Here is a 125,514-nt window from a genome sequence, read left to right on the forward strand (position 1 = left end):
GAGCAGGTGAGCTGGCTTTCCTGGGACTGGGGCGGGCACTTTTATCCTCAGGAGCAGTGCAGGGAAGCAGAAGCAGCAGGTCAAAACAAGAAATCATAATCTGAGGACTTCCCTGGCGGTGGCGGTCCAGTGGTTAAGACTCTGCACTTCCAATGCAGAGGATGCAGGTTCGATCCCTGGTCAGGGAACTAAGATCCCAGATGCTGCAAAAGAGAAAGGAAGGAAAGAGAAAGAAGGAAGGAAAGAAAGAAAGGAAGGAAGGAAGGAAGGAAGGAAGGAAGGAAGGAAGGAAGGAAGGAAGGAATAAATAAATCATAATATGAAAGGAACCAAATTCACAGCTGAGTAAATTGTCCAAACCTGGGTTTTCTATCCAAAAAGGTGGCAACAGAGAACTGGAGCCAAAGGTTACAGGCAGGATTGTGGCAGAGAAGCCAGGTAAGCTGCTGAGTAAAAGAGTAAAAATGGGCAGGAGAGAGGGAGCCTTCTGGAACCAGAATGCAATTGGGGGCCTGGGAATCGACCCAAATGCCTCTCAGTGTGAGATCAAAGACATAGTTTATGATACATCCACACAGTAGAATACTAGGCAGCTGTAAGGAAGAATGAGGTACAGCTGCCTGCAACGACATGGAACCATGTCCGTGACACTCAAGTGAGAAAAGAAGTTATGGAAGAGTAATAATTACGTGTGCAGGAGAGGTGGATATAACTTCATAAATAGAGAGGAGGGTCTTGAAGAATACACTTGCAACTGTTACCAGCAGCTGTGTCTGGAATAACTCTTCATTTTATAAATGTCTGGATTGTTTGAAAATTTTTACAAAGTACACATGTGACATTGTAGTGATAACTTTGAAAACATGATATAAAATTTCCTTAGAAAGAAATAAACGAGGAACTTTTCTGGTGATCCAGTGAATAAGACTCCTTGCTCCCAATGCAGTGGGTCCGGGTTCGATTCCTGGTAGGAGAACTAGAATCCCGCACGCATGCCACAACTAAAGATCCTGCATGCCTCAACTAAGACCTGGCGCAGCTAAAATAAATAAATATTTTAAAAAGAAAGGAAGGAAGAAAGAAAGGAGCCCATTTAGGACACCCATTAGGAGTCATCATCTGTTTCTGTTCTACCCAGAAAAGCTTTGTATTCTTTGGCCTTCCAGGGCCTTCAAATAGGTTGTGAGTCTGGGGTTTGGGTGTTTGTTTCTCAATAATTATTTGGATCTAATCCAGGTCTTTGTCTCTCACACCCCACTACCTCCTACCGGTAGACTGACAGGAAGATGAAAATCGAGGGTTATTTTATTTTATTTTGTCGTGATAACACTTAACATGAGGTCTATCCTCTTAAATTTTAAGTGTACATTGGTGTGGGCTATAGGTACAATGTTGTATAGCAGGTCTCTAGAGCTTGTTCATCTTACTTAACCAAAGCTTTTTTTTTTTAATATTTATTTATTTGGTTGCACCGGGTCTTAGTTGCAGCATGCATGTGGGATCTAGTTCCCCGGCCAGGGATCGAACTCAGGCTCCCTACATTGGGAGCATGGAGTCTTACCCACTGTGCCACCAGGGAAGTCCCTAACCAAAGCTTTATGTATATTGATCAATAATTCCCCATCCCTACCCGCGACCCATCCCTAGTAACTACCATTCCGATCTTTGATGTTATGTGTGTGTGTGTGTGTGTGTGTGTGTGTGTGTAGTCGAGTAGGTGGTGTGTTGCTGTGCGTACATAAGAGAAATGGTTGGCTCATGTCACACACGTCGTAGGTGAATTTGTGCACCTGGTCTACCTGGTAGGGCTAATCAGAAGAGATGTTTCCACTTCACTCTCATCTCTCCCAGACAAAAAATATTTGCATCTTTTCCTTTTTGGCAGGTCAACATCTGACATTACAGATTCTGGGCGCTGATCTATAGTAAATAAGAAATCAAAGAAAATTTTATTCTCCTCGAATGGTATTCCTCAGCCAGGGTTCTGAAGAGAGGATTGAGCCCTATTGCCCAAGACATTCTTTGTACGTAATCATTCAACCTCTCTCTGCATCTATAGTGGTACTAGTTGTGTGCTATCTGTGAGAGAAATGAGGAAATAATCACCCAAATGATTCTCTGTCTTCTGAGAATCTGGTGACCCTAATTCTTCTGCCCAATTTCCAAGGTTGGGGCAATTTTTTTCAGAGGAGAAACTACAGGTGTACACATTTTGAGAAAGCGTTTCACCCACAGCAATTTGTACCTTCTGTATCTGAGGACTCACCCAAGAGGAAAAACCTGATAAAACGCTCTGAGTACAGGGCTTCCCTGGTGGCACAGTGGTTGAGAATCTGCCTGCTAATGCAGAGGACACGGGTTCGAGCCCTGGTCTGGGAGGATCCCACACGCCATGGAGGAACTAGGCCCATGAGCCACAACTAGTGAGCCTGCACGTCTGGAGCCCGTGCTCCGCAACAAGGGAGGCTGCGACAGTGAGAGGCCCACGCACCGCGATGAAGAGTGGCCCCCGCTTGCTGCAATAGAGAAGGCCCTCCCCAGAAACAAAGACCCAACACAGCAAAAATTAATTAATTAATTAATAAACTCCTACCCCCAACATCTAAAAAAAAAAAACCTCTCTGAGTACAGAAAGAGCTTTAGTGAGAACTCATCCACCACCAGGAACCCCTGGGAAAAGTCATGTACACATATGACACGGAGAAAGAGCTTCCTGTGGGCTTATCCCTCCTCACCCATTGGAAGGGAAGGTTCTAATGGCAGAGAAGCCCAGGACCTGCCCCCAATGGTAGGGAAAGGACTGAATTCACAACCCTAAGCTGATTGACTATCGGATCGTCCACACCAAGGAGAAATCGTGCAAACACCTGATTAAGTCAACCTCAGGCCATTCACCTTGAGGAAGGGCTTCAGCTTCGCTCCAGTTTCATCAGGCAGGACAGTATCCACAAAGCAGAGACACCCTCTAAATGTCCAGAAGAGATGGCTTTGGCCAGAGAGCTGAGATGCCTTAAGGAGGTCGGGAAGACCTCTCCACTGGTCCTGGTCCATGCTGAGACTCTGGTCCACGGAGCACCACAGTCCTGCAGCCGGACACAGGATGTTCACTCTGCTGCTGGCTTTAGGCTAGCTCCTGGCACGTGCCAGGAGGCCATATATAAATCCTGTTGATACAGGATTTCGGGCTCAGAGAGATGTGGTCCACATCCTGGCTCTGTCACTTACTAGCTGTGTGATGTTGGATGAATCAAATAATTTCTGAGTGAGTCTTATATTTTAAAAATTTGATTTCAGGTGGGATTAATATTAGCACCCACTTTAATAGTGTCATGAGAATTAATGAAAGGATGAATGAGGTTGATTTCCATCATCTTCTTTTTGTTTGGCTGACCCACAAGTTCGAAGGCCCCACCTTGGGCGCTGGGGATGGAGAAGTGGCACTGTGTGCGCAGCTGTTTCAACCATGGCACTGATGTGAAGGAACTTCCCCATGACTTTGGAGGTTCCCCAGTGGTTGCAGGGAATGAAGTACCTGCAAAGCTGGTGTCTTTGTCTTTTCTAAAGACACCCCTTCCCACCCCCAAGGAACCACACAAATATTCTCTCTCGTTTCTGTCCTTGGTCAACCCCTTAGAGTAACAGTTCTGGCGCTAGCAGCCAACTTTCCAGAACGTGCCAAATAGGACAGGCCCAGCAGTGAGGTGATCATAGAACATCAGAGCTGTATCAGGTCATCAGAGACCACCTTGTTTTGCAGAGGTAGGGTTGCCAGATTTAGCAAATAAGACACAGAATGTCTAGTTAAATCTGAATTTCAGATAAAAGACCAAAAACTATTTTTTTTAGTATAAGTAGGCCCCATATTGTGTGGGGCTTATTTCCAAATAAACTTTTTTTCGTTTATCTGAAATTCAAATTTAACTGGACTTCCTGTATTTTATCTGGCAACCATGAGAGGGGAGCTAGGTGCTGAGAGGGAAAACAACTTGCCAGGGTCACACAGCAAGCCAGGTCTCACAGCCAGGTCTGTTGGCTCCCAGGCCACTCTCTCCCACCCTCAACACACATAGCCCAGCTTTGTGTTTTTCACTTAAGGTGAATGCTCGCTGGACTGGGTGCTTCAGATTCCTTGTCTGTTACAGAATGGAAGAACTCCGGGTTTCCAAGAGGAGAAGCAGAACACCCACGGAGGAGAGTGGGGGTGAGGTTAGGACCTCAGAAGGTCCAGTCCAGCCTTATTTTCAAGTGAGGGCTCTCCAAGTGAGCCAGCCACTTAAGGCTCTTAACTATCAAATGGGCACAATCGGGCCTATTTCCAAAGGGTTACTTTGAGGATCCACTGAGATGAGCAATTTCGGGAAAGCTGGTTGCTTGTGAACTGTGGAGAACATTTTGTGTCTGTGCTGTTTCTATCATGACCCATAAAGATGCAGGAGGAGGCTTGGTCGTGCACAGCTGAGAGCTGCACCCAAGCTTCCCCACCCCCGACTCCCAAGGGGCTTTGGGCTAAATTCCCCGCCTGGCTTACGAAGCAGTATCCGTCCCATCCTGATTTACTGGAAATCACACCAGCGATCAATCAGCCTTAATTTGTAACTGGGCAGTGTCCTGGGCCAGCCAATAGCTAAGACCGAACACCCGCCCCCACGCCGCCCCTCCACCCGCCCCGACGGTGTGTGACTATCCACTTAGTCTGCCCTGAAGCTGCCCAGTGACCGGGAGTTCGGCGCAGGTTTGGTGCTGGGGAGAAGGGTGTTGGGAGAAGGAGGTCTCCTCATCCTCATCTCCTTTTCCTCCACAGTGCCCCGCCCCCCCCCCTTTATCTCTGCAGTCTCTGTTTGCTTGCTTCCTCTTAAGACCTCTGCCTCCCCCTCCTTCCCCTCCATCTCCTCCCCCAGGGCTGTCGTGCCCAGCCCCCTCTGGACCTCCCCTCCTAGCAGGGCCCCTGGCCTCATTGTTTAGCTAAAGCAGGACCCTCTGGATGGAACAGATGGACGGAGACCCGGGCCTGGGGGGAAAGGAAGGGCCAGCCGGTGCCGGGAAAGGGAAGCGGTTTGGGGAAAACAAAACAGGGGGAGGAGCCAGGGAGAAGGTGGCCCCGGCACGGAGGAGGGAGGGGGCGGGATTCGCAGAGAGGGGTTAGGGACGCGAATGGAATGGGGGCGGGCCCCGGGGTGGGGTGGGGTGGGGCGGGGCGGGGTGGAGGCCCCCTAGGCCCGAGGCTCGGAGCTGGCACCGACGACGGTGGCTGGCTCTGCAGGTCTGGGCTGACGTCGCCGCCCAGATGGCCTCCAGGCTGACCCCGCTGACCCTCCTGCTGCTGCTGCTGGCTGGGGTGAGTGACCCCTTCGTGAGGTGGGGGAGGGGCGGGGGGTTGCTGAGGATTAACCCTTCAGGCTCCGGAGAATGAGGAGAGCTCCTCTTGGACTCAGCAAGTGTGATCCTAGCGCCGGAGTTCGTACAGAGCATGGGAAGAGCGGGATTCAGACCCATGCAGGGTCTAATCCTGACTCGCTACGGTACCAGCTGCGGTGGCCTTGAGCCAGTCACTTCTCCGAGGCTACCTGTCCTGATTTACGAAGTGGAGAACAAAGCAGAAGGATCAAAGAGGGGAAGGAGATGGGCAGCATTTTGCGATATTAAAAGCAAGGGGTTGTTGAGGAAAACTGAGCTGCGGAATGGAGGTTGGGCTGCCGAGACCTAGGCTCTGCGCCGTGGTGTGGGAGGTCAGGGATAAGGGATGAGCCCAGGACAAAGGTGGGTGCCTAACTTTGGCGTGTGCGTTCAGTGTATGTGTGTGAAGTGGACACTGGCAGTGCCCTTCGAGATGTATCAGATGATGTGGTAGTGATCAAGGATCTGGAATCAGACCCAAGTTTGACTCCTAGTTTTTCCTTCCACTTCCCTTGAGACCCTGGGCTAGTTACTTAATTTGTCTCAGCATCAGTTTCTTTTACCAGTGAAATGGGATAATACATGCTTTCTCTGAAGGAATTACTGGTGGTGGCTCCAGGGCAGGCCCCTCTGCCACCAGGCTTTCCCAGGAATAATTCTCTGGTAGCCCACCTTCTCTTCTTGCTTTGAGTGTTTGAAGGGGACTGTGCCTCATAATAAAAGAAAGAAAGTCTCTTGAACCACAGGATAGAGCCTCCTCAAATCTGATTGGTATCAGCCCCGTGGATCCAGAGAGCTTACAAGGAGGGGAAAGTGAAGGAGATATCCCCAAAGGAGATATTCCCAACAATGTATCCATTAAAGACACCGAGGGCTCTTCCACGCTGCTGAAAACCAACTTGACCATCGAAACAGTCAATACCACCCAGCCCTTCAACCAGTCCACCACCCAGCCCTTCAACCAGTCCACCAGTCAACCCATCCAACCAACAACCCAGGCCAGGACTAAGCCCTTCTGCCCAGCGCCTGTCACCTCCTGCTCTGACTTGGAGAGTCATTCAGCAGAGGCCGTGCTGGGGGAGGCTTTGACAGATTTCTCCCTGAATCTCTACCACACTTTCTCAGTAATGAAGAAGGAGGAGACCAACATTGTCTTTTCCCCGTTCAGCATCGCCAGCCTCCTCACTCAAGTCCTGCTCGGTAAGAACCTGACTGAGTTCTCTCCAGGTTATGTGTTAGATGTTCGCATGAGGGGGGTACGTATCCAGATACATACACAGCTATCTATGCCTCTGGAAGGAAGCTGTAAAAATGGGCTACATTGGGGGTGAGGGAGGGGAATCTTTTTATTCTGGAACTTTCTTTCATTTAACAATGATGTAATAGGCACTGTTGCTTATAAAATCCTATGGACTGTACAAGGGCATATAAAATAAGGTCTGAGCCACCAATCGTGGTTCAAGGTAAGGCCATAAGGAAGATGAATGATAAGAGAGAGATGCAGAGTAGAATCATGATAATGCTGCTTCTTAGCTGTGTGACCTTGGGCAGATCAGTTAACTTCTCTGAGCCTGAGTCCTTCTGTGTAAAATGGAAATGGTTGTAGTGACCTAAAAAAAATAAAGCAGATAGCCCAGTGCCTGATGTGGTAGGAGGTCAAAAAATGTTAATTCGTCTGCTTTCCTGAGAGACCACAATCAAGTCCCCTGGGGTAATTACCCTAGGAATGGCACCAACAAAGTGCTACAGCAGTGGAAACAGCTGTCACTCCAAGGGGGAATTCCAGGAAGGCTACTAGAGACAATACAGTGAGCACATAAGAACCTTTCTTCTGTAGTCCCAGAATCCTAACATCCCTAGCCTGTACCCACTGGATGCCAGTAGCACCCCGCCCCCGAGTTATGACAGCCAAAATGTCTCCACATGTGGCCAAATGTCCCCTGGGAGGCACATTTCAACTGATTGGTTTCAGTTAATTTTTTTATTGCCCAAAAGATATGGCTTGAATCTTTTCTCCATCCTCCAATTATTAACCCTGTGATCTTAAAATGAGTAGATTACTTACTCTCTTAAACCTCAGTTTTCTCATCTGTGTAACGGGGATAGGAACTGTCCTTACGTAAAAGAGTTATGGTGAAGATTCAATGAGATAATATGGGAGAAGCACTTATGATGCCTGGAATGAAGTAAGTGCTCGATACATTTTATCTATTACTGCGCAGAAGATGTGTACAATAAGTATTCAATAATGAAAAACGGAAAGGGTATTGAACATGCATCCTCTTTTACGATTTCCTGACGTCTCTTCTTAACCATGATCTAGTGTCCCTGCCTATAAGGCGAACCTTTGTAAACCTGAACCAACTAAATAATAGGTCATGTGGAATAGGCAGCGATTGGACCAGGCTTTGGATGATGAGTGGTATTAAAGTTAGGTAGGAAAACGGAGGAAGAAAGTATTCAAAGCCCTAGAAAATCCTGTGATTATTCATAATTCCCCCACCCTTCTCTTTCTGACATGTATTTTCCCAAACACTTCTGGCTCTGATGATATGGGGTTCCCCCCATTGCAGCCTGGCCCCTCAACCCTGGTCCCCAACGGTGGTTTTCCACTCCTCCTGCAGTTGCCCCTTGTCTCTGCTGTTTGTTGTAGGAGCTAGAGGAGAAACCAAGGAAAGCCTGGAGCGACTCCTCTCTTACCCCAAAGACTTTACCTGTGTCCACCAGGCCCTGAAGGCCTCCAGGTCCAAAGGCTTTACCACAGCCTCTCAAATCTTCCACAGCCCAGGTGAGTTCCCCGGGGAAGGATGGCAGGTGCTGAGCTGGGTCCTCAGGATTTTGATGGAGACCCAGCACTGGGGAAAGAGAGGACAGAGGGAATGTTAGAACTAGAACAGGGGGACAGAATGCAGAGCAGGTTGGGGCCTCAGAAATATCAGGTGGCTCCTGGGAGCTGGATAGGTCCCCTGGTGAGACCTTGGACAAGTCATCTGCATTCATCAACTCCATCTAAAGTAAGAATAGCTTTCTGCCGCGATGAAGAGTGGCCCCGCTTGCCACAACTAGAGAAAGCCCTCGCACAGAAATGAAGACCCAACACAGCAAAAATAAATTAATTAATTAATAAACTCCTACCCCCAACATCTTCTTTAAAAAAAAAAAAAAAGAGTAGCCTTCTGCATTCAGTAATAGAGAGGGCTGGAGAGCTTTAGACATAAAATAGACAAAAAATGCCTGTCGATCTGGTGGTCCAGTGGTTAAGACTCTCGTCTTTCACTGCTGTGGTCACGGGTTCAATCCCTGGTTGGGGAACTAAGATCCTGCAAGCTGCAAGGCCGAAAAGAAAAGTTTGTTAATCTGGGTCATGGGGTCTTGGGACTCCTATTCTTTGTACTTTCGTGTTATGTGACTTTGTTGTCATTTATGTATATTACATTATTAGGTAGGTAATCAGAGCAATAAGCTTCCAAAATGACCTAATGCAGTTCTTTCAAATTTTGCTCCCCAGAGCCCTAGGGTTCTGCAGAGCTGCTGCAGAAGTCCTGGTGGGAGTAAGGAGTTAGGGAGGCTGAGTGGGAAGTGAGGTGTCACTTCCTGTGAGAGGGAGATGAAGCCAGGTGGGCTTTGAACTCCCACCAGCCTCAACCAGAGCCCTTTTGTATTGTGGGCTTCAGACATGACTATATTTGAAACTTCAGTTCTGCTGAGCTTAAAAATTACAAATTTAGTGTGATTTTCCTCTTTGAATAAGGAAAAAAATTTCCCTGCCTTTTATTTTTTTTTTTACTATAAAAGCAATGCTCATTCATTATAGAAAACTGAGAAAATATTGGAATTCCCTGGTGGTCCAGTGGTTAGGACTCTGTGCTTCCACTGCAGGGGGCATGGGTTCGATCCCTGGTCAGGGAACTAAGGTCCCGCATGCCGCTCGGCGTGGCCAAAAAAAAAAAAAATACAACAAACAGAAAAATAACCTGAGAACATATAGGAAAGAAAAAAGAAGAAAGAAAACTCACCTATCACACCATTATCTAAAAAAAAAACCCCAAAACCCTCTTTTTAGAGATGGGAAAAATATGGCTTAGAGGGATTCAAGAAATGTTGCATTTACTTATTTGCTATGAATCAGATTTATCCTCTGTCTTGCTAGGTTGGTGGAAAATACAGCTGCATTCAATATTATCTATTTAGTCCAGGAAAAATTTCTCTTTCAAACACTTTTTTTCTTTAGTGGACCTGGGCTTTGGAGAGCAAAACCCAGGAAGTCTTGTCACACACCTTCCAGTGAGGCTGAAAAGCAGAGTCTGTTCCCTGTTGAATTAAGGGAAGAAAAGAGGGAAAATACAGGCAAATGGAAGTTAAGATCTCAAAGAGTTACCTTGCCAAGCCGTGGTCCCATGGCAGATAGAGGCAGTTAAAGCCTGGGATGAGTTCTTCGGCTCTTAGCGCAGGATTTGCCTTCTCTGGGTCTCGCTGAGCACATCAGTAAGAGGACTGGGCTGGACCCCTGCTCCGACGTAGTATGTCCATTGGAGCAGAAAGAGTGATGGGAAACAAGCTCCCTCTCCAAGCCTGCTCTTGAAAGGGGAGAGTGTTCCGGGATCTCATGCCTCCCTCTCTCAACCTGCTTCCGCTGCCAGACCTGGCTATAAGGGACACCTTTGTGAATGCCTCTCGGAGCCTGTATGGCAACAGCCCCCAAGCCCTGGCAAATGACAGTAAAGTCAACTTGAAGGTCATCAACACCTGGGTGGCCGAGAAGACCAACCAGAAGATCAAGCAACTGCTAGACAGCCTGCCCGATGACTTCCGCCTGGTCCTTCTCAACGCTATCTACCTGAGTGGTAAGGGGGCCCTGGACCAGGGTGTCTTCCCGTCCTGAGTTCCGCCTTCTCCTCCTGGCTTAAAACCCACTCAACCCCAAGTTCCACGACTGGATCCCATGGTACCTGCCCCACCCCTTGCTAACAGAACCTTTAACTCCGCTTCATCCTCTCCCCACCTGCATTAGAGTAACCCTTCCCCCGCTCTTCCCTCTAGCCAAGTGGAAGATAACATTTAACCACAGCAGAACAAATATGAAGGGCTTTCACGGCAGATCCTCTGTGATAAAAGTGCCCATGATGAATAGCAAGAAGTACCCTGTGGCCCATTTCACAGACCCAACTTTGAAGGCCAAGGTAAGTTCTTGGCCCTTCGCACTCCTGTTTCAGAGCCTCTTGCGTATCCTGACTTTCCTGCTGTGGCTCCATCGGTGTGGGGCATAACCTTACCTTTAATTCATCATTTCAACTGCTTCTGACTCTATTTCCACCCTATCCTTTCTCCTTCTCCCCCTCTCCAGCCTTGGCCGAGGCAGGCATTACATATTTGAGGTTGGAAAGCAGGATTCTAAAATTTCTTCATACATCTCTACTGCATTGAAGGGCAGAAAGTGAGTCGTGTTCCTATTCTGTGCCTCTGTTTCTCTTTCCAGTCTACCCACCAGTAGGCCCTGCTGGCTTAGTAAGTCCTCTGTGTGTGTACATGTGTACGGCATGCATCTGTATGTGTACACATGTCTAGGTATATCCATGCATTCATGTACGTGGTAAGTGCATGTGTTAAATGGCTTAAGTTCCTTAGCAGAAATTGAACAGTATGATTTCAGTGGATGAGGAGGGAGGGAAGAGAGAACATGGAGCCCAGAAGATTCTAGTTAGTAAACTCTCTCATGCCCGATGACCAGATATTTCTGCCTTGTTAGGACAGCAAGACACAGAACTATGAGACAGCAAACAATGGGAGATACCCAGTGGCTTGGTACCAGTCTGAGAAATAGAGGATCTGTTCTGGAACATGCCAGGCTTGTTTCCACCTCGGGAGCTTTCCCTAGCTTTTCCCTCTGCCTGGACGCTCTTCACTCAGCTTTTCACATAACTTGTTCCTTCTGCTCATCTGGCATCAGCTAAAAGGCCACCTTGGTGGAGACGCCTTCCCCCTCCTTAAAGTACCTCTTCCTCACCCTGTAACATCATCCTGTTTTTGTTTTTGTTTTTTTTAATTTTTTTTGTGGTACGCGTGCCTCTCACTGCTGTGGCCTCTCCTGTTGCGGAGCACAGGCTCCGGACGCGTAGGCCCAGCGGCCATGGCTCACGGGCCCAGCCGCTCCGCGGCATGTGGGATCTTCCCGGACCGGGGCACGAACCCGTGTTCCCTGCATCAGCAGGCGGACCCTCAACCACTGAGCCACCAGGGAAGCCCATCCTGTTTTATTATATCCATGGTACTTATCACTATCTGAATTATGTTGTTTACTTGCTTATTTGATTGCAGTATTATCTATCTCCCTGAGATAGTCTCTTTCCTTGGGATCAGAGACCTTACCTTTCTTTTTACCTACTATATCTGAGGGCCTAGAACAATACCACATATAATAAGTGCTCCTTATGTCTGCTGAATAGATGAATGAATTCAATGGAAGATGCGAAAGGGAGCAACTCCCTTAGTATGAATGGCTAGGAAGACGTCACAGAGGTGGGTACTTTTGACCACTCTTAACCATTCATGCACTTTTCTACCCTTCCATCCATCCGTCCCTATCCAATGGCTTTGAACATTCCCAGCTATTTAACAGAACCAGAATACATGCATAAGGCAGAGAAGACTGAATACATATGGCCGCTTCAGGGCATCACTCGAACTCAGAGTATATGGGGGAGAATATCAACGTAAGAGTTTTTTTGTTTTTTTTAATTAATATTTATTTATTTTTGCTGTGTTGGGTCTTCGTTTCTGTATGAGGGCTTTCTCTAGTTGCGGCAAGCAGGGGCCACTCTTCATCATGGTGCGCAGGCCTCTCACTATCGCAGCCTGTCTTGTTGCGGAGCACGGGCTCCAGACGCGCAGGCTCAGTAGTTGTGGCTCATGGGCCTAGTTGCTCCGCGGCATGTTGGATCTTCCCGGACCAGGGCTCGAACCCGTGTCCCCTGCATTGGCAGGCAGATTCTCAACCACTGCACCACCAGGGAAGCCCCAATGTGAGGGTTTTTTAATGGCAAAGAAGGAGTTTCATGCAAAAAAACCCCACTCCTTACAGTTTCGTGGGTTTTAAACAAATACTTGATTTAATATATTCATGTTATAAACGCAAAATCAAAGTTTTACTTAAGTCTTTAAATTTTTAGCTGAATTTGCTACATTATTAATCATAATATTTATATAAAACACGAACTTTCATTTGTTCTTCAATTAAGCTATTTTGAACAGATTAAACTCCTTTAAACCATTTGTTTCATTTACAAATATGGTTAATTAATATTCCCCTAAGCATTTTGCGCTTATGTGTATACTTTATAAATACTTCATACATTTGATATACGTGATTTTCTCTTTTAGCAAGTCAGATACCTGACAGAACAGAATTACAGCCCTGCTTGGCCATATCTTGCTAGCACCTAAAGCCCACTTGTGAATTGAAAATTCAATCTGAAGAGTAAATCAACTTTCAGTCAACATCTCAACGTCATTCTCAAACCAAATGAAATCATCCCACACCTTTTTGTTCAAAAGCATAAAACTAGCGTGTCTGATTCTCTTAAAAATTATAAATGCTATTTTAAATAGCAAACACAGATTGCTCTGAACTTATCACCTGCTGTTAATACTACAGAGTTGGCTTATTTTGTTATTCCCATACTTCATTCTAAATTTTCCTGGGATTTAAAGAGTATTTACCCAATGAAGAGGGTTAGGTTTACCAACCCAGGTATGCTGAGGTTCTTGGCTTGAAAATTCAAGACCACAGTGTGGTAATTTTTTGGTCACAGAGGCAAGGTCTGTACACAGGACATGAAGGGTGTGTACTGCCAGATGAGTGTACCCTGTCTAGAGCCTCTGTCAACAGGTATCCCCATGTCCATGCTCTTCAGGTGATAAATCAGTGTACAACCTGCTTCCTGTGGACCATTTTTTCAATTCCAACAATAGATTGTTTTCAGTTAATTTCTTCATTGCCCAATTGAATTCTGCATTCTAGATTATTCTTGTCCATCTCTCAACCTCAACCATAATGCCATTTCAGTAATAATCTCTTATATCCTATTAGTTTCTCAGTCCTGGCACTATTGACATTTTGGGTTCGATGATTCTTCATTATAAGATGCTGTCCCTGGCATTGTAGGATTTAGCAGCATCCCTGGCTCCTACCCACTAGATGCCAGTAGCACTGTGAGCTCCTGTTTCTGCCAGCTCCAAACATTGCCAGATGTCCACTGGGGGCAAATTTGCCCTGAGCTGAGAACACCCCTGTATTGGACTTGTGGGTCCTGCATTTCTCTCATACTTCTATCTGGCCATCAGTTGTAAGTCCTTCTAGTGAAACTAACTGAAAAGGTAGGCTAGGATCAGCTTGTACCCAATCTTGAATGCCAGACCAAGAGTTTATACTTAATCTCGTAGGCAGTGAAAAGCCATCAGAAGTCTTTGAAAGGACGAACCTGATGACTGTGGTGGTACATTATGTACATTATATACTTTATGCACAACATACTTGAAAGGAACTGGGCTCAGAGAGATCAAACTGCTTGCCTGTAGTTCATAGTTACTCAGCAGTAGAGTCAGGATGTGATCCTCAGCCTGTGTGATCAAAACTCGTGTTCGGACTTCCCTGGTGGCGCAGTGGTTGAGAGTCCGCCTGCCGAGGCAGGGGACGCAGGTTCGTGCCCCGGTCCGGGAAGATCCCACATGGTGCGGCGCGGCTGGGCCCGTGAGCCGTGGCCACTGAGCCTGCGTGTCCGGAGCCTGTGCTCCGCCACAGCAGTGAGAGGCCCGCGTACCGCAAAAAAAAAAAAAAAAAAGAAAGAAAACTTGTGCTCATTCCTCTGCCTCTCACCAGCACAGGGTTAGACCAGCACTGTTCACCCAGCTGGCATCCTCCTCTCATGGCAAAGCCTGGGAGCCTAGTTATGGCCGCTGCTTGTTGAAATAGTACAGACTGTAGCAACGGACTGAAGACCAGCCTCGGGGCACAGAGGGTAGGAGCCAGGAAAGAGCTGGGGTAGGAAGACTGACAAGGTGCTTGTCTTACTCTCCAGGTGGGCCGTCTGCAGCTGTCCCACAACCTGAGCTTTGTGATCCTGGTGCCCCAGACCTTGAAACACCGTCTTGAAGACATGGAGCAGGCTCTCAGCCCCCCGGTCTTCAAGGCCATCATGAGGAAGCTGGAGTCGGCCAAGTTCCATCCTACTCACCTAATGATGCCTCGCATCAAAGTAAAGAGCAACCAGGACCTGCTGGGTGAGCCCTGGCAGGACTGATCCTAGGCCATCAGAGGAGAAGAGGTTGTGATGGCGGGCTGGGGGTGGAGGAATTCCGTGAACCCTCTCATCCGTAATCTCAGGTTGCCCCTCAATCCTCTGATTATCCCACTGAATCGTGGAGGAAGCTGAGACTCAGAAAGTTTGCATGACTTACGCAAGGTCCCTTAAGCTGGTTAGAAGTGAGCCGGAGCCCCAATATAGGTCTACAGCCGTCCCAACTGTTTCCATTGTGGTCCCTCGTGACATAGACCCTGGGAGCAGGTCACCGAGGTGGGAGTGGATGCTCCTCCCTCAGAGACGTGTCATAAAACTCAACCACCCCACAGTATATGCAAGAAGCTCTCTACTAAAAGGGTCTGTAGGCTTCTGAGTTTAGGGGAGTCAACAGATACTCTGTTTCCTCACCTTAGACCTCACTTCCTGATCTTTGATGTCACGTCCAAATATATCACTTCATTTTCTGTTATGGAACTTGACTTCCTAATAGATGACCTTGTTTCCTAGTATATGACATCACACCCTTGTATGTGACCTCATTTGAGAACATATGTCCTCTTTCCAATACATTACCTCACTTCCAAGGGCCTTGTTGATAAGGAAGCAATGGCATCACTTTTCAGGGTTTTGGGGGTCGGGGGCAAGGCTTCTCACCACTTGAGAGAAAGTGGTGGTGGGAGTGAAGACGGGCCCACTGTTAGAGGATCCCATGAGCTGGACCGGAAGGCACATTATAATGCGATTATAATTTGATAAACAAGGAGGAGGAGGAGAAAGAGGGAATTGGAACTTGGGACAAACCCAGAAAATTCAGGACAAACGTCTCCAACAGCTGAGGCTTTTGTGCTGGTTTTTTTTTTTAATTGCAGTATTTTTAAAAATATTTTAAATTATTATTTTTTAATTTAACTTTTAAAATTTTTATACAATTTTATGTTTTATTTTTTGGCTGCATTACGTCTCTGTTGCTGCACGCGGGCTTTCTTTGGTTGCAGCGAGTGCGGGACTACTCTTCATCGCGGCGTGCGGGCTTCTCATTGCAGTGACTCCTCTTGTTGCGGAGCACAGGCTGTAGACGCGCGGACTCAGTAGTTACAGCACGTGGGCCCTAGAGTGCGCGGGCGTCAGTAGTTGTGGCGCACGGGCTTAGTTGCTCTGCAGCATGTGGGGTCTTCCCAGACCAGGGCTCGAGCCCACGTCCCCTGCATTAGCAGGTGGATTCTTAACCACTGCACCACCAAGGAAGTCCCTTTTGTACAGTTTTTAAAGGTTACTTTCCATTTACAGTTACTACGAAACATTGGCTGTATTCCCTGTGTTGAATAATCGTGCTGGTCTTTGACTTATTGTTTTTCTCTGGTTATGCCCTAGAATTCTTTGACTTTACCTACAACATCAACCTGTGCGGGCTGACAGAGGACCCGGATCTGCAGCTTTCTGCGATGCAGCATCAGTCCATGCTGGAGCTGACAGAGAGCGGGGTGGAGGCGGCTGCAGCCTCCGCTATCTCTGTGGCCCGCAGTTTGCTGGTCTTTGAAGTGCAGCAGCCCTTCCTCTTTGTGCTCTGGGACCAGCAGCACAAGTTCCCAGTCTTCATGGGGCGGATATATGACCCCAGGACCTGAGACCTGCGGGAGGCCGACCAGGGCAAGCCCGACCCCTCTGGCCTCAGCTCTTCTAGTCGCAGCCCTGCTGCTGCCTGCCTGGACTTGTCCCCAGCTGCCTCCCATCTCAGGTCTGCCCTCCACCTGAAGGGCTCCCGTGGGGTCTGGTGAGGGGACCTGCTTCTATCATCCCTTCCCTGTGACTCTCCAAAGCACTTTTTGCAGCTTTCTCTGGTACAAATACAGCAGACTCTACAAATAAAACCTGGCAGACCATGACTTCCTCTCTCATTTGCCTTTCAACTTTAGAGGACTAGGGCTTCTGAGGCCCCTGTATCGGCTAGCTATTGCTGTAACAAGTCACTCCAAACTTAGTGGCTTAAAATAGCAACTATTTATTATTTCACATAAGTCTGGGGGTTAGGGCTGAGTGGTCTTGCTGATCTGGGATGGACCTGGCTGACCTTCCCTGGGCTCGCTCATACATCGGTAATAGTTGGTGGGTTGGTTGGGGATGACTGATCTACGATGGCCTCAGCTGGAACACCTTGGCTGTCCTCTGCATGTCTCCGGCATCCTTCCAGCAGTGCTAGCCTGCAGTGGCAGAGCTCCAAGTGAGGAGTCAAAGACAGGCAATCTTTTTCACACCCTGCACCTCTGCTTGCATCACGTTTACCATTGTCCCATCAGCCAAAGCAAGTCACATGGCCAGACCCAGAGTTAGAGTGCAAAGGCACTACAAAGTGGCAGGGCAGAGTCATTAAGTGGGGGCTTTTCATGCAATCCTTTTATCACAGCCCCTATCTCGCTTATTTGTTTGCAACAACTGTGACAACAGTAATAACAGTAGCTAACATTGTTGGGAACTTACACAGGCTATCTGCTAAGAGCTTTGCAGACATTTAATCCTCAAAACAACTTTATATGGTCAACTCTAAACTCGGAAAGGCTGTCTTGCTCAAAGTCCTGCAGTTAGATGGCAGAACTGGGATTTGAAAGCACATCCTTATGACTCTGAAGTCTAAGCTCAAACCCACTCTCTTCTATGTCTCTGCCTTTCTATCTTCAAGTCCTGCCTTTTCTTCATATTTTATTTGTTCAACCGATTGAGTACCTAGTATGTGTCTGGCACTACGCTAAGCACAGAGGATATAAAGATGACTTAAACCTAATGTCTGCCTTAAAAACCTATCACTTGGGACTTCCTTGGTGGTCCAGTGGGTAAGGCTCCATGCTCCCAATGCAGGGGGCCCAGGTTCGATCCCTGGTCGGGGAACTACATCCCACATGCATGCCGCAACCAAGAGCCCACATGCTGCAACTAAGAGCCCTCCTGCTGCAACTAGAGAGCCCACATGCTGCAACGAAGATCCCGTGTGCTGCAACTAAGACCTGACACAGGCAAAATAAATAAATTTTTAAAAATGAAAACAAAACCTATAGCTTGATGGGGGAGACAGATAGGAAGATTGATTTTTAACACAGAGCATTTTTTTTAGTCTCTGGAGATATTTCTTAATAAGTTTTCCTGGGGGACTTCCCTGGTGGTCCAGTGGTTAAGGCCCCACGCTTCCACTGCATGGGATGCAGGTTTGATCCCTGGTCAGGGAACTAAGATCCCACGTGCCACACAGTGTGGCCAAAAAAGAAGAAAAGTTTTCCTCATTTCCAGCTTCTACTCTGAGACTCTGATGCTCCAGCTCTTAGCCCTTCTATTTCCCTGTTTGCCGTCTTCTTCCTTCTCATCCTGTCTTTTTGTCTCAATCTCCTGTCTCCTTTCTTTGCCTCCATTTCTCCCCCACCGCCCCAGCCACTATGTCTCTCTCCTCTCCCATCCTTCCCCTCTCCTTGTTACAGTGTTGTCAACCCAAACATGCTCACTGATTTCTGGCTTTAGCCCTTCAGCTGCAGGTCTGGTCGTCCTTGCCCCCTGCCACTTACCCCCCGCTTGCCCCTCACCTCCCAGCTCTCTCACACACTCAGACATTCAGGTTCCCAAGCACAAACAGCCCAGAGGTATGACTGTTTTCCCAGGACAACACGTGGGGATTCAGCCATCAGTCCACAGACATTTACCAGGTATCTGATTTAATTTTCTAATAGTGTCTCAATTTAGGTCAAAGTAGTCCTGCCTGAAATGTTTCTATGGGGGGAGTGTTTTCCTTAAGGCCATCAGAGCCATTAGGATATATGCTTACATCACTGCAGCTCTCACCATAGGGACTTCTATAGCATCTGGCTTCTCTGTACCCCTCTCACATACCCTGGTGATAAGGAGAAGCAGGCATGGGAGGGCAGTGCAGTAATTGACCTAGGTGGATACTGCAGCCACACTGGCAGCTGTCTGCCCTTTGGCCTGGTTTCCTTCTCTATGGCCTGGGAGGGGTGCCAAGATCAGGGCTGAAGTGCAGGATCAGTGGTGACCCAAGCTTCCTTTTTTTGGCCACGCTGCAGAGCATGTGGGATCTTAGTTCCCTGACCAGGGATCGAACCCGTGCCCCTGCGTTGGAAGCGCAGAGTCTTAACCACTGGACAGCCAGGGAAGTCAAGACCCAAGCTTCCTGTGTGCTGTTTCTAGATTATGCATGTTGTGGTTGAGGTCAGGGGTTTCTGAGAGGGGAAGAAAGAAGACATGGTGGGTGTTCATGGCTTACCCCCGCCCTGTCGCTCATCTACTACTGCTTGCTTCCTGATCTTCAGACTGTGCTTCAGCACCCGGCTCTCCGTGTGGACTGTTTCTGGGGCAAAACCTTAGAATGGCAGGTCCCCAGCCAGAGGCCTTTCCTGCAGCTCAGTCTCCCAGCCAAGGCTGAGAGCCAAATAAGAATCACCCACACTTGATTTGTAGTTTGGTGGCCATGGAGAGACCGCTCACATCAGGCTTCATTTGCAGAGTGATCTCTGTATGTCCTTCCCTTCTCAGTCAATTTCTCAGGCTGCTGGAGAGATGCCGAATTCCCGTCTTGGGGGCTGGACTTACACTGAGCCTTATGTGAGGAACTGTTGAAAGCAGTCACCTCTCAGATTCAGGAAGATTCCCCCCTCCTTGGGGGAGATCCTGATGTGATAAAGATGGTGCTCAGTGCCAACCCAAAATCTGAAGGAGAATGTGATCCTGACCCATGCGCACAGAGCTTTACAAATTTTTTAACCCTCCTGACCATGCTGAGAGCCAGGTATTATTCCTGTTTGTGATGATAAGGAAGCGGAAACTCAGAAAGATTAAGTAACTATCTAGATATCACGCATCTATAAATTGATCCCACATTGTCTGAATTCGAATGTACAAGGTGGCTTATTGGGCCAGGTGTATTTCCTTTCTACTCAAACTAGACTATAAACCAGATTTGGGACTTCCCTGGTGGTGCAGTGGTTAAGAATCCACCTGCCAACACAGGACACACGGGTTTGAGCCCTGGTCCTGGAAAATCCCACATGCCGTGGAGCAACTAAGCCCATGAGCCACACTACTGAGCCTGCGCTCTAGAGCCCGTGAGCCACAACTACTAAGCCTGCATGCCGCAACTACTGAAGCCCACGTGCCTAGAGCCCGTGCTCCCCAACAAGAGAAGCCACCGCAATGAGAAGCCCATGCACCGCAACAAAGAGTAGCCCCTGCTCGCTGTGACTAGAGAAAGCCCATGCACAGCAATGAAGACGCAGTGCAGCCAAAAATAAATAAGTAAAATAAATAAATTAAAAAAAAAAAGAAAAACAAGAATCGCCTGCCAATGCACAAGACATGGGTTTGCTCCCTGGTCCGGGAAGATCCCACATGCCATGGAGCAAATAAGCCCGTGCGCCACAACTACTGAAGCCCATGCGCCCTAGAGCCTGCATGCCGCAACTACTGAGCCCGCGCCTAGAGCCCATGCTCCACAACAAGAGAAGCCACAACAATGAGAAGCCCGCGCACCGCATCCAAGAGTAGTCCCTAGAGAGCGCCACATCTAGAGAAAGCCCGCATGCAGCAACGAAGACCCAATGCAACCAAAAAATAAATAAAATTAAAAATGATAATAATAAATCAGATCTGTGTTTTTTATGCCCTGTACCATGTGCCCCACCACGCCTGTCAAAGTGCCTTACATTAAAAAAAAAAAAAAATCTATTAAGTGAATGAATGATTGAATGAATGAATCACCACATCCAGGTAGGGGGAAAGAGGAGATTCCTTTACATCTGGAAAGAGTAGAAAGTCTGAGAGTGAAGGGAATTTAAATATTTTCTGTTCTGAGGCTTCTCTTGTAAGAGGGCACGTGTCCCTTTTAGGGGGTTAGTTTGTTTAAAACGATAAACATTTATTTAGCTCATGAGTCACTGAGTCTGTGAGGGCCTGGCAGGTTTAGGGTGGCCTTGATTATGTGTCTGCTGGAGTCAGCTGGGGAGGTTAGCTGGAAGGTCTGATGAGGTTTGGCTTTGGGTTTGTACAGGCTCTTGCATATGGCTGGGACCTTGACTGAAATGAATCAGCTCACCGGCTCTGCTCCATTTGGTCTCTCATTTTCCAGGAGGCTAGTCTGGTCTTATTCAAATGGAGGTTGCAGGGGTCTAAGAAAGTGGGCAGAAACACACAAGGCCTCTTGAGTCTGAAGCTAGGAAGTAATATAACATCACTTCTGCCTCATTCTATTGACCAAAACAAATCATCAGGCCAGCTTAGATTCAAAGCGTCAGGGAAATGTGTCCACATTTTTTTTTTTTTTTTTTTGGCTGTACCGCACAGCTTGCAGGATTTTAGTTCCCTGACCAGGGATCGAACCCAGGCCTTCAGCAGTGAAAGCACAGAGTCCTAACCACTGGACCGCCAGGGAATTCCAGAAACGTGTCCACTCTAAGACCTGCAGAGTCATTTTGCAAAAGGCATGCATATAAGGAGGCATGAATAACTGTGGCCATTTTTCTAATCGACCATAGTGGTCTTATGTATATGTAGAGAAAGTCAGCAACTTTCCCCAACAGCTTGCTACTCTGAGATTTTCCTTAAAGAATCAAGAACTTTTTGTCTGTATCATTATAATATTAGAAACAACTTATTGCATGGAATGTCATGTTGCTTGCGTGTAATTTTACCCTTCCTTTTCTGCTATCTCTGTGGCTGGCATACTTAACCCCCAGCTCCTCCACCCACAGGGGTCCCTTTTGAGGAAGACAGAGGGCCATACACTCATAAACACGCACATCTAAGACGCCCACCTCCTCGTCCTGCCCTGCAGTCCCACTCTGGGATAGGCAAAGTTCCAGTGATCTGCTTCCCATCCCCAGTGACACAATGCTCCACTGGTGGACTTAGTTGAGGGTGTTCAGAGAAAGAATCAAGTGTGATTAGGGTTGCATTGCAGTTAGTCCTTGCTGCCACATGGTGTCACTGTTGAAACTTTGTCCCGTGTAGCCTCTTGGACACATAATCTGTTCCAGATTCTTAAACAGCTATTGCGGGGATTTAAACTTTGATTCCAGAGTTAACAATTTACACTCATTCAGCCACTGTTTTCAAAAGTTCAATACCTTTAGGTTCTACCTGGATTCCAGAAGACTTCCCGACCTGAGCCACATGCTGTGTCAGAATCCACCTGGTCCCTAAAAACCCTTAGGGCTGGGATTAAGAATAACTGTAAAAACTACCTAATATGCATTATGCATTTACCAAGCTGAGACATTTTCATGGCGTACATAATTTCATTTAAGAGGAGATCACACCTTATGAAAAAGATATGCTACCGAAGACGCTGGATAATTCAAGACTCACATAATTTGACACTATATTTCCCAGAAGAGTAATTGTAAAAGGTAGGGAAAGGAATCTTCAACTACTGTAGAATATGTTTGCCTTTGTGCTATTTTTTATTTACTGAACACTAAAAGTCTCACGTTTCACAGAGTAGGCGCTTCTAAACTAACTTCTTGGCATGTTATGACAGTTACTTGGGCTTTTTCATAATGTTTTATCATACCTAACTTCCATTACAAAGTTACTGATTTTGGAGAGCGTTTTTTGGCGCTAGCGCCACCACTTAATGAACTCTAAGATAACATCATTCTAGGATACAGAAAATATTTTTTTTATTGATTTATTTTAATTTTTTTTTTTTTTTTTCTTTTTTTGCGGTACGCGGGCCTCTCACTGTTGTGGCCTCTCCCGTTGCGGAGCACAGGCTCCGGACGCGCAGGCTCAGCGGCCATGGCTCACGGGCCCAGCCGCTCCGCGGCAGGTGGGATCTTCCCGGACCGGGGTACGAACCCGTGTCCCCTGCTTCGGCAGGTGGACTCTCAACCACTGCGCCACCAGGGAAGCCCTAGGACACCTCTTGCATCCTGACCTGCTTTGGCTACCAGGAACCTCAGGAAGGGGCGTGGTCATACCTGTTATTTCCTTCCTCAGGGCATGGCTGCCTACCAGTCAAGTGACTTCTTCAAACTGAAAGTCCCCTTCAAGTGAACCCAACAAAAATCTAGCATTTTATGTATTCTTCTCATGGCATATTTAACCATGTCTTGACTAGCGGCTTAGCACTCATGCACACTCAAATAGGTGTGTGTACGTACACACAGACGTACATATGTGCACATGCATGCATACACTGATACCAGAGTCACAAACGTACACATATACTTGCATTCACACCCACGTACAGAAGCACACGCTCACCAGCCGCTGGAAGTCTGTGCCAGAGTTTCAGGGCAAACTTTACACCCTGCCCCAGCCCCGAGCCCTGAGGAGGGCCTCCCAAGCAGGAGGAGCAGGGAACACTCCCCCAGGGGAAGGATCTCAGGGCCAGTCGGCACTAATTACAAGCCATGGAATACGCTCGCTCATCCATCATCCCCGAGTGACAGTCTGGCCGCGCAGCCCCCTCCCCCATTCCATTCCATTTCTCCTCGAGTGACCGGGAGATTGGCTGTACAGAGTTAAGGGCACACTCTGGCTCAGCTGTTGGCCTTCTGTTCTTCCCTCTCCACACTCCAAGGGCTCTTGTGAAGCTCCCCATTCCTCTCCCTCGCTTAAGCCCCTTTCACTCGGGCTTTTATCACATGCCCCACCCTGGGCTTCATTTTCAGTATTTCACTGAAACTTAGCAGTAATCCTCTGACCTGGTATTGCTTTGCCAGATTTGCAAATGAAGAAAAGCAGCCTCTCAGAAATGATTTGCTCAGGGTCACCCAGCTGGGCAGGCTAGCAGTGCTATTCAAACCAGATTCTGCCATTTGCACAGGATCCCAGCGCATCTCCTACCCTACCCCACCTCCATGTGGTGACTCCCCAGCTCTCCGTCTCAGGTTTGAAGAGCCTGCTTATTGCTGAGCGTTTCCTCTTGGAAACCCCACGAGCACTTCTTCCTCGTCTTCTGTCCTAAATCAACGAAACAGCCAGAGTCTGAAGGAGTCCCACAGTGGGGGACCAAATACCAGTCCCACGGGCCAAGGGTCAGGGGCTGAGCAGAAAGTGCATGGCAACAGCCAGGTGGGTGAGACGGGCGAGCAAGGTTCTGGAGGATGGCCTCACCGTGGACACAAGGTGCCTGACTGGTGGCCAGCTCCAGGGTACAGCGTCAGAGCCAACTCCCTTTCTGCTGCCACAGCCAGACTGTCAGCCCTGTATCCCCAACCCCTGCTCATCTAGCTGTGCTTCGTGGGGACTGGGTGTCCTGGGGGTGCCTCTGGGCCCCTTCAGAGGGTGAGGCCAGGGCAGTGTGGGCCTCATTAGAAAAATCTGCTCCCCTGATGAAATAGTTTTGAAAACCTCCTGGAAGGCAGTGACTATGTCTTTTCGTCATTATCCACAGCTTCAAGCATGGAGCCTGGCTCCTACCGAGGTGGCCCTCAGTACATATTGGCTAAATCAAAACAAAAGAAAACTGCCTTTCTGAACCTTGTCCACTTATTTAAATGCTGTCATTCTTCTAAGTCCAGTGCAAACCACATCCTCCCCTCCCCGCCCAGTAGTGTTCTCTACTTTTCCCAGCCAATGTCACCATGTTCATGAGTGTTTGCCTTCTCACTCCAGCTACTCGGAAGCTCTTTGGGAAGCTGATTCAGTCCATGCTTCTCTGATACCATCTATGCCTATAAATGCATAACAAATGCTTTTGATTCAAAGTGTGCAACATCCATATTTGGGTAAAGATTTCCTTTTATAATGATGACATTGATGTTATTCTTATTTTCTGTGTCTCCTAACGAAACCACTGGAGGAAGGAATACCAAGGCACGGCTTCTCATCGTTACTATCAGCTAGGGTTTTGCCTGATAAGTTACTTCTCAATGAGAGAACCACGCATTTGTGTTAGGTGGTCTTTCTTCCTTACTGCTGCTCGAGGCCTTTGATCCTTGGGGTCAAGATTCAGGATTCAGGGGTGGATGGCTTCAGTCAGAACTGGACAATGGTTCTGCACCTTTCCTGTAAGTAAACATCTGGAGTCTAGAATTTTAGTGGCTCTAGGATTCAACAATGTGACAGCCCTGCAACTCCTCTTATCTATTCAAATAGGCCACCTAAAGAGAATCTGTACTCTGTAAATGTCCTGAGGCACCTTTTCCCTTTCCCTCTAATTGATATGCAGTATCTATAAAACTCCCAGATTCATCCACCTTGTTTCCACCTAAGATGTTTAACCTAATGATTATTTACACACAGGAAAAGAAACAAACAAACAAACCATGAAGCTCCCCACCAAAGGATAATGAAAGAAAGAAGAGAACTAGTCTCTGATACTAAGTAGTCTCATAAGAAGCACCATTCTTGCAGCATTAGCCACAATAGCTCAGAGATGGAAGCAACCTAAACATCCACTGGACGAAGAATATGTGGATCGGGCTTCCCTGGTGGCTCAGTGGATAAGAATCCGCCGTCCAATGCAGGGGACACGGGTTCGAGCCCTGGCCCGGGAAAATCCCACATGCCACAGAACAACTAAGCCCATGCACCACAACTACTGAGCCTGTGCTCTACAGCTCGCGAGCCACAACTCCTGAGCCCGCGTGCCTAGAGCCCGTGCCCTGCAACGAGAGAAGCCACTGCAATGAGAAGCCCGCGCACCGCAACGAAGAGTAGCCCCTGCTCACCACATCTAGAGAAAGCCGGTGCGCAGCGATGAAGACCCAAATGCAGCCAAAAAAAAAAAAAAAAAAAGAATATGTGGATAAAGAAAATATGGCATATCCATACAAAGGAGTATGATTCAGTTTAAAAAAAGAAGGAAATCCTGCCATATGCTACAACATGGATGAACCTTGAGGACATTATGCTAAGTGAAATAAGCCAGTCCCAAAAGACAAATGATGTACAAGTCTGCTGACGTGAGGCATCTAAAGTAGTGGAACTCTTAGAGAGTAGAATGGTGGTTGCCAGGGGCTGGAGGGAGAGGGAACAGGGGCCTTGCTGTTCAACACGTGCAGTGTTTCAGTTTTGCAGGATGAAAAAGTCTTAGAAATCTGTTTCACGACAATGTGCCTGTAGTTAACACTTCTGTGCTGTACACTACAAATGGTTAAAAGGGTAAATTGTATAGGTTTTTTTACCACAATTTTTTTTAAAAGCACCATTCATGGGCAACAAGGCTGTCCCAGGGATTTCCCAGGAAATCCCACCATAACTTTACACAATGGGCATTGTTTTCTTCACTTCGGAAAGGGAAGAAAGGAGAGGTCCAGAGACATACTTGAACCTGTGGCCATCTGACTCCAGCAGCTATGCTTTCTCACCACTGCACAGACCCCTCCACTCTCACGTGGGACTGGGCTGGTGACCACCGCGCCACAGATGAGAGCAGTGAGTGGGGTTGTGAGTAGAGAGAAGTTTCTCTGGTTTTGTAAGACTTTCCAGGTCAAACCACCTCTCCCAACGTGTTAACAGTCTCCCCCAATATGTTCCCCACTTCTTCCTTTGTAATAGAACCCCTGAGTTTTAGCTGGTTACCTGGAGGAAATAAAGATTTCCTCCCCTGAAATTAGCTGTGGCCATGTGACTAAGTTCTGGCTAATGGGATGTAAGGAGAAGAATCATAGGTAACTTCTGGAAAGTCTCTTTATTTATTATTATTATTTTTTTTTAAATTTATTTTTGGCCATGCCGTGCGGCATATGAGATCTTAGTTCCCTGATCAGGGATTGAACCCATGCCCCCTGCAGTGGAAGCTCGGAGTTTTAACCACTGGATGGGCCACCAGGGAAGTCCCTGGAAAGTCTCTTTAAAAGAGGGGCACACCCACGCATTCATTGTAGGAAATTTATAAAAAGTGGACAAAAAAATGATAATGGTCCAAAAATAAATATTCTTAATAATTTAATGTAAAAAAAGAAAAAAAATAGAGGGGCACACCCTTCTTCAGTCCTTCTTCCTGCCTTCTATTGGCTGGAATAAAACATGATGGCTGGAGCTTGAGTGGCCATAATGGGTCATGAGGTAGAAACTAATATTAACTGATAACTCCAACCACAGCACTTTGATACCATCGTGTGAGGCCCTTGCACACAATGAGGGCATCTGATTTATCGATGCTGCATATGTTACATATGAGAGAAATCTGAAGTCATCCCATTGATCCTGACAGGTCTAGTAGGACCTAGATCCTTCAGTGCTTATGGTTGGATGAAATCACAAGATCCATGTGCCCACAAAGAAATTATAGAGGTTCTGAGGACAAACATTTGTAAGTTAGAAGCCGAAATCATTGACTTCTCCCGTTTTCCCATTCATTCATTCATTCATTCAACAAGTATAAGTTGAGTGCCCACTATGTGCTAGGCACTGTTGTAGCCCTGGAAACATAATGTCAAACAAGACAGACAGAGTCCTTGTCCCCGGAGATCATGCACTTTTATGGACTGATAATATCTTCCTTCTACTTCCCACCGTGTGGTATGAAATGTCCCATGTATATGGGAGGTGGGGGTGGGGATGACTGGAACATGGGAGGAATTTTGAAATGCGGCCAAAGGGGAGCAATTTTCTCTCACCCCAGATTTCCTGAGAAAGTCCATTTTGGTGCCACAGAGGAGACATTCCTATGTCTTGTTCTGGCTTGTGCTGGGGGTGGGGATTGAGTCAGAGCTACAGTATGAGATCAATAAACTCACCTAAGAATCTACCACCCGAACCAGTTCTTTAAGTTTCTGCAGGGTCCGGACTCCCTGGTGGCGCAGTGGTTAAGAATCCGCCTGCCAATGCAGGGGACATGGGTTCAAGCCCTGGTCTGGGAAGATCCCACGTGCCGCAGAGCAACTAAGCCTGTGTGCCACAACTCCTGAACCCGCGTGCCTAGAGCCTGTGCTCCGTAACAAGAGAAACCACCGCAATGAGAAGCCCACGCACCACAACGAAGAGTAGCCCTTGCTCGCCGCAACTAGAGAAAGCCCACGCGCAGCAACAAAGACCCAAGGCAGCCAAAAAATAAAAATAAAATTAAATTTAAAAAAATTTTTTTAAAAATCTCTCCAGGGTCCCAAAGGGCTCCAGCTACCAAAAATGATTCCTGGTATTAGTACTGGCAAATGTGGTGAGAAGTTCACCAGTGGGGAGGTTTTCTAAACCAAAATCATGGCACAAGATCTGAGAAGTTCCCATCCCTGTGGGGTCCACTAAAACTGAAAACTTTTGAAATCAGAACTCTCCCCAAATATAGATTTGGAGCCTATGGCATTGTATCGTACTAGCTAGGCCCATCACCCTAAAATCCTTTTGCTGCTAGAAATTAATAAATCTTAAATTAATAGTTTGCGACACTATTCACAATAGTCAAGATGTGGAAACAACTGTCCATCGACAATGAATGGATAAAGAAAATGTGGTAAAGGCATACATGGAATATTATTCAGCCTTAAAAGAGAAGAAAATTCTGCAATATGTGAAAACATGGGTGAACCTTGAAGATATTATGCTAAATGAAATAAGCCCATCTCAGAAAGACAAGTACTGCATGATTCCACTTACGTGAGGTTTCCAAAACAGTCAAACTCTTAGAATCAAAGAATGGAACGGTGATTGCCAAGAGCTGGATGGAGAGAGAAATGGAAAATTCCTAATCAACCAGTGTAAAGTTTCAATTAGCAAGATGAATAAATCCTAGAGATTTGCTGTACACCATTGTACCTATTGTCAATAATACTGTATTGTACCCTTAAAAATCTGTTAAGAGGGTAGATCTCATGTTAAGTGTTTGTTAAGTATTCTCACCAAAATAAGATAAATTTTAAAAAAAAGCTAGCAGTGAACTAACAGTTGATCCTGCATTAATCTAGGCATTCTGATTGTTGCTCCTGAGAAATTTTCGTTCCATCTGGGGAGACATAACAAGGAAAAATAAAAAAGCACAATCTCTGCTGTAAGGGAGGCTCTTGGCCCGGTGGGGAATCGGACATAAACTAACCATAACTGCACGAGGCAGAAGGTGCAGCTAGAGAGGCAGGTAGAGTTAAGTTTGGAAGGCATCGAATGCCATGCAAAGACGTTTGGAATGTAGTCTCTGTATGAAGGTCTCACCTGAGGTGATGAGAGGCTCTGTCATCAAGATATTTAGGAATATCTAAATATTCTATTTAGGAATATCTAAATATTCTATAGAGCCCATGTTGCAGATGCCAGAGGGATCACATGATCCTCTTGAAATGTACACCAAAACACAAAATACAGATTTTTCCAGAAAGAGTTACCTTACCCATAGATTTCATCAGCTTTTTAAAAAAAAGGTCCAGAGACTTCGCTGGCGGTTCAGTAGTTAAGACTCTCCGTGCTTCCCCTGCAAGGGGCACAGGTCTGATCCCTGGTCGGGGAACTAGGATCCTGCAACTCCGCGCAATGAGGCCAAAAAAATTTTTTTAATAAACAAAATAAAAAAATAAAGGGTCCATAACCCAATAAAGGTTAGAAAGCATTGTCTAAGCACCAGGGAGCCATCACAGTTTGGGGCAGATGATCTGAAGTCTGTGTTGTAGACTCACACTCTGATGGAGTGGAGATTGGAAAGAAAGTTTTTCAGAAGATGATCCAAAACCCCAAGGTGGATATTGAGCCGACAGGGTAATGGAGAAAACAGGGCATGTCTGAGAGGTAGAAGGCACAGGATTTAGGGCAATTCTGGATGAAGGTGGCAGAGGGAAAGGAAGGTAAAGATTAGAATTTTGATTGGAATTCTAAGGAGAAAGACATCAAAGAAATTATGACTTCCAAATGACACAATTTCTTTTAGTCTGCCTTAGAGACAGAAGGAATATTTTCACAAAACCAGTCCGGGGTGCCTTCCAAAAGACAAGGTCACCAGGCAGTTTGCCAGAATTTCACTTTGTCTATGGTATGTTTTGATGTGAGAGTCAGATACAGTATTCTCATGCTCTGAATCATGTGATTCACATCCAGAAATTCTGGAAGATTCTAATGACTTGGAGGAAAACCTAGTTACTTGTTTAGCTGTATAGTTAAGATTGTATTTCACTGGGTCACCTTAGAGCCTCCCCCATCTTTGCAAAGGAAAAAGGTATCTCCTACGGTTCTATAGAGCCCATGTTGCGTGGGCTATTCCAACCTCCACAGCAAGTAAGGAAGGGCAAAAATGACTTCAAGGTTCTCACCCCAAGCAATTGTGTTATGCTTTTCAACTGCAAAATAGAATCAAGGAAGAGAAGCAGGTTTGTGGGGAAGATGAAGGTAAGATCATTAAATTGGGTTTGGGCAAACTGAATCCGAGGTATTTCTGAGACATTTTATCCATTAGGAGCCTTTTGGTTGTGGGTGGCAGAATCCATCTGAAACCGACGTAAGTAGAAGGAATGTCTGGGCTTACATAACTGAAAACTCGAGAGGTTCTGCTGTAGGCATGGCTGTATCAGGTTCTCACATGATGTTATCAGACATCTGTCTCTCCCCATCTCTTGCCTTCTTGTTCCTTATTATGTTTCCAGTTTAGGCTGATTCTCCTCTCCACGAGGCAGTGGTTATGACCAACAGCAGTTTCCAGCTTACCCTCTTCTGCCAGCAAAACTATACCAGCAATTCCACTCTCTCCAAAGTTCTGGCAAACATCTCAGGTCTAATTCTTTTTTTTTTTTTTTTAACGCGTGCATGCTTTTGTTTTTTTTTTTAAATTAATATTAATTAATTAGGCTGTGTTGGGTCTTCATGTTGCTGCACACGGGCTTTCTCTAGTTGCGGCGAGCGGGGGCTACTCTTCGTTGTGGTGCGTGGGCTTTTCACTGCAGTGGCTTCTCTTGTTGCAGAGCAAGGCTCTAGGTGCGCGGGCTTCAGTAGTTGTGGCTCGTGGGCTCTAGAGCGCAGGCTCAGTAGTTGTGGCGCATGGGCTTAGTTGCTCTGCTGCATGTGGGATCTTCCCGGACCAGGGCTCGAACCTGTGTCCCCTGTATTGGCAGGCAGATTCTTAACCACTGAGCCGCCAGGGAAGCCCCTCAGGTCTAATTCTGATTGACTTTGATCAGATACCCATCCTTGAATCAATTATTGTTGTTTAATCAGCTCAGTCTTCTGTGGTTGACAGCCTCAGTTATGTCCCCCAGTGATCCTGCTTCCTAGATTCATACCCTTGTTTTATCTTCTCCTCTTGAGTAACTTACTTCTAAACAACAGAATATGGCAATGTTGAGGGGTCGTCACTTCTGTGATTAGGTTACAAGACTTTGACTTCCATCTTGCTAGCAGACTCTCTCTTGCTGGCTTTGCTGATGCAAGCTGCCATGTTGGAGACACCCACATTGCAAGGAACTGAGGGTGGCCAACAGCCACCAAGGAACCGAGACCCTCAGTCCAACAGCACTTGAGGAACTGAATCCTGCCAACAACTCTGAAAGTTAACGTGGAAGCAGCTCCTTCCCCTTTGAGCCTTCAGATGAGAACCCAGCCCTGATACTTTGACTGCAGCCTCTTGAGAGACCATGATCAGAGGACCCAACCAAACCCTGCCCAGATTCCTGACCCACAGAAACTGTGAGAAGATAAATGTGTGTTGTCTTAAGCCACTAAATTTTGGACTAATTTGTTATACAGCCATAGACCTAATACACGTGGGTTGTGGGACTGCCCCTGAAGGGGTAGGTGAGGTCAGCCTCGTGTGAACCATGCGGAATGAAAGTAGAGAACAGCTGTCTCCCCAGAGGAAAGCTAAGGTGTAGTTACTAGAAGCAGGATGGAATTCAGGCAGGCAAGAGCACCTGATACCCACCTCATATATCTACTTGCGAATGTAAGGAAGCGGCTACAAACACACCTGGAGATATATTAGGTTGGCCAAAAAGTTTGTTTGGGTTTTTTCATGTTATGGGAAAACCCAAACGAACTTTTTTGCCAACCCCAATAGACTTGGGCAGCAATTCATGCACAGGTGATTGTTGAAACTGTAAAAATGGATGAAGTTGCCCTCAAAGAGAGAAGGGCCAAGGGCAGATCTCTTAGGAAGAGCAACAACAAAGGGGTAGATGGAAGAAGAGGCAAAGGTGAGTAGATGAGGAGCAGAGGTATAGGATGATGTGCTCGATAGGGAACAAATTCAGCTTGTCTGGTCAGCAAGACAAGCATCTGAGGAGCTGCAGCACACTTAGAAGTCTGGGCTTTCAGTTCGGAAGCTGTACATTGGGAAGTCATCAACGTAAGTGAGAGTGTTAAGATCAGGTATGTGGATGATTCTGTCCAGTGAGAAGGCTTGAGGGGAGAAGAGGTCATGGACAAATCCTTGCAGAATGTGTATTTAAGCAGCAGGGGAGGGAAGAACACCCATGGGAAGGGACCTGAGGAGGAATAGTTGGAGACATAAGAGGCAGTTCAAGACTGGTCTAGTCTCCCAGAAACCATGAGCATTTCAAGACTGATACAGTCAAGAGAGGCAGAAGCTAAAGAGAGGTTGTGTGTGATGAGAATCGAGAAAAGAATGATGGGCCAGGGATGGGGAGGTCCGTGGTGGCCCTAGTGGGAAACATTCCAGGGGAAAGTAGGGGCAAAAGCCAGACTGCATAGGTTTAAGAGTGGGTGGGACATGAAGGGGAGACGTGGCAAACGGACCAGCGTTGTGAGAAGTTTCACGGTGGGTTATGGGAAGATTTGAGCACATGTGTAGGCTGAGGGGGAAAGTCTGGGCTGTGCCTTTCCACTCCCATCTCAGGGTAATTTCAGTTGACTTCCTTGAGTTCTGTTACAGCTTTCTGAGATGACAGGGTCCAAAACTGTCCACAAACCTTTGTTGTAAAGAGCCAGCTAGTAAATATACTAAGCTTTGCCAGCCGTAGGGTGGTCTCTGTGGTGACCACTCAACCCTGCCATTGTAGTGTGAAAGCAGCCATAGGCAATGTGTCACCAAGTGAGCAGGGCTGTGTTTCAATGGACCTTATCTACCAAAAAAAAAAAAAAAAAAAAGCCACACACACCGAAAACACAAAAAAAACCCCAACAGGCAAAGGGCAAGATTTCATCCGTGGGCTACAGTTTGCTGAACCTTGCTCTAGGCTCATGGAAGGGGATTGGAGATGCAATAAATGGGGCAACTGATGAAGCAAGGATAGCATCAAGACCTCGGGGAAATGGGTTTGCCTCCAAAAGAAGGTTCTTGCGTCTATTTGGACACCTGTCGTTCTCTGACTTTCCTCTTTATGTGTCTGCCTTGTAACCCTCAACTACGAGCACCTTGGGGCTAGGAATGTTTCCCAGCAATGATTCCAGAGGCTTCCACACAGGAAGCCCTCAGACACATAAGCAGCTGAGAGGAGACACAAAGGCGCCTTATTGTGGAAGAAGGGGAAAGGAGAGAGACACATATGGAAAGGCCTGTGTCACCTCTGAGTTAGAAGCCATGAAGCCAAGTTCCCTCCACTGATGTTTAAGCAGAGAGGGAACATGTCTCTAATATTAGTTTCAGACTGCGTCCTTCCGAGAGGCAGAGGACTGAGGTAGAAGGTCTTGCTGTCTCACAAGTGGTATACTGGAATCTGGGGAGGACTCCGGAGATTAGGGAGGAGGGCAAAGGGCCACCTCCAGAAAGATCCTGGACATACTGTGGGATGGTGAGGAAGAAAGGGTACTGCAAAGCCCAGAAGTGCTCTGGAAGTCCCGAGGGGGGAAGGGGGAGAAAAGAATATAAGAAGGGCTGGGGCCAAATAGCTCCTGGGTACCTGTGCATCATCTTAGTTCCCTGACCAGGGATCGAACCTGTGCACCCTGCTGTGGAAGCACGGAGTCTTAACCACTGGACCACCAGGGAAGTCCCTTGGCCTCCATTTTAAACTCCTGAGATGGGATGGGGCTGTACAGAGGTTTAAAAGGTGGTAAGTGAAAAAGGAAGCCTTCTTTATGCAGCTCACACCTGGGCACAGGGAATCCAGAGACTGGAGACTGAGCTGAGAGGGACCAAAGAGAGTCCATCCCCTCGCAGGGAACCGGAGTCCACTCTGCCTTGGGAAGGGTGTTTGTGGAACACAAATGGCGGCCTTCAGACTACGGTAGAAGCTGCAGAAAGCTGAGGGTGGAGGCACTGGGGTAGCTTGATGAATAGGTAGGAGGCATCTCTTGGTAGGGGAAAAGGGTAAGGGCACCTTCAAGAAAAATGATGTCATTGGAGTTGAGCCGAGGCTAGAGGGAAGTGTTCAAGCCCTCCACAACCTTTCTCAGCCTGACTTTCCATCCTCGCTATTCTCCTTCCTATACCCTAGGTTCCTGCTGAATTTACAACCCATTCTAAGCACATACCACCATTTCCCCACCTTCCAGCCTTTGTGTTGTTTCCTCTTCTTGCCATTTCCTGGTCTTCCTTCCTCCCATCTTCTTGTCTTTAAATCCTTTCTGGTCTTCAAGTCTTAGATGCTACTTCCTCCAGGAAGCCTTCTTAGATTCCATTCCCAACTGGGAGCAATCGTTTCCTCCTCCGAACTCTTTATCTGTCTGTCACCGGAGAAGTCATTTAGCAATTTTCACCTGTAATAAAGAAGTGCTGAGGACAGAAGCCATTTTCCAGGCAGCTCTGTGCCTTCCCCTTACCCAGCACACATTACCCAAGCAGACGCCCTCCACAAGTGGGGACTGGACAAGGGTCTGTACAAGCTCAGGCAGGTGCTACAGTCCCTTTTACCAGCTCCTGGGGCTGTTCTGTCTGCTGGGTTAGGGCCCTGTATGCACCAAGCCTGTAGCTACCAGAATCCTGGACACCCTGCACCCCTCCTCCTACAGAAGCCCCAGCTGCTTGCTAATTCTGCTTCCTGCTTTTAACCCAAGGATAAACCCAGGCTCACTCTTCTGTCTCTCGGCTGGCTTTCTCTCCTCATGGTGGGGAATGCCACAATGGGGTCTCTTAAGCACACTGATTTAGGAAACAGGCTCTGAGCTACCTATGTTCTTACAACCCAGGAGCTCTGGGTATTCACGTGCTGGTTGGACAGCCTGTCTGCCTCTCCCATGGAGCTGGCTATCCCTCGGTATCAGCCATATTGGCTGATTTCAACCCCAGTTCACTTTTGGCCTGGGCTAGGGAAGTGCATTTAGTGAATTAACTTAATAAAGTATGCGTGGTGGGCGTATAAGAGCTCCAAAGAGAGGCACTAAGTTTATTGTGTTAAATTGCTGTGTGCCCTTGGGCAAGTGACACCCCCCACCCTAACTCCTGTCGATATCTTGGCTTCTATCTTTGAAAAAACAAGAAGGTTGGGCAAACTTGCAAATCCTGCGAGCCCTAATCTTCCGTGTGTGTGTCGTGGGTGTGTGTATCTCAGCTCCCACAGAGCAGATCGACAATCACAAGAAAAGCGTTCCTGACAAAGGTGACAGGGATTCGGAAAAGCGTTCCTGACAAAGGTGACAGGGATTCGAACATTTCCTAGGCGTTGATGCCCTTGGTGATTCGCAATTTGCATCTGGGAGATTTTGCACCTGAAGACAAAGAGAAAGGATTATTTTTTTTTAAGAAGATGTTGGGGGTAGGAGTTTACTAATTAATTAATTTATTTTTGCTGTGTTGGGTCTTCGTTTCTGTGCGAGGGCTTTCTCTAGTTGTGGCAAGCGGAGCCGCTCTTCATCGCGGTGCGCGGGCCTCTCACTATGGCGGCCTCTCTTGTTGCGGAGCACAGGCTCCAGACGCGCAGGCTCAGTAATTGTGGCTCACGGGCCTAGTTGCTCCACGGCATGTGGGATCCTCCCAGACCGGGGCTCGAACCCGTGTCCCCTGCATTAGCAGGCAGATTCTCAACCACTGCGTCACCAGGGAAGCCCCAGGAATTTTTTCTTTTTTTTTTTTTTTTCCCCCAGCAAGATTCCTGGGATGTTGTTCTCCAGCAGGACCACAGGGATTCTGGGCCTGCACTGTCCAGTATGGTGGCCACTGGCTACATGTGGCCATTTAAAAGTGATTAAAATTAAATAAAATTAGCCGTTTCCTCAGTCATAGCAGCCACATTTCAAATGCTCAGTAGCCACATGTGGCTAGTGGCTACCATATTGGATGATGCAGTATAGGGCATTTCCATCTTCACACAGAAACTTCTATAGGAAGTTCTGGGTCAAACTTTTGTAAATCAGGAAACTGAGGCCCAGAGAGGCGACATGACCTGGCGAAGCATTTTATGGCAGATCTGGGCCTAGAACAAAGGTACCCCATACCCAGGCCTGACTCATTGCCCTACCCCCTCCTGCCTCCTTCCTCTCTGCCCCTCTGGGCTCCCAGCTCAGAGCCCCTAGTGGGTCCAGCACTGGGCCAGGCGGCTGCGCTGGTTGGTCCCAGGGGATGTTTGTGACTGAGCAGAGCTCCAGATGCTGCACATTCCTGGTAGGGTCAGACCTGCCCTGCGGCAATCAGGGAATTAGCCTCTCAGAAGAGCCTCAGATATTCCTTCCGGAGCTGCCCTCTTCCTGCCCGGCCCGGGGGGCTGGTTGGTTCAGGAGCGCTCTCGGATCGTCTTGGGTGAAGCTGAAAGGCTGCGTGGATTCCCTGCTGGAGAGGTACTTCTGCTCAAGGAGGGTTCGGAGACAGGCAGGAAATCGCACCTCTTGCATCTTCTAAGGTCTCCAGGTCCAGCACGAGGGGCATCTGGGAACAGGGTTTCTGCCAGTCCACCCTTGGGGCCGCATTTGGCGGGAACCGGATCTGCCCTCACCTGCAGCCCTGTGGCGGGTGTGATGTTAAGGGCAGGGAGACCGGCGTCCGGGGGTGGAGGTACGGGGGGCCGAGAGGCCAGGGGAGGGGGCGCCCGGGAGCGCCCTGACCTCGCCGGCTGCTGGGAGGCGGAGGGGATGGGGGTTGGGGGAGAAGAGGGGAGCCTGGCAGCCAATGAGAGGGAGGATCTCGTTTCAAAAGGGTTAACCCACAGCCAATGGGAGCCTGGGGGAGCGGATCCTGCTCCCTCCATTCAAGAATCCCAAGTATTCAAGATGGACGGCAGGGAGTGTGGAAGGAGAAAGGGGGCGAGGGGGGAAGAGCGAGATCGGCAGAGGCCAGGGCGCGGCGGCCGCTTGGTCCCCGGACCTACCTTGGTCCCGGCCGGCGGGCGGAGGGGCGGCCGCCGGGGATCCGAGCCCGGCCCGGGAGAGGAGCCGGCGGGGCGCGAGAGGGCGTGAGAGAGGGGGTGCGAGGCCAGGGAGGGAAGCCAAGAGGGAGGGAAGGGCAGAGAAAGAGCCCGGGAAGAAGGAGGTGGCAGGCAGAGGAACGTAAGGAAGCGCACTGTGTAGGTATCTGAGCGCCCTGAGGGGTAACGCCACCGATTTTCGGTTTTATTCTCTCGGTGAGGGGAGGGGGCTGGTCTGGGCTCTTCCCCTCGTCTACCTTCCCCCTCTTCGTCCTCCTCCCCTCGTGGGCATCTCTTCCATTTGTTCCTTTCGCAGCGCTCGTAACTGGCGAGCAGCAGGCACGTCGTGCTGGGGCGGCTTCGCGGTCCTTTTCCCGCGGGGCGGTGGTGCGCAGGGGAGGGCGGCTGCTGCCGGGCTGAGGCCGGGCCGTCTGGGGCCGGGCGTGCCGGGGACTTGGCGGGTGTGCGCAGAGGGAAGCGCCGTGGCCGAAGGGCTGCAGCCGGGCGGGGAGTTGTGCATCTTGAGAAGTTGTGGATGAGCCAAGGGGCTGTGTGTGCGTGTGAGGCCCGCTCTTGGGCTGAGAGTTGTGGGGTTTTGAGGGGTGTGTTCTGTGGAGCAGCCGTGGCTTCGCACTCCGGGGCTTCGCTGTTTGGGTAAGTGTGTAGTGAGGGCTGAGTTGTGCAGCGAGTGTGGCTGGGAGTTTGCGTGTGCGCGCGTGTGTGGTCCAGCCTCTAGGTGTGTGTGTGCCCTGGTGGGGGGGGCACCGTTGGGCGTAGAGGGCGAGCGCGCCCCCCTCCCCCTCCTCCCCCTGCCCCTTTCAGCCCATTCACGGAACGGGGCTTTCAGGACCCTCCCGGGCCCCTCCCCCTCCAGTCGCCATGGCTGCGGGGGGGGGGGAGGAGACAGTCGGGGCCAGCCCCTGCCCCTGGCGCTCCAGCTAACCCTCCACCTGCCCTTTCTCTCCCTTCCGCAGGCTGGGCCCCATCCCCCGCTGCTCCGGGGAGCAGGGCCCGGAAGATGGTGGCCAATGAGGAGGGGGAGTGGAGAGAACTTGAGCCGGGGCCTCCCCTCCCCCATTTCCTCCTCGGTCTCCACACCCGCCTCTGGAAGGAGCTGGGGGATGGCTCCTGGGCCCACGCTGGGGGACGGGCCCTGCTGGCTGCTGAATCGCAGGCCCCGCTCTGCAGTGAGTTGGGTGTGAGAGCCGAAGGGACCTTGGCCCCAGCCCCGTCTCCCTTCTCTCCCCCGGGAGAGCTCTGGGAACTCCTTGGTGAGGAATCTTCCCCTCACCTCCAGGAACTTGCTGGGCAGGCCTGCCTTTGCCCCTCTGCCCCCTGTTGGCATGATCCAGTTCCCTGCTGGGACTGCTTTGCTCAACCCAAGAGCAGAGGCCTGGCGACTGGCCCTAGTGGGGCCTGGGTCCCCGTTAGAACGTTTTGCAGATTACAGGAACAAACTCTGCCTAGGAAGGCGGGAGAGAGGCTCTCCTGCTTCCTGAGGGGGTGGGAGGGGGCCGGAGGGGAAGCCCAGAGGAAGAGCTCCCCACTGGGAGTCTGTCCGCCATTCCTCCGGCTGCCGGCTGTGGAAGGCGGAGGTTATCTCTCCTGGAGGCCTTCCCTGTTCGGTGCACCGGGGAGTTACCCCACAGCCCCCGACCCTCCGGGATGCACACGGTTCACCAGGTCAGAACTGGAGCTGAGCTTCCGGGGCCACAGCTCTAGCCAGGAACGTGCCACCCTAGAGCTCTGCCTGGCTCTGAACCTTTGGCTGGTGTCAGGCTTGTTTATCCAGGGTTTAAGCCCGTTAGAGCAGGCAGGATGGGGAAGTTCTGGGTGAGCTGAAAGCTCCCTAACTGGAGTCCCTGGATAAACAAGAAACAACTCGGATTCTGATCCCACTGCTAATGAAAGCCTATGTCTAATGGTGAGGGAATCAACCGCACCGTTTCGTTTAATGCTGAACCCATAAAGTGGATTTAATGACCTCCAGGAGGAGATGCAGAGGTGGGACTTTACCTGCAGCTTCTACCTCCAGAAGCACCTCCCCTCCTGTGCAGCCTGGGGACCCTGCACCTTTTCTCCACCATCCCTCTGGTCCTGAAGGTTCATCTGAGGCTGTCCCCTTAAGGCCTAGAACTTCCCTTTATCTAAACTAAAAAGGAGAGCGAGCTTTGGCGTAGGGAGGAAGAGAGGGTTCTCTGGTCCTGGTCAGCCAGCTCCTCTCTGGAGGGAAGCTGCCGGCGATACAAATCCAGATGAACACAGCTTCATGTCACCTCCAAATCTGGGGGGTTTCTACCGCTCATTTCCTGTGAAGATTGAGTGCCAAGCTGCCTCCTTGGACTCTGTTCCCCCAGCCCCAAAACCTCAGGGAAAAGGTGGTCTCGATGCTAGGAAGGGCGTGAGGAAGAAGGCCAGAGGAGTGGAGGGAAAATAGAGGATCTACGCGGAGAACGGAAGAGAAGGGAGGAAAGCTGTACTGAAGATGAGAAAGGGCAGAGGGAGGCCAAGAGAGCTGAGTGGCCCGGGGACTGGGAGAAGGGGCGAGGAGGCAGGGCCGGCATGCCTCTGCTGCGGGCCGGAGCTCTTTTCACATTGTGCTACTGTCTGCGCCTATCACTAGCAGTGCAATGTTAAAAGGGCATTGGCCGCGTAGTGCTACCCAGCGCCAGCTGCCTCCTCAGCGTTGAGACTTCCTCACCCAGAATCCGCCCTACGAGTAGTCCTACGAATAGCTCACATTTATGGAAGTGCTTCCATGTGCATTCCACGTGCTCGACACTAAGTACATTATGGTGGACCTCTAATGACTTTGGCAAGGAACACCCCCATTTTACAGATGAAAAAACTGAGAGTCAGAAAGGTTTCAGCAGAGCTGCCAAAGTTTTACAGCTCTTAAATTGCAGAGCCTAGATCTAATCGTAAGTCTGACAGCTCACCAGTCTCTTTGGAGAGGCTTTGAGTAGATTCTCAACTGAGATTGCCGGAGCTGAGGGCTAGAGGGTTTTGATGCTACCTGCTGGTTGTATGAGAGTATCTTCCAAAGGTTCAAGCCTTTAAGGATACAAGTAGTGGCTTGTTGGCTTAGAAGGAGGAGTTCCCAGACTCAGTTTGGGATTGGAGCGTGGGTGGATAAGATTGGGAGAAACACTGTTAGGACCAGAATAGACCTCCATGAGAAAAAGGGGATGCCCAGGAAAGGAAAAAGGGCTAACCTGAAAGGACTGCTCCCTGGGGACAGGAACTCGTGTGCCCCTGGCATTCCACACCTGCAGCTCCTTCCCTGGCTCTTGGGCAGGAAAAGGAGACCTCATCTCCACCTGCAATTCCCAGCATGACCCCTCTTAGTCACAGGGTATTTGACAGTGGTGCTTCTCCAGGGCACACCTGTCTGGGCATCCAAGATTCGGACAGCACTGCCCACGGCCTGATCTTGAAGATTAAATAGGATCCATTGAACCCAACTCGCAGAATGATTCTTCCAGGAGAGACTACAAAGAACGTGAGGGCAATGACTGCCAGTCACTTCCCTGTTTCCCACGGTGTCTAGTTGGCTTAATAAGTAAATTCAGAGAGAGGCAGATTTGGGGAGCTTTAAGAAGGTGGCTAGTTTGTGTCTGACATTCAAAGTCAGAGATTTTCAAGGACAAGCCTTCCTGAACTTCGGTGCAGGAAGTGGAACTGAGAGGGGCAGCGTTTCTGGGTCGCTTGCTGGAACCTGAGAGAAGGCTTTAGGCATCACCAGGCATGTGGGAACTGAATGATGGGACAGACCCCCATCAGGCTTCTCAGATGGGGGTGCGGGACATCATTCCTTCATGGCTTATTTGCCTTCATCTAGCACCTGTGTCTTCCAGGTCTCTTCCTCCCTTCTGCCCAGACAGCCTCTCCATCCTGACGTTGACAACAGTATTTGAGACGGTACAGTTAGCTTCATGTTCCTTTTTTTTCATTCTTAACATTTCTATTTGAGCCTCTTCTCTGGGCACAAAACAGCCATTTGGTGATGTGGCTCCACTTATTAAGAAACAAGAAAATTTCAGTGTTTCCTCAATGCCCTTGAGATGAAATTCCTAAGTGTATTATGGCCTCTGCCTATCTTTCCTGTGCTATCTCGTCTCACCCACTTGCATCTGGGCTCCAGCTTTGGAAACTTTCATTTCATCTAAACTTGAGCCACTTAAAACACAGTTCTCTCGGCCTGAAATATCCCCCTCCCTTCAATCTTCCTCTCTGCCCACGTAACTTCTTTTTTTTTTTAACTATAAATTTATTTATCTTTGGCTGCGTTGGGTCTTCCTGCCTGCGCGCAGGCTGTCTCTAGTCGCGGCGAGCAGGGGCTATTCTTCGCTGCAGTGCGCGGGCTTCTCTTGTGGAGCACGGGCTCTAGGTGCACGGGCTCAGTAGTTGTGGCGCACGGGCTTAGTTGCTCCGTGGCATGTGGGATCTTCCTGCACCAGGGCTTGAACCCGTGTCCCCTGCGTTGGCAGGCGGATTCTTAACCACTGCGCCACCAGGGAAGCCCTGCCCACCCAACTTCTCATCCTTCAAGTGCCATCATAGTCATCACTCTGCAAAGCCTTCCTTGACTCCTTAAGTCTAGGCTAAGCCCCTCCTACAAGCTCCCGAGCTTACTCCCCCATCCCCGCTCAGAGCCCTTGTCACCTACTGGAATTGCCTGGTTCTTGTTTGTCCTCGCGCTAGACCGAAAGCTCCATGAAGTCAGGCCGTGGCTGCCTTGTTCTCCACTGCATCCCCAGTGCTGAACAAGGCCTGGCAAGTAAGAGGTGCGCTTACAAATAGTTGCAGTATCAATAAATGAAGCTGTAAATAACAAGCTAGCTTACAAAAACAAAGATTTTCATGATGCGTCCAGTCCTCCCTGCAGATGTCGGTGACCTCACAAAAATAAGATCATGTCACTGCCAAAAATTGCACTTGCATCACATGGTTGCATTGATGCTGCAGTTTTGAGCTATTTTGTTCCACTTTGTATCAGCTGCCAAGGCAGCACCTTGGCTGATCGATTTTCCTTTTAGCTTTAAGTGTGGCCATGAGCCGACCAAAACATTCCAGAGCCAGGCTGAGAGGCAATGGGACCCAAGAAAACCCTTGTTCTGGAATAAACCTCTTCCAGGTGCCCGAACCAGGCAAAAGCAGATTCACTGTCAAGGGCTCCAAAAGACAGGAGCTGTTTTGGATACTCCAGCTGGAATACCACTCACAAAAGCCATCTCTTATAAGCAAAACCTCACCTGAATCTCTGTCCCCTGGTGTCTTGCCATTGACGAAGCAACTGCTGCCCCCTAGTGGTGTGAAGGGACAGGCCTGGGAAGGGGGGTGTTATGTGACTGGTACGGTACTTGCACGAGGAAGAAAAGTCAGAGAACCGAGTGCCTCACAGTTGCTTTCCCCTTTTTATTAAAAATAGACTCAAACACTTTATGTATCATACAAAAGTTTCGTTCGCTGGTGGCAGCCACGAGGAAGCCTGGCCCCGTAGCACTGATTTCCCGCCTTCCCCCCAAGGGACTGGGTGCCAGGGAGCAGTGGCTGGGCCTCAGAGAACGCCCACAACGCCTGCTTGCTCTGGAATCTACCAGCTGGGGGTGAGGCTGTTCCAGGGCAACTCTCCCTACCCGACGCAAGGGTCAGATACTTGAAAGTGCCTCTTTAGTGCCAAGATAAACAAGTGGAGTGAAATGGAAACCCCTGTGATTCTTTTATTATTACCCAGGGCCTGGGATTTGGGATGTCCACCCCCAACGAATCCTTGCTTCTACAAACAGGGGTGGGAAACTTCACCCTTAGAGACTCCTGGTATCTCCCGGTGTCTGAGGCCAAAATTTCACTCCATCTCGAGCCTTTTCCCACCTGCTATTCTGTGGCCTAGGATCTACCAGCCCCGTGACTCAAAGCTGGTCCTCTTCATTCACAGAGGTGGAGCAAACACCGATTCCTCCGGTGGTCCTCTCTGCCTGAGTCTACGCCCCGCCATCCCCTCAAATTTCAGGACCTTGGGGCTAGAAGGCCCCACAGCCAGCCCTTTCCCCCAGTCTGTCTCCCTGGCTGCTGCCCACTCCTGAGCCTTCAACACCCCTGGGGTACCCCAGGGCCCCGTTCCAAAGGGGCCTGGGAGTGGCGAGGTGGAGGCGGGGGAGGGGTTGGTGGGAGCCGGGTTCTCCCCAGGGGTGGGGCAGTACTCATGCTGGTATGGACGCTTGGCGGGGCCAGGGGACAGGGGTGGGGAGGGTGGGGCATGCGGAGGAAGGGCACAGCCTGCCGGAGCCCCTCAGTCCCAGCCGTTGTCCTTCACCATGTGTGACATTTCAATGATGTACTTCCCTTCTTTGTACTTCTGGCTCGTCTCAAAAGCTTGTTCCTGACGGAGGGGAAGCCGTGAACGCAGGACAGAGCAGTTCCCTCCCAGGCACTCCTGCTGCCACCTGTGTTACCCCTGATCCCCAACCCCGCTACCCCCCACCCAGTCCAACCCACTACTAGCTCCCTCTCCCCTCTGGATCATGCAAAGACCTAACATGTGGGCACTGGGGCTTGGAGGGCCATGGAGACTCCACTTCAGAGGGTGGCCCTGTCCCCCCGGTACTTACATATTTCCAGCCGAGGGTGGTTTTGCAGCTCTCGCAGAAGATATCAGCTACCGAGTGGAGCCCCGTGAGCAGGAGACGCTGCTCAGCTGGCCCGCAGCCCACGTTGACCCTGTCTCAGGAAACAGTAAGGACCCAGGACCCGGTGGGGTCGCTCTGTCAGCCTAGACCCCGAACAGCCCAAAGGACCTTCCATCTGGAGAGAGCTTAACCCTCCAAATGGAAGCCCCTGCCCTCAGCAATCCACCCTTTTCTGGCTAGTGCCTGGGCCTTTTTCTTCCGGTGCTGGGATTCCCCGCAGAAGAACTGCAGACCGAGTTCCTGAACCACTTCGCAAAAGGAGAGGCAAAGGCAGCAGGTGCAAAGCCCCCTTCAGATGGCTCACCCTGTTTCTCCCAGAGGAAAATTATTCACAACACAAGCACACATGCACAAGGAGAGAGGTAGACTCACACGGAGTTAAACAGGTAGGCTCGGCCGTGGCTCCCCTGGAAGGACTGTGGAGACATAGGACAGACAGTGACCACTGGGTAGCCCTTGACCCCAGGGTTACCCTTGCCCTGAGTCACCCCGGGGCGTGGAGGAGGGAGGCTGGACTTCGTTGCCTCACCCCTAGGTGATGTTTGGACTACCCTGGGGGGAGAGCGGAGGGGAGTGGCAGGCCCCCACTTGGCGTACCTTGGAAATAAGCTCATCGTGTTTGGCCAGGTGTGCACGGCAGTGGACGCAGCTGTAGGTGCGGTGGCAGCGGGGCAGGTAGCTGCGGAAAGTCTTGGTGGGGAGGCAGGCAGGGGCCGGGCCAGGGTCGCAGCTGGGCATGACGGGCTGGAGGACGATGCCCTGGCGGGCAGGAGGGGCTGGTGCCGTGCAGCTCCCACACAGACGGTCGCAGGTGAAGCAGCGGAGCAGGTTGGCTAGAGCCGTGTTTCAGGGCAGGAGAGATGTGGGGGGGCTGCCCGGCCAGGGCCCCCCCAGACGTGAACCAGATAGAAATGGAAGTCACCTGGGAAGAGGGGAAGGTGCATCAGGAGAGCCGAGACCACGTGAGGAGCCCCTCCTGCGGGGATGGAGAAGATGGGGCTCCGCTCACCTCCACCCCTACTTCCCCCCGCATCGCCAGCAACCCTCCTCAGCGTCCGGTCGCACCGTGTCTCTCTGTCCCCTGGATGACAGTCTGCTCTGGCAAGCCTGGCAGCGGATCCAGGCCTCTAGCCCTGGAGGTGGTGTCTCTCCCTCCTGCGGCGGGAGCAGCCTCCACCATTTTCCACCGAGAGCAGCCCGCCGGCACCAGCGCTGCCATGGGAGCAACGTCATTTGCAAGCGTTCTTTCCTTGGTTTTCAGTTCTTTTTTGAGGATCTGCGTCCCACGTGCACTGGTAGGCGCTGTGTCTCTGGAGCTCAGAGCCTTTAAAAAGTTGGGGGTGCCTGGCAGTTCTTCTTTCTCATGGCCTCCGTTTGCAATATAATTGGTCCATCACACATTTTGTGTGGGAGGGAGGGGCGTGATGAGAAAGGGAAGGAGAGCAGGCAGGCAGGTGCATACACTCTGCTCCAGCCCTCTTCTGGGGCTGGAGTCCTGCGTTCTGGGAACTAGAACTTGATGGATGTCTCATCGGGTACCAAAGACCTCAGACGTGGCTGCTGCCCGGTCTTGCACCTTGGTCCACTCATTCTGGCCCAGAAGAAACACTGGGCTTGTCTTCTCAGCCTCTGAGGCCCTCGGTCTCTCTTTCCTGCCCTCTGTAATTGCTGCCTCAGCCCTCGGTTAAGGACTTGGGCACCCAGCCTAGGAGAGAAACTCTCTTTCCTTCGGGCGCATCTGACAGCTGGAACCAATGGGCAACGGGGACTGTGTCGGGGAGGCCAGCGCTCCTGAGCTGTGTCTGTAGGGTGGAGCAGCGTCTAAGATGGGCAGCAAAAGTGGAGGCTCTTATTTTCAAAACCCGTGCTTTGGGGCCCAAGGCAGAGGGTGTTTCTCTTCACCTTCTCCCAAGGGCAGGACAAGCAGCAGTGACTCTGTGGGTGACGTGAGATAAAATAATTGCTGGGTCCTGATTAAGAATTTTGAGGAAGATGCCCAGACTCCAGACCCAGAATGGCTGAGGGTGCTGGATAACGAGGGAGGTGTCCCCTGTTGGTTCTGATAAGCAAGTGAGCGGCTGTCTTCTCCCTCCTTCATGGGGCCTTCAAGCCCGTGGTGGACGGTTCAGCCCAAGTCTGGTTCCGAGATGCCAGCTGGGTGCTTTGGCAATGCTAGGCCACTAGGCAGAGCAGAGGCAGTGGGACTGAGCAAGCCAGGGCGACGGGCTCTCATCCTGTCCTCTGCGGTGGCCGCCAGCACCCCTGCTGTTCCGGTGCTTCCTGGGGCCGCCAGGCACTCTCTCTACAAAGACCCCCTGGCAGAGACCATCTTCAGATTCAGGTCTTCTCCCCCTGCTGGGGCCCAGGAAGACACCGTGGGCTGTGTTGAGGGTGACACTGGGCTCTGGCTCTAGGAAACGGGCCTTCCTCACCAGCAGAACGCTCTTCAGCCTCCACTTCACAGGTCTGCCTTCAACTTTGCCTGCAGGCTCCCCTCTGACGCGCTCCAACGAACACACCTTCGAGGGGCCTGGGGAGGGGGCCGGGTCCTAGCTCTCAGACTCCTTCCCCAGCCTCCAGCACGCCTCCCTCCCTCTCTCTCCCCTGCTTCCCCATCCAGCCCAGGAGAGGCTGCACAGAAGGCCGGAGAGTCACTCACGGGAGGGGAGGAGGGGTCACTTCTCTCCCCATCTCAGATTACCGAGAGAAGCGAGTAGAGCAAATGACTGGGAAAAAAACAAAGGCAAGCGGAGTGCGGTGGAGAGGATGCTCCCCCAAGTGAGATGGGGCTGGACCGTGGGAGGTGGGGGTGAGGGAGGGCTGGGGGAGGGGGATGCCGAGCAACCAGCGCTGACGGCAGAGACGCCGAGGCGGAGGCTCCAGGAAACAGGTGCGAATCCCGTGCCTCTTAGGGGAACAAAAAGGGAGGGGGACACCTGCTCACAAAGGATTTTCTCATCTGCTCTGAGGCTTCGGCCCCCTCCGGGCTGGCATTCCTTAGTAGGGTAGGGTCCGAATAATTAGCGGCGCAGCCGGCTCCCAGGGCGGGCTTTGGGGGTCCGCACCAGCAGCAAAACAATAAACAGTGATGTCAGATGCTGCAGCCAGAGTTACCGGGAAATAAGTGCGGGAACCGTCAGAGCTTGGAGAGGGATGAAGGAGCTGAGAGAGGCGCGGAGGCAGCGGGGAGGGGGAAGGGAGGACAAAGGGTGGATGAATAATGCTTTTGCAAAGGGGAGAAAGCAACACGCAGCAGAAGGAGGAAATTTGCAAAGGGAAAAAGATTCATTTGGAGAAGGGCTGCCCCCTCACCTTGAGGTCTGCTCCAGAGATCTCCGTCTATCTCTCTCTCTCTCTCTCTCTATCTCTCTGCTCACTCTTCTCTCTTCTCCTTCCGCTCCTTCAATGGGGAAGGGGATGGGGGCGGGGGGAGGGTAGTTAGGGGCTCAAGACTGGGGCTGCAAAGCTGGCCAGCTGCTAAGGGGCCAGAGGTTGTCTCCCGTCTGTACCTCGGGCTGTGGGTGAATGTAGCTGTATGTTGTGGAACTGCATCATAACACTGTGAGTCATCCATCCCCCACCCCCCTCACCTCCCACGTCAGAGCAGGGCTGGGAGACACAGGAGGAGGGTTGGGAGGAAGGGAGCGCGCAGGCATTGAGGGATGGGGCTGGGGGAGTGATGCAGAGGGATGGGAGCAGAGGGGCGGGGCGGGAGGGGCGGGTGCAAGAGGAGAGGCTGGCTGCTCAGGAGGAAGGCGGTGTGGCCAAGGAGACTGCAAGAACCTGGGGGAAGGGCAGGGCTGGGCAAGGATGGCGTACAGTACGGGTGGCAGGACTGGAGGAAAGGTGGTGGCTAGGCGGGTGACAGTGAGAGACGGGTGCAGAGTCAGGAGCGTGCGCGCACTTTCAAGATGATACATCTCCCATTTCAGCTCTGGTACCAGCCTTGACGCAGGGAAAAGAAAGACACAGTAATTGTCACATATGGCATAGAGTGCCCCCAAGCTTGTACCGGGCACTTCCAAGCCTCAAAGCCTCCAGCTGAATACCCCCGAAGGAGTCATAGACCAAATATGACATCTCACATGAAGGAACCTCTTATCATCTACCTCCAAAATGACTTGTGCTACACCCACGTTACATAAGATTCTCTACTGGGCTATAAACTTTCTGAGACAGGTCCTCTGGGAAACTCCTCTCTGCATCCCAGGACTGCGATGCCTAGCGCAGAACTCTGCATACAGAAGATGCTCACAGAACAGCCGTTGAGTTGCATCTTCAGATGTTGTCCAAGTGTCTGGCTTTGGTCTCAGAGAGACCTGAGCTGGAATCCCGGCTCTGCCAATACACTTACCAGACACCACTGGGTGAGCTACTGATAAACTTCGTGCCCCTGTTTTGCTCTTCTGCTAAATGAAGCTAATAATGTTTACCCCACGGAGACGTGAAGTAAAGCGAGACAACGTGTAAACACCTAAAAAATGCCTGGCACGTGATAGGCACTTAGTAAACCATAGTTACTGTCATTTCAAAACAGTGTTCTCAACTTAATACCCCTAAACCCAGAGCAGATTTACTATTAAATTCTGATAGCTCAAGAGACACATGCCAGATTTATGTCTGATGAAGAATTTAACGTCTTTCTTGCTATTTTTGTATCGGTTTCCAGTTATATTTCAGTTGACCCAGAATATTTCTCATGGAGTGTTGCCCTGTGCAAGCTGCTAAAGTAGGTGGACACAGAATATAACCCTCTAAGATAAAAACTCCCATTTCTAACCAAGGCTAACATTCAGAAAACAAAGTACTTTTCACAAGCAAGGAGGGGGAAAAGTTAAGGTAGGGAAATAAGGTTAATGGGAGGCAGTGCTAGCTGGGTCTGAAAAAGTGAAAGGAATTCTGAATATTTAATCAGGGAAGATTCTGGGGTTTAAGGTAAATTCTGAAAACACAGTGTGGGTATCTTGAGTGATGTTACCAGAGGTTTGGAATTGAGAGGTATTGAGAGGAATTGAGTAAAGAAAGAGGGAAATATTCTTGCCTGGGCAACAGACGAGAAGGGAAATGTAAGTGGAGGAGGCATTTGTTGAGGAAAACAGTGGGAAGTGGGAAAAGGAAGGTGAGTAGTTTTTTAGGGCAAGGTTTGAAAGTGTGGAAGCAAAAAAGGAGGCCACTTAATTTAAATGAACTCAGGAAGAAAATTATCAAGGATTTAGCCGGAGAGGAGGATGAACAAGACATGTGAGGACAGTATTATTTGGGGGTGGGGTGGAGATGACAGGAGTGCTTGGGGAAAGATTGAAAGTGAGGAAGGAGAGTGTAGGGAAGCACAGATGCTTTCAATGTTCTGCCCTGACTCTGTGTTTAAGAAGCAAAATGGAGAGCAGTCCAAAGGAGGGGGAGGGGTTTCTTCTCCCTAAAGTCAGCTTGAGACGGCTGTACGATACCCAAATTAAGGCGACCTTCTGATAACTGGGAGAAATTGCCTCAAGGGAGAGGCAAAGAAACAAATCTGGGAGATAGACTGCCTGGAAACGGGAGAGGATGAGCTCACTAAGGGAGAGAATTTTGCAAACGGAAGACTAGAATTGAATTTTTGAAGAATGGTGAAAGATTAGGGGGTACCTGGTAGTTCCCTGGAGAACTAATAGAGGCGCGGTGAATGAATTAAATAAATAAGGCAAATCACCAAAGAAAAAGTACTGTGAGAAGTGAGGGACTTCCCTGGTGGTCCAGTGGGTAGGGCCCTGTGCTCCCAGTGCAGGGGGCCTGGTTTGGTCCATGGTCGGGAACTAGACCCTGCACGCATGCCCCAGCTAAGAGCCCGCATGTCGCAACGAAGATCCCGCGTGCCGTAACTGAGACCCGGTGCTGCCAAAATAATTAAAAGAAGTGAGACGTGAGGAAGGCACTCTTAGGAAGGGAATGGTAAAATGGGGCCAGCCGGAAAAAGGCAACCCAGAAAATCTTACCAGGCTTTTCTACTCAGATTAACCCTGTGAGCTGGACTGAAAAAAGTACTCATCTCTAAAGCAGGGATGACAATTCCAGTGTGTACTTCACAGGCTTCTTGTGAGGATTAGATGGATTTATACCTGTAATGCCCATAGAACACTGTGTGGCATCTGGCACTATGCATTTGCTATAGCGGCACTCAAACTCCAAAATCTTGGGTTTGAGTACTAGCTTGGGCAAATCGCTTCACCTACCTTAGTCTCCTACCTCACCTGAAATTGAAGATGATAACGCTGACTTTACTGGTGGCTGTGAAAGAGGATACCTGAAAGGGCTTTGAAAAATGTAGACTACAAATAGATGGCATCGTTATAGCTTCCCCTCCCCAACTTACAATAACTTAAGAGCTAACATCAGATGCTTTCTATGTTACAGGCATTGGGCTTAGTACTTTACATACATCATCTGCATACAGTCTTCAAAACGACTTGAAGAGGTTGGGTACTGTTATCGCTAGTTCACAGTCAAAAAACTGGGTCTCAGAGAGTTTAAGTCTGTGATTTGCCCAAAGAATACAAGATTCCAAAGTCCAAACGCATCAGAAGCTTAAAGACGTGGCCTAACCTGTTGCTTGTGGGGTTAAATGACTGACCTTTTATAACTGTCAGGGATTTAGGGCGGGAAATAGAGTCCCCAACAAAACTCCCCGCTCAATAGGAGAGAGGTTGTTGGGTAATGATTGACTTGCAGAGTAACTGGAAGAAATTCTTGGACTTCTATTCGTTTATTAAAAAAAATTTTTTTTAATGCTCTCTAGGGGGCAAACATTGTGTCGGGTTGGGGATGACAGTCCAGGTTACTCTCTGATAAGCTGTTTTCCTCCACTTTCCCTACCCCTTGGTTTCCTCGTATCCAAATGCGGTTCTGCTAATTTCCCCGTTTCCAGGCGATCGTGGGACCTAGACTAGCGAGTCCCCTTCCCATCCCGCCGCCCTACCCCTTCCCGGATGGCAGGTGAGCGGGAGAGAGCACCGTGGCGAGAGGCCCTGACCGCCGCGTCTCAGCGACCATTGGCCCCCTCTGCTGGTCCCCGCCCCGCGCGGGGGCGTAACCGCCACTCCTCCTACTCCGTCCGCCCCCGGGCTTCGCGAACAATGACGGCCGCCGCCCGCCCACCTTTGACGTCACGATCAAAAACAATCCATTAACTACAAGTCCCAGAAAGCCGAGCGGCTGCGCGAGCTCGATCGCTCGCGGCTGTTCCGGCACAACTACATATCACAGGGGGCACCGCGCGGCCGCGGCTTCTCCACTACGCAAGTGCGGAAACTCCTGAGTTTCCGGCGTGGGTCTAGGCGAGCGAGGCAAGCTGTTAGGCTTAGGTCTTAGTTAGTGAGGGCTTTTTGGTTTACAAGTTTGGACTCTTGGCAGTACAGGTAAGATAATAAGCTCAGGAACGCAATCGTCGCTTCCTTGGAGCCTGGGCAGATTTCGGTGCCTGGGGAGGCTGGGACAGATACTGGACCTAGAGCTGCGATCCGGGATCGGAGATGATTCTTCGCTGTTCCTCGGCGTTTTCTAGTTTATGTAGTGATTTTTTCCCACACTCCAGCAATCGCTGTTAATCCCCAGAGCAACACTTTGTGTGAGGAAGTGTAAGTTCCTCCAGTTGACAACTGAGGAAAAGGTACAGAGAAGTTAAGTGATTTATTTGTCTAAAGACACTACCAGTGGTTGCTGAGCTGTTTTCTTATTGCTGTTTTGAGTCCGAAGCCGGTATTCTCTGCTTTGCATCCGGATTGCTGGTTCCCTTTCTTGTTGACTGAGAGGGTTAGGGATTGGGCATCTGTAGCCTTTTTAAGTCTGGAGTATCCCAGTAGGGCGATGAAGGTGATGTAATCAAGTCTTTCAATCTGTAGATACCGTTTTCTTACTCCGAGTCATGTATTCACTGGGTGTTTTTCTAGAGGTGCCTTTGGGTTGTCAAGCTGTATTCTAGGTACTAGAGTTACAGCAGCAAACAAAAATACCCCCCCCTTACGTCCTAGTGAGGATAGACAGACAATAAACAAATACATAGTGAGACAGATGGTGATCGGAGGTAAGAAGAAGTATGAAGCAAGGTAAGGAGAAACGTCCACTGGAGGATTTAGAAGTGAGTCCTGACTTCTGTTTTGATCTGATATTTGTGTTCTAGGCACAGCAGCCACACAAAAAAGATGGGAGAGGAGGCCAATGATGACAAGAAGCCAACCACTAAATTTGAACTAGAGCGAGAAACAGAACTTCGCTTTGAGGTGGAGGCATCTCAGTCAGTTCAGTTGGAGCTGCTCGCTGGCATGGCAGAAATCTTTGGCACAGAGCTGACCCGAAACAAGAAATTCACCTTTGATGCTGGTGCCAAGGTGGCTGTTTTCACTTGGCACGGCTGTTCTCTACAGCTCAGTGGCCGCACCGAGGTGGCTTATGTCTCCAAGGACACCCCTATGTTGCTTTATCTCAACACTCATACAGCCTTGGAGCAGATGCGGAGGCAGGCGGAGAAGGAAGAAGAGCGAGGGCCCCGGGTGATGGTAGTGGGCCCCACTGACGTGGGCAAGTCCACAGTGTGCCGTCTGCTGCTCAACTATGCAGTGCGTTTGGGCCGCCGGCCCACTTACGTGGAGTTGGATGTGGGCCAGGGCTCTGTGTCCATCCCTGGTACCATGGGGGCCCTCTACATTGAGCGGCCAGCAGATGTTGAAGAGGGATTCTCTATCCAGGCCCCTCTGGTGTATCATTTTGGCTCCACCACTCCTGGCACCAACATCAAGCTTTATAATAAGGTCAGAGCAAGGGCCAGGGTGGGGTGGAGGGAAGGGCTGCTGTCAGGGTTGGAAGCTGTGCAGAAGTTTGCCAGTTAAAATTCTTTGCTCCCTCTCAGCTGGTATTATTGCCACGTGATTTGGAAAAGACGGTTTCAAAAATAAGTCAATGTCAGATTAGTACACGTTTCTATGGACCTGTCCTTAAGTGATTTATTAAATTTCTACCTAGGACATGAAACACAAGAGACAGAAGAAGCAACATAACATAAAAATTAAATCCACGTTATGGGGTCACAACCACAGCCATTAAGAATGTCCATTTTTTTATATCTAATTCCACTTACTCTAAAGAAGGCTAAAAGAGCTGTGGGTTGGTTTGTTTCTGTGGGTTTTTTTTTCTTTTTTTCCCTCACCTCGATCCTTTCTTCTGCAGATTACATCTCGTTTAGCAGATGTGTTCAACCAAAGGTGTGAAGTGAACCGAAGGGCCTCTGTGAGTGGCTGTGTCATTAACACCTGTGGCTGGGTCAAGGGCTCTGGTTACCAAGCACTGGTGCATGCAGCCTCCGCCTTTGAGGTGGACGTAGTTGTGGTTCTGGATCAAGAACGACTGTACAATGAACTGAAACGGGACCTACCTCACTTTGTACGCACCGTGCTGCTCCCTAAATCCGGGGGCGTGGTTGAGCGCTCCAAGGACTTCCGGCGGGAATGTAGGGATGAGCGTATCCGCGAGTATTTCTATGGATTCCGGGGCTGTTTCTATCCCCACGCCTTCAATGTCAAATTTTCAGATGTGAAAATCTACAAAGTTGGGGCACCCACCATCCCAGACTCCTGTCTGCCTTTGGGCATGTCTCAGGAGGACAATCAGCTCAAGCTAGTGCCCGTCAGCCCTGGCCGAGACATGGTGCACCACCTCCTGAGTGTCAGCTCTGCTGAGGGCACAGAGGAGAACCTTTCAGAGACCAGTGTGGCCGGCTTCATCGTGGTGACCAGTGTGGACCTAGAGCATCAGGTGTTTACTGTTCTCTCTCCAGCCCCCCGCCCACTGCCTAAGAACTTCCTTCTCATCATGGATATCCGGTTCATGGATCTTAAGTAGAGACGAGCAGGAAGCCTTGCTGCCTGGGGCATAGAGATCTTCTGGCCATCACCTAAGGCAGATGGGCTGAGGTATGAGAATCTCCCGAGGCCAGGCTGCCTGGTAAATGGTGGACTACTCGAAAGTTTATATTCTACCTCTTAAAACAGGTGGTGGTAACCTAACTCTTCAGATCTTGAGCCAGAAGGAAAACCATGAGAATATAATTGGTTTCTTAGGTCACCTGAGTTGCCGCTTTGAATGATCTGAGTTCCAGAGAAGTCCCATTTTTTTCACTGTGCTTCCATGTGGACTAACTTACTACCGCTCTGTATTCTGTACATAGTACTTGTTAGCTTGTTTGTCCAGGATGAGAGAGTGAATTCAAAGGACTCCTTCCAATAAAGTTCACACTTGGGGAAAAAAAAAAAGATTTTAATAAACATTTTTGCCATATCACAGAAGTTGGTGTCATTTTTTAAATTTTTGTTTTTCCCCTAAGCATTATAGAAACATTATTGGAATGATTTATTGCTGAATGCCTAGAGGAGAAGAAAGCCAAGAACACCTGTGGGCTAAGCAGGTGAATTTTGATGAGTCCCCTTTCCTTGGCACTTAGGTAAATAGATGCTAAATCTGTTGTTTAATTGGAACCAGACCATAAGTCAAAATGTAAATTGAGCTTTCAGGTGGTAAGCTGGGAGAGCCCATTCTCTTTGATCTCTTGTAAATGATTGTCATTCCTGGTTTGGACTTGCATTATTGAATAAGTATGATGCCTTTCATCCATTCATTCTTTTTTTTTAAAATAAATTTATTTATTATATTTTATTTATTTTTGGCCGTGTTGGGTCTTCGTTGCCGCACACGGGCTTTCTCTAGTTGTGGCGAGCGGGGGCTACTCTTCATTGCAGTGGCTTCTCGTTGCGGAGCACGGGCCCTAGGTGCTCAGGCTTCAGTATTTGCAGCATGCTGGCTCCGTAGTCGTGGCTCACGGGCTCTAGAACGCAGGCTCAGTAGTTGTGGCACGCGGGCTTAGTTGCTCTGCAGCATGAGGGGTCTTCCTGGACCAGGGCTCGAACCCGTGTCCCCTGCATTGGCAGGTGGATTCTTAACCACCCATTCATTCTTCCCACATATTTTTATCATGCACCTATTATATGACAGGGACCATTCCAGATGGGGCAACAGGATAGATGAAGTCTTGCAGAGCTTACACTAAACATAAAAAGGTAAGTGCTATGCAGAGACTTACGGTTGGGTGATAGGAGAGAGTGGCTGGGAGGCTTTTTAGATTGGATGGTCAGGAAAGGCCTCTTCTGAGCACACATTTTGAGTTAGGACCTGAATGGCTGTGTGAAATTGGGGCAAAATCTTCCTGGTGGAGGAAACAGTGCAAAACCCTAAGAAAGGAAAAAAAAACTTCATGTGTTGGATGAAGGGAAAGGCCAGTGTGGTTGGAGTGTAGTGAATTTGGGGGAGAGTGGTAAAAGTTGAGGCTGGGGTTGGGGGAGGGGGGCAGCAAAGACCAGATAATGTAGGGCTTTTGTAATCCAAGAGCAGTGGGAAATGATGGGAGAGGGGTAATGTCTTAGTCCCTTCGGGCCGCTGTGAAAAGATACCACAGACTGGGTAGCTTATAAACGTCAGAAATTTTTCGCATTTTTGGAGGCTGGAATGGCCAAAATCAAGACACCAAGCATGGTCACGTTCTGCTAAGGGCTGTCTTCCAAGTTGCAGATTGCCTGTCTCAACTGTGTCCTCACATAGTGGAAGGGGCAGGAAGCTCTCTGGAGCCTCTTTTATAAAGGCACTAATCCCATTCATGAAGGCTCTACATTCATGACGTAAGCATCTTTCAAAGATTCCATCCCCTAATACCATCATCTTTGGAGATTTCAGCATAAGAATTGGGTGGGGGCACAAAAATTCAGGCCATAGCAGGTGGCTGGACAGACAAATGACATGATTTATCAATAATTTACATTGAAGAGATCGCTGCTGTGTGGAAAATGGGTTATAGAGGCAAGAGAAGAAGCAAGGACACAAGTTAGGAAACCTGTGGTAGCTTCAATGTGAGAATGGATTAGAAGAGAGCAGCAGAGGTAGAGTTGGTGAGTAGATTGCCTTGGGATATTTTGGAGGTAAAATTGATAGGACTTGCTGATGGGAGAGGTGAGGAAAAGCAAGTGGAATCAAAGATGATTCCTACATTTTTTACTTGAGCAACTAGATCCGATCTGAGATGGGGGAAACTCTGGGAGAGGGGAAAAGGAAACTGCAGGAGTTCTACTTCGGCAGCGTTAAGTTTGAGCTATTAGTCATCTATAGGGGATGCCATGTAGACAGTTGGAAACATGAGTGTGGAGGGTTGAGGAGAGTTAGGGTTGTTGAAGGTTCGTGGGAGCTTTTGGCCTACAGAGGGCATTTAAAGCAATGGTAATGGATGAAGTCACTTAGGGACTGTGTAAGTGGAAATCAGAAGGAGGCAGAATAATGGGCTTTCAGGGCATTCCAAACATAAAAGGTAAATTATAATGGGAGCTAGCAAAGGAGACCTGACTATTGATCTGGAAGCATGGATGTCGGTGTTGACCTTGAAGGGTGTTGTCTTGGAATGGTGGGGATGAAATCCTGTGGAAATATATTGAGATAGATAAACAGAAGTGGAGATGACAACTGTAGAGAACTCTCAAGAAGCTTTGCTTAGAAAGGAAGTGGGGGTGGGGTTATGGAGTCAAGGGAGAGTTCATTGTTAGGTTTTTAGATAGGATGCCTCTCAGCATATCAACAGATTCTAGAGGGAGAGAATTTAATGATGGGTATGGGTGTGTTCTTTACATGGGTGTGTTTTTCATTTTTCAAATAAAATGTCAGAAAATTCAGAAGAAAATGAAGGGTGTGGGATCCAGAGCACAAGAGGGGAAACTGTGCCTTAACACAAGCAAAGACATTTCAGAAGGACAGGAGGGAAGGCAGCAGTATTTAAACATAAAAAGGTCTCTGGTGGTTTTGGTTCTGAAAGGGCATTCTTCTTTGCACCTAAATCCAAGCCTAGCATTTTGTTCCTGACTTCCTGTAAATACCAGAGAGTTGAACTAAAAAAAAAAAAAAAAAAAAGACCCTGTAGTTTGCCATCTATAGACATGAGGAAATGCAAGTGGAGAGGATTTGAAGAAGTACAGATAAACTACACTAGAAAAAAAAAACAAACTATAAGGTATTACTTGACATATATAGCAAAGTAATTTATTTGAAGTTCAGTGGTCTGGATATCTCATTGTTTTAGTCTAGATCAGTGGTCCCCAACCTTTTTGGCACCAGGGACCGGTTTCGTGGAAGACAATTTTTCCACAGAACGGAGGGAGGGGGTTGGATGGTGTTAGGCGGTGATGCTAGCGATGGGGAGCGGGGAGCGGCAGATGAAGCTTTGCTCGCTTGCCTGCCGCTCTCACCTCCTGCTGTGCGGCCCGGTTCCTAACAGGGGGTTGGGGACCCCTGGTCTAGTTTTTACTGTGCAGTACTTTTCAGAAGTGGCTGTCAGTTTAAACCTTATGTTCTATTAAACATCCTTTCCAGGAAATATCTTGCACGATCCTAAGGAAAACTGGATAAGAAAATGGAATCTCTCTCTAAACCTTGGGATAGTGATTATGCCACCATTAGTGCTCACCTATCTAAGAGCTTGGCATACAGTAATCCAGTGTCCTAGGGGAGTTTAGTATATGTGGTTGGTTGGCAGAATGTAGGATACTCATTCCTATTTAGCACTGTCTAGCCAAGAGACAAAACAATTTACAGGTTCTTAGACTGTTGAAAGTGGGAAGAGAAAGATCCCTAATCCGTGAAGTTGGGTAAATGAAGTCTTAAAATCCAAGAAAAATATACAATAGGAAAATGACATTTGATTTCTTCCTAAGGAAACAACCTGATTTACAAATAGAAAATCCTCTATAAATAAAACAAATATTGTATCTCCAATACCTTACCTTTACCTTCTATAAGTTCTAAAGTTTTTAAATTTTTCATTTTTTAAATGAACACTGTCATTAAAAGAGAACTCTCCAGTGTGATGCAATAAATGGCAGATTGAAGCCCTTTGCAAGAATGAACTAGAACCTGTTACATATGCCATGTCAGAGAAGGAACTAGACTAGACCTCAGAAAACAGAAGGTAGACTTTCTCCTTTCCCTTCCTGCTTAGTGCTAACTTATCAGAGCACAGTCAAACCATCAACATTTGACACCAAAGCCAAGAACAGACCACAGGATTTAGAATCACACTTTACAGGTGAGACACCTTGGCTTCAGAGAAGTGGCTGGTGGAACACTTTTTTGAAAGACTATTATGTAACAGCCAGAGCAGCTTTCAAAAGAGAAATGGCCTTGAGCGAAATGAGAGAACACCGGGCCTTGCTCTTGGGTTCACAGCTGTGTTGGGCTAATTAGGGCAAAATGTGGCGCTGTGAGCTAAGTAGAGCTGGCCAGCAGCTCGCCAGGGACTGGAGCTTCTAGAGAACCTTTTCCTTCCTGTCTGTATTCCCGGATTGGGAGAGGTTAGGCTTGGGGGCGTCCAGCCTTTGTGTTGCGGTGAAACACAGGGAAATAAGCGGAGCCAAGAGCCGGCTCTCATTCCAGGGGGCTGCCACCGCCTACAGCGCGTATTCCCTGCGCCTCCTTCCACGGTTGGCACTACGGCTCCAAGGCTCGCGGCCGCTCTCCTTCCTCTTCCTCCCGTGCCTTAGGCAGGAGCTTCGGCCCCCACTGACTCTTCCAGTCCCTGCGGCCCTTCCCTGCGGAAGCCACAGCCCAGACTTTTCCATCATCCTGGGATTCTGCTGGTACCAAGGAACTCGTCGGAGTTCCATAAAGATGCTCCATAAAGATGGTTTTAAATAAAGTTTTCGCCATCCAAAAAGGGGGGAGGGATTGGGGGAGGGCTATTTAGTGGCCAAACCGCATTGGCCAATGCATGAAGGGGCTGAAGCAGGAAGACGAAGGGGCCAGTGGATGATTGGTTACGTCAGAAGCCTGTCTAGACTGTACCATACTTATTGGAGGGGGGGGTTTGGCGAATTCGGGAGGGTAGCTGCTTGTTCTTGAGTACTTTCAGTAAACACGTATAATTATTTTTTACTTCTGAGGATTTCTGCTTCGATTCAGGAGGGGTAGAAAGCAGGACAAAGGAAAAAGGAATATTCGCTCGGCCATTTCCCCAGTTCCAACTCCTGCGCAGTACGCCCACCCTCCTCTCCCCGTTGCCTGCGGAGCCTGACGGCCCTGCGCGCGCGTTCTCGTTTTCTCGCGTGGTACGGCGCTGTGCTCCTGCAGCCAATCAGGCCGCGAGGTCGCCGCGGTCGCCAGGGTGCGCGCGCACGCCCTAGAGCGGAGTTGGGGTGGGGGCTATGGGTGAATGGGAGAGTGAGCGGGGGCGGGCACGGCGGCGCGAGCCGCATGAATGAGAGAAAAGTGCCCCGCGCGAGATGTCGCGCGCACCCGGGACAGGGAGCCAATGAGAACGCTGGGAGGGCTCGCGACCCGGCACTGAGGGCAACGGCCGCGCGCCGGCTCGAAGACGAACGTCGCCGGGCGGGAGCGCGCGGAGCGGGGCGGGCGTGGAGCGTGCGGGGGCCGCGCGCTGCCTCTCAGAGGCCGGACGGCGCTGCTGAGAGGCGGCGGCGACTACGACGGCAGCGGTAACGGGAACCGCGCCGGGGGTGAGTACTGGGGACACGGGTCCTTGCGGAACCGGAAGTGCCGGGCCAGGAAGGTGGGAGGGGAGAGTGACCTCTAGGGAAGGGGGACCAAGGAGGGGGAGGTGGCTTGAGGCCCCATTCCTCCCCCGGGCCGGGTCATCCAACTGCGGCGGGACCCTTGGGCCCCGGAAACGGACAACGAATAGAGGCCGGGGATCCACGGCTGCCGGGGCTCAGAACGGGTTAGTGTCGGGCCGCCGGGTCCTAGCTCGGGACCCCGGTCCCTCCGCTCCCGGCGCCCAGCCGCCGCCCCTTCCGCCCCCGGCCCTGCGTCCCGAGGCTCTGTCGCCTCCCGCAGCCTGCTCCCGCAGCCCCAGTGGGCCCTGCTGCCGCAGATTCCGTCTTCTCTGTCTCGGCCAGCCCTGCCCCATACGGTGTTTCTCAGTGCCCCGGCTCCGCGCTGGGGACTGGATGCTGTTCCCTCCCTGCGTTTCACGTCCCCTCGCCCCATTCTTCTGATACTTATTTTGGCTCAAGCCTCATCCTGTTACCTGTTCTTTCGCATCCGTCCGCTTCCTCCCCTACCCCCACCAGCCGGGAGCTCCACGCTTTTAGTACTTTGTACTTTTTACAAGTGGGAACTCGAATATATTTGCCATTTTTTTACGTATAGGAATCTGTTATGGGACAGGGCAGGAAGTGTTTTACCCACTTGGCCGCATGAAAACATTGAAATGAGAACAAGAAAGTGACAGCGTTATGAAAGGAGGTGTAGGATCACTTATATGTTATACTCTAGACCATTTTTCTGCCTTGCATTTTTCACTTACTGGTTAATGCCATCTTGTCTAGGTTGACCTTATATTCTCATCTCTATCCTTTTATCCCAGTATCCCTTTGTACTATATTAAATCTCTTCAGAATATTCATTATCACCCGTTCTTTAAATGCTTACAAGATTTATATTGCCATGTACTTTGGTACCTCGGTATAAGATGATAATACCCATATTAAACTTCTGTTTGACTCTTCAGCCAGTATCTTGACATGTGCATTATTCCATGAAACGTTGATAACTGTGTTCAGATTTACTGTATTATACTATTATACCACTTTATTTCCACAAACAGTACTTTTGCTCTCAGTCATGCTGCCATGTCCATTTACCCCTTTAAGGAGGTACTTGTATTAAACGTTTGTTAAAGCCTTGAAATCACATATTCTATAGTTTGTGTTATATATACACATTACTATTGCATAGACTAAGCCTGAAATGTGTCATACACATTCTCGTACACCTTTCTTACACTGGTACGGATCCAGACTGCTGGCTCTGATGAGCCACACTCACCCTGCAGTCTCATCCCTACTGCCCACAGTACATCCTTCTGCTAAGCCTTGGTGCATCTTTATTATACCCAATACATTCTTAGGTTTTGTCTTGTCACTTCTAATGCATATGCCCTAAACATCTGAGACACGTATCTTTTGTTTCCCAGTAATGTACTCCCTAGATGCCGTGGCCTTTTATGTCTCTGAATTACTTTGGTAGTATTAGCCCATGTGACTTTTCTCCTGTCAGAAAATATCTGAAATAATATATGGTGTTTAAATGATATCCTACCCTAGATAAAATATAAGCAGTGCAATTTTCCATCTTCTCTAATCTTTGGGCTTTTGAGGGGCAAGTTTACTTTAATAGTACGTCTGTAAAGCAAGAATTTGCTTCTCATTGTTAACAAAGTTACTTAAGCCTAAATTCAGAAAGTTGGGTTTTGATTCCTGTAGGAATCAATCTATTCTAATAATGCTGTTTGGCCCTCTAAAACTCTTTTTTTTTTTTTTTTTTTGAGAGAGAGAATGAATGAATCTTGAAGGAAGGCACCTTAGCCTTTCATGCCACAGAAAAGAGAGGAAGTGCTAAGTTCCAGGGTACATTGATATTTCACTATTCAAAACTTCTGGTATTTTAATTTCAGCCTTTGGAATTAAGGAAGCTATTACTCCTCTTAGGTGGAAAAAAACCTTAAGTAAATTTTTGGTCTGCAGATTCCAAGTTGTCATCACTGAGCAGGTAGTGTAGTGGATGAGAAAGAGGTAGAAAGGGTTTGTGTCGGCAAAGGGGCCTGTGGACTCTTGGGTTCTGAACCTGACTGCTCAAGTCATTCAGTGGAATGGCCTCAGGCGTTCTCTAGACTTCAGTTTTACCGAGTGGGATAAGGAACTGTGTCACCAGATAATGAGTTAAATGCTTTGCGATCACTAGATGAAAAGCATCCTATAAAATCCAAAGTGCTAATGTTATTTTGCTACTACCATCAACAGAAATAATTGTTATTTTTAATCATATAAGGGAAGGTGGGGCTCACTTGACTTCCTAATAGGCCAATGTAGGAATAAAAACTGTTGAATTGGGAAGAAAAAGACCAGCCCCCCCCCCCCCACCTTGTTGACTCAGTTTCTCATCGAGGGCATCTCACCTTTCAGTGCAGGGACATTTCTCATCCAGCTCCTTTCATGAGTTATTTCAGAAGACCAGAAATTCAGCTTTTGCCTCTTTAAGTTTATAACTAAAAAGTATAGAAGGGTAAGAGTGAGAGAGACATACACAGAAAGGAAATGAGACTGTCCTAATTTCGTCCTACTTTTTTCTTTTTTCATTGTAGCAATAAATATTCTCTTTGTTCAAAGACAAGTCTCTTTTCTAGGACTGCCCTTCACTGCTGTGCCTTTGTTTGTTTTTAGATTTTGATATTCTTGGTATTTGTTACTGCCCATATGTGTCAGGTGAGATGGGCCCCATCTGTGTCAAGAGCTAGTTCTTTGATGACCTTAGGCCAGCTGAAGCCATGTTTTTCTTTTTTCAATATGAAGAGGACTTAGAAGAGTGAAGAATTCTGAACCCATTGTCCTCCCAGTTCTCAGTCCTTTCCCACATACACATAGTGAAGTAGAAAGTAGAAAATCATCTTTCTTTCAGAAGGCACTTTTTAACAGAGTAGCTTGTGGGGTTTTAGCCTTGCTGGTCTTCAGAAATGCCATGAAAATGCCATGAAAAAACTTCTCTGATGAAGATACTTGTTTTTCTCCAGGTGAGGCACTGTAACAGTTGAAGTCTGCGTCCAGGAAGCCCAGGATTGAAGAGGAGACATCAGGCATTGACTAACCTGGGGACCGGGGCCTCTTTGGAACTTTGCTTTCATCCACAGTAGCTTTTAAAAGTATCATCGAGTGGAATTGATTTCTTCATCTTATTTTGCTTACTGGGAAGAACATGGCTTCAGGGATTATATGTTTCCCTTTAGTTTTGCATGAACTCCATAGGAAGAGGAGCCCTTAAAGGGTTTGGGAGTAACAAGAGACTGAAGACAGGCAAGCTTGCACGAGCTCGGGCTCTCTCTCTGTTTTCCCTCCCCCTTCAAAGAAAAGGATTTACAACTCAACCTTGTAACAGCTGCTGCCCAGCTTTAACCATCAAGAGAAAGTAAATAAAATTAAACCACCATTGCCAGACTACAGGTCCTGAAGTCAAGGTGTGGGAGTGGTGGCATTGAGAAAGCTGCCTGAAAGGGACAAAGACTGCAGTAAAAACGGCTTCTCTTTAAAGCTGGAAGGGGCGCCAGGTTCCTTCTTGGATCGAAATAGAAACAGCTCTTTTGGGTGCTGCTCACATCTTGTGGAAGTGTGGTAGTCGTGGAGGTTCTGTAGTATCTCCTCCAAAGAATTTTTCCTTGCTTGAAGTGTTCCGTCCTACCCTGGTATCCTCCCCTTCTTTCCTTCGGAAGACTCGCCTCCCTCCATGAGCTGTTCCGTGATCTGTCTGACTGCCCATGTTCTCTACCTGCAGCCATTTTCATGTGTACAGCCTACTGTTTGTCTCCAGTTTTTAAGCTGTACAAGTTGTGTTTCTTAATCTCTCCTTCTGCCTTGTTCTGGGGAGGTGGTTATTCATCATTTGGAATCACCTTTCCCCCTCCCATGTGCTTTCCTTCCTTTGAGATCTTTTGACCTTTGGTTTTATTTGGGAGGGGGAAGGGTGATAATTCTAAATTTTCTGCTTCCCTGGTTTCCTTCTGTACTCCTCTGGCCGTTGTCTCCCTCATCCCATTTTCTTGTCTGTTCTGCCGCTGTGTGGGCCTGGGCTATGCGGCAGGGCAGATCTTCCATCAGAGCTCCAACATGCCCGCGGAGTCTGGAAAGAGATTCAAACCCAGCAAGTATGTTCCAGTCTCGGCAGCCGCCATCTTCTTAGTGGGAGCTACGACCCTCTTCTTTGCCTTTACGTGAGTTTTCTCGCAGTGGTGGTATGGGCGGGGGTGGGGGAGCTCCATGGGAGGCGGGCGAGGGGGTATTTTTCCTCTGGAGTTTGGCTACTTACTTGCAAAGGCAAGTGACTGGGAGAGTTTGAGGTCTGATACAGGTAAATCCAGATCCCAGAGATGCGGCAAGAAGAGTAAGAACAGGCCTACCCTCTCGACCTTGTTAGGAATTTTACTCTGCTGACTCCTCTACTTTCCCCTGCCTCCCTTCCTTTGAAATCACAGATGTCTTCGTATTTTCCTACCCAGTTTCATCGTTAGATGATTCTGCACTAGGAAGGAAATGGGAGGGAATCACCAGAGTCTTGAAGCAGCCTAAGCAGTCAGTTCTGTGAGAGAACTGGACCAGATGAAAGGCTTTTCAAAAAGTGGTGGCTTTTCCCCAGGATATCTGAAGCTTAGATTTGAGACTGTGGGAACTGGGAGTACTAGAGAACTTCAGAGTTGATTTCGAAGGTATACCAGTAAGATGGTCTTGGCTCTTAGTGTTATCAGATGGTTTTCTCTGTATTCTTAAGAGCCGAAGGCTGGAGAAGTGAAGGCCACTGGGAAAGGGCAAGTTTTACTTAGGAAGAGAGTTCTAGAAGGCTTCCTTTACGTTAGTTCCTGCTGAAGGGAATGACAGTCATTTCTCCCATTCCCTGGTCCTATTAGGAAAAACAGTTGGTGTCGAAAGATTTCCCACTTAGGATATTCGGCCTTTGTTCGTCTGCTTGTTACTGGAGGAGACGTGAGTGATTTACATCTTTTTCCTTTTCCCTGGTATTTCAGCTGTCGACTACCTGGCAAGCGTCTTTGCCGTTACCTGTTTATAAATTAACAAGTACCAGGCTTCTGAGCCTTAAACTGTTGAGTCATTGAGTTAGTGTTCCGGTTGTAGCTCTTGGAACAATCAGAGCATGCTAGATTTTCTGGGGAGTTCACTTTGCTGTGATTCAGGCTCAGACCTAATGGTGGGGTGCTGTTTAGAGCCAGTGTGAGGTTGCTGGCAAGAGGAAGAGAATGAATTGACGTGGTAGGGAATAAAAGCAGTTTGGAGTCATTGAAGGATGAGTGAGCAGGAGTTGCTGGGGTACAGACAGAAATTAAATCTGAGATAGGAGGGAAGGGGCACCCGCCACCTCCACCCAAACAGAGCTTCTGATGCCAGAAGGAATTCTAAAAACTATGGGTCGTTTGGCCAAAAGAGTAATAATGCAAAAGTAAAGTAAATACGGTGTTTTCCCATTTAGTTTTTAAACAAGGAAAGAATGAATCTCTTATCTAAGGTGTGGGCATCCTCCTGCTTCCCACCTCTTCCTCTAAAGAGTAGAAGTCCTAGATTCTTCGGCCCCCAGCTCTTCAGCCTGAGCGTACCTGTTGAAACCCTCAAGGATTCCACTCCCACCCATAAGGAGTGAGTCTTCAGTGTCAGACTTGTTTTGGTTTCTGCTCTTATGACCACTGAGTGGAATCAGCATTTTAACCAAGGGACATTTATATGGGATCTTAGTATCTTTGTAGCTGTTGTGGTGCTGTATCAGGAGGGATAAGTACAACACCAATTTGACACCCTTAGACCTGCTTGATTGGGGAGGGTCTGTTTTCCTTTAAGAGGCAAAGCCTTCGGGAAGTTAGGAAATTTGGGGAACTGGCTAAGTGGTTTCTCTTTCAACCCATCCATTCTTGAGTTTGGACAAGCAGAAACCTTGTTCTTAATTTGCTAATCTGGAACCATTGAAGTGTTTGGCTGGTTATACCAGTTCTGCCACAAAGAGTTGTCCTGACATAGACATTTTCTCAACTGAGAGTTGAAGCTGTTTAACCTACTTCCCCGTTGCCTGATGTTAGAAGAGTAGGGGGCCCTCCTTATTGCATGGTCTCTCAGCCCTAGGACAAAGAATTTTGGAGGACAGTATTGATTCTTATTTGGAATTACTGCCTCTAACCCAAAGTTAGAAGAGCCTTAAGTCTTAGCTAGGGTTCTCCCTGGCAGTTTCCTCAGGACACGTTTCTGGGCTGTCTTTTCCTCCCTAGGCTTTCCCCTGTCCACTTTGGGGAGACATAAGTACCCTGTTTATCTTACCTAGCTCTTGGTACCTCTGAAATTCTCATCTCTTCCTCGCCATCTGACCATAGCAGTTCCTCTGCAAGTCTACACCTGGGCTGAGGTGCCGCTGTTCTCCAGAGCTGTTCTGTCCCTTTTGATGTTCAGTTCTATGTTTAAAACCATATACCACCTAAAAAAGAATTACTGGTTTCAAATAGAGACAAGAGGAAGGCTCTTTTTGAACCAGCTCCTATTTGGGGCCTTAAACCTGTAGCTACTTTGTCATCCTCCTGTTCTCTTCTCTAGGCTACAGCTGTCTGTTCTTACATCAGTATAAACCCCAGGTGAGAATTACTTTAGGACCTATAGGACTGGAGTAGGAGGAAGAGCCCTTTCAGTTGGCAGACATAATTAGTGGAGGCCTGTGGGCTTCCACTAATTAGGAACAATTTACCCTCCGAGTCTCTCTGTCAGGTAGGGAAGGCTATGAGCTGAAATTATCAGTTGGGCTTCGTCATCAAAAAAATGGTGATCCTCTTCTGCCCCAGAGAACCTCGAATAGAACAGTTGAGGTCTCCCCCTTTGTCCCCGTCCCTCTCATTTATAGGGTTTGTCCAGTACTAAAACTAGGCAGGAGTTATTGGGGAACCTGTGTTAATTCTTTTCCCTTTTCACTATTTGGGAAGGAGAGTGTCTGCTAAAGTAACCCTCCTGGTCCCCATTAGGTAACAGACACTGCATTTAAGATAATGGGCCTGGACCCTCATCTGGCTTAGTTTAGTCTCCTTTTGTGATTGGCAGGGGGCAGTGCCAGGTGAGAGGAATAAGCACTGTTTGGGGCAAGCTGATTTTGGTAGAGTCTGTTAACCTTTGTGGACCTCTTTCTTCTGTGTATAATGAGGAAGTTGACCTAGAGCAGTTTATTTAAGCAATATGACCTTTTTTTTCTCAAATGAGATCTTTTGGGGGAACCCCAGTATTTAAAATGTCAGAGTAGGGCTGCTCTGGTTCACGTGAGGCTGGCGCATAGAGGCCCAGACACTGCATCTCTCCTCTTTGCCTTCCTGGGGACCCCTGAGGCCTTCTTAGGGCTCCTGGCAATACCATTTGAAATAAATCGCAGACTTGTATCCCCTCAGGTCTCTTTGAGCTGTGAGTTAAGTCAGCTAGTTTCCCATATATCTGTTTCTAAAACTGATGAGGTGGGGACTTCCCTGGTGGTCCAGTGGTCAAGACTTTGCCTTCCAATGCAGGGGGTGCGGGTTCGATCCCTGGTTGGGGAGCTAAGATCCCACATGCCTCGTGACCAAAAAACTAAAACATAAAACAGAAACAATATTGTAACAAATTCAATAAAGACTTCAAAAATGGTCCACATCAAAAAAACAAATCTTAAAATAAAATAAAATTGATGGGGAGGACATGGGGGTAAAGTCTCCGCTGCAAGTGATCCTCTGTGGGAAGGCTGAGTCAGGGTTGTCCAGAAATCCGTGATGGTCTTTCCAGTGTCCCGTCCATGAAAGAGCTTTCTCCATTACAGTTTCTGCTTCTATCCCCTCTCAAGCATTTCATCCACAGAGTTGGGCAACCTCAGTGACTCTCCCTTCTGGCCCTTTTTTTCCATGACTGCAGAGGCGCTAGCACCTGATTTGAGTGGGAGCAGCCTCGTGATTTAGGGCATTAATTGAGCAGTGGTTGTTCTTTTCGTCCCCACGTTGTTTTCTCAACTAGGAATAAGCGCCCAAGTCCTATATCTTGTACTCAGCTGCTTGAAAGTCTGGTAAGACAGGACAAATCAAGTCTCTTACGAGAAATTTATCCACTAGAAGGGGAGAGATTGTTTTCCTGTGGAATCTTGAGGATCCCCAGGGGCAAGAAGTGGGATATTCATTCTAGCCTTGTCTCATCACCAAAGAACACTAGTCACAGTGTTCGTACACATAGTCAGAGTATGTGCTGGGCATGGGAGGAATGCATGGATCTGTTCTTGAGGAGCGAAGTGCCTCTGCTGTTAAATGTTCTTGGATCTAGTAGTTCAGAGGAGAGGAAGTGGAGTTAGCGATGAAGGTGGAGCTGGAATGATAATTGATGATGATGGAGATAGTTAATAATGTGGTTTTTTTTGTTTCTTCTATCCCATGAATGCTCAGTATTAAACCAGCTGGTTTAAAAAGAATTCTAGGCTCATTTAAGACACTGTTTCCTTCATTCTCGTACCTGTATTAGGTAGCTGACCTAACAAGCTTGGAGACTTTCCTGTGAATTACCTAAGGCTACAATAGCAAAGCATTGATCAAGACAGGGTTAAAATCCACAGCTTCTTGACTCCTACTTTATTTTTCTTACCAGGAACTTATCCATTTTTTATAATGGGCAGAGTTAGAGAGGGCTAGGAAACAGATTTGCAGGAGTGTGGGTATTGAAACCCACTCTCCCAATTTTATTTGGCCTTGAAAACCGGAGTGCTAAAGGGATGGGCAGAAGAGCCTGTTCTCCCTGGGATGGTGTAGGTTTGGGAGTCTCATCGGTGAGTCAGCCAGCCTTCTGGGCTACGGCCACTCCCTCTGCTTTGGAGCTCTGTGATTATTGCCATCGGCTAAGGACGAGCCCAGCAGCTCCTCAGCCCAGCCCTCCTCTCCATCCATCAAAGGCAACAGATTCAGATGGGCCACTTGGGGTGGTCACTTAGGAATCTGGCGAAGTTCTGTAGCAATGGCAAGCCTCTCCCGGAGCCAGGCAGAATGTGGGATACAGTGGGAGCAGGCTTTGATCTCACAGGCCTCTCCTTGGTGTGATGTTCCCTCAGAGTGCTCAGGTTGGAAGCAATGGTCTTTGACTTGAATCTAGGAGCGGCTGTTGCCTGTGAAGTTGAGTTATTTGCATCATTTCCAGATACTGCCACTGTGAGGGTAGGCTTTATTTTGGCAACAGATATTGGAACTTGATTCTAGAGTTACACACTTCAGCTGGGATGGGTTGATATCAAGAAGGTTGTAGGGGTAAAGTTCATTATCTAGGGGCAGGTCATTGGCAGGCTGTCCAAGAAATGGAGTGATTTGCTTTGTTTGGAAATGCAGAAACTGGAGGAAGAATGGGGTCAGAAAGACTGACATCTGGGCCTGCAAGGGGACTGATGTCTCATTCTCATTCACCTTAGTTTCCCTCAGAGATGGAGAATACCCTTATTTTTTCAGAAGCTCAAGAGGCCACGTAGCCAGTTCTAGGAATGAGACATTTAAATCACGGACACCTGAGTGTTCTAAGGATTTCATTTCTTTTTCCCTTCTAATTATCTTCCCAGGCTGTAGGAGTCAAGTGAGTCACCCTTTCTCCTCTTCCCTGGGTGGAAATTGAAGTGACAGCTAAGTACTAGGGAGGTGCTCTGACCTGGACGACTGGTTTTCAGTTTCTCTCCCTCCCTCTTAAAGAGCCTAGGAGGTCAGGCTTTGGGTGGGGCTGTGTAAAGACTCTTGCCTTCTTGCTTGTATTCCACCCCAGATCCTGCCAAGGTATGGGGACATCTTTTTTGAATGAAAGAACCCCCAGAGGAGGAGGCTTCCATAGGAGACTTTGGTAGAATAAAACTGGAGCTGTGACTGAAGGTCTGTTTTTTCCTTGAAATCACTGCCTGCGCTCTAGCTTCATTATTTTGTCTCCCAATTATGTACTGACCCATAAAGAGAAGCAGAGTTAATTGATAATTACTATCTAAAAAGCCTGGCACATCATAAATACTTACTTAAATTTTTTTTTTTTAATGAATGGCTAAATGGAATTTGAATAAATAGACGGTGCTGGTAAAGACTTGTGAGATGCTTTGTGACAATCAGTTTTACTTCTTATCATTAGTTTATTTTTCATTGAGGAGCTCAGTTCTTTTGCATTGTCCTGAATCACTATTCAGGGCTGTGCTTTTTATTATTTAAAATTTATTTATTTTTGGCTGCACTGTGTCTTCGTGGCTGCGTGTGGGCTCTTTCTAGTTCCGGCGAGCAGGGGCTGCGGGCTCTAGAGCACAGGCTCGGTAGCTGTGGCGCACGGGCTTAGTTGCTCCACGGCATGTGGGATCTTCCCGGACCAGGGCTCAAACCCGTGTCTCCTGAATTGGCAGGTGGATTCTTAACCACTGTGCCACCAGGGAAGCCCTGTGCTTTTTATTTTAATGGAGACAGATAACCTCTCAACAGAATCCAGGACTGCTGTGGATTAATTCTCCGGAGTCAGTTGCTGTCTTGTTCTCCTGGCCCCTTCTTCCTTTCCTTCACTGAACTCTTCGTTTCCTTCCGCTGGTCTAGATAAAGGGAACAAGGACAGATGCTGGCCTAATTCTGGAGATTAAGTTCTCAGCCACAAAGCAGATTAGGGTATTTAGCCACTGTCTTGTTATGGGAAGTTCTTCCTGAGCTGAGACAGGAGGGAGGGTGTTTGATACCACTGACCAAGCAAGCAGCACATCACATGTTCTTTTGACACTTCCAGCTCCCAGGAGCCATCTTCAGAGAAAGGGAGAGCTCTTGCAGCATTCCTGAGACATATATCCTGACAGAAACTGAGCTTAATCCTGGACTAGGTCACTATTTTGTCAAGGAAAAGTTACCTAAAGCATATCTCTTGATTTGAACCCTGTGGAATATTGGATATGTGTGGCCAGTTTCTTTTTCCTGCAGGATTTGGGGCTGCTTTGGTCTGATAGCTTCCCTTTTTTTTCTCCTCCACTCTTCTGCTTCATTTATTCATCTCGGGGTCTAGTCCTGTGTCTTGGTATCCTTCCTTACCTGTGAGTGGTTTCCTTTTCTTTACCTTGAGAACTAGCCTCTAGTTGAATAAAATTCTCAGGAATATCTGATGTATAATGTGTCTGGAGAGACTTTAGGCAGTTGAGAGTAGTTCAGAGCCAGCTGGGAGGAGGGAAGAGACGCCAGAGAGGCAGGTGGTGTCCCATGCTTTGGGTGAATGTGCAGGTCAGTGGGGCATGGCTGGGGTCCAGAAGCCTCAGGCTGTTCCAGAGAAGGGAATGCAGCTGGTGTCAGTTACATACTTAGTCCCTAGCTCTTGTGCCTGGTTAAAAGGAGGGAAGGACAGAGTCCAAAACATGTGCAAAGATCCACGAGGTAAGAACACAGACTTTAGTGCAAAGGGTTATGAGTCTTGTACCTTGATCAAAAATGAGTATTTACTTATTTATTTTGGGCTGCGCTGGGTCTTTGTAGCTGCGCGCAGGCTTCCTCTAGTTGCAGTGAGTGGGGTCTACTTTTCATTGTAGTGCATGGGCTTCTCGTTGCGGTGGCTTCTCTAGTTGCGGAGCACAGGCTCTAGGCACGCGGGCTTCAGTAGTTGTGGTGCGTGGGCTCAGTAGTTGCAGCTTGTGGGCCCCAGAGTGCATGGACTTCAGTAGTTGCGGTGCGTGGGCTCTAGAGCGGGCGGGCTTCCGTAGTTGTGGTGCGTGGGCTCTGGAGCGCGGGCTCAGTAGTTGTGGCACACGGGCTTAGTTGCTCCACGGCATGTGGGATCTTCCCAGACCAGGGATCGAACCCGTGTGTCCCCTGCATTGGCAGGCGGATTTTTAACCACCGGACCACTACGGAAGTCCTAAAATGAGTATTTCTGTGGGAAACTAGACCCACTTGTTGGGAAGGATAAAGATAATTTGAGACTTAAAAGGTGAACCACACAAGATTTATATGTAGGTATGGGGACTGAATCTTTTTTTTTTTTTAATATTTATTTATTTATTTGGTTGCACTGGGCCTTTAGTTGCAGCTTGCCGGCTCCTTAGTTGTGGCACGCGAACTCTCAGTTGCGGCGTGCATGTGGGATCTAGTTCCCTGACCAGGGATTGAACCCAGGCCCCCTGCATTGGGAGTGTTGAGTCTTAACCACTGCGCCACCAGGGAAGTCCCTGAATCTTTATAGGTTTTTTTATGTGGTTGATGTCCAAAGTGTTAGAGACAGCCCCTCACTTTCTTTATTATCTGTGCAGCTGTCCAGGACTAAGCCTCTACGTGTCACCTGCAGTGCCCATCTACAATGCGATTGTTTTTCTCTTTGTGCTGGCCAACTTCAGCATGGCCACCTTCATGGACCCAGGGATTTTCCCTCGAGGTAAGATCTCCCTCCTCTCTCTTGGAAGTATCTTACTGCCTTTGAAAAAGAATGATTTTTGGACATTTATACATTTGGTCTGGGGCCTTAGGAGTCTTGGGTTTTGGGATACTTTTATAGTCTAATGATGAAAAGCAAGTCAGGATCTTAGGAATATATGTCATAACTTCTAGGCATCTGATCCACTTTGGGTCAACTCTTTGACTTTCAGTTACTCATTCAGCAGAAATTTATTTCGAGCACATGGGTTGGGCATTGTTGCTAGTTTTGATACTATCTAAGATGAATTAGAGAGTGACAGTGTGATAACAAACTGTAACGGAAGCATGAGAAAGGTTCTCTGAGACCTTAGAAAAGGGCACTTATATCTGCCCAGATAAATTGGGGAAATGCTGCTGAAGGTAGGCAGGAAGGACTTTACCGAGTAGAGGATGGAAGGGAAAGGCATTCTAGGAAGAGGAAGCGGCATATACAGAATTGTAGCTGTGAAATGCAGAATTCAGTGGGTGGAAGTTAGAATGCGTGGTGGGGCCAGAAGGGGCAAGAGGTAAACCAGAGCCAAGTGTAAAAGACTTTATGTGCTAAATTAAATAGATTATAATTCTTCCTTTGGACAGCAAGACGTCTTTAATTGGGGGAATCACAGGATCACATTTTCTTTTACAATAATAATTCTTATAAGAATGTACAGATACCTTTTGGGAGGCTATTGCAATAATGCAGACCAGATGAGAACTTGAATTCAAAGCTGGATTTACAGATTTTTTATTAGTAGACCCAGCAGAATTTTTCATTACTAATTGCTTACTAGGGGAGAGTGAGAGGGTGAAGGAAATGTCTAGGGTAGTTCCAAGTTTCCTAACCTGAAAGATAGGTTGTATGCTGGTTCTTTATAAACCAAGACCCAAGTTATAGGACTGTTGAGTGGGTTTGGAGGGAAGACAGAGCATCTTAGACATGTTGAATTTGAGATACTTAATGGATCATTCAGGTAGGTACCCAGCGGGCAGTTGAGTAGTCAGACTCATGGCAGAGTCCTCAGCCACGTAGTATTTGAAGCAACAGGAGTAAGATCGTCTAGAGAAAGTAGAATGAGATTAGGAAGGAACGAAAGTCAGCCTGACCAGCACTGACATTTTAAAAATGAGGAGAAGGAGGAGCCGCTGAAGAGCCACTGAAGAGGGACTGAGCAAGGAAAGTTAGGAAGAGGACAAACCGGACACAGTGGGAACTGAGGAAAGTTCATGAAGTAGCTGATGGTTGGCAGTATCAGAAATTAGGTCCAGTAGTATGGAAACTCAAAGCTGCCCATTGTTTTAGTGTCTGAGAAATTAGTGATCTTAACAAGAATAGTTTGAGACATCCCTGGTGTTCCAGTGGTTAAGACTCTGAGCTTCCACTGCAGGGGGCATGGGTTCGTCCCTGGTTGGAGAACTAATATTAGATCCCGCGTGCTGCGTGGTGTGGCCAAAAAAACAAAACCAAAACAAAACAAAAAACCACACACACACAAGACTAGTTGTTTTTTGGTTTTGTTTTCATTGTTGTTTTTTTTTGGCCACATGGCTTGTAGGATCTTAGTCCCCGACCAGGGATTGAACCCAGGCCCCAGCAGTGAAAGCACTGAGTCCTAACCAGTGGACTGCCAGGGAATTCCCAACAAGAATAGTTTTAATAGTGTGTTTATGTATGTATGCGGGAGAGAGACAGTTAAATTACCAAAACTATAATGGTTTGGAAGGCAGTGAATAGGAAATGAGGAAGCAGAGTCAATGAGTATTAAGATTATTCTTTCAGGAAGTTAAGCAGAGAAGGCAGAAGATGGAATATCTTAGGGCAGAGGGAGGAGTTTTGTTTGTTTAATGATACAGAAGACTTCAGCATGTTGATAGCATGAGGAGGTGGAACCAGAAAAGAGAGAAGCAGGAGGTGATGAAAGAGGGTAATTGAAGAGTGGCCATCTGGAAGAAGGAGATGCTTTCCTCTGCATGTTGGAAGGGTTATGCTTACAGAAGTAGGCTGTTTCTGGAATAGGAGGTGAGAGTGAGGACCAACCAGCATTAGTGGAATAAGAGATAGAAAGAGAATTGATGATGGTTGTTACTGATGACATCTCATTTTTCTCTCAAATGTGAAGTTACCTTGTAAGAGTGAGGCAGGTGGGATTGCGATAGCAACTTCAGTGAGAAGAGGTTTTTCTGAAATTCACTGTGCTCACAAAGCCTGTGTCACTGTGCATGGTGACTTTTGTTTCAAAGCGTAGATTAACAAAAGGTGCTTTGAGTCCCTAAAGCCAAGGAAGGCTATTTTAATGAGTGTTTAATGTTCATTTATCAAATATTTATTGATTATTATGATATGGTCATTTGGAATGATTATTATGATGGTCAAATAGCTCGGTCTTGAAGGGAAGATAGAGAAGACGTTTACATAAATAAATACACTGTGGTAACTTTAAAGAGTAATCAAAGAACTGTAGTACTTTAAGAAGAGAAAGCTCACTTCTGATACATGATAGTGTGGAAGAATCAGGTATTTCAATGTAAGTAGCACTTGAATTTTTTTCCTTTAAAAAACTTTTTTTAAAAAAGATTTTAATAAGTAGTGAATATTCATTATATAGAAAGTATAAAAAAGATAAATATCACCTATAATTTCCCAGCCCGGAGATAACTACTGTTAGTTACATTGTGGTATATTTCCTTCCAATCAATATTGTGAAGATTTATACATACAGTATTTATTTGTATATACCATAAATCTGTAGCATATATATGTGTGTTTTTATTTGTTTTCAAAATGGGATCTTTTTGTTTGTACAGTTCTTTACCTTGTACTTTTTCACTTAGTTACATTGTTAGCATTTCCCTAAGTCAGTACATGTGAAAACTTCTAATTCCTATACCATCACTTAGTTAATTTTTCCTTCTCACGGGTATTTTTTTTTAGATTAATAATAAAAAATGAAAATTGCACACTATAGATGAGAAGGCAAATGATGTCCTTTAAGTTTTGAAGTGGGGTGGTGAGTTTCTGATAGCTGAAAATTGAAAGGGCATTCAGGTAAAGAGAATGTCTGCAACCAAGAAACAGTCCTGAAATGTATATAGGGAACTAGGGGAAGATCTTTTGGGCAAGGGTGTGTGTGTGTGGAAAAAAGGTTGATGTTAGTTCTTCCCTTCCTCTTTCGGATTGTTGTAGTTCAGTCATGTACTTGTAGATACTGAACTGTTACACAAACTCATTATAGATGTACTTTGATATATAAAGTGTCTCTTTCTTTTGAAATATAGTATGTAAACCAAGAATAGCAGCATATGCATATCAGAGCCACCTCTGAGTCATATTCTTAAACCTCGTTTCCCAGTGTAGGATAAATTGCTTCCTCATCTGCGTTTCCATAGTGTTGTATATAGAGCTGATCTCACCGTATTAGTTACTAGTTCCTAGTCTCTCTCACCATTAGACTGTGAATTCCTCGAAGGCAGAGGCCATATTTTAAATACCACTGCATCCCTAGTGCCTAATACACAGTTCTAGCATAGTCATTTTTTCATTAACTTTTACTCTCTACAGCTGAAGAGGATGAAGACAAGGAAGATGACTTCAGAGCTCCCCTTTACAAAACAGTGGAGATCAAGGGCATCCAGGTGCGCATGAAATGGTGTGCCACCTGCCGCTTCTACCGTCCTCCTCGATGTTCCCACTGCAGCGTCTGTGACAACTGTGTGGAGGTAAGAACTCTGGGTGGGGTTAGCTGAACCTAAGTTATCTTCTTCCTACCCACAGAATAAGAATTGAATCCAGTGGATTCTTGGCCATGGATGAAAATGCAGCCCTGTCTGACTGCCTGGGCTGTGTTCTAGCTCTGGCAGAAAGTGTTAGCAACGATGTACACATGAGAGGTAGAGCATAAATACTCTGTTACAGGAGGGAGCCCAAGTGGGTAGGCATAGGCTTTCCCGGCACCATTAGTCATAGCTCCAGCCTTCCATCCCTCGGCTCATCTTTTCAGTTATTTGACCTGCTTAGTGTTCTCCATTCCTTCCACTTCATCATGCTCTTGCATTCAAACTTTACAATATATTTCTTTCTTCTGCATTCCTTGTCTTTTATTTTTAACCCTTTTTTCAGTGCGTTTTTACTTAGCTGTAAGCAGTTGCCTGCCAGATTTTTCTTCCGGGCCTCTTTTTTCATGAATCTTAATGTTTCTGTAAAGCCTCTGACATTTGTACCTCTCAGAGTTCCTTGGTCACATAGGATAAACTGAGAGGTGGCCTTGGCCTTTGATCAACCTCTGGAACGTCTTCCTTATAGATTGATGGAGCAAGATAAACTGCATGAACTGTTTTTAAATTTTGTAACTAAATGGTGAACATGATGACAGATTATTAAAGGAAACACTTAAGTTCTGCTGTTTGTTCTGCTTGACAGAAATGATCTAGTGCCGTGGTCCAAGGATGCCGCTCAGTCTGTCTCATTTTGCTCCTAGGAATTCGATCATCACTGCCCCTGGGTGAACAACTGTATTGGCCGCCGGAACTACCGTTATTTCTTCCTCTTCCTTCTCTCCCTGACAGCCCACATTATGGGCGTGTTTGGCTTTGGCCTCCTTTATGTCCTCTACCACGTGGAGGAACTCTCAGGGGTCCGCACGGCTGTCACGTATCCTTCAAGGCCTGTGGGTTGCAGGAGTGGGAGGGGGAAGAATGTAGAAAGTTGAGTCCTGTGGCAGTGAGGGTCAAAGGGAAGATGGCTACAGCACGGGCTGGGGAAGGCGAGATCACGTTGCTCTGCTCTCCTTGATTGTCTGGCTTCAGAATGGCAGTGATGTGTGTGGCTGGCTTATTCTTCATCCCTGTAGCTGGCCTCACGGGATTTCACGTGGTGCTGGTGGCTAGGGGACGCACAACCAATGAACAGGTATGGGGAGAAGTGATGGGAGATCCCTGAAGAGCAGGGCACGTGTCTCTGGACCCTCTCGTTAGTGTATACTTTTTATGATGAGGTGTCCAGGTCCTCATGTAAGCATGAGAATGGGCCATTTCTTAGTTAACAAACATTATAGAATGTCTGCTGTATACTGGTCGATTTAGGCTCTGAGGTAATAGAAACAGTAAAAGACCTGGGCCAGCCCTCAAGAAGCTTATAGTCCTGCTTAAAGGAAAACAATTATTTTTGTGCCCATAACAATAGCTAACCGTACTTGTTCATTCTTACGTTATGTTATCTTAGTTTTCAATATTTAGAGAGCTATTTATCCCCATTTTACATAAGAAAACTGATGATTAGGGTCAGATAGCTACCATGAAGTGGACCCAGAATTTGAACTGATGACCCTGACTCTGGAGTTCCCATTCTCAGCTTATGCTTCTTCATGGTAGGACTGTATTTTACTCATTTTTATATCTCCCAGATAGTGGGTGCACAATAATTTGTCATTGATTTGTGTTTTGGCTTTTGGAGGTCAAGGTCGCATTTTTTGACTGATCTGGTCCTTCTTCCCTCCCTCTAGGTTACGGGTAAATTCCGGGGAGGTGTGAACCCCTTCACTAATGGCTGCTGTAACAATGTCAGCCGTGTACTCTGCAGTTCCCCAGCACCCAGGTACACCTACCCCTTTGCTCTAGTGTTCACCCTTGGTCAACACTTTTGTCTTCTTTGGGTTTGTTCTGGCTGCCTTTTAGGGAGGGTTCTCTTAGAATGAGAAGTGCCTACAAGGGAGAGGCATACCATCCTTTAATGGACCCTGTGAGTTCAGTTGTATTCTTCAGATATTATGTTACTCTCTTTGGAGAACTGAGGATGAGATTTACTTGAGTGCCTTGAGCTAGGCGTATCTGCCCATAGGCCTGGTCTTGCTGCTGTTCTTGTTCTTCATAGAATCAAAGAACTCAGTTCAATGCTGATCTTTTCCCTGGCCTGGTAGGACTGTTTCTTGTATTTGTAAAACTGCTCTACACAAGGTAGGCAACCATTAGATATTTTTGAATGAATGAATGAATGAAAGCCCTCTCACTCTTGACACTCAGGTATTTGGGGAGACCAAAGAAAGAGAAGACAATTGTAATCAGACCACCCTTCCTTCGGCCAGAAGTGTCAGATGGGCAGATAACTGTGAAGATCATGGACAATGGCATCCAGGGAGAGCTGAGGAGAACTAAGGTGAGGAATTTAGAGAAGTAAAGCTAGGTAATTTGGGGGGTCTCACCCATGGCAAAGAGATGGAAACTTGCTTTGTTTACATCTCTCTTATAGTATTTATCACTTTCTGATTTGTGTTAAAGTTACTTAAACACATATCTTCTTTTTCCCATTAGATTGTAAGTTCACTGACAGTAGAAATTTAGTCCATTCATTTGCATGTCTTCATAGGACTTAACACAGCAGTTTATAGATGGTAGGAGCTCAACAAGTAGATGTTGGTGAAAATAAACAAATAAGTGACAGAATGAAACCCTTGTTGAAAGCTTTTCTTTCTCCAAAACCATCCCCAAACTGATCTTGTGTCCTGTCTTCCATTTCCAGTTCAGAAGTATGTGATGACTCCCCAGTGCCCCTCTTACACCAGTTTCATACTTTGAGTTGCCCTAACGCTCAGTTCTCCAAATCTGATTTTCCCTCATGTATCCAGTCTAAAGGAAGCTTGGAGATAACGGAAAGCCAGTCTGCAGATGCTGAACCTCCACCCCCTCCTAAGCCGGACCTGAGCCGTTACACGGGGCTACGGACACACCTCAGCCTGGCTACTAATGAGGGTAAGGGCAGAAGCAGGAGTGAGAATGTTATTATTTGTTAGCTGTGGAGATGACACAGGCAAGGGCTGGGAGATAATGCTTGTGTTGTGACTGAGAAAACCCAGCAAGTGGTACTTGAACCACTTCTTTGGACAGCCGGGAGAAAGGGGATGACATAACAGTTAGCTATTGGCAGTGAGTTGGACATCTCTGTGTGTCTGTGTGTACTCTCAGCATCCGGACAGACCAGAGAACATTCTGGGATCTGTTTGGTACATTCACTCACTCTGTGTTCTGGGCTGGTATGAGTCTGTAGTCTTGGTTTCAGCAAAATCATTATGTTCCTTTGCTTGGTATATCTTTTCCTACCTTGTTCTCCCCCTGTACTTTAAGGAACTCTAGCCAGGTTAAGAGAACAGCTTGTAAAGTGGTGCCCCCTGGGCCTTTTTTTTCCTACAGAGAGCAGCCTCTTGGGCAAGGACAGCCCCCCCACCCCTACCATGTACAAGTACCGGCCAGGCTACAGTAGCAGCAGTACATCAGCCGCCATGCCTCATTCTTCCAGCGCCAAGGTACTGAGTACTCTCTGAGAAGTAGGGTTGTCATGTATGCCAGCTGTTCTGGGAAAAAGAAGACTGGGAGAAGGGGAGGAAGAAGCAGAGGGAAGAGAAGAAAACCAAAGGCATTTTACTAATTGTTGGCTTAGTAATAGCGTTGACAGTTTGTCCTTCATCCAGGAGAGGTCACGGTAGCATAATAGATAAAAGCATTGATTACAGCATCAGATCTGAGTTCAAAACCCAGTTGTGCCATCACAGAGAAGTTCCTTAAACTCTCTAAGCCCCATTTCCTGCATCTTAAAATGAGATATTATTTGTTCCTACTTACAGATTTACTTTAGGGGTTAAACAGGATAATGCATGTGAAAATTCTAAGCATATTGCTGGCACATAGCAAATACTGTTTTTGACTGCCTCTTTGGGCTCTGGGGCCTACTGTCCCAAGAGGGGACAAGAGGGGGAGCACTAAGAACCTGCTTTGCTTTTCTCCCTCAGTTGAGTCGTGGGGACAGCTTGAAGGAGCCAACCTCAATTGCGGAGAGCAGCCGTCATCCCAGCTACCGTTCAGAGCCGAGCTTGGAGCCAGAGAGCTTCCGTTCTCCCACCTTTGGCAAAAGTTTTCACTTTGATCCACTGTCCAGTGGCTCACGCTCCTCCAGCCTCAAGTCAGCCCAGGGCACAGGCTTTGAGCTGGGCCAGTTGCAGTCCATTCGTTCAGAGGGCACAACCTCCACCTCCTATAAGAGCTTGGCCAACCAGACACGTAATGGAAGCCTATCTTACGACAGTCTGCTCACTCCTTCAGACAGCCCTGATTTTGAGTCCGTGCAGGCAGGGCCTGAGCCAGACCCACCTTTAGGCTACACCTCTCCCTTCCTGTCAGCCCGGCTGGCCCAGCAGCGGGAAGCCGAGAGGCACCCACGTTTGGTGCCAACCGGCCCAATGCACCGAGAGCCCTCACCAGTCCGGTACGACAATCTGTCGCGCCATATCGTGGCCTCCCTCCAGGAACGAGAGAAGCTGCTACGCCAGTCACCCCCACTCCCAGGCCGTGAGGAAGAACCAGGCTTGGGGGACTCAGGCATCCAGTCAACACCAGGCTCAGGCCACGCCCCTCGTACTAGTTCCTCCTCAGATGATTCGAAGAGATCACCCTTGGGCAAGACTCCACTGGGACGCCCAGCTGTCCCCCGTTTTGGCAAGCCAGATGGGCTAAGGGGCCGGGGACTAGGGTCCCCTGAACCAGGCCCAACTGCCCCCTACGTGGGCCGATCTATGTCTTACAGCAGCCAAAAAGCCCCATCTGGTGTCTCTGAGACAGAGGAAGTGGCCTTGCAGCCATTACTGACACCCAAGTAAGTATTAGTCCATCCTGGCCCCCAATGGACTTAAAAGTAGCGTAGTGCCCTGCAAAAGGTATCAGGGCTTCACCTGTACATTTTAGTACAAGTGGACCCAGGGTTATCATGCTTGTAAGATAGCCCTTCATTTTCACTCTTACTCCAGCTGCCTTCATGGGCTATTCCTGTTAAGAGACTGAGGATTAATACTTTTTTCTTAGTCCTGTCTTCCTAAAAAGTAATTTATTTGCCTGAGAGTGAAAGGAGTAAGTAGAGGAGAGAGGGAATCAGGCTGCTTGTAAGCAGGGCAGTAAAATAAAAGGGAATCTTTGTGTAAGAAAGTATATATGTAGAAAGCATATTTTTTTCTCTTAACTTTTTAAACTACCTCCCTTTTCGGTGCTGTGTGTCCCACTTCTGACACCTCTCTCTTCTTTTCTTCCCAGAGATGAAGTACAGCTCAAGACCGCCTACAGCAAAACCAACGGGCAGCCCAAGAATATAGGCTCAGCCTCCCCTGGCCCAGGCCAGCCACCTCTCAGTAGCCCCACAAGGGGAGGAGTCAAGAAGGTGTCAGGGGTGGGTGGCACCACCTATGAGATTTCGGTGTGAGCTTTGGGCAGCTCCCCTCCCCCACACCTCTGCGCCTACACCAAAGGGCCCCAGGTGGCCACCTTCCTTTCCTCAAGGGGCTCCCCTCCCCTGCATGGACATTTTTTAAACAACCGATTCCAAGAGGATGAGGACATTTTATAAAATGCAGTGGGGTTGGGGAGTTGGAGAGTTGGGGCCCTGAGACTGGGGTAGCAACCCCCTTCACCTTTTAAGACCTTCCCCTTCCTTAAGCCCTGGACCAGACTCAGTGGACATTTGTGCAATTGCTCGCCTGGAGGGAACCAGATCATTTTTAAACCAGAAATAATTTTTTTTATTATTGTTACGGATTCTATTTTTTTCCTCTTCTGCGTTACCAGGTGTGTGTGTACACTATATATATATATATATATATATATATATATATATATATATATAAAATAAATATCAAAGAAATTATATATCTATCCTGGGATGGGAAAATGAGGGAGGGATATGTATAAGGAGGGGGATTTTACTCTTCTTATTCCTCAGACCAGCAGGAAAAGAGGGGAGACATGGATTGAAGTCTTCCTTTCCCCCGTGGTTCCCTCTCTTTGTCCCAGTTACCATCTAAGGAAATAGCACCCCCTGTTGTTGGTGCTAAGTGACCAGGAAAGAAACCCAGGGAGAGGCGCGTCTGGGTGGGGTTCTGGTCAGAGGAGGGAAGGACCTGGAGAGGAGAGTTTGTTTTCTAGGCTCACTGGCACTTAGTTTCCCCCAGGGAAGGGGTCGCAGCCCCATGACTTTGGTGGTGGTGGTGGGGAGATCAGGACAAGAGCTTGGCTGAGCTCCAGAAACAATACTGGATAATCCCCCCTTCTTGGGGGAGAGGGATTATGGTGGGCTTCTTCAACTGGCCCCTCAAAGCCTTCCCCCAACTCACACGGTTGACATTATTTTTAAATTCAAGGCCGGGAGAGAAGAATCCAAAAAGCAATATTTCTCATCACATGCCAAAAACGGGATAGAGAGAAGGAGTGGCAGGCCTAGGCCCCTCCAGTTGTCCCTTGGGGGTTACCCCTCAGCCCACCTCAGTATGGTGCTGGGTAGAGGGGATACCTGGGTTCTAACCTTTAAGTAGGGGAGACCCCAGCCTCTAAACAGAAGCCCTTTTATTTTTTATTCTGATTAGCCATTTTAAACCAACAAGGAATAAAAAGAAATCCTGATCTAACCAGCTCCCCCTGACTTGTGTTATTTTCTGTGGTTAAGGCAGGGTGAATGATCTCTGATGGGAAGTTAGTTACAAGGAAAACCGCATAAGCGTCTCTAGAGGTCCTGGTCCAACTTTAAGCAGGACTGTAGTGAAAATAACCACTTAAAACGAGAGGTCCTGTTTTTATTTCAGTGATTTAGATGTTTCAGAAAAAGGTCTTCTGGAACCACCAAAACTTGTCATTCCAAAGCTTAAGAGAGCTCTTGACTTTTGCCACAGTTGTTCCTTAATACAGAATTTTGTCTCTGGAAAATAAAGCTCATTTTGGATGTAGTCAGAGGTGAGCCAGTGGATGATCACAGTATGAAAGCCTGTTAAAGGCAGATAGGCTAGAGGGATATATGGGTGGCAGTCTGACATCTCATACTGTCTCTTCCGTTGGTCAAAAGCAAAAGGCTGTGCCCTAATCTTAAAAAAGCACCATCAGATACTAAATCTCAGAAAACTGGCCAGAACCCTTTATTTTCACTGTCCATAACTTAAGTATTTAAACTCTTGCTCTGAGATCCTAGTTAAAACGAGCTGAATGAGTGGTTTTCCACCTGCTGATCAAGGTGAACAGTCTTGGCTCACTGCAGCAGATTTTAACTGTTCTGTGTCAAACTGAGCTTAAAGTCAGATTACATTAGCTTGTTTTCTCATGGATGTTTCTGGTTATCTGGCCTGCTGCAAAGACTGAAGGGATTTATTTTACATTTTGCTAGTTTAGGCTACCTTTTTTTTTTTTTTCTGTCTTAGAAATGTTTTCACATCGGCCAAGTAGTTTCATTGTCTTAAGGAATGAGGCAGGTCAAAAGTTCTTATTATAAAGAGAAGCATTTACCTTTGCTTGCCAGGTTTATTTCAAAAAATGATAGGCTTGACCAAGAAGCAACCTTGCTGAAATATGTTGGTGACTGTGGGTGCTTTTTCCGTTGGCTACTCTGTTTCAACACAAAACTGACCCAGAACACAGCTGAGACCTAAGCGAATCCACTCCTTGAGACAGAGCCTGAAGATCATCCAGGTTACTGGTTCTCAACATTACAGGCAGAGTGCTATGTGCCTGCTGTGGAAAGGTATTAGCAAGCTCTGCCTCGCCTTTGGACCATGTTCCCCAATCTCATTTTGGTTGTTTCCCTGCCTGCTGATGAGATAATGTAATACAAGACCCAAATCCCCTCAGATCTTAGCATGCCTTGGCTTAAACCCTGACTCTCATAGAAAGGCACTTACCTCTTAACAGGCAGCCACACTTCAGCCAGTTTGATAAATGCAATTTTAAGAAAATAAAAATCCTAAAAAATCAGATAAAGTCCTAAATCAGACAAATGGCACAAAAGAGATGAAAAGGAAGCTTCCTGGGAGAGGAAGAGATGTCCATGAGAAAGCAAACTGGGCTGAGGCTTACGAAAGCAGAGCCCTTCTCTCTTACAGTGCGTTCATCTTAACTGAGCACAGCAGGAGCTGGCTTCTGTCCCAGCGGCAGGGGATGCTCCCAAGGCGGTGGCCAAGAGCCTGCAAGGCAGCTTTGTCAGCGGGTTCAGTACAACAGGAAGGTCCTCCTGGCAGAGTCCCCTGGTCCTGCTAGCGGAGGCTGCTGCTGCTGCTGGCCTGAGAGCTGCCCACGCCTGGGTGGTCGGGGCTGTGCCGGTTCTGGGGAAGAAAAGTGAGCAAGAGTAAGAGAGCCGGACTCCACCTAGGATGAGTAAGACGGGAAAACTCACCGGGCTGCAGACACCAGCCGCTCCCATACCTTCTTTTTCTTCTTCTCTTTCTTCTTCCGTTTCCGTTCAGGATCCTCTTCTTTTTTCTTTTTCTTCTTCTTGTGATCTGAATCAGATGGTGTTTCTGTAGGAGAGACGAGGAGCCTATCACCTGTCGAGCTCAAAATTCTCCACCGCCGTTTTGGAGGCACTGCTTAAGCTCCTGCCCCAAGGTCCTACTTGCCCAGGAGACCCACATTATGTCAATTTCTTCTTTAAGGAGCATCTGGGAGTCCAGGGCTCATAAGGAATTTGACTGGGTTTTTAACTGAGGAAGGTCAAAACAGATTCAGAATGTCCGGTTTTCCGGCTTTGAAGAGAACCACTTCTTACCTGGGGGGACCGGATCCTGGGTACGGCTCTGTTTGTGCTTCTGCTTATTCTTCTTCTTGGGAGGCTGAATATGCATCAGACGACACTGCTCTGGCAACTGAAGGAACCAAAGGAAGGTCCAGGTGAGTAGAGGGAGGGAATCCCCTGCTCCCATCATCTGTTCTGCTCAGTAAGTTATGAAGGAACAGAGGTAGACAGAAAAACCACCTCCGTGTCTCTCAGGCCTCCCCATGAGGGGACTCACCGGGCCTGTGTGGAGGCGGAAGCCAGCCAGCATGGTCCCTGTGATAGGATTAAAGGAGCCACCAAGAATAGGGGGCTTCTCAATGAGGGAGCGGAGGCTGCTGTTGTCATGGGAACCAGGCAGATCAATCATCCCTGGCAGGTCAGGCAGGAAGTTACTTAGCTTCTCCTTCACTTTCTTCCCACAGAATTTGTTATAGGCATGTTCCAGGTTGTAGTGTGTGATCAGATTAGTGCTGCCTGTCAGCTCTGTGCTGCCTAGAAGATACAGGGAGAATAATAAGAAGAAAAATTAGTACCAAGAGGAGAGAATTTTTTTTTAAGTCATTGCCCCAGAAGGGAAAGTAATCTTTTAAGTGAGAATTACCAAAAAAATAATAATAATTTAAAAAGTTATTTTTAAAGTAAGAAATAGCAAAAGTAGGGCTTCCCTGGTGGCGCAGTAGTTAAGAATCCGCCTGCTAATGAGCAGGAGACATGGGTTCGATCCCTGGTCCAGGAAGATCCCACATGCTGCGGAGCAACTAAACCCATGCACCACAACTACTGGAGCCTGCACACCTAGAGCCCGTGCTCCACAACAAGAGAAGCCACTGCAATGAGAAGCCTGCGCACCGCAACGAAGAGTAGCCCCGCTCACCACAACTAGAGAAAAGCCCACGCGCAGTAACGAAGACCCAACGCAGCCAAAAATAAATAAATAAATAACTTTATTTTAAAAGTAAGAAATAGCAAAAGTAAATAACATACAATAAACACTAAAAATACAATACTATAGAATGGTAGGTTGGAATGAGAAGGAGAAAAAATAGGCAAAGATCCAAATAGGGCAGCAGTGGAAACTGCTTTAACCCAATGAAGGATACACTCGGACTAACCAGAGTAATAACTTACACGGTGCTTATACTCTGTGTTAAGCACTGTTCTGTGTTTCATAAATGTACTAATGAGAAATTATACTTTTGGCCGTGACCAGAATAATACAAGCTCACAGCTCTGCTACAACCGAACTTAGGGTCAAATATGACCCAGTGGCTTGAGTGTCTTGCTTCCTTTTTTTTTTTTTTTTTTTTTAAACTAGCAAGAAACACTAATCACCTTCAGAGAAGACCAGGAGATTTTTCTAGCTACTGCTACATAACTTTTGTTACCACCATCTTTAGTCTCCTAATAATACCAAATATGATAGCTTTGCCTAGAAGAAAGAAATGTTTGATTAGAAGCTGGGCAACTAGACTTCTAATCCTAGCCGTCCTCTATGTCTCAGTTTCCGCTTATCTATGGAATGGAGTAAAAGCTACCTTAATTACACAATTTTTTTTAAGGTTCAAATGAAATATTGAAAAGTATAAAGTATTATATAAATGGAAGGCTTTATTAGTATAAATATTTCACGGCTGGCTTTTTTGAAAGAATACAAACTTATGAGTAATTTAACTAGGGTCCAGTGGCGAGGGTAGAAATATCTAGCCTACAATTTCATGTATAGTTACGATGAACACTCAGGGTACAAATGACAAAAGTGACTTGTTTATAATCATTCACTTGATAAAACTCAGGTTCTGAGCTATGAGCCCACTGAGGGCAGAGAAAATGCCTTGTTCATTCGTACCACTGCTGCTCAGCACACATTAAATGAACAATGTATTTTTCCTCCCCACCTTCAGGCCTTACGTTATTCCTTTCCTTTGTCTTCCCAAGCCAAATATCTCAGAAGAGTGGTGCATGGTAATGGAAGGAGACTCAGTGCCCCCGTACTTCTCATAACTCAGCACTGCTTCCTGCCGTTAAGAGTATCCTGATTTTTTTGCCCTCTGTCAGCTCTCCTTCCAGATGATTATTCTCAAGGCTCAGGTGAAAAGGCACTCTGTGCTTTTTTGTAAATTCTTTAAGAGTCCATCCAACTTTCTGTTTTGCCCATCAGTTCTATGAAGATGACTTATAAATCTCTCTTCTTCAGTTTCCTCTCCCGACAACTAACCTTCCTTTTCCAACATTGTCTTAGTTAATTCACTGCAGATTTAATTTTTTTTTAACTCCAAATCTTCCCCACCTCACTCACGGTTCCTTTATTCTAGTACATGGCACCCACATTCTCCAGATATCTTTAGAAGCAGTACTCAGTTCAAATATCTCAATGGTCTCCTATTCCTCAGGAAAAAGCTCAAATCCTTTTGACTGTCACTCACGGTTAAACACATCTTACTGTAACTTAGCTTTGGGGCCTGACCAACTGCTACTCCCCTATGTAAAATTTCTGATCCATCCAAACGGGTATCCATCATCTCCTGAAAAAAAAAAATACCCCTCGTATTGTTTCCTTTTAGAAAATTTCTTTTAGAAAAATTGACCTAATTATAGGAAAATTCTTCCTAATTTTCCTCACCAGTATGAATTCTTCAAAGTCCAGCTAAAGTGACAACTTATTCTTGCTGTCATGTTGAACAAGAAACACATTTTGAAAACCATTATGCAGTTCTTAGTAGTTGTATGTGAGGTATGACCAGAAAATAATGACATTGATCCTGACAAGAAATAACAGTCGCTACTTTATCTTTAAACAACATACTTTTCATCCTTAAGTAAAATTAGCTGCTTAAAAGCAAGGACCAGGCTTACTGATCTCTCTTCCCTTCTCATCACATGCTCCCTTTTTACACACCCAGTGTTTGCCCAGAACGGATAGTCAATATCTATCAAGTGATTGATGTAAATAGGTACAATCAGAACAGGTTAAGGTTAAAGAAACTGCTGGTAGACATCAACCACTAATTAACTAAAGTCAAGTCAACCTCGCTATGCTTCAGGGTTTTTTTTTTAAGATTTAAAAAATATTTATTTGGCTGCGTCGGGTCTTAGTTGCGGCAGGCGGGATCTTCGTTGAGGTGCGCGGGGCCTCAGTAATTGCGGCGCGTGGACTTAGTTGCCCTGCAGCATGTGGGATCTTAGTTCCCCGACCAGGGATTGAACCTGCATCCCCTGCATTGGAAGGCAGATTCTTAACCACTGGACCAGCAGGGAAGTCCTTGCTTCAGTTTTTTCAACTATAAAATGCAGATAACAATGCCTATCTCAAGAGACTATTTAAGTATTAAATACTATAATATAAATAACTGCACTGTGAACCTCAAAGTCTGTAACAATATTCATTATTATTTCCCTCAGCTCTTGATGTAGCAGTAGGACTTGGGATGAACTAAAAGGCATCCTGGAGACTTAACACATCCAGAATGGCTTTTGAGGATCTCCCTGGTGGTCCAGTGGTTAAGAATCCGCCTGCCAACGCAGGGGATATGGGTTCGAGCCCTGGTCCGGGAAGATCCCACATGCTGCGGAGCAACTAAGCCCGTGCGCCACAACTACTGAGCCTGAGCTCTAAAGCCCGCGAGCCACAACTACTGAAGCCCACGCACCTAGAGCCTGTGCTCCGCAACCAGAGAAACCACCGCAATGAGAAGCCCGCGCACCGCAACGAAGAGTAGCCCTCGCTCGCCGCAACTAGAGAAAGACCGCGCGCAGCAACGAAAACCCAACGCAGCCCAAAATAATTAAAATAAATCAATTAAATAAATGAATTTATTAGAAAAAATTCTAATCACTTCCAACAGATGAGGAAACGCCGAGGCCCAGATTAGGAAGGAAGGCAACACGCCCCAAACCAACAGGAAGTTTGAGGCAGATTTGAAACTAAGTTCGCAAGGATATTAAATCTGAACTCTCAAGTTGCAAACTCAAACTCTGGATAATTTTTAGGGAGCCATAAACCACTGTCAGGGACAGGGGCACGATAGAGCGTGAAAGGTGGTCACGGATATCCACTCTTCTCATTCCCAATCCATCCCAAGAATTCATATCATCCCTTTGCTTGTGAATCCTCAGAGTCTCAGAGTCCGCTCCGACATACAGCTCTGGAATCCCCACACGCGTTGCCTACTTCACCCCTCACCTCCGCCAGCCGGCTGAGAGGCACGCCCATTCCCTCCTCGTTATGATCTGACTGGCTAGCTTTGGCCAGGCCTCGAACTCACCTGGCAGTTCCCGCATTAGGTAGAAGGGGCCACAACCTGCCGCTGACTTGTCAGCGCCGGAAGGGGCCGAGGCAGCGGTTGGAGGCGGGGCGGGGCCGGGCCCTCCACCCGGAGGAGGAGGCGGTGGGGGTGGAGGTTTTCCAGCTCCGAAGCCGAGTGCGGTTGGGGGCGGTGGTGGGTCAGCCTGAGCCCCGAACAGCGCCGTGAAATTCTCCATCGTCCCCTCTGCCCCGGCGCTGTCCCGGTGTCTGGCGTTAACGACTTTCATTGGTCAATCTTTTCCCGGGGTACTGCCCCCTTCCTCCAGGAGCCTCTTACCATTGGATTGCCTCGGGCCCTGCCTACCCGCTTCCGGTAACTACTTCCGGCGCCTTCTGAGAACTTTCCGGAAGTATTACCTACCTTTATTAAATTCTCCTCCTACCTCCGTTCACCACAGTCGTATATTCAATAATATGACACAAGGTAGAAAAAGCGACAGCTAGGTTAGCCAATAAAGTATCAAATCCCTTTCTCAGTTTTTAACCTGCCGTAGAGGCCAATCAGATATCTAATTCCGGGTCCAGAGGGGGTGCATCCGACACTGGGCCCAATGGAAGCCTCAATGGTGGGAGAGGCGGGACCAGACCTACGGACGCCGAAGAGCGGTCGGCGCCCCAAGGGCCGGAAAGATGGCGGTCCTGGCACCTTTAATTGCTCTAGTGTATTCAGTGCCGCGACTTTCACGATGGCTGGCCCGACCTTACTACCTTCTGTCAGCCCTGCTCTCTGCTGCCTTTGTACTCGTGAGGAAGCTGCCCCCTGTCTGCCACAGTCTCCCTACGCAACGCGAAGACGGTAACCCGTGTGACTTTGACTGGGTGAGCGACCCCCGCCTTAGGACCCCGCGACCTTGACTGTCCCTGCCCCTGCCCCTGTGATTGCATCCGGGAGCCCCGAGGTTTACCTTTTTGAGAACATCTGAGGTTCCGAGCCTCTAGCGGACTTAACAGACTATTAGGAGTGTAGGGCGTGGATCGTCATCGAGCCTAAACCTCTTGTTTAGAATGGGAAAACATCCGGTTAGCCTGCACAACAGCCCAAGTCTTCTCCCTTTTGAGTCCAAGCTCCTTTCTGTCTCACAGTTCACAGTCGACAACAGACCTACCCAAACTAGGCAAGTACACTGTTTGCCAGAGCTGCTCATTATGTAAAGCCTTTTGAGGAACCAGTGAGTTAAACAAGGCAAATAGTATACTTGTTTTATTGATGAAGAAATTGATCTAGGCGTGGTTAGGCGACTTGTCCAAGGTCACACAACTAGTGAGTGACTAGGACTTGAAACCACTCTTCGGCTATGGTATCAGCACGCTCTGTCAGCCATTGCTTAATTCAGTTAACAATTACTGAGTGAGGATTGTTAATGCTACGCACTGTGCTGCATCCTGGGGATGTAAAAATGAATAAAACTGTTAGGGCTATTGAAATGGAATTGTAAAAAATACATTGCAGAGAAATCTATCTCACGCCTCTTGCAGTATTCCCTGAGCTGGAGTGGAGAGACCACTCAGAAAAATAAGTTGAAGCTCTCTGACCTCTGCTGTGTAGCCGCATCTGTGTTCTGGGAAAGGAGGATCACCTGAGTTTTTGTCCTTTTTTCAAAGCCCCAAAATGAGCCTTGACCTTTAACAGAGCCCACTTCCTTACTTTTATTGTCCATCCCTTGTTTACTTTTTCATACTTCCTCTGTCCTTTCCCAGTGTTATTAATTAGCTCAAATGTAGCCATGCTACTTCAAAAGATTCTATTTTTATCTATACCACTTTGACCAAAATGAGACTCAAACATATAAGTGGATAGTAATAAAGATTTTAATAAAAGGAGGGACCTTTTATACAATAAATTTCTCTGTATTCTCTTGTCTTAATTATGTGCAGAATACTGTGTAAGGTTTTATATTTTCATATTACTCTGTTTTGTTTTTAAACTATGTAGGGTTTATGGCCAGTGTTTGTTTTCCTGGAAAATCTGTGTTTTGCTGATTTACCTTGGTGATTTGTAAATTAGAATATAAGGTAAATAATGTTAGCAATAACAGGTAAACTTCAAAATTTCAGTGGCTTAACAGAATAAAAGTTTATTTCTATTTTATTAAATAAAAAGAAAGAATCAAGTATTTTGCTTTTCCTCTACATACTGTCAGAGTAACCAAATAATTGATACAGAAAAATTTGAGCTAATGCAGAAGGAGTGATAGCATTTACAAGTCATGTAGCATTCTCGAATGCAATAATACATGTAGACAATGATCATCTAAAGCCATCAGATGAAAGGTTGCTATGTCCTCTGAAGTGATTCAGTAGGGAGTACCTAGTACCTCCTATGATATATTTTTGGCAAAAGATTTGGATTTCATTGTATTCACATCTCTAGATTTCGTTACCATTTTACAAGAATTATGGGAAATAGAGGATCATCATCGTCAGAACGCACACCATGAGTATTGCCAGCAGCCAAATCCAAGAAAGTCAGACAGTTGACAGTGCAAATGACTCAAGGTCTTCAACAGATAAATAGCCTGGGATAGAAAGGAAGAACAGGTATCCTTTCGAGATTAAAGAAGACCAAAGAAACACATTGGCCAAATGCAATTTGTGGTTCTTGCTTGCTTGTTCCTGATTTGAACAAACAACTGTACAAAGTTGTACAAAATCTAATACTTTGTTCTTTGAATTTGAATAAGGGCCAGGTATTAGATAACAATAAGTAATTATTGTTAATTTTGTCAGGTATGATAATGGTGTTTTGGTTTGTTTTAAAAAAGAAGTCCTTGGGACTTACCTGGTGGCGCAGTGGTTAAGAATCCACGAGCCAGTGCAGGGGACACGGGTTCAAGCCCTGGTCTGGGAAGATCCCACATGCCGTGGAGCAGCTAAGCCCGTGCACCACAACTACTGAGCCCACACGCCACAACTGCTGAAGCCCACGTGCCGCAACTACTGAAGCCCGTGTGCCTGGAGCCTGTGCTCCACAACAAGGGAAGCCACTGCAATGAGAAGCCCACGCACCGCAACAAAGAGTGGCCCGCCACTTGCTGCAACTAGAGAAAGCGCGTGCGCAGCCATGAAAACCCAGTGCAGCCAAAAATAAATAAATGAATAAAAATATTTTTAAAAAGTTCTTATCTGTAAGCAATACATACTGAAGTATTTACAGGTGAAAGGATGTAGTTGGAATTTGCTTTAAGTTCCTCCAGCAAAAGAAATGGGTAGCATAGATGAAATTGAACCATATTGGCAAGATATTACTATTGAAGCTGAGTAATAGGGGTTTATTAAGGTATTGTAGGGGTCAGAAAAGAGTTTTCCCTTTACCCTTCTGAGGTCTTGCCTGAGACCCCCTAATAAAAGACAGATTAAAGACAAATACAAACAAGTTTATTAACATGTATAACTTGTATACAGGGGAATACCCAGGGAAAAATCAGTAACTCAAAGAGGTGGCTTCCAGCTTATATGGCCTCTTCAACAAAGAATAATAAGTTTGTGGAGAAATGACAGGATGAAGGAAAGAGTTTTAGGCTTGCAAGAGCAGAAAACTGTGGAAAGGTAAACTAATGGTAGATAAAGGCTAGTTTGTTATGTAGATTCCTGTGGTGCTGTCTCCAGGTTGATAGGGTCTAAAGTTATCTCCCCTGATTAGTTTTGTCCTTGGTAAAGGTTGGAGGGACAGCTTTGAGAATTTGCGTCCTACCTTTCGACAGATAGGTAGAGGGCAGGGAGCTTTTCTTTATTCTACTTCTTCTGAATTGCCTTTAGACTCAAAATAATCCTTATGTCAAAGTGGCATATTTTGCTACCCTCAGTATCCTCTTTGCTTTTGTGTATTGTTTGAAAATTTCCTTAATAAAAAGCTTGAAAACAATGAATAAACAAGTGAACAACCAAGGGGGCTCAGGTTTATATAGTTATTCTGGAACCCTGTCTCATGCTGTCTTCAACTGATGGCCTTAAGATCATCCCAGCATCATCAAGTCAGCAGATGAAGAAAGAAAGCTGGACTGCAAGGGCATACATACCCTTTCTTATTTTATTTATTTATTTTTTGGTACACGGGCCTCTCACTGCTGTGGTCTCTCCTGTTGCGGAGCACAGGCTCCGGACGCGCAGGCTCAGCGGCCATGGCTCACGGGCCCAGCTGCTCCGTGGCATGTGGGATCTTCCCGGACCGGGGCACGAACCCGTGTCCCCTGCATCGGCAGGTGGACTCTCAACCACTGGGCCACCAAGGAAGCCCTACATACCCTTTCTTAACCACCTGGGCACAGAAGAGGCACATCACTTCCATTCACATTCCATTTAGGAGTACTAGTCACATGGTTCTCCCTAGATCCAAGGAGGGAGTCTACCTGCAGTATGCCCAGGAGAAAAAGGAAATAAGGTTTGGAGTATACGTGGCCAGTCCTTACCACAGACCCATTCTCTCTCTTAAGAGTATATTCCTTTTAGTCCTATCTCTGGTCTCCTGATTGGCCATACTTCCCTTTTTAAATTCATCTTTCCATAATTATAACTGCCAATTCGAATCCAGCTTCATTCTTGAAAACTCTTCCTAATTTCTACTCGGATGTAATATTTAGTAAGGTCTGTCACATTCCCTACCCCCCACTTTACATGTTCATTTCTAAATCCAGTCAGTTGCTTTTTGTTGGAGATTGGGGCTAAAAACCTAAGTCCCTGATTGCTAGCTGTAAATCGCAGTTAATTGGTTCTGTCTGAAGTAAAGATTTGGATCCCTGTATTATAAACAGAAAGGTATGGAAAGCCTCAGACCCTCCCCCTATACTTTCTCTCACAAAGTCCTTGTTATTTTTTTTTTTTTTTTTGCGGTACGCGGGCCTCTCACTGTTGTGGCCTCTCCCGTTGAGGAGCACAGGCTCTGGACGCGCAGGCTCAGCGGCCATGGCTCACGGGCCCAGCCGCTCCACGGCATGTGGGACCTTCCCGGACCGGGGCACGAACCCGTGTCCCCTGCATCGGCAGGCGGACTCCCAACCGCTGCGCCACCAGGGAAGCCCTGTTATTCTTCATTGCAGTCTTTACTCTTTGAAATTATGTCATGTTTATCGTCTGTCTCACTCATTCACACAGAGCTTACATTCTAGAAAGAGAAAGAACAGTAAGCCAAGGGTACTGAAAACGATCTTTGAGAGCTTTGAAAGGCCTCCTTCAGCTCTCAAATTATATTAAAGGTGCATGGATTATCACTATGAATATTAGGTGGAGAGGAATGATTTAACTTAAATTTTAAAAAATGGAATAACCATATGTTGTATGAATGGAATATTACTGAGAAAGTTTACCTGGAAAAGTTTTATTTTACCAGGGTCACACTGAGTTGATTGTAATATCTACAGTTTTATACCATATACTTTATATTAACTCTTTAATACTCATCTTATTTAATCCTCACAGCACCACTTTGAAATATTCAATCAAAGAAACCAAAGCTCAGAGGTTAAGTGCTTTGCTGAAGGGCACCAGCCAGTTTGTGGCAGGGATAGAACTGGAATGTAGATCTTCTGACTGGTGTTTTCCCCACTACACCTTAGCTGACTCCAGTTATTTCGCTATGGTTACCATTCCCAGTGTGGATCTCTGTTGGTTTTTATTACATATTTGGCTCCCTTACTCACCCAAATCATTTCTGTTCATGGCATTCCTGTCACTCTGATTCTGTTCCAGAGAGAAGTAGAGATCCTGATGTTCCTCAGTGCCATTGTAATGATGAAGAACCGCAGATCCAGTAAGTGTAGCCTGCTTCTCTGTCTCTCAAGATTAGGACTAGTGACCTCTGAGGTGCTTTCATCCATGTTATGAGAGGGGCGTTATTTGGTGAACTTGTCAATCATTCCGTGCCAAGGCTGAATTTGATCTTGGACTTTCTTTTTTTTTTTTTTGCGGTACGCGGGCCTCTCACCATTGTGGCCTCTCCCGTTGCGGAGCACAGGCTCCGGATGTGCAGGCTCAGTGGCCACGGCTCATGGGCCCAGCCACTCCGCGGGATGTGGGATCTTCCCGGACCAGGGCACGAACCCGTGTCCGCTGCATCGGCAGGCGGACTCAACCACTGCGCCACCAGGGAAGCCTGATCTTGGACTTTTATCCTCTTCCCCCTCTCCCATTTCAAAATACTCCAGGAACAGGGGCAAATAATAGGTCAAAGGAGCATGCAGCCCAACCTGACCTGTGACATCTCTGTGTTTCAGTCACCGTGGAGCAACATATCGGCAACATCTTCATGTTTAGTAAAGTGGCCAATGCGATTCTTTTCTTCCGCCTGGATATTCGCGTGGGCCTGCTTTATCTCACGCTCTGCATAGGTAAGGAGACCGCAAGACTTGGTTGTGGGAACCAAATTCCATCCCCAAATCAGGTTCTCCATAACCTTCTGCCATATCTTATACCTAATTAATTATGTGTGAGCCTCAGATGATAAGAATCTACAGAGATTTTAAGAGGAAGGGAATGTGTCTGTGTATGTCCACAAAATGCACTCTTTGGTGCTTGAAATCTTTGAGTTGCTTTGAAAGTAAATCCCCTGCCCAAGGCCTTATATGTTTCCTGTGACGACTTTTTTCTGTGTTTAGTGTTCCTGATGACATGCAAACCCCCGTTGTATATGGGCCCTGAGTACATCAAGTACTTCAATGATAAAACCATTGATGTGAGTACTCTTTCTCCCTCTGTTTCTTGGGTCCCTTGTGGGTGATTTTGTAGTTGTGCTCTCTCCTCACTAGGAGGAACAGCAGTGCTTCAGAATGGAAGTCAAGGGCACTCGTTCACTGTGGCATCTAGAGGAGAGGTATAGGGAAGCCAGGATGAGGAATTAGGTGCTAAAGTTGAATCTTTCCAGGAGCCTGTGTAATCCGGTTCACTGTTTGTTCTCTGTGTGTGACAGGAAGAGCTGGAGCAGGACAAGAGGGTCACTTGGATCGTGGAGTTCTTTGCCAATTGGTCTAATGACTGCCAGTCATTTGCTCCTATCTACGCTGATCTCTCCCTCAAGTGAGTAGGACAAAGGGAGGGATGACAGAAATTATACCTTCCCTCTTATTGTTTTTGGCCTTGATTTTTGCATATTGCAACCAAAGGCACTCCCACCCCCATCCCCAAATATCTGTACTTCTACTTCATTGATTCATTCTCTCTTCTTTCACCGTGTTAAATAATATATTCTTCTCAGGTACAACTGTACAGGGCTAAATTTTGGGAAGGTGGACGTTGGACGCTACACTGATGTTAGTACACGGTATGTAAGGGCCTGGGCAGGGGATCATTCAGAGTGATATACACAGATGCATTTACAGAGCACCTTCTGGGCCCTGTAGGTACCAAGTGAGCATGTCACCCCTCACCAAGCAGCTCCCTACCCTGATCCTATTCCAAGGTGGAAAGGAGGTCATGCGGCGGCCACAGATTGACAAAAAAGGACGAGCTGTCTCTTGGACTTTCTCTGAGGTATATGCAAGAGTGGGCAAGTTTTGGAGGAGGGTGTGGAACAGTAGGTAAGTTTTAGAGCCTAACCTGGGTTTAATTCCTAGTTCTGCTACTTGCCCATAAACATTGAGAGTGTGGACTAGTTATTAGACCTCATTCATGAATTCACTTAGCAGATTTATACTGTTTCTACCATGTGCCAGACATGGTAGTACTGGGCAACAATTATTTGTTAAGATTTAGTCTCAATGGCTCTTGTACCTATAGTCTTTTTCCTTGGCAGTACATTGGAGATGGTAGCACTTGGCTCACAGGTTTTGTTTTGCAGGTTACATTAAATAATGTAACCATAATTCTTGGCACAGTGACCGGCACATAATACGTATATATCAGTTGAGTTTTCCAGGTACCCAAAAAAGGACAGCTGGGTTAGAGTAGATTCCTGTCCTTTGCTTCCTCCTTTCCTAGACCGTGTCTAAATACAATTGACCCTTGAACAAATGGGTTAGAACTGTGTGGGTCTGCTTATGTGGACATTTTTCAATAGTAACTACAGGGCTTCCCTGGTGGCTCAGTGGTTAAGAATCCGCCTGCCAATGCAGGGGACACGGGTTCGAGCCCTGGTCCGGGAAGATCCCACATGCAGCAGAGCAACTAAGCCCATGAGCCACAACTACTGAGCCTGCGCTCTAGAGCCCGCGAGCCACAACTACTGAGCCCACGTGCTGCAACTACTGAAGCCTGCGCGCCTAGAGCCCATGCTCTGCAACAAGAGAAGCCACCGCAACGAAGAGTAGCCTCCGCTCACCACAACGAGAGAAAGCCCGTGCGCAGCAACAAAGACCCAACACAGCCAAAATAAATAAATAAATTTATTTAAAAAAAAAAAAAGTAAGTACAGCACTACACGATCTATGAGGTTGGTTGAAGCCGCCACACTTGTGGAACCACGGATTCAGAGGAACTGTGGATACGGAAGGCGGACTCTAAGTTATAGGTGGATTTTTGACTGTAAGAAGGGTTGGCGCCCCTAACCCCACACCTTTGTTTAAGGGTCAACTGTACTTACTTCCCAGACATGACACCCCCTTCCAACCTGAACCCTGATGTGTGCACCTCTTTTGCACAGGAGAATGTGATCCGAGAATTCAACTTGAATGAGCTATATCAACGGGCCAAGAAGCTATCAAAGGCTGGAGATAATACCCCCGAGGAGCATCCTGTGGCCCCAGTGCCCACTGCAGTGCCAGATGGGGAGAGCAAGAAGGACAAATAGGATCCCTGCCTTCAGTACTTCATCTCCTGTCAGTCCCAGGCACCTCTGAGGCCCTGCCCTTTCTGTAGCCACAAGCGTTGCCTGAGGCCTTGGCCTTTTTTTTTTTTTTTTCCCTGTTTGGCTCTGCCTAGGAGGGGCAGGATATTGCTTCTGATTTTTAAGAGGCATCCAGGGAAATGACAGGTGTCCTCCAGGAAGGCCTCTACTGCTGTGGTCTGCTATTTGACTGGAAGGAGGGAAAGATCTTATATGGTGGAGGGAGAAATGCTTTCCTTCCAAGCTTGGGCCAGTGTGTCAACTGCTGTGTGCTGGCCACACATCTCCATCACACGCTGGTTTCATTATTCCTCATAGTGGATATACACAGCCTGCTTAGATTAGATTAAACCCTAACATAACAGGCCAAGATGCAGAGTTAGTGCTAAGATTTTTCCCTCAAGACTCTTGCTTCTTTAAGCCCTTTTGGCTTGGTCTGTGGCCTATATTTAAAAAGTATAAGCCTGTCACTGGTCCCAAGGAGAAACCTTTAACCACAGAGTTTTCTCATTGAAAATATTATTGAATAATCTCCCTATTTTATGGAGATTGGGAGGAAGGGGAATAGAAGTTTGAGACTTCCTTTGTGTGGTGGGCCCTGGAGGAGAAGGCCCCTGGGCAGGGTCTCACTTACCCTCCTGCGTCCTCCCCACACCCAGTTGATGGTTTTCCATAATAAAGAGACTGGAATTTACTTTTGATTGCGCCTTTGTGTGTTATTCATGTATTAGAAAAGCTAGGCAACTGCAGAGGAGTTGTCCACCTTAATTTCAAAGGGCATCCTGATCAGTTTCACCAAGTGCTGTACGTCGGTCCCCAGGATTGCGAAAAGCTGGAGAAGGTTTAGATTCCCTAACCCTAGAGTTAAGTTGTCTTGGTTTGGGATTGGTCCGCGGGTCCCCGGAAGGAGGTTTTGGGTAGGGATCGTGATGCACACCATTTAGCTGGTCGCGCGGTTACAGAAAAGCCTGTGTGAAGCCAGGCTCGTTGTCAGAGCTGCCCGCCCCCCCCCCCAGCACTGGTGGCTCGGTCTGGAGCCTACCTCCCCCGTCTCTACGTGCTGAGTGGCTCTGCCCGAAGGCCCCGCCCCCAGGCCACGTGGGCGCCCACCGCCACGCTTTCTGCAGTTTAAGAGGTTTTGTTTGGAGAGCCGAGTGGGTTGCGGTTTGGATCTTGGAGCTTGGCTGGCCTCTCCTCGGTGGCCGCGTCTCCACCCTATTCCCGCCCCAGGTCGGCTCGGTTCCCAGCCGGGCTCCAGGCGCCATGGCTTCCCGCGGGAGGAAGCGGAAGGCCGAGGCGGCGCTGGCCGCAGCGGCCGAGAAGCGGGAGAAGCCGGCTAGCAGCCAGAAGGGAGTGGAGGAGGCGAGCGTCGTTATCGAGCATTGGTGAGGGGTTCTGGGGGGTAATGGGGGGCGGGCAAGGGCGCCGCAGACCAAGGGTCCCAGTCTCTGACCTCCCCCATCTCTCCTTAGCATGAGCTGACGCGTCTACGGGCGCAACGCCGCGGCCCTGAGCCAGGCGCTGCGCCTGGAGGCCCCGGAGCTTCCAGTGAAGGTGAACCCTACCAAGCCCCGGAGGGGCAGCTTCGAGGTGACACTGCTGCGACCCGACGGCAGCAGTGAGTGACGGCCCGCGGCGGGGCGTTGGGGGGCATGGATCCGAGGCGAGGAAGCGCTGGTCTCAAACCGCCGCCGCCTCATGATTTCGGGGACTTGCTGGTGGATTGCAAAGTAATTTCGCTTCACGTGCACTTTTCCCAGGTGCGGAGCTCTGGACTGGGATTAAGAAGGGGCCCCCACGCAAACTCAAGTTCCCTGAACCTCAAGAGGTGGTGAAGGAGCTGAAGAAGTACCTTTCGTAGGGAGGTTTGGGCAGAAGTCCTCACGCTGAGGTTTGATATGGGAAATGGGGGAGAGTGGACTGATCTTGGTGTGGCTATTGGCGGAGCAGCACTTACTGTTAAACCCCTTATTTCACACAGGACCTACATTTTCATAATTCTTTTCTGCTCTCAGGATTTCCTCTAGTGGGAATACCTCTTCCCCTTACTGGTGGGAAAAACTGAAGTACGCAAAAAATGATTTCTATCCAGTGTGCCCTTTGCTAATTCCATGTTTCATTTCATTGTCTTTGAGCTAAGTCGTGGAATACCGATGGTAATGTAAATGATTATAAAAATGCAAATTGTGTCCTTAGACGATGCAGTTAATTGTTGCCCTTGGGGTGTAGACCAGTTTTACATATTTAAAAAAACTCATTTTCCTGTAAATCCCACTTATTTATTGGGGATTCCCTTATTTATCGGTAAGGGTTATAATTCTCCCCTTTCCTGATCAAATCTTTGTGTAACTTCAGGTATGCCTACTCCTGTCCTCTTGTCTTTTTTGTTACTGGTGTGTTGTTTCTGTTACCACCCCATGTAATAACCCTGCATTGTAGTCCTCTCACGCCTGGTCACAGGATTTGACCTTGTCTTTATCCCTAGTGCTTTATAGAGTGCTTTGGCATGTTGTCAGGCACTTGATACGTTGAGGGAGATGTGGGGGGAGGATGCAGTCCTTGAGCTCTCCTGGGTTTGTGGGTTCAAGGGAGGAGGGCTGGCCATATGATTGCCTGGAGCCCTTCTCTAACTTTTTTCCCACTCTCATTTTCACAGCCTCTGTCCCTGGTGATGTTGGAGCATTTATGACGGGACATGGCCAAACTTCAGTCATGTGCCTGAAGCTGTGGTTTCTTCTCCAGAAACGGTGGTTCAGTTGTGAGGCAATCCTCTAGTAAGGCACTGAAAAGTTCTTGGATTGGTTTCATAAAAATTAAAGTATTTGAGTTTGATATCTATGAGTAATGAAGTAAAACTTAATCTTATGGTAAAGGGATGCCCTAAGCCAGCCTTATGGGATTGGTCCCCCTTGTGTTTTTCATAACCTAAGGTCACCAATTAACCTGGAACTCCTGTGGTCCCTGTTAAAGCATGTGAAATACTTGTAAAAACTATGGGGAAAAACTAAATAATTTCTTTTTAAAACAGCAGCTGTTATCTTTTTCAACTCACTTCTCCGAAGTGATGATGGAAGTACATCTTCCTGGCCCCTGTGGAGGTTCTGGCTAGACTAACCATACTGGCAGTGACTAAGCCACGCATATTAGGTACTAGACAATATCCTGTCACTCCCACCCACTTAGTGTTCCATCCCAGCATTGCTTCACACCTCCTTGTGGAACATTTTCTCTCCCACAGAACCCCCACCACAGAGGGCTGGTCTTTCTCAGCTCTTCCTGAATCAGTTATTAGATGCCTCTTGACCTGGGAGAACTGGCTTTGGCTGTTGGCTATTACCTATGACCCACTAGAGTTGTGACACACAGTTTATTGTTTCACTTGTCACTAACTGCAAAATAGATTATAAAGAGGTAAGATGGTTCAAGTTCATAATTTTCTACTCATGGAACGATTTTTGCCTGCCTCCAAAAGCCTGGGGAGGGAAGGAGAGCTGGGGGTGTATCTGCCTCTTGTGCTAAGAGGACAGGGCATGTGCCAGCCCGCCCGTGTACCTTCTGTTAGCCAACATTTCCCACCCTCCCAGTCCCTCTAACCTGCCCTCCCCACTCCATTACGTTAGTATGTCCACCTCTGTTTCTGACTCTGAGGAAGGGTCGGGCCATACGGAGGGAATACTCATGGGCTCAATCCCCTCTGACATCGAGTCCACCACATCAATCTCTTCCTCTTCAGGGCTAGCAGGAAGTGGATCCAACAACTCAGAGTTGCCAAATCCCTCCTTGCTTGCCTCTGGAGCAGGGTATAATACTTCATCCGTAGTTAGGGACACTTCCAGCCCAGTCTCCACCCAGTTTGAACAGGGAGGTGAGAGGTCCCCATAGGACCTTTGGGGAGGGTCAAGGGAGTTGATGTGGAAAAGTTTGTCTCTCTGACCATCCAGTGGCTGGGAGCTGGGAATTTCCAGGTCTGGAGTCCAAGAGCCTCCCATTGAAAGCACCTCCCCTTCACTCACCTCAGAGGGCATGACAAGGGGGCTAAAAGGCTCAATTGGCCCTTTGTTCTCACCAGCAGGTTCCTTTTCCAATCCTGTGATTTCCCTGGGCCAGAGCTCCACGTCTGGCAAACACCATTCTTCCCCTTCAATCCAGTTCTTTCCTGTTTCTGTCAGGTGATAACTAGGGGTCCTGCAGCCCTCAGCCCGGGGACTCTCCAGAGACCCTATGGGTGGCTCGATGTCTGAGCCACAGAGCATGAAGTCCAGGATTTCCTCCAGCTCGCTGGTGGCAGCAGCACTGGTGATTCGGTACTCCTCAGCCTCGCACGGCTGCCCGAGCAGGGCTGTGTCAAATGCATAGGGCTCTCTGCAGTCAATATCCAATCCCGGTTCCTTCCCTATCAGCTCTGGACTGGACCCAAACCCGGACTTCACCACTGGGTTGTCTGGGGAGCGGCCAGCACAGAGCAGAATGTCTTGTAGCCTAGAGTGCATGGGGGAGTCCTCACACAGGTCTATTCTAGCAGATGTCACTTCCTGCTCATCACCTGAGGACGGCTGAGTCCCTGGAGGCTCTTTTGAGTCTTCAGGTTCTGGGATCTGAGGGCTATCTTGAGAGTTTTTGAGGGGAGGCTCTTGAACTACCTCCCAGCAGGTCCCGTTGACGATCTTGCGAAGCTTCACTCTGCCGACCTGCCCCTCTGCAGGGTCTGAGTTAGGTGCCCTGACCTCAGGGCTCTGCTTCCTGTTCCCAGCCGACTTTCCAAGACCAGATTGGCTTGGGGTGCTCTGTAGAGGACTAGTTCGCCCTGTTTTCTGCTTGTCCTCTGGTGCTTCTTTCTTTATACTCTTCTGCCGCCAGAGACGCCGGCCAGGGGCTGGGGGTACTGAGCTGGGTCCACTTAAAAGGCCGGCAGGCTTGGACGTACAGACGTCAAGAGACAGCTTTGAGCGGCTCAGCCTGATCTTCCTGGGCAACAGTCGCTCGTCCACAGAGGCGTACAAGCTGGGTGGGGAAAGTGCTGTAGGACCAAGGGCAGAGTAACTTTTGTTCTCTTTAGGTCCCTGACTGTGGCTTGATGGTGAAGAGCCTTTTTCTTGTGGAGTTGGGCAGGCTCTGGCCTTCCTCTTGAGCAGAAGCGTGCCCGACCGGTTCTCTGTGTTCTGTCGGTTGTTCTCCTGGGGCCCCTCCTCCTTCCCCGAGGACTTCAATCTCACTGCCCCAAGAGGACAGGGAGTCTGGGTAACAGGTAGTGGAGTTCGTGGGCGGCAGATGGATGCCACCACCCTGGCAGAGATGGGAGCAGCACTTGGAGGTTGTAGGCACTCCCTGTTCAGTCTTCGACCCTGAGGGGCCTTCACCAACTTCCCACCCTCTAGATGGAGGGATTCTAGCTCAGATACACGGAGCTGCCGGGCAGCAGAAAGCACATCCTGGGCTTCTTCTCGAGATACTTCCATCTCTGAGGTATACAGGAAGTCCACCAGCTTCCTAAGTGTCCTGATCTTCAGGCCCCCCAGCTCGAGCACCACCTTCCGACCCTGAGCTGGCCTCTCCCGCTCCAGGCGCTCTGTGAAGAAGGGGCTGCAGGCCGAAAGGATGCAGCAATGGGCTGGGACTGCCTCACCTGGAGGGAAACCCAAACACTTTTTATGTGTCTCATGCCGACTGGCATGTTCACAGGTTAAGCACAGACATTACTACCTAAATGTGCTGCCTCTTCTCAGTTTCCCTCCACATTAGTTGAAGGATAAATTTAGTTCTGCCTGCCTGGAACATTCTGCCATTACCTAGTTAACTCAGTTTTTACCTATTTTAGGCTTTCAGAAAGGCTTCCCCCACCCTACCCCGTCTGGGTTAGGTGCTCTGCAGCTATCGTAGCATTCAGCTATCTGCGCTGTAAGTGTCCATCTCCTTCACTAAACTGTAATCTCTGTGAGGACAGAGACCGTGTCTGTCTTGCTCACTGAAGTATATAGCCCGTGCTTGACACAAAGTAGGGGATCAAATACCTGCTGAGTAAATGTTTTTGACTCACACAAGAGTTTAAAACTTTCTATAGAAGCTGCTTGTGGTCTAACAGATCATGAGCTCTGGGTATGGATGATCAGGGCTCAGTTCTCTCCTGAGCTCTCTTCACTGCCTGGTATCCACTGTCCTGAACAACCTTCTCATTTTATGGGCACTTCATGGGCAATTTCCATCTCTCCAATGGCTTCAGTTACCAAAGGCTTGCTGATGACTCCCAGATTCTACACCTGCCCAGGTATCTTTTCTGAGATATTAAGCATGCCGTAGCCTGCATGACTACATGGAGGTCCCACAAGTACCTCCAATGTAATCTTTCTAGAAAGTGAACTCATCATTCCCCACACTCCAAAACTTCCCAATTTTTACTTCAAAATAAGATGGCACATTCATCCAATTACCCAGGCCTGAAAACCAGAAGTCATATTTGATTCTTTTCTCTTACCCACTGCATCTAGTCAAACATTAAGTTTTTTAAAAAAGCTAATACTTCTTGAGTCCTTATTATGTGCCAGGCGTCTGAGGATTTTAGCAGCATTAATTCATTCAATCTTCACTGCAACCTTGTGGGGTAGCTGTCATTACAGATGAGTAAACTGTGGCATAGTGAAGTAACATGCCCACAATTACAGTTAAGGAGCAGGGACAAGGTTTGAACCCAGGGCTACAGTCTATGCTCTTAACTGCAGCAAGTTTTGTAAATTCTCTTGAATAGCTCATAAACTATATATTTCTTTCTATTCTCAGTGCCTTAGTTCAGGCCATTCCCTCTCTCCTGGATTCCAAAATAGCCTCCTATCTGGGCTCAATAACAATCTAATAATTCTCATTGCAGCCCCAGTGCTGTTTCTAAAGCAGTTAGGACCTTCTTGAAACCTTTAAATACATTTCTCAGTGTGCTGAGGATAAGACCAACTTCCTTGGTATGACACTTCAGACCTGCTGATCTCTCTAGCCACACCTCTGATCAATACACTCATAGTCTGTGCTCTAGCCATAATGAACCACTCGCAAATCCCTGGTCACGTGTGTACATCTCTGTACATGCTGTTTTCTCTGCCTGGGAAAATCTTACCCATTTCCTCCTACTTCTATGTGTCCTTCACAACTCACCTATGGGGTTATTTATTTATTTATTTTTAACAGTTGATTTTTTTTTTAATTTATTTTTTGGCTGCATTGGGTCTTCGTTGCTGCGCGTGGGCTTTTCTCTAGTTGTGGTGAGCCGGGGCTACTCTTCGTTGCGGTGCGCGGGCTTCTCATTGCGGTGGCTTCCCTTGTGAAGCGTGGGCTCTAGGCGTACGGGCTTCAGTAGTTGTGGCACGCGGGCTCAGCAGTTGTGGCTTGCGGGCTCTAGAGCACAGGCTCAGTAGTTGTGGCGCACGGGCTTAGTTGCTCCGTGGCATGTGGGATCTTCCCGGACCAGGGCTCGAACCCGTGTCCCCTACATTGGCAGGCAGATTCTTAACCACTGCGCCACCGAGGAAGTCCCCTATGGGGTTATTTCCTCCAAGAAATTGTCCCTAACACCCATCCCCCAACCTACTCAAGTCTGTGAAGGATGCTCCTCTTTTGTGCTCCTGTATCAGCTTATACTCACCCCAATGTTATACTGCCCGGTTATCTGGATGCACTGGTTATTTGAACGTCTCCCCTTTACGTGGTTTCCTTACGAGGATGGACTTACCTTCATATATGCTGTATGTATGGCATATATATATATACCTTCATATATACTATATATACTTCATATATACTATATGCCATGCTAGTAAAGTACACCGGGCAGTTGAAACTTTTTATGTTTATTTTGAATTAAGGAATGCATCCCAACTCTGCACTTCCTAAGAGAACCAACAGACAAGTCACTTAACTCTCTAGGGCTCAATTCACTCATCTGTACTGCTGGAACCATGTAACATTCCACATCTCACAAGGCTGTTATAAGAATCAAATGAGACACTAAACTGTGCTATATGTACTCTGCAAACTGTAGAGTGTTACACAGTGTTGGCTGTCATAATCCTTTTTGATAAATGAAGAAAGTGAACTGGAAAGAGGTGAAGTTACTTGCTCATTTGTTACTGTTAGTAACAAAACTAGGACTTAAACTCGGACTCCTAGTCTTAGGCCTTTTACACTATACCAGGCTCTACCCCAAGCTGACTTAACGTTTCAAGTGTAAAGGGAAGGGGTGGAAATAAGCTATATGTTTTTAGGTTTAACAACAAAACAATAAAAGCCATCAATTTGAAGACAAGAAAAAAGGAAAATATGTAATAGTATCATTTAAGTAAGTATCTAATACTTACATTGTGCTTCGTACGTTAAAAGTACTGTTCTAAGTGCTTTACTTATGTTAACTCAACGTTCACAACCATCCCACTACGGTGTATCCATGTTTTACCGAATTTCTGTGCTTACAAAACTTTATAATTAGTTTCATTTTTTAAGAGAAGGGGCATAATCTCACTTTCACTCATTGAAAAATGTACCTGTCCTAGAAACAGCTCTTTACCAAATAGCTTACAGCACTCAAAGGCAATAATTACACACTTTCCTGGTTTTGTCCTTCACTGCTTGGCCCTGAAGTCATTTTATCTTAGTCTATGGTGAGTTTTCAATTGAGTCCCTACTAGTCTCTTACCTTCTGCCTGCAGAAGGACATCACAGAACACACCACTCTGTTGCTGGTGATGAAGCTGCAGAAAAGCTAGCCGGAGGAACCGGGGATTCCTGTATAGGATTTTGGGACTGGCAGGAGAGGACATGTTGGTCTCTTAACAAACCTAGGTTTTCATGGATCAGATTCCTGTGGGTGAAATAATACCTTTCAGAAGCACAATTATACCTAATTTTTTTTTTTTTTTGTCTTTGAAATGACAGGGAAATTTTGAAAGTGGGAGACAAAAGCATGAGTTGAGGAACCGTAAGCCCAGGCATTGTGCCAAGGGTGTCTCAAGAAAGAACATCCTAGTGGTTACAGGTGGGAGCTCAGAAACAGCCTAGATTTGAATCTCAGCTCTGTGATTTATTAGCTTAGCTGTATCATTTCAGGCAAATGACCTAACTTCTCTGGGTCTTACTTTTCTCATCTAGGAAATGGGAATTATAACAGTCCTGTACTTACCTCGTAAGGCTGTTTTAGAGATTTAATGAGTCCATTTTACCAAACTGCTTAGTACTGTGTCTGGCACGAAACTAGCACTCCAAAAATGGAGTTGTTATTATCCTTAAACCTTCCTCATTCACATTGCCAGAAACTCAACTCCTATGGCGCTCACTACTCATATTCTTCCTGAGCACCACATTTCTGAGTTTCATGGGTATATACTTCCCCAATTTAACACATTTTAACAAAACGCTATGGAGTATTAAATGACCTCTAGGAAGCCGTACACACCTCCTTTTCTCTGCGCTCACTCTATCACACTAACCAGCAGAGGGTGCACAGTAAGGAAAAGAAGCTGCTGGACTTGGCGGGAAGGTCTCTCACAGCAGTAAGAATATTGCCACCGTGGGTTCGGATGTTCTTGACCGAAGTGAGCCTGACTCCACCTGGAAATGGGCAAAGAATCTGGCCTTTAGGTTTGTCAATCTGGTCAGTTCTCTGGCTAACAATAAAGCAAGGATAATTAAGCGTTCTACCCCTCCCAACACAAGCTGGGTATTCTGACTTCAGGCTCACTACGTCTCCAGCTTTTTGCACTGAGATCTCCACACTCACTGCACAGCTGGTGCTCCTTCCCTGGCACGCAGTTTTCTGTCAGGTGGCACAGAAGCTCCAAACAGTTCACGTCAAACTATCAGGAAAGAAAAGAGTGGAAAGGTAAATAAGAAACTGTAGGCTCAGTTCCATCCCAGCCAGATAGATGGGGATATGGAGGATGGCAGCTGTTGCAAGGGCCCAGAGGTGGGCCCTGGGGAAGCTTCCCAATCCACCAGCACTGGGCCTTGTCCCCAGACCCAACCTGGAAGAGCTCTGCGGCAGGAGGTGCTCCTGCTGTCCTCTCCGTGCTTGGGTCCTCGGTCCGGCCTGCCTTGCTTCCTCCCAAGGTCCAGGCTCTCGCGGGACGCGGCTGGGGGTGGGGGTGGGGTTTAGCAAAGCTGCACAACGTCCTGAGGGTTCTCCCCATCCAGAACCAAGGGAATCGGGGTTGGCAGGGGAAAGCAGGGCTTCAGGGAAGGCCCTGCAAAGCTGGGCGCCTCGGCCCAACTCCTTTGAAGAGAGAGCTCTCGGCGCAAAGGTTTCTGGGAATGGAGCGTGGGGATCCCGGAGGCCCTGATTCAAGGCTCACCCAACACCGTCACCTCCGGCCGCACGGGCTTTGCAGCCACTCCCTGGTGCCCTCGTCCTGCCGCAGGCTCGGGGATCCTTATGCACTGGGAAGTGGTGACAGCGAAAGCCTGAGGCCACGCGGCCGGTGCCACACACCTCGCGCCACCTTTCCGCTCACCGCACGTCGCGGCCCCGACGTCCTTCCTCCTCCCCCAGCTCGCGGGCCTACGTCTGCCCGAATACGGTATCCCCATTGGCCGAGGCTCCTCAAAGAGCCAATCACAGGACTAGCGCTTTGGGCGGGAGGCTAAGTCTCGAGGGACTTGGAGGCTGCGGGAAAGCGGTAGGGCTGCAAGAGGAAGGGGGAAGGGCCCGCTCGGAAGGAATTCTTCTGGAAGCCAGCCTCGTCCTCTGTACCCGATGAAAACACACGGAAAAGAGGCTCAGGACTCCCAACAGGGCAGGCTCCAAGGTGGTAGAAGGGCATCTGCGGCTTCCCTTTGAGGAGGCTGCGAATGGCCTCGGCCTCACTAAGAGTACCCCAGGCGTAATGGAGGAGAAGGCCTCTGGATGTCTCCAGTCGCACCTTGTCCCCCATGTCTCTACCTAGATGTCTCCTAAGGCCAGGAATGTTCTGGAACAAGGTCCTCGGGCTAGTTTCTGAATTCAAATTTTTCACAGATTCCACTCTAGCCCCGCATCTCGGAGACCTGGTGACCCAGGAGGTGGCAGAACTTTCCGTCTGGAGGGGGTCACTGGTGTTGATTTCCTTCGCACACTTCCCGACTGGAAACAGCTGTTCTTAGGGATGATATCAAAAATTAAAAGATCTCGAGATTAAACATTTAGAGAGAATGCCAAGCCACGTTAGAAATCTGGACAGCTGCTCTCTCCCCCGTGCCCGTTAGGACCCGGGTCCCGGCTTCGGGTAGCTGCCTGGTATGTCCAGCGCTGGACAGAGCCGGCTGAATCCAATGCCACTGGGGACAAGGTGTGGTGAATTCGCCCGGAGCAGCCCCCGCAGAGGCCAACTGGAAGCAGGAAGGACGATGTCTGAGAGAAGGGGAACCTGCCCACGGACAAAACGTAGAGGGGTGAGTAGTACAGGGCGCTCAAGTGTATCTTTATTGATATTTTACACCTTTTCAAGAAGGATTTGAGGTGGTTGATTGAAATATGCGGGGTGGGGGTGAATTTCCAAGTCAGGTAATATTTTCCCTAGTTTGAGGCTCCTGCTCTTAAAACGAAGAAAGAAACAAGGAACAGAAGACATTTTTGGTTGCCGTCATATTTTGAAGAGGTAGCAATTCGTGAAAGGACATAAAACTTAGCAGAAGGACAGGTTTTAGATGTTGTCAGCACCCACACACACACACACAAAGCGAGCAAGCAAGGAAAAACAGGCAGAACAATACTTGTTCACGCATCTGTTACTGTGGAATCAAGACTAGATTACGCAGGTGCAATACCACTATAGGTGAATCTTTGGCGTTGTAAAGAAAATATAAGTATTACATCTCCTCGTGAATATATTATCAGGATTAGATTAATTTTCAAGAGGTACGAGGACACACTTCTTGGTTTTATGTGTTTTTTTAAAAATCCAATTTTAGTTACATCTTGTGTTAGTAGATTTTCTAAAGGGAATGATAAATGGCCATCCTTCGCAGGGCTTCAAAAATGACAAACTTTGTATGGTAATGTGTTGTCATCAGAGGGTAGAAAAGAGCAAAAATGTTTTGTTTTCCTTTGTATGGATAGCCAGTGTTTTTTTGGAGTTGGATTTTTTAAAATTTCTGGGCTTCCCTGGTGGCGCAGCGGTTGAGAGTCCGCCTGCCGATGCAGAGGACACGGGGTTCGTGCCCCGGTCCTGGAGGTTCTCACATGCCGCGGAGCGGCTGGGCCCGTGAGCCATGGCCGCTGAGCCTGCGCGTCCGGAGCCTGTGCGCTGCAACGGGAGAGGCCACAACGGTAAGAGGTCAGCATACCGCAAAAAAAAAAAAAAAAAAAAAATTCTTCTCCTTGGCATTTATAGGTTTAGTCTGTTTTAGAAGTAGAGCCATCACAGCACAATGCTCTACCCTACATAATATTTTAACACTTTTTTTTTTTTTTTTTTGCGGTAGGCGGGCCTCTCACTGCATCGGCAGGCGGACTCCCAACCGCTGCGCCACCAGGGAAGCCCCCAGCACTTCTTTTTTAAGTATAATTTTATTTCACGGCTCTTCTCTAATTTTTCACCATTTTATGGTATGTTTTCTTTGTGTGTATGTGGTGATGGTTGTTGGTGGAGCAGTTAAACTTTGAGAGCTGTAAGAGTGAGCACTGACTGTAGTCTTCCATGCATAAAAAACAAAACCAAAAAGCAAAAAAGGAAAGAAAAAAAAAGCCCCAAACAAAATCAACCCTGTATCTCTGAACACATCCTCAATCCATTGACTTATCTCCATTTTTACTGCTACCGCTGTAGTCAACTCCATATCACTGCAACTTCACCTTCAAACTAATTTCCTTGCTTTCACTCCTGACCCTACCTTTTAAAATTATTATTTTTTAAAATTTTTATTTATTTTTGGCCGTGTCGGGTCTTCATTGCTGTGCACGGGCTTCTCATTGTGGTGGCTCCTCTTGTTGCGGAGCACTGGCTCTCGGTGTGCGGGCTTCAGTAGTTGTGGCTCACGGGCTCAGGCGTTGTGGCTCACAGGCTCTAGAGAGCAGGCTCAGTAGTTGTGGTGCATGGGCTTAGTTGCTGTGCGGCATGTGGGATCTTCCCGGACCAGGGCTTGAACCCGTGTCCCCTGCATTGGCAGGCAGATTCTTAACCACTCTACCACCAGCGAAGTCCTCTTGCCCTTCCTTTAATCCATTTGTCACATAAGCAGCCAGATCTTTTCAAAATGTGGACTGGATTATGTCATTCTGCTGTTTAAAATCCCCTCAGGTTTTCTTCTACCTAAAAATAAAATCAAAACTCCTTTCTTTAACCTATAGAACCCTTCATATTCTGATTCCCACATATCCCTCCCTCCTCATTTCCAACATGCTCTGCTGGATCCAGTATGTTTCAGCCCCACACTTTAGGGCTTTGGCATTAGTAGTTGCCATTGCTTATATTTTCTCATGGTTGGCTGCTTCTTACCATTCATATTTCAACTTAAATGTCATCTGTCCAGAGGGACTGTCCCTGACATCCAGTCTAGAACAAGCCCCAAGTCGTTCTCATCAGTCTGTTTTGATCTCTGCATAATGTTCCATCTGACATCTTATCTGTTAATCTTCTGCGGACCCCCCCCCCCACCACACCACCCCAACTAGAATGTAAACTTGAGAGCAGGAAACTTGTCTATTTCATTATCCTTGACGTCTGGAAGAGTGGGATGGTGCTCAGAATAACCCAGAAGGAGCTAGTCTTTTTTCTGTTCACTGAGTATAAACAGTTTTTCTCTCAGTGAGTATTAATCCTTGTGATTCTTTATTTGGAGATGGCTGTTTGAGATAAATTTAAAATTTAACAACTTTTTCACCACTGAGTTAACTTTTTTGACTTGTATATAATTTTATTTTGAATGTTATCTACAAATTCATTAATGTTAAATGGCTTGTCCAGGATTATATAACTAGTAAGCTAACAGACTTCATTCATTTATTCATCTGTTGCTAAATATGAGATACAAGGCTGAGCTCTGGGGATACACCAGAAACTAGAAAGACATTTTTTATGCCTTCATAGAGCTTATCTTCTGGTGAGGGAGGCAGGAACACACACACACACACACACACATACATACACATGAAAAAAGGAAGGCAAAATACTTGCAAGTTAGTGGTGGTGTGAAGGAAACAAGCCTAATCCATCTCTAGAAAATCATAGCATATTCTAGATAATGGCTCTGATCTAGGAACCAGTGAATCAACAAACATATGTGTTGATTGTTTTCCTTTGACAATCATCTTTGGCTTTTAAACTTGCTATGTAGGACTAGGAATAGATGGAAAGTAGAGGTAGAAGATGTGATAAGGTAACTGGAAAAGATTCTTAGACAATGAGAGTTAAAGGCTGTTTGTTTCTCTGTCAAATGTATTCATTTCCTATTCTATTACAGTTTGTTTAAACCCCATCAGACAAGTGCTGTGATGTCTGTTACGTCTTCCAGCACTTCTGAGAGAAGTCCTTTTTGGCCACATTACTCCAAATATGAGGGTATATAAGACAATAGACCAAATATGAGGGGGTGGATAACGATCAGATAAACCTGATTAGAAGGGCACTTTCATCCTGAGGAGGAGCGGAATTCCAGTTTAGAAAGATAAGGAAAGGTCAGATTATGGTTAATAAGTGTTACTTTAATGTATTGGATGAATAGATATGGCATCTTGAAAACAGACGAGGAACTTGGCCTTTATCCCGACCACAGTGTAAGGTAATGGAAAGAGCATGGGCCTTGGAGTCAGACTGATGAGGGGCTCACTCCTTAGCCAGATGAGCTCAGGTTAGTTTCTTAACCTTGCTGAGCCTTGATTTTCTCGTCTCTAAACAGTGGTAATACTATCTCCATGGTGGTGTTTGAGAAGTTAGGGACGGTGAGTGCAAAGTGCCCTCAGGTCATAGATGCTTCATTTATTCGTTGCTATTATTGGGCAGTGGTGAATCGCTGAAAGTTTTTTGGTAGGGTAGGTATTGGTAATAATAACTCATTCTTATTGAGTTTGTACTGTATGCCATGCATTATTTTAAGAACCTTATGTGTATTTTAATTCTCACAACAGTCCTGTGAAAGAGATATAGCTATTATCTCCATTTTATAGTTAAGAAACTGAGTCACAGAGAGATTATATAACTTTTACAAGGTCACAAAGTATGTAGTACATTTACTTGATTAAGTATACTTACAGAAGAGAAAGGTTTGAAGCCAGTCAGTCTGACTGCAGAACCTATGCTCTTAACTATTTTAGATTATGAAACTGTTATGAAGATTCATTTGGTAGCAGTTTACAGGATAGATTTTTCAGTAAGAAAGAAAATTTTCAGTTTATCAGTATGATTTTCACATAGCTAATCCCCAAATGACCATAAAATACTAGTCTTTGTCAAGCATGTAAAAAAATTTTTTTCGATCTCTGTCCTTCATGGCCTAATAGTCTAAGAACATATTAAAGATAACTCTTAATTCAGAAAAAGAATACTTGCTATAATCCTTTATTTAGGTCAAGCATAAACAGAATGTATGAACTAGACAGTCTTAAGCTCAAAGTTAACAAATAAATTGAATTTTCTAGGTATGAGATTTTCTTTTCCTTACACATGCTCTCATCTCCTCCAAATATATTGTTTATTGGATATCATTTACTCTCCCCCTCAAACCCACATTATTTTGATTTGGGGACAAATGGGAAGACAGTGATTTTCCTCAACAGCCTAGTGGATTCAGCTTCCTTCTGGTTGAAAGTATAGACACTGAAAATTGTTAACAAGTCCAAGCATTAGGTTTTCTAATTAACTCTAATGCATTTAAACCAAAACAATAAAATTGAGAGTTTACCTCAGATATCCCCTACCGTCCCAATCAACACATTGTAGTCCTGTTTCTAGCATTTCACGCTCCTTCCCTTCCTGTCTTCCTTTGGGGAAATGCTTTGGGGTAGAAAGCAACAAACCAAATAGCAGCAGGCAAATAAAACCAGCTCTTTTTTGCTTCCCCACCCGGAAAGGAAGGAGGGAGCAAGAACCCTACCATCAAAGAGAGCCGAGGTTCTTAGGCATGCCATTCTGAAAACCCCTTATTCCTTCAGTCCCCTTTCCCCGACCCCTCCCAGCTCTGCATAATTCCTCAGAGATCATATAGGTCTCCACTTTAAATATAAATATATATATAAAACTTCCCCCTGTCTTTTTCTCCTCCTCTTGCTCTCCCCCCCTTTTTTTTTTTTAATTTCCTATAATAAAGTTTCCTATTGGATAAAATCAGCTCCCTGATTTATGCCCGGCTCCTATTGGAAGTTCTCAGGGGCTGACATCACTTAGGAAAGCGAGGGGGTAGGGCTGCCAGATCAGTTTGTCACCACCCAGGCTCCCTAGCCTTTGGCTGGGTGCAACTTCCATTTTAGGTGTTGGATCTGAGAGAAAAAAAAAGAGGGAGAGAGAGAAAGAAGAGCAGGAAAGATCCTGAAAGGAGGAAGAGGTGGCGAAAAATCAACAACCTTGCTGGATTTGTCTTTCTCAGAACATTGACGAAGCCTTGGTTTTCTTTCTTAAAGGACTGGTTTTTAGAAGTCCACATTTGAGGTGTGTGCCTTTTTAAAAAATATGTGTATAGACGGGTAAAGGAGGATAAGCCAAGTTGAATTTTTGTCTTATGGTAACCGAGGGAATTTAAAAACGAGAGGGTCTGTTATGCTGACGGGTAACTTTTAAGCAGTTAATTTTTCTTTCTACTTATTTTGGGGAATTTTGGTATTTTATCATATTTAAAGCAAAGTAAAATATTCAAGACCCAGAAACAAACTTCTGGTCTCTCTAATATAGGGAGATGAATAGATTCAGGGGGGTGAGAGCAATTCCATAAATTTACATTTTGGCGTGTTCTTTGATTTTATGTATTTTTTTTTTCTAGGTTAGGCTAACAAACTTCTGTTTTCAGAGCCCAAACCAAAAGTTGGTTTTTTTGGCATGTTGCGTGTGGGTTGGGAAAGGAATGTGTCCGGGTCGGAAGCTAGTTATACAGATGGTTCTTCATACGTTTCAAAACTTTTTTTCCTCCCTTTTATCATTAGATTTGTGGAAGTGGAAAGTTGCAGGGAGCTTTGCAGCTTAAATGGTGATATTTTTTTCCCATAGAGAGTTTGAACGGCCCAGATCGGTTTCAGCCCTGCTGTTCCTGGGTGGATCCTTCTTTTACTTTTCCAGGTGTGGTGGGTAGGAGCCTCATTCTCCTTCTAGACTTAGCCTCCCTGCTTTGCCTTATAAAAGAAAATAAATGGATCCATGGTAACTGAATTGCCATCCCCTTACTTCTAAAACTACCTTTGCTAGCAAAGATTTGTGGAGGTATTGTATGTTCAGTCTGCATATACGATAACGTTTGGTTTATGTGCTTAAAGGAGTAAGGAAATTCTAATCATGCTTTTTAGTTCACCTGAGTAAAGTGGCACATGTGAAAATATTTTCAGCTTTGTGCTCTCTGAAAGGGCCTTGGATTAAAATAAGGTTAGGCTAAGAGTAAAACACTTAACACAAACTTTAGTGTTTAGGATGCAGTTGAGAAAGCACAAGGGGAATTCTTATTTTTAAACCAAACTGAAAGTTGTTTTTTGGAGGTGAGTTTTTTATTTGGTTAATTTGCCGTGAAATCAGAAGTTTTTAAGATCTGAAGGCCCATGACTGCTTTCATATCTTATATTTAATTGTAAGATTTGTTTTTGTTTTGCAAACACATTCTTGTAAAAATACTGATGCCAGATAACCATATAACCAACTCATCAGTGGCTGAAAACCGGATGTTCTCTTCCTTCTCCCTTTGAAAATGCGAATCATTTGAAAATTAAAACTGCAGTAGATACTGCCTAATTGTAACAAGATGGGTCTTAATATGTAAGCTGCTCATTAGCTTTAAACTGGTATGTATCTATAATAATCCTCTGATTTTGTACCCCCCACCCCTTAATTCTTTTCAGACTAGAACACTTCCTTGAATTTCTTTTCCAGACATGAGTATTTCTTGAAAGCTGATTTCATTCTTGTGAGGTTGTGGCTTCAGAGGAAATGGAACTTTGTTCCTTCTTTTGATGTAATTTATGCAAGGGCTACAGTAAGATTTTAATGTCTGGATCTCCTAATTATAGAAAGTGCGGTTAAAAAGAAAGAAAAAGGACAGTGTGTACAGTTTGTTGGGCTGTAGTTCTTATTTCATTTCCAGATTTTCAAATGCTCTTTCTGCCTTGACCCCAGCCTAGGGGTTTCTTGGTGGATCTTTGGAGAATTGGTCATGTTGCTACCAGAGTGTCAGTTTCCCACTCAGCCTTTAGGGGGAGGGATGAGGGAATCTGAAGAAGGAGTACAAAGGCAGTTTGAAAATAGGTTCTGGGTGACTGAGTGGTGGTGGTTCGGATCCAGCTTTAAATGCTGGGCTTTGTGTAGCTGCAGTGAACATCCTAGTTAACTAGTGTCCAGGACTGTTTCACGAACTGAGGCATTGTTTTGACTGGTGTGTACTATTAGAGCCTTTTGGATGATAAGATGGAAGATTTGTCTTTTACCTCACCTCTACTAGTTCTTCCGGGAAATATAATAAGGGGTGTGAATAAGTAAATCTTTTATTTTTTGTTTTGCTCCCCATTTTGGTTTTGGGGTAAAAAAAGACAAGTAAGTGAGAGTTGTGCAGATTTTTCTTTCCTTGTCTGACTCCTATATGCTGTTGGTTTCTTTGTTATATGACTAAGGTATGGTATGTTCCAGGTGGGGGCCTCCTTTGGGTGCTTAGAGCCCTAGTGCCTTTCTTAGGGTTCCAGTTATGGAGAGTTAGAGGGGTTAGAACATGTTCTTTCAGCTAGGATAAAAATGGGGACTATTGGAAATCTTAAAAATAAAAAAAAGCTCCAAGTAATTGCAATTCAGCCTTGAATTGGGTTTATGAGGTAGTTGCTCTCTAGGGATGAGTGAGAGAGGATGGATGCAAATAAATTAAGCATAGATGACTATTCAATTGGAATAGCAAAATGATTAGCTCTGTAATAATTTATTGCTTTCTATTTTGGTACCTGGTGGTCCCTCGTTAATAACTGCCCACCCTCCCTCCCCCACCCCCTCCTTGTTTTTTTACTGAGTGCTAAGCATTTTGCATAAACTATTGTATTTACTTAATTTCCTACAACAACTTTTTGTTTGTTTGTTTCTTGGTTTATTTTTTGTTTTTTAAGGACTTTGAGCCTCAGAGAAGCTGAGGTTTGCTGAAAATTTCAGTGCTTGTAAGTGGCCAAGGCCAGGATTAAACCCTGGTCTGACTAACTACAAAGTTAGTGGACTTAACCACTAAAACACTGCCATTCTCCACAGAGAATAGAAACAAGAGCCAGAACTTAAAATGAGCCCTTGCTAGAGGCTCATCTTGCTGAAGGTCAGTGCTCATTTAGATTTCCAACCCCCTCCGTGTTAGAGTAATGTTCGTAAAAAAATCCATTTCCCCGTAAAGCCTGTGGGGAGGTGGGGAGTGAGATATGTTAGAATGGATATTATTTCAATCTTTAGAACAGGAGTCTTTCCATATGCACACCATTGCCCTCCTCTAATTTCTTAAACTTACTAGAAATGTCTCAAACTTCGTTTGATTGTCAGTGAAATTTCTTCTTCCAGAGAATTTTCTGGCATGTGGTTTGGAATGATATTGCCAACTTGCAGGGAGAGGTTTGTAGCAGGTAGTTCAAATAATGTTTATCACACTGTATTAAAATTGTCTATTTTTTGAATTTTTGAATTTTATTTAATTTATTTTTTATACAGCAGGTTCTTAGTAGTTATCTATTTTATACATATTAGTGTATATATTGTCAATCTCAATCTCCCAGTTCATCCCACTCCCCTCCCCCCACTTTCCTCCTTTGGCGTCCCTACATTTGTTCTCTACATCTGTGTCTCTATTAAATTATCTTTTATTTTTGTCTTTCCCTCTGTACTGACCTGCTTGAGTGTAGGTAGTTTTACCTCTGTATCCTCTTAGCATCTATCTTAGTGTCTGGGATATGTTGAGGTGCTTAGTAAGCTTTGGTTAAATAGGCACTATGGGAATCAGTGAGGGACTTTTGTGGGGAAGGCTGAAAGGAAGTTGAAATAGGAAGCAATTCAACAAAGATTAATAAAATTGCAATGTAATTTTGAAACTTTAGTCTGTAGTTTCAACCTTTTACACATCTCCCACCTTCCTTTTTTTTGTTTTTGCGGTACGCGGGCCTCTCACTGTTGTGGCCTCTCCCGTTGCGGTACGCAGGCTCAATGGCCATGGCTCACGGGCCCAGCTGCTCCACGGCATGTGGGATCTTCCCGGACCGGGGCACCAACCCGTGTCCCCTGCATCGGCAGGTGGACTCTCAACCACTGTGCCACCAGGGAAGCCCCACCTTCCATTTTTAAATAAAATTTCTGGAAATAATTGAAGATTTAAAATTTTAATTTCTCTTTAATCCTGTTTTCTTTCTGGGCAGACGGTACAAATAATAGTGTAAAAAGTAAGGGTCCGGGACTTCCCTGGTGGCGCAGTGGTTAAGAATCCGCCTGCCTGTGCAGGGGACATGGGTTCGAGCCCTCGTCCGGGAAGATCCCACACACCGCGGAGCAACTAAGCCCGTGCGCCACAACTACTGAGCCTGTGCTCTAGAGCCCGCAAATCACAACTACTGAGCCTGTGTGTCACAACTACTGAAGCCCACGCTCTTAGAGCCTGTGCTTCACAACAAGAGAAGCCACCGCAGTGAGAAGCCCAAGCACCCCAACAGAGTTAGCCCCTGCTCACCGCAACTAGAGAAAGCCCGTGTGCAGCAACGAAGACCAACGCAGCCAAAAATAAATCAATAAATAAATAAAAAAAAAAGAAAAAAGTAAGGGTCCTGGTCAGTTCATTTCATACTATAGGCAGCTGTTAACTTCAACCACTGAAACCTTAAATGCAGCCATTTTCTTGGGGAGAGGAACTCATTACCCAGAACATATTAGGGCAGCAGCAGGGAAATATTGCTTCCAGCCATGTTGGAAGTGAATGGTTTTTATACTTGTTAATAAAAACAAAAAAGTTGGGAACGTAGTGTTTTTTGTTTTTTTTTTTCTCGGTACACGGGCCTCTCACTGTTGTGGCCTCTCCCGTTGCGGAGCACAGGCTCTGGACGCACAGGCCCAGCGGCCATGGCTCACGGGCCCAGCCGCTCCGCGGCATGTGGGATCCCCCCGGACCGGGACACAAACCCATGTCCCCTGCATCGGCAGGCGGACTCTCAACCACTGCGCCACCAGGGAAGCCCGGGAACATAGTTTTGAACATTAGTGCTTCAAAGAAAGTATGTTTGGATATTATTGTACTTTTTTCACTGCTTTCACTATGAAACTTCAGGAGATTTTGTTCACAAAGTGGGAAGTCTATGAGTTTAAGAACCCAAATTAATTTTCATGGGAAATTTGGAATAATAGTAACAAGAAATTTGCCTAAAGAACGAGCCATAGGTTATCAGTATGTGATTTCATGTTCTCTTCCCTTGCAAAAGGGGTTAAATGCTTTGAGAAGCTGAAATAGGAATTGCTCTGCCTAAATGCAGCTGCCTCCAAGGCTTGCAATAGAGGGCATTGATATAGCCTGGCAGGGAGATTGTGAAGGCGGGGAAGAAAAACTGTTCTGGTTAGAACTAACAAGTGGGATATAAGGGTATGGATTGATTTGTATTTAGTTATATTGTATAATGTATTTTTAGAAGTAATTTTTTCCCACTAAGTCTACTTGGAATTGCGTGTTATTGATTATTAAATATTGAGAACGGGGCCCACATTTACTATTCTGGCTCAGGGACAGTGTTCCCCATTTTTAAGGCCATTTCCTCTCCAGTGAGTTCTTAAGCCTTTCTGGAGTGGTGTGGGCAATTTATTTTATTTCTTTTTAATTAATTTATTTATTTTTGGCTGTGCTGGGTCTTCGTTGCTGTGCGCAGACTTTCTCTAGTTGAGGCGAGCGGGGTCTACTCTTTATTGCAGTGCGTGGGCTTCTCATTGCGGTGGCTTCTCTTGTTATGGAGCATGGGCTCTAGGCGCGTGGGCTTCAGTAGTTGTGGCACGTGGGCTCAGTAGTTGTCGCACGTGGGCTCAGTAGTTGTCGTTCGCGGGCTCTAGAGCACAAGCTCAGTAGTTGTGGCTCGTGGGCTTAGTTGCTGCGTGACATGTGGAATCTTCCCGGACGAGGGCTCGAACCCGTGTCCTCTGCACTGGCAGGCGGATTCTTAACCACTGCACCACCAGGGAAGTCCCGGGGTGGGCAATTTAATCAGGCATGTAGTGGGAGCATTATAAGGATCCATAGTTTTCTTAAAGCCTTCTTTGATGGCTAACAGGTAATTTGGGCATCACTTTCACAAAACTTGTGCCATTGTGTGATGATAAAAGAAACTTTAACTTTTTATTTTGAAAACATTTCAAGCTTACAGAAAAGTTGGAAGAGTAGCACAATAACTCCTATATACCTTTCATTCACCTTGACACCAATTGTTAAAATTTTGCCACAAATGCTTAATTATTCTGTATTTTTTGATCAATATGCTGACTAAACAGGGAATTTCCAATCTCAGTGTTCCATAAATGTAGCAAGGCAAGGCAGCTTTGCATGGTTAAGAGCATGGATGCCAGAGCCAGACTGCCTGGGTTCAAATCTTCTACCACTTAACTAGCCAAGTAACCTTGGGAAAATTGTTTAATTGCTCTATGCCTTGATCTCCTTGTTTGTAGAATGAGGACAATGATATTAACCATCTCACAGGATTGTTGTGACGATGCAGTGACTCAATACGTGCAAAATTCATAGGATGTTGCCCAGCTCATGGGAACACCTTGTGTTTGCTATTAGAATGGATACTTTAAGTGAACTCAAACATCATTTGTCTGTTGGACTAAGTTCCCTCTAAGGTGTCTTAAAACCTGACACTCTATGGTGTATATAGATGCTTATATTACAGAATAAATGGGCATCCTGGATGGATAGGCTAACTTTTTTTCTTTAATGGGGAAAAAAGTGCCTTTAGCAATAGGCAGGTTTGGGGAGTTACATGGGCAGGGTTGTCCAAAATATGGGTGCTAGGGGAATGGATAACCCTTAATAAAGTAAAGTAAGGTGTGAGTGAGGGAGGAGAAGCTGGTGGCAAAGCTTGAATCTCTTGCAGTAATTTCTTAGGAGTCTTGGATACTTTAGGGGAAAAAACAGCAATACAAGTTTCTCCCACCTTTTTGTGTCTACAAGAGACAGAACTCTAGCACCCAAGGATAAACTTCCTTTAATCTTGGCAGAGAGTGGGTTGAAAAAGCTCTCTTTGGGTTTATTATTCTTGACTTTGAACCAGATTCTTTTCCTTGCCGCCTCACTTGCCCAACCAGGATTTTTTAGGATAACGTTAGTTTTGAATGTACAGGAAACAGTTACATAGCAATGAAGGCAGTTTTTTTTTACTATGTCTTTCTTGAAATAAACCTCCCTTTTTTATGTTCAGGAAACATCATTTTCTATTTTCAACCTTTACTTAAACTGAGACTTGTAGAAATTTTGAGTTCATCAGTGCTTCCTATGAGAAGTGTGCCTCTAAGAAAAAAGTCTGCTCTTCTATGTGGAAAAGCTAAACTGTGGCCTGTGGGAAATACATATGTGTTAGATGCAGCCTTGCCTGGAAACTTTTGGTTTCTTCCAGCCTAAGATTTTCCTTCTTTTTTTTCCTTCCCTCATACTAAATAACCCATGAAACTAGTGTTCTGAATAGTATTTAAACTTAATTTCTATTGACACTCCGTAGCTTCCTGTCATAACTCCTTCACCCAGCTCTCCATATTTTTTTTAAACCCCCATTTCCCTCTACTGATTCTCCTACATTTTCTTCTTTTCATTTGCTTTCCCCTTTTTATTTGGTGTCTCCCTTTGTCTTTTTGCCTCCCCTGTCTTTTTTCCCCTTAGATTGGTGGTCTTCAAGGGCATCACTTTGCCTCACTGACACGTAATGTGGAAGAAATTTCTTTTTTTTTCTTAATTTATTTATTCATTCATTTATTTTTGGCTGCGTTGGGTCTTTGTTGCTGAGCGCAGGCTTTCTCTAGTTGTGGCGAGTGGGGGCTACTCTTCGTTGCGGTGCACGGGCTTCTCATTGCGGTGGCTTCTCTTGTTGCAGAGCACGGGCTCTAGGCGTGCGGGCTTCAGTAGTTGTGGCACATGGGCTCAGTAGTTGTGGCGAGTGGGCTCTAGAGCGCAGGCTCAGTAGTTGTGGCGCATGGGCTTAGTTGCTCCACGGCATTTGGGATCTTCCCGGACCAGGGCTCAAACCCGTGTCTCCTGCATTGACAGGCGGATTCTTAACCACTGTGCCACCAGGGAAGTCCTGGAAGAAATTTCTAGTTCTTAAAATAGAATAAATTGTACTCATGTGGTGAAGGTACAAGTATTAGGATACTGCTTTTGGTTTATTTCAATTAGGTCTAGATTAGGATTAAATGTTATGATTCAAGAAGATTGATTTCTTCTCGTAATTAAGATTAGGTTTTATTTTTTCAATTTTCAAATCTCATCCACATTTACTAATTAATTACTCATTTTGGTTCAGTTGACAGTAGAGCAAAAGATACTTAGTTTTCCCAAAGTAAATTGTCAATTTTGTGTGTGCTTCCCACGTTCTATATTGGAATGTGGTCTCATATTGAGAGGTCTCTTTGTGGAGTGAAAAGGTTTTTGTTTTAGGGAGCTTATATTTGAAAAACCAAAATATATTCTGGTGGTTGAGGTTATAAGACATTGTTAAAGAAATTAAGTCAACTTCTCTGTACTTTTATCAAGGCACCTACAGTTCCCATTTCATTGCAAGTGAAGTAAATCTCATTGAAATAAAGTAGCTGGTGTATATTCAGTACACTTTTAAAAATAGAGTGGTCTATTTTAAAGGAGAAATTGGTGCCAATCTGATTTCTTTCCGTTGTTTCTTTGTTGGAATGGGGGAAGTACTGTAACCTCTCTGTTGTTCTCTTCTCTGTTGACTACTTTGTAAACCAGGGCAGAATTGGCCATTTGAATGTCTACCCCGCTGAAGGTCAGCCAAATCTGCAGGTAAGGCTACTGGAGACCCCAATTGATGGGCCTAAGGTCACAATTAGAAAAAATGTGTAGAAAGAAAAATGAAATAATACCGATTTATTTTTCTAAACTTTAACTTTTTGTTTTCATTAAAAAAGTAAAACATCTTCATTCATTCATTCAAAAGAAATTTGAGAGCCTGCTATACACCAAATAGACCTCACAGAGCTTACGTTCTAGTTGGAAGAGATAGATATTAAGTAAGCAAGTAAATATATAGCAAGTCAGAGTGTGATAACACTATTGAGAAAAAAATAAAGCAGAATATGTAGGGTGGTGAATAAGAAGTGCAGGGGTGGGAGTGAGGTTGTTTAATACAGAGCGGTCAGGGAGGGCCTCACTTACAAGGTATGTTTGAAAGAGACTTAAGAAATTAGAGATTGAAGTCATGTAGATATGGTGCAAAGGCCCTGAGGCTGGTTTGTTACCAGCAAGCAAGAGAGATGGGGGCAGTATATGTGTTCAGAGAGGTCCAATGGGTGTGTGTTGGAGATAAGGGGGGACACAGTGTAGGACCTCCTCCTGCACTATACGGTACCAAGAAAAGTCTCCTCACTTCAGACCCCAGAGACAACAGCTGTTAACGATTTTTTGTGTAGGCTTTGTAAGGAGTTGAGGGAACACCTGGCCCAGCCTCCATCTTCGTCCCATTGTATAAGTTGCATGTGAGTATAGTCAGCACATAATTTGCAAAGTAGCAGAATTTGCATAGGTTGATGACCCTTGTCTTGGAGAATGATAAAAGTAAGGCAACTACTTAGAATAAGCTTGTATGTGTTTGGGATGGGAGATCAAAATTTTCTTCCCTAGAGAAATCTATTTCTCCACCTTCTCATCTACAGATTCAAATTTCTATGAATAGTAGAAGTGACAGCCTTCTTTTTGAGTACATTGAGTTTCCTTTTGAGTACATTTGTTGATTTGGTTTATGACCAAATATTATGCCTACCCCGCTTATCTGCTGCTTTTCGTTTTGCTCATTAGACCAAAAAGCTCCCGCTTCCCCGCAGCCCTAATCATTGGAAATAAATGGCTTCAGGTACCATTTTATAGGTCACCGTATCCATATTTCTGCCTGGCACATCAGGGGACATGATCAGTCCTGATAACTAACTGTATGTCTCTTTTCCCTTTCTATATGTGTGTTTAAGCAGTAATGGTTGTTAAAGCGTGTTGCTGAACCACTTGGCCTGGTTGGCTTTGGTGGGATTGAAGAAGAAGCACCAACTGTTTAGTGATTGATGTTCTGTGGCAACCCCATAATGGAAAGTAAAAGGATATTTGATTACCAGAGTAGCTGTGTCTTGAATCACCCATTCTTACTTTCCCTCTCAAGATTTCTGGTTTAGCTAGCCTGTCCTTCAGTGAAAGAATTTCTCTGTCTCTCTCTGTTAGGAGTTTAGCCCTAGAACTTGACCTGGTTACCCTCTATTCTTCTTTTTAATTATAACTATCTAGTTGTCATTCTGTTACATAGTATCATCCTTGGGCCATGACCTCAATCAGGAAACATTTTTCCCCCTTCCATCCGCTTCCTCTTTGGTCAGGTAACTGTATATCATCTTGCAGGAAATACTCTAGGCAATCAGATTCCCCCAAATTTTGAAGTTGCTTTAAATAACTGCTTGATGTGTATTACTTCAGCATTTATAGATGTTTGTAGTTGTCTTGAAAGTATGTCTTTCCATGCCATTCTTCTTTCCTAAGTCTTCAGTGACATGCTTCTTTGTGGAAATATTTCTCTTTATGCCTCTTCTAAAAACATCTTGCTACTCACTTGTGATTACTCAAACCAGAAGTTAGTGACTTGGATAAGTGTCAGAGGTAACACTTGAATCCAGAGTTTCTGGTTACTTCTATTGTCAACTGGGCTAAAATTATCTAGGGTCTTGAATGCTAGATTTAGGACTTCGGACTTCTTTGGGGATGGAATGTGGAACAGCCTTTGAAAACGTGGCACAGCTCTTTTGTTCCTTGGAGGAAAGTTAAACTGAGTCATTTAAAAAATAACTGGGTTTACAAATTGGTACATTGTCTTCACAACAGTTGCAGGTTACATAGTGGCACATTTTAGATTATTAATAACTCGTATTACTTTTAAATATGTACATATGTGACAAGATGCATGCAGTATGAAATTATTATATTGGCAACTAGATGAACATTGAATCCTAGAGTTGTGTATGGTTTCATTTTTATAAAAACATTTAATAAGATTTGGTTGGATTTTCATATTATTAAATAAAAATTCTAGCTCTGTATGTTAAATTAAAAAAAAATAGTTGGGTTGTCCAATCTGCAGTGCAAATAGGGATGTCCACCACTGTAGCAACTCAGGATTCCAAAGTGAGACAGTTCTTCCTTTTAGGTTCTGAGTCTAGAATACAGCATTTAGGATTGTGTCATTCTGGCCATTTATATATTTAAATCCATGCTTTCAAATCCAGACTGAACAATGAGCTGTCTGCTGAATAGTAAAGCAGGTCCAAATAATGTATTTTATAACTAATGCTTTTTGGGAGAGGAGTGTGGTGGTCAGAAGGTTGTCAGGGATAGGCCAGTACGGTGGTTCCCAATAGCTGACTCTCAGAATCACTTTGAGGGCTTTTTGCAAACATGAATTCTGAGGCATTCCCTCCAGAAATTGAGGCATGAGGGTTGGGGAGGTAGATTTGGGAGACTGTATTTTTAAAAAAGCTTCCCAGGTGATTCTGATCACTTAGGCTTGAGGACCACAAAATCTGAACATTTGAGTTAAACTACATATCTATATGATTTCTCAGATGGGTGGTTATTTACTTAGTATAAGAAGTAGAGAAGAATAGTTCGTGGTAGTAGACACGGTAGGAAGGTGACTAATTTGAAGTTTTCTACCTCTGTATCCCGTATTATTTTGGAATTACAGATGTCACTGCCTGATTTGGGGATTCTGCCAGCACTTAGTATGGAATTGAGGACTTGCCTCTTAGGGGGAAGGGAAACTTTTAGACCATATCTCCATTTCCCCTCTCCATTTTGAAATTGTGGAACAAATTCAGGAGAGGATGTTAACATTGAAACTCAGCTGGACAATTTGTTTAAAACTCGACAGGAAGGGCCAATGTTACTTCCTGTCTGAAAAGGAAGTGCTGGCTTCCTTCCCTTCCTCCTTGGCTAATGCTGGTCAACTTAGAGTATGGGTGGGGGAGGGGCTGATCACATTAATACTTCAGCTGGCTGTTCGTTCCATGGGAAATAGGGCTATCATCAATGTTCAGTAGCCCAAGCATTTGCTCCCTTCTTTCCTTGCTTGT

General features: G+C 46.8%; 8 protein-coding genes across 13 annotated transcripts; 5 read left to right on the forward strand and 3 right to left on the reverse strand.

The window, feature by feature from the left end:
- The first annotated feature begins 5,272 nt into the window (after positions 1-5,272).
- Positions 5,273-16,315, forward strand: SERPING1 (serpin family G member 1). The gene is made up of 7 exons (XM_065882601.1): positions 5,273-5,335; positions 6,141-6,594; positions 8,048-8,182; positions 10,035-10,238; positions 10,435-10,574; positions 14,469-14,670; positions 16,062-16,315. Exons 1-7 carry the CDS (start codon positions 5,285-5,287, stop codon positions 16,313-16,315), a joined length of 1,440 nt encoding a protein of 479 aa, XP_065738673.1. The 5' UTR covers positions 5,273-5,284.
- A 25,862-nt stretch (positions 16,316-42,177) lies between these two features.
- Positions 42,178-46,986, reverse strand: YPEL4 (yippee like 4). Its single transcript, XM_065882670.1, has 5 exons — positions 46,771-46,986; positions 44,056-44,380; positions 43,831-43,874; positions 43,381-43,489; positions 42,178-43,151 (listed from the first exon to the last, which is right to left on the reverse strand). The coding sequence occupies exons 2-5, from the start codon at positions 44,194-44,196 to the stop codon at positions 43,062-43,064; spliced, it is 384 nt and encodes a 127-aa protein (XP_065738742.1). The 5' UTR covers positions 44,197-44,380; positions 46,771-46,986; the 3' UTR covers positions 42,178-43,061.
- A 4,630-nt stretch (positions 46,987-51,616) lies between these two features.
- Positions 51,617-53,760, forward strand: CLP1 (cleavage factor polyribonucleotide kinase subunit 1). 2 transcript variants are annotated; one of them, XM_065883045.1, is made up of 2 exons: positions 51,617-52,238; positions 52,654-53,760. In XM_065883045.1, exons 1-2 carry the CDS (start codon positions 51,633-51,635, stop codon positions 53,323-53,325), a joined length of 1,278 nt encoding a protein of 425 aa, XP_065739117.1. In that variant the 5' UTR covers positions 51,617-51,632; the 3' UTR covers positions 53,326-53,760. The 2 variants fall into 2 exon arrangements, with proteins under 2 accessions (XP_065739117.1, XP_065739118.1); XM_065883046.1 differs by having other exon boundaries at positions 51,633-52,046; positions 52,654-53,325.
- Positions 53,761-63,179: 9,419 nt separating this feature from the next.
- On the forward strand, positions 63,180-81,027 carry ZDHHC5 (zinc finger DHHC-type palmitoyltransferase 5). The gene is made up of 11 exons (XM_065882324.1): positions 63,180-63,283; positions 71,329-71,450; positions 75,027-75,184; positions 75,943-76,115; positions 76,271-76,373; positions 76,966-77,057; positions 77,483-77,615; positions 78,085-78,208; positions 78,647-78,759; positions 79,243-80,102; positions 80,534-81,027. The coding sequence occupies exons 1-11, from the start codon at positions 63,180-63,182 to the stop codon at positions 80,697-80,699; spliced, it is 2,148 nt and encodes a 715-aa protein (XP_065738396.1). The 3' UTR covers positions 80,700-81,027.
- A 2,156-nt stretch (positions 81,028-83,183) lies between these two features.
- On the reverse strand, positions 83,184-88,532 carry MED19 (mediator complex subunit 19). The gene is made up of 5 exons (XM_065882649.1): positions 88,289-88,532; positions 84,262-84,518; positions 84,018-84,114; positions 83,675-83,769; positions 83,184-83,574 (listed from the first exon to the last, which is right to left on the reverse strand). The coding sequence occupies exons 1-5, from the start codon at positions 88,503-88,505 to the stop codon at positions 83,506-83,508; spliced, it is 735 nt and encodes a 244-aa protein (XP_065738721.1). The 5' UTR covers positions 88,506-88,532; the 3' UTR covers positions 83,184-83,505.
- A 301-nt stretch (positions 88,533-88,833) lies between these two features.
- TMX2 (thioredoxin related transmembrane protein 2) lies at positions 88,834-97,782 on the forward strand. Of its 5 annotated transcripts, none has more exons than XM_065881768.1 (8): positions 88,834-89,148; positions 94,012-94,072; positions 94,536-94,649; positions 94,917-94,993; positions 95,228-95,334; positions 95,513-95,578; positions 95,658-95,787; positions 96,896-97,782. In XM_065881768.1, exons 1-8 carry the CDS (start codon positions 88,960-88,962, stop codon positions 97,040-97,042), a joined length of 891 nt encoding a protein of 296 aa, XP_065737840.1. In that variant the 5' UTR covers positions 88,834-88,959; the 3' UTR covers positions 97,043-97,782. The 5 variants fall into 5 exon arrangements, with proteins under 5 accessions (XP_065737840.1, XP_065737839.1, XP_065737841.1 ...); XM_065881767.1 differs by having other exon boundaries at positions 88,960-89,148; positions 95,637-95,787; positions 96,896-97,042; XM_065881769.1 differs by lacking the exon at positions 94,536-94,649 and adding an exon at positions 90,845-90,867 and having other exon boundaries at positions 88,960-89,134; positions 96,896-97,042.
- A 374-nt stretch (positions 97,783-98,156) lies between these two features.
- SELENOH (selenoprotein H) lies at positions 98,157-99,907 on the forward strand. The gene is made up of 4 exons (XM_065882855.1): positions 98,157-98,463; positions 98,551-98,696; positions 98,839-98,969; positions 99,735-99,907. The coding sequence occupies exons 1-3, from the start codon at positions 98,342-98,344 to the stop codon at positions 98,937-98,939; spliced, it is 369 nt and encodes a 122-aa protein (XP_065738927.1). The 5' UTR covers positions 98,157-98,341; the 3' UTR covers positions 98,940-98,969; positions 99,735-99,907.
- Positions 99,908-100,689: 782 nt separating this feature from the next.
- On the reverse strand, positions 100,690-105,873 carry BTBD18 (BTB domain containing 18). Its single transcript, XM_065883236.1, has 2 exons — positions 105,750-105,873; positions 100,690-102,701 (listed from the first exon to the last, which is right to left on the reverse strand). Exons 1-2 carry the CDS (start codon positions 105,871-105,873, stop codon positions 100,690-100,692), a joined length of 2,136 nt encoding a protein of 711 aa, XP_065739308.1.
- Between the last annotated feature and the right edge of the window lie 19,641 nt (positions 105,874-125,514).

This window comes from Phocoena phocoena, chromosome 8, assembly GCF_963924675.1.
Source record: "Phocoena phocoena chromosome 8, mPhoPho1.1, whole genome shotgun sequence".
In the NCBI taxonomy this organism is placed as follows: Eukaryota; Metazoa; Chordata; class Mammalia; order Artiodactyla; family Phocoenidae; genus Phocoena; species Phocoena phocoena.

Excerpts from the sequence above, each read along its gene's own strand:
- SERPING1 (XM_065882601.1), top strand. The coding sequence starts at position 5,285 with ATGGCCTCCAGGCTGACCCCGCTGACCCTCCTGCTGCTGCTGCTGGCT. Across the intron at positions 8,183-10,034 it reads TCAAATCTTCCACAGCCCAG|ACCTGGCTATAAGGGACACC; the intron begins GTGAGTTCCCCG and ends TTCCGCTGCCAG. Across the intron at positions 10,239-10,434 it reads CAACGCTATCTACCTGAGTG|CCAAGTGGAAGATAACATTT; the intron begins GTAAGGGGGCCC and ends TCTTCCCTCTAG.
- YPEL4 (XM_065882670.1), bottom strand. The coding sequence starts at position 44,196 with ATGCCCAGCTGCGACCCTGGCCCGGCCCCTGCCTGCCTCCCCACCAAG. Across the intron at positions 43,875-44,055 it reads ACGATGAGCTTATTTCCAAG|TCCTTCCAGGGGAGCCACGG; the intron begins GTACGCCAAGTG and ends ATGTCTCCACAG. Across the intron at positions 43,152-43,380 it reads CCACCCTCGGCTGGAAATAT|GAACAAGCTTTTGAGACGAG; the intron begins GTAAGTACCGGG and ends CCCCTCCGTCAG.
- CLP1 (XM_065883045.1), top strand. The coding sequence starts at position 51,633 with ATGGGAGAGGAGGCCAATGATGACAAGAAGCCAACCACTAAATTTGAA. Across the intron at positions 52,239-52,653 it reads ACATCAAGCTTTATAATAAG|ATTACATCTCGTTTAGCAGA; the intron begins GTCAGAGCAAGG and ends TTTCTTCTGCAG.
- ZDHHC5 (XM_065882324.1), top strand. The coding sequence starts at position 63,180 with ATGCCCGCGGAGTCTGGAAAGAGATTCAAACCCAGCAAGTATGTTCCA. Across the intron at positions 77,058-77,482 it reads TGCAGTTCCCCAGCACCCAG|GTATTTGGGGAGACCAAAGA; the intron begins GTACACCTACCC and ends CTTGACACTCAG. Across the intron at positions 80,103-80,533 it reads CAGCCATTACTGACACCCAA|AGATGAAGTACAGCTCAAGA; the intron begins GTAAGTATTAGT and ends TTTTCTTCCCAG.
- MED19 (XM_065882649.1), bottom strand. The coding sequence starts at position 88,505 with ATGGAGAATTTCACGGCGCTGTTCGGGGCTCAGGCTGACCCACCACCG. Across the intron at positions 84,115-84,261 it reads TCCGCCTCCACACAGGCCCG|TTGCCAGAGCAGTGTCGTCT; the intron begins GTGAGTCCCCTC and ends TGGTTCCTTCAG. Across the intron at positions 83,770-84,017 it reads CCAGGATCCGGTCCCCCCAG|AAACACCATCTGATTCAGAT; the intron begins GTAAGAAGTGGT and ends TCTCTCCTACAG.
- TMX2 (XM_065881767.1), top strand. The coding sequence starts at position 88,960 with ATGGCGGTCCTGGCACCTTTAATTGCTCTAGTGTATTCAGTGCCGCGA. Across the intron at positions 95,335-95,512 it reads TACGCTGATCTCTCCCTCAA|GTACAACTGTACAGGGCTAA; the intron begins GTGAGTAGGACA and ends TATTCTTCTCAG. Across the intron at positions 95,579-95,636 it reads TACACTGATGTTAGTACACG|AGCACCTTCTGGGCCCTGTA; the intron begins GTATGTAAGGGC and ends ATGCATTTACAG.
- BTBD18 (XM_065883236.1), bottom strand. The coding sequence starts at position 105,873 with ATGTCCTCTCCTGCCAGTCCCAAAATCCTATACAGGAATCCCCGGTTC. Across the intron at positions 102,702-105,749 it reads TGTCCTTCTGCAGGCAGAAG|GTGAGGCAGTCCCAGCCCAT; the intron begins GTAAGAGACTAG and ends GTTTCCCTCCAG.